Genomic DNA, 144,179 nt, shown 5'->3' on the forward strand with positions numbered 1-144,179 from the left:
AAATCAATCATTTATTTATTTACAAGCTAACTTCCTTTGTAATCAGAAGTACTGATTTTATAGTATAGTATCACTCTGAGTATGATCTGAGTATCATCACTTTTAGTACTGCTGCCTTTTTAATTTGGTAAATATAGCTCTGTCAATTTTATCATTGCATTATAAAGTTCATAGGATCAGGTTAGATATTTTTAAGAGCATATTTTTAATTTATTGTTCTTTTGGAGTAATAATTTTAATACACTCTAATCAGTTATTTTGCATTGTAAAATTCACATTTTCTTAAGGAAATTCTTTGCTTTCACTTGAAATCTCTTTGAAAAGAATACCTTTATCATATTACATTGTAGTACTTTTAATATATGATATACTTAAATAATACTGGGTCTATTATTTGCTTAAAAATCCTCATGTAATAAAGGAAACTAAAATTATAGATAAATAAGATAGGAACTAAAACCAGTAACTTAGAAAAAAAGGATATAATCAATCACTTAATGACCATTACGTAGGGAAATACTATATTTGCTGCAATAAGGGATTTGCCATATATTGTACCACACATTTATAAAATACCTGGTTCTGTTTTCACACACCTGAAATTGTTAATCTTCACAATAATATAGTGATGTAGATATTATTATCTTCCTTTTACAAATAAGGACATAAAACACAGGAATATTATATAACTTGTCCAAGTTCAGTTAGAAGGAAAAAAGAGCTAAGATTCACACTCAAATAGCTTGTATGCTTATCTATATAGCTCTATACTGTCCCTTCGTAAGATGCCTAAGTAGTTTTAATTCTTTATGTGTTTCTATTAATTTTTAAATTATTTCTTGGTAAGTGAAAAATGTGTTCTCAAGCTCATAGTTATATAATTAATTCAGTCACAATTCAACAAGTAAAGTCTATTGATATTTCAGATTCGTGGAAAACTTATGATTTTGGCAAAATATATATTAAACACATACAATTGGAAAGAATTGTTTTTTATATATGTTACTACTTTTTGGGTTTACCTAACATTGCACTATAATTATTAGGGAAACATTTATGTCCCAACTTCATGTAACAAAGTTTATCAAATTAATTACTACCATGTAGCATGTAAAGCACTTGGTCAGTTTAGCTTGAACCTGTGCTGAGTGCAAGTGCTGGCCAGCCCTCTGCTCTCAGTCAGGTGGTGGAATTTCTGTATGACCTTCTCCTAGGCCTTTGGCACTAACTCCAGTTTTTTCTTTTAGTACTCTAATTAAGTCAAGGCTCTGTAGACATATTTTCTATTCCAAGTAAAAAAAAAAGTATAGAAAGGGTTTTCAATTTTATATTCCCCACTCCCCAGCATTATATGATTGAAATTATGTGTTTGCTTTCTAATATGAACCAAGAAAAGGACAAATTTCAGCAGAAAAATGGTGTGGTATATATTCCCGACATTCTTGACCAATAAATAAAAATAAAAACTGAGTAAAAAAAATTACATATCTAACCTTATCCATGACACAGAAGCATGATAAGCCAGAAAAGCATACTGATCACTGTGCACAAGGCTTTCTTTTTGTTTTTCTCTCTCTCTATTTACTTTTTTTCCCTTAACTTCCACTAAAATATTTTTGAAGTGCCATCCTTAAGGAAAGATTTTTGAAAATCATTAATAGCTCAAATGTGGTTAATATGGCATATGTGATCAGAATAAGCAGACATTGGTGAACCTTTAGCTCATGATTAAGAGTTTTTAACTTCTGTCCTTGAGTCTCACAATAGCATCTCATTTCTTTTCATCCTCCTAGATTATGCTCCTTGAGCTCTTTTCTGTAAACACCAATCACTTGAAAATGAATATCCAGAAGATTAGCCATTTCAAGAGTCGTATGTCCTACCGTACTAAAATATGCTAATATAGAAAATTCTAAAGGATGGAGTTTCGTTTTTTTTTAATCTCTGGATTTTTTTTCCATTCACTGCAAATATCACCACTAAATACTGAAGTATTATTGCAGGCATATTTTTTATATATAGCAAACATTAAAATCTGTGATTTAGTTAAATTTTTCTTAGACTCCAAGATTGCCTGTAAAAATTATATAAGACGAACTCACATTCATGACAGATTTATTAAGGACAAGTGATATATTAAAACTTTGGAAGTTATATTTTACATTAAAGGTAAATTAAAACCATAAATTAAATGTGTGCACAGATGAGTCCGGTCTTAGCAAACAGTAATCAGGTTCTGTTTAATTTTCCTGTACTAGATAGATTCATCAAGGCTCACTGAGTCTCTCTAGTAATTTTCCACATCCCCTTATGTCTGACATTTGCTTCATTAGAATCAGGTCTCCTTGCAATCATAAAGCAAAACACATTCTTATATTAAGGAGAAAGGATGGCATTGCCATTACAATATTTTAATCTGGAAAACATATATCTGCTGTTCTCTGTAATGACATATTTGGGAAGTCAAATAGCCTTTAGAGAGAGGTTTACTGTAATAAAGTCCATCTACTCCTTAAATACTTAAATAGGGAATCGAGTTTTGTTTGTAAATGTGTGCTTGTTTTAAAATGCACAGATTTTTTTTTAGCTTTAGCTTATGTTCCATCAGTTTGTTTTGTCAAAACAAGTAATATCTTGAGTACTATCAAGTCAACAGTACATCAAAACAAAAATTTGTGTAAAGTTAAAGGCACAGTACATTAACAAACAAATGATCCTGTTATAAAATTATAAATGTAGTTTGGGATGGGGTGGGCAGGAGGGCAGTTACTCTAAAGTATAGGAACTGACGTCTTGAAAGTATCTCTGAAGAGGGCTGATTACTCCTTTCATCTCTTCTTATGACCTTAAGTTCTTTTAAATAAATCAGTGGAATATCACAGTTGGTAACTTGTGAGTTCTTGAGGCTATACAGGTATTGTCGGGCTACATTACATGTGGTTTCCCTATTAGTTTGTTGGACGGAGTGACCCACTGCCAAGCAGATTCAGTTGTCTCATGGCAACTCCTGAGTACACCCCTTGGGAGTTGTAATTTCCTCTAAATCCTTACTACTGTAAAAGCCTCCATAACCATCTCTAGCAAAGTCTCTGCTGCCGTAGAGTTGCTACCACTGTGGCAAGTGCTCCCACACATAGTTGCTACAGAAGCTGGAATTGCTAGTGCCAGTACTATGTTGATAGTCTCTGGCACCAAATTGTCTACTGAATCTATGACTCCTGGAATGCACACAACTGCTACCCTTGCAGTGGTGTTCATATGCGTATTTCTAACCAAGATGGCAGTACTTGTTTAGTCCCTGCAAGAAGATCCAACAAACCCTTGGTAATATTTATGCTTCTCTTAAGAGAACAAGGTAGCAGTTTTCCTATACATTCTGCAAAGCCAATGTGATGTACGTTTCTTCAATATCATTGGCGAGTCAAAATTGACAAGTTGTTTCATATTTGAAACACCCAATCTTCTTGATGCTATTGATATAGCCACTAGAATTGGACTTTTTCCAGAAAGGAACAGGTGAAGGCCTCTTCTCTGTGTCTATAAGGCTGTTCTTCATGGATACTGGTGTAAGCGTATCCTTTTTTGTATAAAAAAAATCCTCCAGAGAATCTGCACCCTTTTTGGTCTCTGCAAACGCTAAGGGTCAGCGAATCCTTGCCTTTTGAAAGTCAAGCCGAAACTACCATTTGTCTGACTCCTTCTGTGGGATATTCTCAGAATTAGAACCAATCTTCCCACAGCCAGAAAGATATATTCATCAAAGAAATCATGAGCAAGCATCATTATTTCCCTAGGGAAAGTAGCACTAAACATCATGGAATGGTGATCTCCCTTTGATACCATGCTATTTTTTCAAGTATTTTACATATTTGAGCTTCAAACTCCATAGCGAACATACTATCAGCTTTATCCAATACCAAGTATTGTCAGAAGTCTAATCCAATATTTCCTCTTTCCATCATATCTACAAGGCCTCTTAAATGGTACTAACAAGTAGCATCCATGTTCTAAGTCTTAAATCTGCTGACCAATATTGGCACCACCAGAAATAATCCAAAGAAAAACCCTAGATTGGTATGAAAAACCCTAGATATAGCTTTCTCATAGGTCAGTACTGCCAATTCTCTCATTAGTGCTAATACAAAGAAAACTGGATATTTTTTTGCAGCTCCCAAACCTTCTCTTTTCTTTTCTGGTCCTCAAAGTCCCCCCTGGACCATTGGAATATATCAGACTCAAGATGGGCAAGAGAAATACTGCAGTTTCTACAGACCCTGTTTGGGTACAAGCCATCAAATATCTTTTCTCTTTGATAGTAAGAATAGCATCCCTCTGCACTGAAGTCAGGGGAGTATAACAAATAAACTGTTTCTCAGGATGATTTCTCCCCTCTCAACATCACTGAAACTTTCATTATGTTGCGTGTTGCCTCAATTGGAATGTCATATTTCTCAAAGTTAATTCCAGTCTTATCTCCAGAGAATGGTTTCTGTTCCAAGCATTCACTTAATGGGAGGGGTTTTGATCAATCATCTTCATCTGATTTGTCATACCATCAACTGTTTCCACCATATTCAAGTTTGTCAGAGCCACTTCCGTAATCATGGCTGCCAGTGCTATCAGTCTCCTTGACCGTGATCACCAAACCTTCCCCTTTATCCACTTCTACAATTACTGAGAAACTAGACTTTCCTCTTGAGTCACCATGGACCTCAAAACTGTTGTGCACATCCTTTATTCAAATTATGAACTGTCTTTATCATAGACTGTTTTAGTAACTTCTCTATTCCTTAAATGTGGAGGAATATAGTAGCACCCTTGGCTATCATCTGTAACTCCTCTATGCTGAATTATCAGAAAAATTCAGATATGCATTAGCAAGCTGCTGGTTCAGTCTGAGCTCATTTTATACCACCACAGGATCCATATCTGAAGAGTACAGAGAACTCAGAATCTTCTTCCATGGCTCTCTAAAATGTGCAGACTGTTGTTTCAAAAAATGAGGTCTCCAGATATATAACCATGTTTGAGAAAAAGTATTTTTGAGCAAATTATGACTCAAAAAAAGTTTTAAGACATTATTATTCAATAATTATAAAGCATGGCTGAGCAAACTATTTGATACAGGTATGTTTCGACATTTTACACAGTTTCTGAATGAATTTTAAATTATTTAAAAATCATCTCTTCATATTTGTTTAATTGATAAATCTCTAATCATGCTGTCATTTTAGATTAAACATTACTATATACATTTCAGTCAAAAGGACTGTGATTTTGAACTTTTTTACTTGTTTATTCTATTCTGAGTTACAGTGTGATTTATGGTCTATACTTTTCTCTTTAGTAAGGAGTTTACTTAATTAAGTTTTTGACCACTAAACAAAGAATTATGAATTCACTTAATGGTTTGCAAGTAGCACGATGTAATACTACAAAATCAAAGCTATAATTTTAGGAATTGTTTTGAATTCCAATTCTGATCATAAATGGGTTTGTATCAAATATTATGTATAGATAGAATCACTATGACTATATGGATTTGGGAACATATTGTTCAAACAAACATAATAGCTAATATTTCTTGACATATTCAAGGTTAAATGTTGACAGGTGCTGTGCAAACTCTTCACCCTCCTCCTTTTAAATATTACATGTAAAATGCAACATGAGTAAATGCCACAGGTTAATAGATTTCCATAATCCTGTTCTATGTATAGAATTTTTCAGGTCCCAAGATACAATGCAAATAATCCAATTCCCAATACAAAATAAATTATTTTATTAGTGATGTTTTCTGGATTATGCACAGATAAAGTAAATCAATGCTTTTTGTACTTTTTGTTTCTTTGCTATTGATAAGTGATAATGAAATACAAGCCTTCAGAATGACATGATTTTCAAGCTGTAAAAGACCTATGAAAATATATACCTGGCCCATAATTTTATAGATGAAGAAATGGAGGTAAAGACGTTAACAGACTTGCCTATGTCAAGCTTGCTATCTATGACAGATTTGAGAGAATATCAACATACCTGATTCCTAGGTCAACGTATTTTTCTCTACAAGATACAACCTTTCCTTTCAGCTAACACAAATGCATAATAAAGGAATGTTTCACATTGATACTATTATTCCTTGAATTCAGCCTTTCTGTTTCACAATGATTATGTTTTCTGGATTAACTAGGAAAATAACCATCAGATTTCTTCTTTTTGTTCTGAGTACACAGTTGTTCCAAACTCTACCTTATGTGAAATTTTCTACCTCTACAAAAACCCATTGCATATCAGAAAATTAATTTCTTCTCTTTCTCAGATATTCAGAAATGTCCCAGAAATAATTGCAGCAAAAGGCTTAAGGAGAGGGCAAGCCATATGTTTAGAAGTTTGCATTTGATGATAATTTAAGCATTCTTGGTGAAAAATGTTTAAGTATGTGAAAGATGTATGCTTTTTCACCTTATATATGATTTCTGAGGAAAGAAAATAGAGAAGATCAAACGTTAGTTCAGGAAAATCCTTCCTTCCTTTCCTCCCCCTCCCTCCTGATTTGTTTCTCTTCCTTTTCTTTTTTTTCTTGCTTTAAAATATTAATGCAAAGTGAACATGGTGGTACATACTAGAGAATCAATGTTTTCTAATTTTATATATGTTCAGCACAGCATGACTAAAAATAAATAATCAGAATATTTACATACCTTAATTTGTAACTACTAAAATTGGAAGATTAACAAACTATATGTATATAATTTTAGAAGAGAAGTTCAAATGACATAACATTCAATATATACTTTAGCTTAACTTTACATTCTGAACCCTCAGCTCTCAAATTAAATATCAAAACATTTTTCCTTATGGTTATTTAAATGGAGAGCAAACATTCCCAAAACTGTGTAGTGTGGGATTTAATTAGGGGAAATTAGTGGTCGTTTGGTCCCTTGAACTTAGCAGTTTGTTCCCTGAAAGTTAGAAATATGAAAAACTAGGTCCTCAGGCTTTTCTTCCTCAAGTTATAAATAATCCCCAAACAAGCATACTAGCTGTAAAAAAGAAAAAAGGGGGGAAAAACAGAAACAATAAAAGTCTGCATACTCTTCAAATACCTGCATTTCTAATCCAATGAATAATAAGGCAACTAGTCCCCTTATTACTAATGAGCAGGAGGTGGTCAATGAGGAAATCTCTAGAGATCCACGTATTGCCAAACTATTAAGATTATCTCCTTCACAGCCCCAGGACTGAAAGCCATGCCACTAGGTACATATTTTTTAAAATGATGATTTATTAAGCTTTTTACTCATTTCCTCCCACTCAAAAATAAAAGTAAGGAAACTATCTGATTTCCTAAATAATGGCTATTGAGAATCATTTAGATGTTTATTATTAATATACAATGCCGAAGAAAAACTCTGCAACAAAGTAATTCCAGAAAATTTCTTCCCTAGCCATATCCATCAACCAGCTCTATCTCTATCATATTCAGTCAGTTTCATTAAACTTAATTGTGAAAAAAAGATAAAGTAATATAGGGTTTTACCTTTTCTCTTCATTTCCATATACTGTGAAAACAATTCACTGAAGTTTATACAAGTCTACTATCTACTGTTTTAGTCCATTCAGACTGCAATAACAAAATGCCACAGACTGGGCAGTGTATACACACTAGATAATCATTTCTTCCAGTGCTGCTGGAGTTGGAAGTCTGAGATCAGGGCGCCATCATGGTCAAATGAGTGTTCTTGTGTCCTCACATGGCAAAAGGGGCCAGGAATCTCTTTGAAACCTCTTTTATAAGGCATTAAACCCCATTCAGCAGGGTTCCATCTCTATGACTTAAGCATTTCTGAAAGGTCCCACCTACTAATACCATCACCTCCAGAGGTTAGGATTTCAACATTTGAACTTTGGGGGCTAAAAACATTCAGAGCATAGCATCTGCTATGAGATTTGAATTCTCATTTGCCTTATAGGTTGCTTATAAGAAAATTACTTTACTTCTTTGATTTGTTTCATAGTATCTTTAGTATTCTACAATATTTTTTTTCTGGCAATGTTGTTATGAGATCAATTAGATTATATAAATACCAAATTTCAGTGATACTTCGGTATGCATTGATGGCAAAATTAGGTTTTGCCTCGTTTTAATGACTTAAACTTCCTTTTTTAACTCTAAAATTAAAGCAGTTAATATTAAATGTCTTTTCAGTTGTCCATTGGTAAATTCTGTTATAAGACAGAAATTTTGTCTGTCTTATTTGTGTTGACTCCCCTTGTAGTAGATTCCTGGCACTTACTAAAATTTCCATGAACATATAGCAAATAAATAATTCTGGGGTTTCCAGTTCTGCATGTCAGGAGCTTGGAAGGTACCACTCCACCCTAACAACAAGTAAAAAAGCTGAAGAGACTGACAAAATTGTCACTTTTCTAGAATCCCTTAGAAAGGTGAAGACATAAGGCAAACCACTGTCCCTAAGAGAATCTGACCAACAAACAAATACACAGAATAACAAACTTAGCAGAGTACAGACTCCAGCAGAAACTGCTGCAGGAACCAGTGTCAGGGTAAGAGACCTGAGCTGTAATTGCCAAATTGCTGGAGGCTCAGTGTGTGCAACTCAGTTTTAAAAACTCCACAGAGAGGGGTGCCTGGGTGGCTCAGGCTGTTAAGCATCTGACATTGGCTCAGGTCATGGTCTTATGGTTTGTGAGTTTCAGCCCATGTCCTGTGAGCTCCAGCCTCGCTTCACTTTGGGATTCTCTCCCTCTCTCTCTCTCTCTCTCTTTCTCTCTCTTTCTCCCTCTCTCACTCTCTTTGCAACTTGCTCACTTGCAGGCTCCCTCTCTCTCAAGCAAAAACAAAACAAAACAAAACACTCCATGGGGAGCCCAGTCCTCGGGGGACACCCACAATATGAGGTTTACCTCTAGAGGCTCCACCAGGTTCTCACTAATCCCTTGCAGCTTCCGGCAGGGGTAAGGAAAAAGGAGCTATTTTGAAATATACCACACATGGCCTGCCCTTAGGAGAAACTGTTTACCTGATGAGATATTATCAGAACCTAATTTACCTGGGAGAAGGAAAAACCCAACTTCATACTACTTTAGCCCATGTGTCCCATCCAAGGAAGTGGGGGGAGGGTAAGAAAAAAATGAAAACACTTGTGATGTTCACAGTTCTGAGGCATAGGCTCATTAAAAACCTGAGACCTGATCACAGGACTGTGGCATGCTCCCCCACCCCCCACACACCTCACTACCACATTACTAAAGGCCTATTTACAGCAGTTCTCACCAGTCTCTCCTGTCTGACTAAAAATAAAAATTATAAGACATACCCAAAGGCAAAAAAAAAAAAGAAAAAGAAACCAAACAAACCAAAAAACCCACACAATTTGAAGAGACAGAAGCAGACATGACAAGGATGTTGGAATCATCAGAAGGAGAATTTAAAACAATTCTGACTAATATGCTAAGGGATCTCATGGATAAAATAGCAGCATCCAAGAACACACGGGCAAAATAAACAGAGATGGACATCCTAAGAAAGAACCAAAAATTTTTTGTAGATAAAAAAATCACTGTAACAGAAATGAAAACTGACTTTGATAGGTTTATTAGTAGACTGGAAAGAGTTTCTGGTCTTAAAGATATCTCGATAGAAACTTCCCAAACTGTAAAGCAAAGGGAACAAAGACTGAAAAAGAATAAGAGAATATCCAAGTACTGTGGGGTAACAATAGAAGGTATAAATAGGATAATAGAAATACTAGAAGGAGAAGAAAAAAAGAAAGGATCAGAAGAAATATTTAAGACAATAATGACCAAGAATTTCCCCAAATTAATGTCAGACACCAAATCACAGATCTAGGAAGCTATGAAAACATCAAACAAGATAAATGCAACAACAACAAAAACCTACATGTAAAAATACCATTTTCAAAATACATTTATCCAAAAGATGTGAGGTGAGAATTTATATCCACATAAAATAGGGATGTTTTCAGCAGCTTTATTCATAATTGCCAAAACTTAGAACCAATCAAGATGTTCTTCAGTAGGTGAGTGGATAAATAAACTGTGGTACATACAGACAATGGAATTTTATTCTGTCATTCAGTGCTAAAAAGAAATGAGCTATCGAGCCATGAGAAGTCATGGAGGAAACGTAAATGCATAATTACCAAGTGAAAGAAGTTAATCTAAAAGCCTATATACTATATGACATTCTATAAAATCTAAACTATGGAGGCAATAAATAGATCACTGCTTTCGAGGAACTAGGCTTGGGAGTGAGGAGGGATGAATAGAATAAGCACAGAGAAATTTTATGGCACTAAAAATATCCTGTATGATATTATAATGATAGACATATATTTTTATACATTGGTCCAGAACCATACAATGCACATCAAGAACAAGCCCTAATGTAAACTATAGATGAACTTTGTGTGACTACAATGTGTCAACATCAGTTTATCAACTGTAATAAATGTGCCATTCTTGGTGAAGGAAGTTGATAATGGGGGGAAGGCTCTACATGTGTAGGAACAGGAGATTTATGGGAAATCTCTGCATCTTCCTCTCAGTTTTTCTGTGAACTTAAAACTATCTATAAAAGTCCTTTAAGGGAAGCCTGGGTGGCTCAGTCAGTTAAGAATCTGACTCTTGTTTTCAGCCCAGGTCATGATCTCATGGTTCATGAGTTCGAGACTCACATTGGGCTCCATGCTGACAGTGCAGAACCTGCTTGGGATTCTCTCTCTCTACCCCTACCCGAATTGCACATGCATTCTCTCTCTCTCTCTCTCTCTCTCTCAATATAAATAAATTAATTAAAAAATTAAAGCCCTTTAAAATAATAATAATGATATACTGGTTTTATTGTAAATGTTACTACTTATTATCATTTTATATTACAAATATTATTATTATTATGAAGCATATACATTTCTTTCTATATGCTACTGCCAACTAAAATAGGTAATATCATGCTCACAAATTTAAGAATTATATATATATATATATATATATATATATATATATATAATGCTATAAAAGTTAAGAGGATAAATGTAAATTTATTATGCTATCATATTGAAGCAATGGAAAACCAGTTGTAAATAAATTTACTTTGGTAATACTGAGATATTCATTTAAAATTTACTTTTCCAAAATTATAGCTGAGTTAATACATGTATAATTATCTCTATTTAAGAACATCTGGAGAAATTGAAGTGTTCTTATACTGAGGTGAAAAATACATGTAACACGACAGGGCTTAGATTACAGCACTGGCTATGTGTCCGAAATCCTTCTTTCTACTCTCCATATGAAACTCTGTCCCTCCCCACCGTATTTTGCACTGAATCCAGTGAAGTTACTTGAATTCATATGTTCACCCCAAAATCGAACCAGTTTTCTTGGCTTCACCTCCCGGGTAAACAATGACTTCTCTACTGAAGTGGACTTCTTTACCTCTAAGTTTAGATTTTAACTAGATATGATTCTGGAAATTGAGGTATAGGACAACTTTAACCTAGGCATTTTGTTTTTAAAGTGTTTTGGGGCACCTGGGTGGCTCAGTCAGCTAAGTGTCCAACTTTTTTGGTTTCGCCTCAGGTCATGATTTCCCGGCTTTGTGGGTTCCAGCCCCTCATCAGGCTCTGTGTTGACAGCTTAGAGCCTGCTTGTGACCCCCTGTCTCTCTCTATTTCTCTTAAAATAAATAAATAAACTTAAAAAAATTAAAAATAAACAGTGTTTTGCCAAAGATATCATTCCCTGTTGTTCTTATACCTCTGCAGTGTAAATAGTATAACCACTACGTCAATATACCAAAGATCTCCCTAAGGCCTAATTTAATAAAGAATGAGTATTTTTTCATTTCTGATACAAGTATCAAAAAATAATTATGATGAGATGTTGCCTACAAGATGACCTTTAGCATGGATGCTTTGAGAATTTGTTATTGTTTTTTTATAGTGATACTATTATAGTAAAAATAACAAAATGCTAAGTACTAGGAGGAAGAGAAATGGTATGATTTAAATTATAATATTTTTGTGAGACTCTAGATTAATATACTCTGATTACATGTGGCATTTAATTAATTTATTTCATTTATTTCATTTCAATACCTGCATTACAAAAATGTCATTAATATAGCACTTTCATTCAGATCACCAAATATTGAGTGATGTTAGAAATTTGCAATCATGTGCTAAGCAATAGAGATTTTTAAGAGAATGTCATGATCTTTCTCTCTCTCTTTCCTTGTTCCTTTAGTAGAGTGCAATCTATTGGGGAAGACATTATAATGAAATCATCATATATTGCAGTATATAAAATACCTGTACTATATAAATGCAGATTATCAGTGGCAGACAGATACAAAGTGATCAAAGTAGCAGGTATCAGAAAAGAGACATGGACATTACATATCAGTAGAAATAGAATCTAGTCCAGGCTTTTCCATTGCCTTAATGTGAAATCTTGAGCAAACAGTTTCACGTTTGATCAAGTTCCTTTAATCATTAAATTACTGACCAAGAGTTAAAATAGCTGATATTTCTTGGGAAGTTTCACTTTATGTAAAAACCTACTCTGGCTACTCCCATGAATATGATGATCTTATTGAGTGAAAACTGAAGCCTTAGAGGTAGCACATAAAGAGAGCATAGCATCAAGGAATCATATCATGGTGCTCTACCCCCTGCTAGTTAATGCATTCAGCAAGCAAATCACAATACAAATTTCTAAGGTCCCAGAGGGGGAAAAAGTGTAATTGTATGAAATAGGATTAAAAAAATGGAAGACAGCACATGAATTCAGCTACCTACGTGAGGAAGATAACATTTCCTTTTTTTTTTTTTTCATTGCATTTAGACTAGTTTTTGTTAAGGTAGCAACTATTGATAAAAATGAAATATAAAAGACATTTACAGTTATAAATAAATCCTAAGGATGTTAAGCACATCATAGGGAGTAGAGTCAATGATATTGTAATAACTGTGTATGGTGACAGTAACTAGACTTATCACGTGAACATTTTGTAATGTACGCAAATGTCAAATAACTAAGTTGTACACCCGAAACTAATAGAATATTGAGTGTCAGCTAGAATAATAAAAGAAGACATTTTGAAGTGTGATTTCACAATACAAATCAGACCACCCTGGATAATGTCAATGTTTCTTTTTCTGCTTTTGATCTAGATGGGGATGTTATAACACGAGGCAGGGGCTGATAGGAGCAGAGGTGTTAAAAGTATTTCCATTAAAGCAAGTGAAATTGCAGAGTGAAACTTTAAAGCTTTCCTCATGTTAAAGCAATTCCCTTTCATTGGAAGGGTATAGACCTGTTCTACTGGCAGAACTCTTCAGTATCTTAATTGCAAAAATTGCCTCAGATTATAAAATCTATTTCTCCTTAAATGAATATCCCTTCCTTTTAAATTAAATTTTAAAAGTTACTGGCAAACTGATTTTTGCCTTACATTTACCCTCAAGCAAGAAGAAGAGGAAACGGATCGGGTGTTAGATACGTTCATAAAAACATTCAGTTTGTGTGAAAGAAAACTTTTATCTTTCCTGAAGGTATTAATCAAAACCTAGTACCCAAAGTAGCTAAGCTTGTGATAAGATAAATAAATTGTGGAATACACACAGAACCTAAGATGTACCTAATATATAAATGTGATACATTCTACAAACTTCTGCATAAGTATATTCCCCTCCAGAAAGTGTTTCTTTGTGAGTTTTTGCTCTCTTCTGATATTATAGAATTATTAGGACATACAGCTATTAAATAGGAACCTCATGAAGTTAAGACACAGAGTTCAGGAAACACTTTTATAACTTAACAATTGTGAAGATACTTACTGCCTGCTGCTTAAGAAAGTTGATCCTGGGGATATATAAACCATTAGACCTTGAGAAGTATCTAAAGAAATGTACTGTTACCCCTGTAGGTAGCTATATGCTCCATCTGGGTGAACTGAACTGTGCAAATTAGCATGTGATCACAAACCAAGACCAAAATAAATCCAAGTCATGAGGGAAAGAAATCAAACAGGAAGGATGAGAGAAAGTAAAGAAGAACCCCTGTCTCTTTTTCCAATTGTTTTCTTATTAGGTTTTTAAAGGAATTTGTGTTGGATGAGAAAGATTTTTACTCAGATCCACAGATATATTTTCTTATATATTTGGGAAACAGTGAGGGTATAGAAAAATATATGGGCTTAAGATGGGATGAGCAAGTCAATAGTACTGAAAAGATTCAATGAATTGGAAAGAATCATCTATTCTTAAATCATCTATAAGCTTCGCTAAATTAAATGCATCTAAAGAGAAATCACAATTCTTTCTCTTTAGAAAAGTTTAGGACTAGCAAGAATATTTCATTGAATTTTATTTTAGGACAAACTAAATGTTAAATTCCTTACGATAACATTTGTGAGTACCTATTATGAGTACTTATTATATTATATTCTACCTTTAGCTCAAATGTGTGTAAATCACACAAACACACGTATTTAATGGTTTGAGTGTGTAGAATGATGACATCTCATGCGCACCAAGAAGGCATGAAACAGGGCTGACTCCCAAGGAGGTCTGAAAATAACTTGAAAAAGCAGGAAAAGCATATTGACTGGGGTTGCAGTGTGAGATTGTGGTGAAGGTTTCCTATGTGAGGGCTGGGTGTGCTCTGAACTTCCCCTGAGCGCCAAAGGAGGGCGCACTCAGGCTTTCTGATCCGTTTGCCAACTTCTGTTTGATGGCCTGAATGTGGTCTAACTGCAACTGTTTCACGTGTGGGTGAGAAGAATGTGTTTTCTGTTGGGTTTGGACGGAGTGTTCTATAAATGCTAAAATGACCAAGTTAACTGATAGTACTGTTCCGGTCAACTCCACCCTAACTGATTTTTATAACAAAGAAGTTTCAAATTCTCCAACTTTTTAGTTGTAATTTATATTTTTTCTTTGTGTATTATTTATCCTCTTTTAAAACTATTTTAGTGGTTCTTCTAGTATTCACAACATGTATATGTAAGTAATATATATACACAATGAAATTTCACTGTAACGCTTCATGTGTGGTGCAGTTGCTGAATGGATTTCAGCAGAGTTGGGAAAGAGAGACTGAGCTGACTGAAGTCAATTGGCCAATTAAAGGAACAAGCCAAAAAAGTGGAAGAGTTAAGTGTTTAATCATTTGCTGCAATGGGTAATAAGCAAAAGGCTGAAACCAAGGAAGCCCATCCCCCACTCCTAGTCCATTTTCCCCCACAGAACCACTCCTGCTCCATTTGCCCCCACCAATCAAGGGGCAATGCAGATGTGGGGGTTGGCTCACTGTTGGCCCAAAGTCTCTGGCACTTTCATGGACCCTGAAGTCAGGGAGAGCTAGAGGGAAAGGATAGGAGTGGAAAAGTACTAGGAACTGAGGTTGGGGAAAAGTGTCTTCATGGTTTCTACTTCCCCTTCCTCCCACATATGAGACATCAGCCGAGGAGCCTAAAAAAGACCTCTGTCCAAGGCCTCAGATAAAGAGACCTAGAAATGGAGGTGATGGCAGTAGAAATGCACGTGTGTGAAGAGCATGACTGTCCAGGGGGCCTCAGACCTTGACTCAACTTCCTTCAGAGACTGTAGTATACCATGTCTGTGTGGAGAGGGCAGCTTTCCTCTGTAAGATGTGACAAGTAAAGCCTTTGTAATTGCCTGTACTCCGGCCTGAAAAATCACACATAGGTTTTTTGTTTTTGTTTTTTTTGAAGTTTTTAATTTAATTTAATTTAATTTAATTTAATTTAATTTAATTTAATTTAATTTTTCAATATATGAAATTTATTGTCAAATTGGTTTCCATACAACACCCAGTGCTCATCCCAAAAGATGCCCTCTTCAATACCCATCACCCACCCTCCCCTCTCTCCCACCTGCCATCAACCCTCAGTTCTCAGTTTTTAAGAGTCTCTTATGCTTTGGCTGTCTCCCACTCTAACCTCTTTTTTTTTTTTTTCCTTCTCCTCCCCCATGGGTTTCTGTTAAGTTTCTCAGGATCCACATAAGAGTGAAAACATATGGTATCTGTCTTCTCTGTATGGCTTATTTCATTTGTACCCCAATGTTTATAGCAGCACTCTCAACAATAGCCAAATTATGGAAAGAGCCTAAATGTCCATCAACTGATGAATGGATAAAGAAATTGTGGTTTATATACACAATGGAGTACTACCTGGCAATGAGAAAGAATGAAATATGGCCCTTTGTAGCAACGTGGATGGAACTGGAGAGTGTTATGCTAAGTGAAATAAGCCACATATAGGTTTTTAACTAGGAACCAAACTTCGCAGTTACCTTTATGAATTTATCCTCCATTCCTCTCTGGTATGCTTTATGACATTGCTGCCATTTATATCAATTATTCATATGTTGTACACACGCAACACATTGTTGGTACAGTGCTTTGAACAGTGGTTGTCTTTTACATCAACAAAGAATAAAGAACATAAATGATTTTATTTTGTTTTCATTTATGGTTTTTGCAACCCTCTTCTTTAGGTAGTTCTATATTTCTGACCTATATCTTTTTTGTTCCTGCCTGAAGAATTTTTTTTTACATTTCTTTTATAACAAGTCTGCTAAAAAATGATTTCCCTCATTTTTTTTTTCAGTCTTTACTTCTCCTTCACTTTTGAAGGATAATTTCCCTGGATATAGATTGGAATAGATTTCTAGATTTTTTTTCCATCTCTGAACAGTTATTTTAATCCATACTGCTTTTTTGCATGTTTTTTTAATGAGAAGTCTGCTGAAATACTTATCTTTATTTCTCTATATGTAAGAGTTTATTTTTTTTCTTTTTCTTCCTTTAATATTCTCTTCTATTTCCCCCCAGAGTTTAAATATGATATGCCTAGTTTTATTTTTTTGGGGGGGAAGTTTGTCTTTGTTTTTCTAATATTGCTTGTGGTTCTCTGAGATTCTTGAATTTATGGATTAGTACCTATTATTAATTTAGTAATAATTGGCCATATTGCTTTAAATATTTCTTCTGGGGCACCTGGGTGGCTCAGCTGGTTAAACATCCGACTTTGGCTCAGGTCTAGGTCTTGGGGTTTGTGAGTTTGAGCCCATCATTCGAGCCTGCTTCCTGTCCTGTCTTCCCCTCTCTCTGCCCCTTCCCAGTTTGTGCCTAGCCATTCACACCCGCATGCACACTCTCTCTCAAATATGAGTAAACATTGAATAAATGAATAAATAAATATTTCTTCTACCATTTTTTTTTACTACTGGTTTTCCAATTATGTGTAAGTTATTCCTGGTTATTATCATTATTATCGAACAGTTCTTGGATGTTGTGCACTTTTCCTTTTTTTTTTTTTTAATTCATTTTCTCTTTGGGTTTTAGTTTGGGAAGTTTCTATTGACCTATCTTCAAGTTCATTGATTCTTTCCTCAGCTGTGTAGAATCTATTAAGGAACCTGTTCAAGCCATTTTTCAGTTTTGTTCCTGTATCTTTAACTTCTAGAATTTCCTTTAATTCATTCTCAGTATTTTCATGTCTCTGTTAATATATTATCTACATATTCTTTTGCACTGTTTATTTTTTCCTTTTGGTTCCTCACCAAAATAATTATATCTCCTGTCTGATAATTCCAACATGGGTCATATCTCAGTCTGTTTTTTTTTTCTTCAAGTTTTTATTTAAATTCTAATTAGTTAACATATATGGTAAAATTGGTTTCAGGTGTAGAATTCAGTAATTCATGACTTCAGAGTCTCATTCTGATGGTTGCTTTAATTCTTCAGAATTTGTTTTTCTTGCCGTTTAGCATGCCTTTCAATGTGTTTTGGTTTTTTTGTCAAGTGATGCCAACATGCTATATAGAGTGATAAGGACTGAGATAAATTGGCCTTCATTGTGAGGATTTATGTTAATCTGGCTGAGAGTTGGGCTATGTTACTATATATTTTGGATATAGGTACCATAGACATCAAATTCCTTTACTGTCCTTATTTTTGTCTTCTTATGCTTTAAGGTTTCCTTTTGTGCAGATTCTGAGAGAGATTCTGTGTCTGACATTTCTTTTAGCTGTGGTTCATAGCTATTATCCTGGAGGTTCATGGTTTGGTGGTGGGACATGGGGGAGGGAGTATTCTATAATTTCATGATTTTGTCTGTCTTTTCATGGACTACTTTTGGGGGTATGGCTTTCACAAGTGTTTCTGTTCCCCCTCCAATGAAATAGACTTTTGCCCCAAACATCTGTTTCATTTCCTATGAGCAGCATTCACATCTATTTTTTGAAACCTTATATTCTGCTGATTTTTCCCCTTTGATAAAACAAACAAACAAACAAACAAACAAACAAACAAAAACTGTAACTGGGACATAATTCTCTTTTTCCAGTTAAGGTACTGTTTCAGAATATCCCTTTAGGTAATTTTCCCCCCTCAAGATTAGAACTTTTTTAAAAAAAAATTAATGTTTATTTTTTGAGTGAAAGAGAGAGAGTGCAAGTGGGGCAGGGACAGAGAGAGGGCGACAGAGGATCCAAAGCAGGTTCTGCACTGACAGCAGCGAGCCTGGTGTGAGGCTTGAACTGTGAACTAAGATCATGACCTGTGCCAAAGCCAGAGGTTCAACCAACTGAGTCATCCAGGCGCCCCAAAATTAGAACTTTATTTCAAAAATTTTTTAATATTTTAATTTATTTTTGAAGGAGAGAGAGACAGAGTATGAGCAGGGGAGGAGCAGAGAGAGAGGGAGACATAGAATTTGAAGCAGGCTCCAGGCTCTAAGCTGTCAGCACAGAGCTCAATGTGGGGCTCAAACTCACAAACTGTGAGATCATGACCTGAGCCGAAGTCAGACCTTAACCGACTGAGCCACCCAGGTGCCCCCAAAATTAGAACTTTTAAAAGAAGAAGAGTTTCAGCAGTTTTCCAGGTCATTACTGTCCCCTCACTCTGATCATGCCAGGAAAGAATTTTTCTCAGATCCAATCCTTGAGGAACTGCAGGGAATCCTTACATAAAACTCTGCATACCTATGAGGGATGACTTATGACAGTGAGCCCCAGGAGTTTCTCACTCTCACTATATGCTTCACTCAGCTTACAGCAACCTTAGAAAATAGACATTTTAGTGTTCCTACCACCCTATTGATTCTAGCAGCTTCTGCTGCAGGTAATAAAATTTCAGGATTTTTATCTCTTTGGATGTGCTGATTTTTCAAGATCTCAGTGTAGGCATTTGTGCAACTACGTCAATAATCTGATGGGTCTCAGAAAAGCCGCAGGTTTTCAGCTTGTATCACTTTTTCTTGTCATAAAGACAATGATGACTTCCAATATGTTTACATTTCATATCTGATACTGGCAGTCCTAAAGGGCAACTTGTGATTCAGATGTCCAAGCACGTCCAACCAATGGTGACCCAGTAAGAATCAAACATCAAACCCACATGACTCCATACATAGGGAAGTGTGCTTCCAGTGAATTTAATCAGAACTCTTTGAAAATGGTTGACTTTCACACCATTTTGCCCAGGAACAATGTTATTTTAGGGGTTTTTGGTTCTTTTTAACTTAAAATAAAGTCTTTTACCTAATCATAGTAACAGAACATGGAAGGGTGGCTTAGAAAATTAAATGTTTTACAATACTATTGTTCATATGGGGAAAATATGTTTCAGGTTTCTCATAAGTAATGATAAACAAGTTCTTGAAACACAGCCAGGCTATAAATTATAGTCTGCCTTTAGAGAGTAGATATATACAAAACCTGAAGAAAGTGCTAGAGCTTAATCTTAGCATTAAAACATCTAAGAAAAAATTACTTACTTAAAATGTGCATTTATTACTTCAGTACATGGTGATAATTATCTGTATTTTGTCTCTTAATGTCATGTATTCATTATATAATTTATTTACTTTTATACAGATGGAACACAAAGGTACATTGTTTAGGAATAAGTATTGTACTTGGTGAGGCTTCAGTTATTTCAAACAAATCACTAACATTTATTATAGGAAAGGGGACAAAGGAAGGAAACAGAACATGAATCAATTGCACTATACAGATATGAATATCTAAATCTAAGGGGATAAATAAGTACATATTCATATTCAGGAAAATGTAAAATATGTTAGCAATAGGGGCTCCTTTTACTCATAGGTAAAATCTGATTTCCATCTATATTTCACAATAGAACAAATAACTCTCCGTTCAAAATGAATTTTAGAGTTTTACAATCTGCCTTATGTTGAAGAGTATACAGATGAAAATCCTTAAAGCATAAGAAACGCTTTCACCAAAATAGTTTTGGGGAGTTATGTACATAATAGACCAGGGTGAATTTACTGTTTGATTCACATAATCACCACTGTCAAAGTCCGTGGAATAGCATGCATGACAAATTGCAAACATAAACCACCTGATATTTTTTTCCTTTTTGTGTTCTGAGATGGAGCTAGTGTTTGTAATTTATTCCCTATAAATCCTTCTTATGTCCTCTGTCTTCTCCTCACCTTCAATGGCATCCAAGGAACCTAGCTTGCTAAGTTTCAGTAGCCTCTGATTTTGTGGGGATTTTAGCTACCGTAAAAGATTATCATAAAATGGGTTTATTTCTTCCACAATGGCCAAAATTTCTGGAAGTGTATCCCAGTTATGCTTAAGCCATGGGTTTGAAGATTGGGTTCTTGAATGGCGGCTTTGAACACACATTAACAGTGTGATGCCTTGAAAAAGGGAAATAGAGGTATGTCACTGTAACCTCCACAACTGTTTTTTAAATCTTTATTGCTTACAACTTTTAATTTTATTTTTTTACGTTTATTGATATATGACTTACATTTTTTTTTAGTCACACTTCTTAGGTATATGGTTTGGGGAATTTTGGCAAATGTATGCAGTAAGGTAACCAATACCAACACCAGGATATAGAATGTTACCACAAACTCAAAAAAAAAATTGCCTGGAGTCATTTGCAATCAATATCCACTCTCTCCCTCAGATACTGGCACCTACTAACTTGATTTCCATCCTTATTATTTTGCCTTTTCAAGATTTTATATAAATAGAATCAGATAGTATGCCTTTCTCATTTCTCTTTCTTTGATCACACAAAACTTTTGCACTCCATCCATTTTGAAGGGTTTGCATCAATAGCTCATGTTGAATAGTATTTCCTTTTATAGATGTACCACAATATGTTCATCAATATGCCAGTTGATGGACATCGGTGATGTTTCCAGAACTTGGCAATCACGGAAAACGTTATACACATTCATGTACAGATGTCTGTGGGGATATTTTCATTTCTGTTGTATAAATATCTATGCGTAGGATTACAGGGTCACATTAGAAGTATACAAATAATTTTATAAGCAACTGTCAAACTGTTTGGCAAAGTGGCTGTGCCAACTTGAATTCCCATTGGCAATATAAAAGAAATACAATTGTTTTGCATCCTATCAGCCATTGGTATTGTCAGGGTTGTTACTGGTTATCTATCCATCTGTCTACTTGTGTCTATCTATCTGCCTATCTGTCATCTATCTTTCATCTTCATTTTATTTATACTAGAATGTTTCTAGTGAAATCTCACTATGATTTCAATTTGCCTTTCTCCAAAAATGAAGACATTGAGCATATTTTCATGTGCTTATTTATAATCCTTATCTTTCTGTTAGTCACATGTCCACTCAAATCTTTTGCCTAGTTCTTTTTTAATTGAGTTTTTTTGTCTCCTTATTATTCAGTTGTAAGAATTCTTTAACACATGCATGTTTTGCATATGCTTTCTTCCAATCTGTAGCATGTCTTTACATTTTACATTATATTTAAGAATGAAATCCAATACATCATGTTTATAGTTGATGGTATTGTGCCTTTCCCTAACCCAGTATCACAAATATATTCTAAGTTTCTTATAGAAAGTTATGGTTTCGCCCTTGATTTTGGGCCATGGCCCACTTTGAGTTATTTTTTTAATGTTTTTTTTATTATTAATTTTGAGAGAGAGGAAGAGAGAGAGTGTGTGTGTGTGTGTGTGTGTGTGTGAGAGAGAGAGAGAGAGAGAGAGAGAGAGAGAGAGAGAATCCCAAGCAAGCTCTGCGCTGTCAGCATAGAGCTGACATGAGGCTTGATCCCACCAACTGTGACATCATGCCCTGAGCCAAAATCAAGAGTCAGATGCTTACGCAATTGAACCACCCAGGTGCTCTCCACTTTGAGTTATTTTTTAAGTGGATATCTGACTTCTCTAGCACTATTTGCTGAGAAGACTTTTATTGCATTTACTTGGGAATTTATTAAAAATCAATTGACCATACATATTTACCTGGTTTTTTTTCTTAGTCTCTTTATGCTGTTGCATCTATCTATCTATCTATCTATCTATCTATCTATCTATCCATCTATCATCCAATTCTGCACTGCTTTATTTATGGTACATTTATACCATGTCTCAAATTCAGACGAGTTCTCTTTTACTTTTTTCTTTTTAAGCTATTTAACTATTCTAGGTCTTTTGGTTTCTCATGTATACTTTTAGAATCAGATTGACAGTTCTGTAAAAAATACTTCAAGGATATTGATGAAGATTGCATTAGGTCTATAAATCAATTTGAGGAAAATTGCCATTGTCTAATATAAATTCTTCTATTCTTTTTAAATTTTAATTCCAGTAGTTAATATACAGTATTATATTGGTTTCAGGTATACAATATAGTGATTCAAAAGTTCCATCCATCACCTGATGCTCATCATGACAAGTGCTCTACATAATCCCCATCACCTATTTTACCCATCCCCCCCCCCAACCACCCACCTACTTTTCTTCTGGTAACCATCAATTTCTTCTCTATAGTTAAGAATCTGTTTCTTTGTTTGCCTCTTTCTCTCTCTCTTTTTCTCCCCTTGCTTATTTCTTTTGTTTCTTAAACTCTACATGAGTGAAATTATTTGGTATTTGTCTTTCTGTGGCTGATTTATTTCACTTAGCATTATAAGATCCATGCATGTTGTTGAAATGGCAAGATTTCATTCTTTTTTACAGCTGAATATATCACATCTTCTTTCTTCTTGATTCATTCATCAATTCATGGACACTTGGGCTGGTTCCATATCTTGGCTATTGTAAATAATGCTGCTATAAACATAGAGGTATATGTATCTCTTTGAATTAGTGTTTTCATATTCTTTGGGTAAATACCCAGTAGTGCAATTCCTGGATGATAGCGTAGCTCTATTTTTAATTTTTTGAGGAAACTCCATTTTGTTTCCCCCCAAACATATGCACTTGGCTACACCAGTTTGCATCTCCACCAAAGTACAAGAGATTTCCCCTTTTTCCACATCTCACTAACAGCTGTGTTTCTTATGCTGTTGATTTTAGCCATTGTGACAGGTGTGATGTGATAATGCATTGTGGTTTGATTTGCATTTCCCTGATGATAAAGATATTGAGCATCTTTTCATGTATCTATTGGCCATCTGGATGTCTTCTTTGGATAAATGTAAATTCATGTCTTCTGCCCATTTTTTAATTGGATTGTTTGCTTTTTAGGTATTGAGTTATATCAGTTCTTTATATATTTTTGATACTAACCTTTTATCAGATATGTCATTTGCAAGTATCTTCTCCCATTTTGTAGGATGCCTTTTAGAATTGTTAAGTCAATATTAATTATTTTAATCAATATACTTATTACACATCTTCATTTATTTTGTTCTGGTTTGAATATTCTCACAAATGTTTTGTTGCTTTTATCACATAAGTCTTGCATCTTTTATACTAAATATATTAATTTGCTAACTTAAATTTGTCCTAAAAATTAATTTTTATTTGATGCTATATATACATATGTGTGTGTATACATATATATATTTACACACACACACACACACACACACATATATATATATATATATATATATATATATATATATATAAATGGATTTACAAAAATAATGCCCAATGATTATTTTCACTAAATCATTATGTGGAAATGCAATTTATTTTGCACATTGCCTTTATCCTATAATATTACTAAATTAACTTATTAGCTACAGGATATTTTATGTACAATCTTAGGTATTTTTTTTAATTTTAAAATATTTATTTATTCTTGAGAGAAAGAGCAAGAGAGAGACAGCAAGCTGGGGAGAGGCAGAGCGAGAGGAAGACACAGAATCCAAAGCAGGCTCCAGGCTCTGAGCTGTCCGCACAGAGCCCAGTGTGGGACTAGAACTCATGGACTGTGAGATCATGACCTGAGCTGAGGTTGGACACTTAACCAACTGAGCTACAGGCACCCCTGGTATCTTCTACATAGATAATCACATTGTCATTTTGTCTGAAAATAAAGAAAGGTTTTCTTCTTCCTTTTCAGTCTCTATGATGTTATTATATTTTCTTCCTTTACTATATTACTTATGTCCTCCAGTATAATGTCGAATAAGGAGTGAGAGTAGACACGTCTTTGCCTGCTTTCTGATCTTAGGTGAAAAGCTTTGTCAGTTTCTTTTTCTTTTTCTTTCTTTCTATTAGCTATAATGTTAGCCATAGAGTTTTCTTTACATTTCCTTTATTAAGTTAAATTGAGAAGGAAAGCTGGTAAAAACAAGATAAAAAGGACGAGCCAGATGTTGGAGGCTGGATACTCCCCTTGCTTGCTTTTGGCTTCTGTAATCTTGCTTGCCTCTTGCATCTGCCACCTGCTCATGTAGCACAACTGATAAGTGCCCCCTCCCCTTTTTCTTTTTTTTCCTTTCAAGCCCCTGCAATCCCACCCACAAAAAGATGCCAGTGCCAAGCCTCAAGGCTCAGCCTTTGGAGGTGACTCCGCTCTGCCAGCACTGGTGTGAAATAAACTGTCTTTCTTGATTCCCCAAGTGCATATTGCTCCTCTCTTCCTGGGCACCAAGTATTTGCTGTACCAAAATAAGTTCCTTACTTGCCTTAATATGCTAAGAGTTTTTTCATGAGGAGATGCAATATTTTGTCAAATTCTTTTTCTGCATCTATTAGTAAGATTGGACGAATTCCTTTTTTTAGACTGTTGATATGATGAACTATATTGTTTGGTGTTCAAATGTACTACCCTTACATTATTCGAATATAAAAACTGGTCATGAAGGATTTCCTCCTGTTAATTATTGAATGTGATTTGCTAATATTTTAAGGATTTTTTATCCATATTCATAAATAATATTATTCTATAGCTTTTTCTTCTTGCTGTATCTTTGCCTGGGTATGCTGTAAGGTAATTCTGGCCTCAAAAGATGAGCTGTTAAGGCTCTCTCTCTCCCCTTCAACTGTTGGAAGAAACAGTACAGAATAGATTCATTTCTTCTTTCAATATTGGGAGAATTCAACAGTAATTCTGGGCCTAGAGTTTATATGGGAATTATTTTATTGTGAAATCTAATATTTTAATAGATATACAGCTATGAAAACTATTTATTTTTGAGTATTTTAATTTCAGTCTCTCAAAAAATTAATCCATTTCATTTACTTATATTGTCAAATTGGTTGGCATAATATTGTTCATAATATTCCCATTATTTCCATAATATTTTCTTAAAATTACTTTAATGTGTAAAATATATGCATAAATGTCAACTTCATTCTTAATAATTTATGGTTTCTCTCTTGTTTTATTATCAGTTTGGCTATATGAATCTCTAGGAAAATGTTTTTGGTTTTATGGTTTTATCTGATATTTTTATGATTCTAATTTCATTGATTTCTATGTCTATATTTATTATTTTCTTCCATCTGCTTAAATTATTTTGTTCTTATTTTTCTATCTCCCAAGACTTAAGCTTAGATCATTGATTTAAGAGTATTTTTTCTTCTCTCATAATTCTATGAATTTCCATCTAAGAATGACTATAGCTGCATCTCACAAATATTTATGATTTGTTTTTATATTTATTCATTTCAAATCTTTTCTATTTTCTTATTATTTCTTCCTCAATTCATGGGGAATTTAGAAATTTACTGGAGATTTCAAGATATCTTTTGATTGTTGATTTCTAGTTTAAATTTTGTGGTCAGAATATGTTTTTATGTGATAATAATTGTTTTACATGTAGTGAAGTATTTTACATGTGGTCTGTCAGTGTCATACATGCCCATGAGAAGAATTCAAATTCTGCTGGGACCCCTACTGGATGGAGTGCCCAAGTCAGTTGAAGTGTTGTTCAAACCATCTGCATCACATTTATTCTCTCTCGACTTATTATATCACTTATTAGGACAAAACTTGGGAGGATCCAATTATAGTGTGTGTTTGTCCTTTCTGTTCATTCCATTCTATTTATTTTAAGTATCCTGAAGCTCTCTTATTAGGTGCATACACCTTTTAGATCTCACATTGTTTTAGATGGTGACAGAGAAAATGCTTAGATGTTATGGCTCCCTCATACATAATAGAAACAGTAGGTAGAAAGATAAGAAGACTCTATACTTCTTTTTCTATTTTCTTCTCTCACTGTGAGATACCAATATCAGAGGATATATTTTACTATGCACTTTTGCATAAAGATCAATCAAATTTGCAGCATTTTAGAAGAAAATGAAATTTAGAAATCTAATGAGTCTATTGTTATTTCAAGGTAATGCAAATTAAATAATAAGAAATTTTAAAACTTAATGATTTACATGCAAAATAAGTTATACACCAGCTAAGACAATTTAAAGTTAAAAATCAGATTAGCTCTCTTTAAAAAATATATTCAAGACCTCTGACCAGCAAAAACTTTGCATTAACTCATGTTGAACAGTAGTTTGTTCTGCTGAATATATCCATTATAAAAAGATGACAGCAGTTAAACATAAATAAGATATGGTTAATGATGAGAAAAATCAACATCAATAACATATCTATCCTTAGATTCAGACCTACATTTCTTTAGTAAATCACTTTACTGATAGAAAGTATTTAACGTCTGTTAAGTTAATAGGATTTCCATGTCTCATAGTATAAAGGTAAATATAAGTACATAAATAAGTCAACTAACAGTCACTATCACTGTAATATAATTTTACCCTTCAGGTCAGAAATATGGGGTCATAAATAAATTAGATACATAGGTAGACAGACAGATAGACCTACAGAAAAAAATATGTTCTTAATTGACTTTTACATTTTTTTCAATTTTTCACAAAGAGTAGACTAATTTCAATTAATTTACATTGTTTTCATATAATATTAAGTCTTTTTTCTTGAAAACTATTATGTAAAAGCATTTATTTCAAGTTGACAAGAAATAATATTGAGATATATCTTCACGCCTTATCACATGTTTAACTTCATGGAGCTCACTTGGTATTTAGCAGAATAAGAGCAATTTCATGATGTTATAAAATTAAAATAAATAGAATATTAGAAGAAAGGTGTTATCAACGTTCAAAATTTCGACTTTTTAAAATTAAATAAGCCATATTTTAAAATATATTTCCTGACTAAATGGTTTTGAAATACTTACCATAAAGTCACTGCATTAAGTGTGTTATCACAGTGGACCCTTTGGATATTAAGAAAGGAAATAAAATTAAATAACCAATTTTCCTTCAAGTAGCTTCTCAGTCATTCTGAAGAGTCTTGAAATACCTGTGATTACAGCTATTATTTGGGCTATTTGAGTAACACAGGAGAAGATATTCACATTTGTTTTCCTTTTTGCTGTAATAACTTATGGGTCAGCTTATTCTGGGCCGGCATTGTGTGATGCCAGATGCATTCAGTTGGGTGTCTACTGTCAACCATGATTCCTTCCTATTTAGGTTAATGTACCTATTAAAATGATCCACAGATGAAACTTTTGGCCATGAGGCCCTACACATGGGAGTGAAGATCAGCAATGGCACATCAGATTACTGGAAGTAGGAAAGAGGATTTTGAAATGAGGCCTAGGGAAAATTGGTTAACAAATGCAGAGAAATAACTATGCAGCAAAGAAAGCAGTGGCTGCAGTGAAAGACATTAGTTTTTGTTGTTGTTTTTAGTAATAGTGTATATGGTATGTATGTTGGAAAAAGGCATGCTCTGGGCCAAAAGTGTATACTGATCTAAACACAAACTAGAGTGGTACACATAGATTTTGATATCTTATCTACTTAGATTTGAAAGTAAATAAGCTCTAAGCTACACATTACTCTTTGAAAAGTTAAAACTCAGTAAGACAGAGGTTTAAAGTGTCCAAGCTAGTACTTTCAGTGGTTTAATTTAAACATTTCAAATATATGTTAATGTAATTATGATTTCTACATCATAGTAGTATGGATTTTATACCCCAGTGACCTTTCATTTTAGAGAGTGTAGAGAAATAACGGTTTTAAATTGTTGATGATATCAAATGCTACAATTCAGTTTCATCTCATTTGTAAAACTATAAGGTTGAATTACATGCTATTATTATCTCACAATTCATTTCTTTGGCTGCAGTGAAGCAATTATATTATGTCTTCTTGGGGAATGGAAAAGTGTCTCTCTCTGTCTGTAGCACCAGAATAAGCCCTTTTCACAGTCTACTATAGTCTTAGAGACTACATAAGATTTAAGAGGAGGGAGATACACAGATAACCAAATAAAGCTGTAATAAACTAAATAGTCCCATCCTTGCATTCCTATAAAGACAAATAATGCCAGTTAACAGAAAAAAAATTTTTTACAGGCATCCAAACTTTTGGTAAGAGTAATCTTGTTCTTCAATCCATCTCATGGACTTTCTAGGCAACTACATTAACCCAATGAAATTGTCCCTTTGTGAATTCAGCCAAAAGAGGAAAAAGAAAAGTTGAGAAATTGAGAAAAATTAGAATAGAAGGTACTAGAATAGGATCAATGATAACAACACGGACTCTTATTCTTCTTTATGCTATCCTCACGACATAGTTATTTTTAAAAAGATGCTAGTTTTAGATATGAGTTAGAGGCAATAAAGTTAATTTTAGTAAGAGCTATGTAAACAGAAATAGATGTTTGGAAAACACTGGTAGGGAGCTGGTGGTTGAAGATATTAAAATAATAGCATTCATTTTACCATCGTCATAGAAAACTAGGTATTTATTGGTCATTCCTCTTAATCTATGAAGGAGTCTTTTCTATTCAGGGTCTAATAGCAACAAAAGCATAAAGCTTAACAGAAAGGTCAGGGAAAGAGACAAAGAGAACCCTAGAAAAGCCACTGTCATCTTAGAGGAGCTGTGCATTTGAGAAGCAATATTGGAGATTGCACACTATGGAGGTAATAGGAATCATTAAAACAGTTCAACCAAATCAGTAAACAAATAAGCAAACAACAACAAAAAGTCCTAGTGTTCGTGGGTCAGTGTACAGAATTATGCATTATTTAAAATGTCCATTTTCAACAAAAAAAGAAATTCATAGAAACAGAAGAGTGTAATCCATAAAAAGAACAAAAGTATGCAACAAAAATTGTCTTCAAGAGGGGCCACTTGTTGGATTTAGCAGACAGGACGTTCTTTATTTTAAATAAATTCAAAGAACTAAAAAAAACATACTTATACAAATATAGGACAGTATGACAATGTATTATCAAGAAAATAATATTGATGAAAAGACAGAAAATTCAAAAATAAGAAGCAAATGGAAATTCTGAAATTGAAAAGCACAATAGCCACAATGACAAATTCACCAGAAAGAAGAAGCAATCCAGAAATTTGAAGATAGATCAATTAAGATTTTTCAATCTGCATAACAGCGAGCAAAAGAATAAATACAAATGAAAAACGCTTCAGAGAAATATGAGGAAGCCAACTGGGACATCAACATACCCAAATCAGAGCAAAGAGAGTAGAACATACAAAATATTGGAAAAAATGATAACAAAAACTCCCTAAATTATATGAAAAACATTAATCCACACATCAAAGAATCTCTAACTCCAAATAGGATAAATCAAAGAGATTCATATCTGGACTAGTCATACAAAAATGTTGAAAGACAAAATTATTGAAAATAGCGAGAGAAAAATAACTCCTCACTTACAAACAAATGCCAAGTAAAATAACAGCTTACTTCTCATCATAAAAAGAAATGAAGGCCAGAAGGCATTGAGACATGATATTCAAAGTACTGAAAGAAAGGGGGGAGAGGAAGCCTGTCAACCAAGAATTTTATATACAGTAAATCTATGTTTCGATGATAGAGGCAAATAAAGACGTTTACAAATAAACAAAAATTGAGAAAACCCATTGCTAACAAACTTTTACTATGATAAATAATAATAGAAGCTTTTCAGGCTGAAACAAAGAAACACCAGAGAGTAATTAAAATGTATATTAAAAACAGCAACAACAATGAAAAACAGAGTACCATTAAAGGTAATCATGAAGGTAAATATCAAACAATATTATAGCATATTTTTACTACTCTGAATCACAAATAAAACAATAGCATAAAACAACATGTATTGTTGGGAATAAAAGAAGTCCAAGAGAAGTTGGGGGAGTGCATTCTTATTGGAGCAAGAAAATGACACCAGATGATTACTCAAATTCAGAGAAACAAAAGAAGACACACAGAAATGGTAAGGAAATTCTCAAAAGCATATTTTTACTTTCTTTTTTCCTCTCATCTCCTTTAAAACCAATAAAATTATGTAAAGTAATAATATTATTGTTTTTTTCACATATATAGATGTAATATTGTATAAAATAGTAGCATAATAAGGGAGATGAGAGAATAGTGGTATATAAGAGTAAATTTCTGTATCTCACTGAAATTAGATTAGTATAAGTCTAATGGAAATTCTGCAAAGAATGGATTTATCTTATAAATCTCAGAATATTACCACTATGAACATAATTCAAAAAACTATAGTGAAGATGAAATTAAAGGAATTACAAAGGAATTACAGTGTTAAATAAGAAAGTATTTATTTAATGCAAAAAAATGGGGGTGTTTGGAGGGACAAAAAATCATGAGAAATTTAGAAATCAAAATAGTAGATGTGATTGATAATATATCAATAGTTATATTAATTATAAATGGATTAAATCATCCAATGTAAAAGCAGAGTTGTAATATCAACAGTGCATAAAAAGGAGTACAGACCATGACTAACTGGGATTTATTCCAGAATTCTATGTTGTTTCACCATCCAAAAATCAATAATTTAATAAGTAGAAATACATATTTATATTTAACAAAGACCACAGGATCATTTGAACAAAATGCAACAACCTTTCATGATAAAAATAATCATATGCTCATAGATTAGAATACTTAATACTATTAGGAGACAATAATCCATAAGTTCATCTACAAATTCATAACAGCTCAGCTGGCTTTTGCAGCAGACTGCAAATAAATAAGTCCATAAATAAGCCTTCATATTATGGTCAATATTTTACACAAGCCAAGATAATTCAATCCTAAATGAATGGTCCTCTCAACAAACAGTCTGGGGCAACTGATACCCATATGCAAAGAATAAAGTTGGATTCCTTCCTCACCATACACAAAAAAATAAGATAAATCATGAACTTAAATATAAGAGCTAAACATATCAAGCTATTAGATTAAAAAGAAGAATAAATCTAGTTAACTGTATTTTAGGCAAAGAGACTTCTAGATAGGACACAAAAAGCAAAAGATAAAAGTAGATAAATTGGACTTCATGAAAATTTAACAATGTTTTGTTTTAAAAGATAACTTCAAAAAAGTGAAAAGGCAACTCACAGAGTGGAAAAAAAATATTTGCAAATCATATTTAAAGAAGTTGTACCTGGAACATGAAAAGATCAATTATAACTATGATAAAAGGATATCTTATTTTTCAAAAAATGTAAAAAGTATCTGAAGAGAGATTCCCCACGGGAAATATGCAAATTGACAATAAGCGCCTAAAATGATGTGCAACATCGTCAACCATTAGGAAGATGCAGCTCAAAATCACAAAGAGCTACCACTTCAGACAAATTGGATGTAAAATTAAAAAAAAACAATAGGTGGTAATGAGGATTGGTGAAGATGTGCACAAACTGAGACCATTATAGATTGTAGGTGGTAATGTAAATGGTACAGCTGTTTTGAAAAAAAATTTGATAGTCCCTCAAAAAATTCAACATAGAGCTTACCATATGACCCAGAAATTTTACTCCTATGCATATACCCAAGAGAGATAAAAACATATGCCCACACTAAAACTTGTGCAACAGTGTTTAAAAGGAATTACACATAAGAGCCCAAAGCTAGAAACAAAGGTCCATAATCTGGTGAATTAATAAATCCAAAGCAATGTATCCACTTAATAGATTACTATGGCAACAAATATGAATGCATTCCTGATAGATACTAAAACATAAATGAACTTGAAAACACAATGCCAGTCACAAAAGAGCACAAATTGTAAAATTTATAAGGGAGTTTCAAATAGAAAATTAAGAGAGAAAATAGATTACTGATTGCACAGGGCCAGGGGGTAGTTAGAGGAAAATGAGAAGCGATTGCTAATGTGCATGGAGTTTCTTTTGGGCTGATGAGAATGTTCTAAAATGGAGTGTGATAATGTTTGTACAACTCTGTGATTACACTAAAAACCAATAAATTTCATACTCTAAAGAAATTAACTGCATGATATAGGAATTATATCTAAATAAAGCTACTTTAATAAACAAGCAAACAAAATCAACTCAACCTTGGAACCCTTCCATAAGCCTACAAATTCTGCTTATCTTGGCCTTTTTTTTTTTGTTTTTGTTTTTGTTTTTTTTTTTTTAACTTACAAAGACCTAACCTATTGCACAATTTACTTATTTAACTGAAGGCTTTCTCTTCCTTAGCTGTAATATAACCTTTATGTAAACAGGATTTTTTTTAGCTTAATGAAACCCCTTAAAAGCATTAAAGTTGGGGCACCTGGGTGGCTCAGCCAGTTAAACATCCGACTTCAGGCTCAGGTCTTGATCTCATGGTTCCTGGGTTCAAGACAGTGTCAGGCTCTGTGTAGACGCTTGGAGCCTGGAGCCTGTTTCAGATTCTGTTTCAGATCATTCTGGAGAATGATCAGATTCTCCCTCTCTCTCTGATCTTATCCCGCCCACTCTCTGTTTCTGTTAAAAAATTAATAAAACGTTAAAAGAAAGTGGGGTGGGGTCAGACCTAGGCACAAATGACAGATAAAGTTTGGCCTTAAAGCAAAAAAAAAAAAGAAGAAGAAGAAGAAGAAGAAGAAGAAGAAGAAGAAGAAGAAGAAGAAGAAGAAGAAGAAGAAGAAGAAAGAAGCATTAAAGTTGAACAAAAATCAAAATGGCTACACTAATGCTTCAAAGCTCAATTTAAACATATAACCTTTTTCCTGTCTTCCTCAAATCTCCCCTCTTCCCTTCTTAGCCTTTTGTTTCAGGAGCCTGGTACCACCCTAAAGATAGGACAAAGGAGCCTGGAATCAAACACAATTTCTGTTGAAACCAGCTAGATCTTGTACTTCCCTATAAAACCCTCCAGCCCCCTGCTACTGGAGGGCTTGCAGTTTTTGAAGGCAATAGCCTGCTGTAGCTTCCTTTGCCCCACAAAGCAATAAAGCTATTGCTCCTCTGTATCCCGAACTCTGTTTCATGATATATTTTGGACCAGAAGCACAGAGGTCAGTTTTTGACAGCACTCTTCTTTTCTATTGATATTTTTCAAGAGCATAGAAGATGCTTAGCATACAGTAGTAGTACCATCAGAATATCTTCCTCAAAATATATGACACGTAAAGGGAGGGAAGATGACTTTACATGGAGAAGTCTGACAGAAAAACCTAATTAAGGTTAACATCACCAGGGGTGAGGATGGTCTGCACAGTGCACATGTGATATGATGCTGTGAGAAGAGCTAAGAAATCATTTTGCAGTGTTCCTGCCAAAAGCACATTGCCAAAGTCTGGTCGTGAGAAAATACTGGCCAGGAATTCATAGAGGATTTTTCTACAGGGTGGTCAGCCTATGTCTTGTAAGACTGTCAAAGACATACAAGACAGGGAAAGACAAGAGAGAAATAGTCCAGAAATAAGTAGATTTTTGAGATATGGCAACTAAATATAATGTTCCTTCTGAATTGGACCTTAGCACAGAGTTGAAAACAGTCTTTGTTGGGACAGCTGGTGTAATTTAAATGAGATTTGGGATGTTGGCTTCCTGATGGAGAGTTTTGCACCTTAATAAAATTAGACAGTTCCCTGGTTTTTAGAGTATGTGCTGCATTCAGTACACAAGCATAATGAAACATAATTAAAATCTATATTCCACTTGTACAACTCTTTCCATGCCTGTATGGTGAAGGGAAAAAGGAGAAACAGAGAAGAGACAGAGGAAAAGATGGGAAAAAAGAGAGGGAAGACAAGATGCTTACAATGATAGTATCTGGGATAAATGGGTCATGGATGTTCTTTGTATCATTCTTGCAACTGTTCTATACATTTGAAACTATATACAAATGAGAAAAAATAGTAAAAGGCAATAAAATAATTGAAACTGTGAATGAATGAATTATACATGATGAAATGTAGGTATGAAAGTGCAAAAAACAACTGAATGTACGGAATGTCCACGTTTATGAGAAAAGTTGGAAAACAAGAGAAGGAAAATGTAAATGCCACAAATGAGAATATTTACCAAAACAGAAGACTGTAAGAGATTTTTGCAGTACATGAATATAATCAAAATTGCTAAATTCCACTGAGGTTTCAAAGAAAACATTTGCAGGTGATAACTTGATAATGTTCATCTGTATTTCGATTTTATCAGTTGAGCCCTTAATGTGCTTTACATTCAGGGATCCAGGGGAAGAGAAAAATGTAAGGATATTCTCTAACACTTCATCAGAATAAAGATTTATTTGACAAGGGTTCATAAAAACCAGGATGATCATGTGATTATTTTATTCCCAAAAGAATCTGACACGGATATTCAGCAAAATTTGGTTAAGAGAGATGATTTATCTTATTTTACCATATCGTTTATTTAATTAAATAAGGTTTCTAAGATAAAGAATTTAAAGAACTGGAGTTCTCTCACATCTTTCAAAAGCACAGAAGCGGAGATATTATTGTCCTTCTTCCTTTTCTTCCTCTGATGAGTTCTTAGTCACTCTTTAATATGTAACCAGTATTTCTCTTTCTACAGATTGCCTGGTACAGTCTGACTGAGTTCTCCATGCTCTGCTCTGATGTACATCTCTGTCTATGTCTCTAACGTAGCACATACTGCATTTGCTGACAATGTTCCCACAATTTCAGGTTGCAAGCTTCTGAAAGACAGATAACAGAGATAAGCTCAGACATTAGAATACAACCGGTGCATAGCAGATAATTGAAAACTTGAGAGATGAAAGAATGAAGAAAAATGAATAAATCTAGCACAATCCTCCATTCACAGCCTTTAAATCAGTAAAGAATGTTGATGGATAGTAAATTGAAGTATCAGCAGGTGATGCCCCAAAGAGAGAAGGCATTACCAACAAATCCCTACTACTCCCAACAAATAGCTCTTTTTTTGCAGCATACTTGATACTCTGACCTTCTCAGAAAAACACTGCCCTACCATATCTTAGTTTGATTTGTAGTTTTGTCTTTTGCTCTCTGTCGCTCAGAGACTGTCATCTAAAATCTAACACAGAGTAGGGGAAGTAGGGAGTTGTGAAAATTAGGATATTTATGTTTTGGTTGCCAACTAAGGAATGCAGTTTTCTAGAAAGAAATCAAAGAAACATTTAATAAATATGTGTTTGGTTAAAGAGAAAAATGATGTGTTAATAATAAGTTCAACCATTAGGTTTCATAATAAATCATTATTAAATATAACATTGAAGCTTGATTAAAATACAACTGGCAAGTGGTAGTATTTTCATAATATTTTGTATGCATTTAAAGATTACTAGCTATAAGTTTTCCAAGGATGAAAGAATGTATTATTGCTCTGAGTCTTATACTGTTATTTGATAAGGTGGTCTTACTACCCAGACAGAAGTTTTATTTCTATAGTGATGTGTAAATTATTTTATTTATAACTATTTGTATTGCTTATTAAAGAAAGGTCCAGTGTTGACCCAGGAAGAATCCTGAGGATACAAGTGTGGTCTACATTAGTTAGTGGCATAAATGTTAAAGGTCAAATGTTAATACACTTTATTGTTTCTCAAAAGCACTAACATTGAATTAAAAATACCACCATTGTCTTAAACCCCATGGAACTCATCAAAATTCATGACGAATAAATGGTTTTTCAGAGAGAGAGAGAGGAGGTAACTTAGTAAATGACAAAAATGAGACTGACTTTTTAACTTTGTATGATTGGATAATTGTTCCATTTGGGTTTTTTAAATATAAAATTTAGTGTTTATGTGTGTTTTAAGTATTATTTGCGTAAACCAGGACCATCAAGCAAGAAAAAGAAAAGAAGAAAAAAAATCCACTGATCAGATCCACTCAGGATGCTTAATAAGATAGTCATTTGTAAGATAAGCAAAAAATCCATACTATTCTCCAACACCAGCTTGAAAAATAACCTAGGCTATATCACAGAAAATGACTCTGAAATTTGAATGATACATCTACACAAACATTCAATCATATATTCAAAAAAATGTGGGCATCTACCTCCCATTAATCAGAACATAATTAAACTAAAACAAATTTTACAGAGTTGCATTTCAAGGCGTTACATCTTTCCTTAAACCATAGACAATGCATAAAAGAAGAAAAATAATGTTTTACAGAGTTAATGTTATAGGAGTTTGTTATATCTTCCAGCAGCCTTTGTATTTCCACTATATGAAAGTCTAATTAAGGCTATTTTATTATGGTTTATCAGGATTTGGGACAGAATTGGCTCTCTGATGAATATTCTGTATTTTTATAGGGTTGTGGGATATAAGAGTATACACATTTGCCAAAGCTACTAAAATATAATACTTAAAATCTGTGCATTTCACTGCAGGCATTTATGTCATAACTCTTAACAGACAAAAAAAATGACACGGAGGATATGTTGGAAATTTGCTGCTTCTCAGACTTCTCAAGTCAATAGAGCATGCATCAAATTCAGTGATTAGAAAGTCCCAAAAATCTAAATTATGAAGGACGGAGGGATAGATTTCCTATATAGAGTGAATCCCAATTCTCCTACTTTGTACTGGATTTTAAAAATTAAGGCTTTATTTAACAACAAAGTACCTGTCTTGGTTCTGTAACTTTCATCTTCATTCATAAATAGGTAATTAGGTCCCTGATGATGGAAATGCATTTTCTATTAAACCAAACTTCTTTTAATGTAACAGCACAACTCTTTTATTTTGTGCCTTAAAATGCATATACCCTGGGTGTGATATATTAGAAATACATTTAATTAGAGTCTGGATGTGTATGATTTCAATACTCAAAAAGATGAAATTGGTATAATAATGAAAGATAAACCTATTTTAAAATGTTTTCATTTTCAACTCTGTTACATTTAAAGCCACTAGTGGAAACTCCTCTATGCAAAATGAAATATGACAACATGAGATTAAATTAGAATATGGGATACAGAAAAAAATGTTTTCAGTTTTGTAAGATTCTTGCATTAGGTGTCAAAACAATACCAGCAAAAATCTTAAATAATGAACAATGTAGATCAAACATGATAAATTGCCTTCCAAAAGAGAATGCTAAAAGAAATAGAAAATAAATTCCCTCTGAAAATAAAATGCTGCATATTTAATCAGAAAAAACTGTCATCATACTACAACTTTAATGTCATCCTGTAATTTCACATATCATGCTGATAGATGGCATCTGATATTTGACATGGCATGAATTTAAAAGATTCCAATCTAGAAAATAATATTGTAATGAAAACTGAAGCAAACTGCCTTGCTAAGCCAAAACATTTTTTCTAAGAATTAAATTAAACAAAACTATTCTAGAATATATTGTTTTAAATTAAGGAAACCTAAATAAATTAGGATGAAATAAAATTTTGCTAATTTTGTCATATTTGTGTAAAAGTCCATTGAAATTAGTAGGCAATTTAAGTCATAAAAGGTATGACATTTATATAAACTAAAAAAATTTTGTTTTTAACTATGTATCTTTTGTTCACCAAATGGCTAACTGCTTCACTTCTCAGAGAACCTAAATAAGTAGATGTTTTAAATGTGTCTAAAATAGTTGGCAAGGGACAACATGAGGAATTAGTCACATACATGTTTGTATTTTTACTTCTCTATTTCCTTATATCTTTGGGCCACTTGTTACTTATCTCAGGGACTGTGCTTTTGAGTACGTAAAATAGAAATAGCAATCTTTATTTCATATATTTGATCAAAAAATCAGGTGAAAAATATATAAACTTTTAGGCAAGTTCCTGGTTACTAGTAGTAGATAAATAAATGTTAATTTCCTTTACCATTACTATTTTTTTTAGACATGCAGTCCTTGAAATTTTGTTTAATATTGTGAATACACTTAAATAATTTTTCTTTAACATTGTATTTCTATTTAGTTAAGCACAGATTAACACAAAAATATATTATGGGTAATACATATCATAAGTCATGGAAACCCAGTCAGTATAAGAGACAATTATGTGGCACTTGCAATATTGGAATTCTATTTGTTCATTATATTTTATGAGTTAGTTTTTTCTTCAGAAAATGGGATTAAAACATCATAGGATAAAGTTATGACATTTAACATCTATATTTACACTTAAAAAGTGGTACAGTAAAGCCAAAGTGCTTTATTCCATGACAAAATCCCCTGGAATATCTAATATTAAACATTACCAAGTTATATCAAGCTATTGCATTATTATAATTCTGAAGACCCCTGGTAATTTATTTCATAAGTTTTTCATGTTCCCTTAAGATTCGCCTCTGAGTTGTGATTAAAGTAAACTATGCTTACCATCATATTTTTGATATTATGGTATAAAATTATTTAAAACTAATATTTTCCACAGATTCATTTATATAGAGACTTGGTCCAATAAGGTGTATTCGTATAAAATGTGCATTTCCTTCAGTTGATTAAAGAGTTCAATACACATTATATCCTTTCACACCACTTTTATTTTCATTTGTAATTGACATTACCTAAACTAGCAAGGGATCTAATTTAAGTAGAAGAAAAAAACATTCAATAGCAAATTCTCAGATGTGTAAAAATGATAATTTATATTTCCACTGATAGTTCTTGCATCCATATAAATAGTTTCAACTAATCCATTTGTTTTTTTTTTAAGTTTATTTATTTATTTGGGGGGGGGGCGAAGAGAGAGAGAGAGAGAACGTGCAAGGCAGAGAGAGAGGGAGAAAGAGAGAATCCCAAGTAAGCTCCACACTATCAGCACAGAGCCTGATACAGGGCCCAAACCCACAGAACATGAGATCATGACTTGAGCAGAAATCAAGAGTCAGAGGCTTAACTGACTGAGCCACTCAGGCACCATTGTCTTTTTTTAAGTAGCTTCAAAAAAAAAAAAAAAAAAACAAAAACAAAAACAAAAACAAAAAAAAAGCATTTTGTGATACAGGGAAGTTATTTCAAACACAGTTATTATCTCAAATCCTCTAAACTTTAATTCTGTTTACTATTGAAAATGAGAGAAATGAGGTTTTCTTATCTAATTTGTCATTTTCATTTGACTTTTTGAAATAGGCAGATTATGATGGCTTCTTAAAATGTGCTGATGTTTTAATTCTTGGGGTACGTGGGTGTCTCCGACAGTTAAGCCTCTTCTGCTCAAGTCATGATCTCATGGCTGGTTCTGGAGTCTGCTTCAGATTCTGTATCTCCCTTTTCCCTGCCCCCCTCTCTCTCACAAAAATAAATAAACATTAAAAAAAATAAGTTCTAATTCTTATATTTTTTGAGAAAATGAATAAGAATTATTTTTGTCAAAATGTTTTCTTATGAAACACATGCATGCAGGGGAGAAAGAGAGAGAGGCAAACCGTAAAACAGACTCTTCACTAAAGGTTGCTGGAGAGGAAGGAGGTGGGCAGGGGAATGGGCCAAATTGGTGATGGTCACTGCGTGTTACATGTAAGTGATGAATCACTAAATTCTACTCCTGAAACTAGTATTACACTAAGTGTTGACTAACTGGAATTTAAATAAAAATTTGAAATAAAATAAAATATAAAATAAAATGCTTTCTTTAAAATTGCTTTCTGCAAAAAAAAAACCACACAAAAAAATTGCTTTCTGCAGGAAAGGAAGAGTTTTGGAAATATTGCAGGAAATGTCTGACTTCCTTTTTAATGCACATATATAGATAACTTTAAAGGAATCACATATAAAAGTTTTTTTATAAACATTGTCAAGCATTAAAGGATTTGATTCATTAAAAGTAGAATCAATGTGAGAATATGATACATTTAACCTGCTCTGTCTCACATTACATAAGGAAAACTTTTGGTTACACTTATTTTAACAGATTGTGACAAATTTTGCCAGAGTAGTATATGTAAAGACAAAAGAAGCAGGAGTTGGAAGAGGAAGTTTAGGTTTGACTTTCCATTTAGTCTGAGTGTGTTCTTGTAGATTACATTTACTGTATCAGAGGATTTGTTTTCTGCTTCATAAAGGGAGGATTATGCAACCTGTTTCCACTAGTTCATAGGGATACCAAAAAAGGTAAAATAATTAACGCATGCTAAAATGTTTTGCAAGTTGAGAATTAATGGAAACATAAGGTAGTATTGTTTCTAATACACTATATTCATCATCATCATCATCATCATCATCATCATCATCATCCACAAGTAGATTCTAGCTTACACCTAAACATAAAACTTATTTCTCGTGCCTTCATAAGGTAAAGTTTTCTGAATTTATTCCCTTTGATGTTGGAGTACCCTGGTACCAGGAATCCACTAAAAATGGAGAGGTACAGTGATATAAATGTGTTGATCCTTCTCAGTTTTCTACAACGAATGAAAAAGCAGAATTTTATCCTGACTCCCATTATGTTTAAGCTCCTTGGGTTTAATGTTATCATCAGTCTTGTTTGCTTTTACAAACCAGCTGGACACAATGATTAGAATGACTTTTAAACCAGCTCTAGCCTTAAGAAAAATTTTAAACCAGTACTATAGAGCACAATACTAGGTACCAAACAGGACACAACACTATTCCTATGGTGAAGAATTGCAAAGTATATTAAAACACCATAGAAAGATTATAATTTTAAAATATGAATGTGGAAAATTGGGCCTTTTGAATATTATTGTAAATAAACTGCTTAATAGCAATAATCATTTCTGCTAGATGTAAAATAAATGCTAAGGCATATTTCATTACTTCCATTCACTCATTCAAACAAATTTATTGATCACCTACATTAGATTTATGAACTACTAAATCAATTATTCTATACACCTTTCCCTCTTGTTCCCTGAAGGCAATCAGAAGTCATACTAACAATGAGGCAAGGGATCTGATGGAAATATGTTTAATACAATGTAGGAGAAAGAGGAGAAACTTCAACATAAAGGCCCAAAGTCTTAATAAACTAGGAGGTTATTAAGTTTCAGTAAAAAAGCAGTATGACATATATGCAAAAAACAACAGAGCCCCAAAACGTATGAAGCACACATAGATAGAATTGAAGGGAGAACTAGATAGTTCTACAATAATAGTTGGAAAACTCCATACATAATTTTTAGTAATGGCTATAACATTTAGACAGAAGATTGATAAGGAAATTAAGGACTTGGACGATATTAAAGATGAGCAGACCTAACAAACATATATAAAACCCTCCAGCCAACAGTAGCAAAGTACTCATATTTTTCAATATGCAAAATGTTCTCCAGGAGAGACCATGTTAAGCCAAAATACAAATCTGAATAAATTTAAAAATATTTAAATTATACAAAGTGTTTTCAAAGACCATTAAAGAGGAAATCTAGAAATCAATAAACAAATATGTAGAAATTAAACAACATATTATTAAACAATGAATAAGACAAAGAAGAAACGACAAAAGAAGTCAGAAATTAATGAAAATGAAAACACAGCATACCAAAACTTAAGGGATATGGTGAAGACAATATACACTGGGGAATTTAGAGCTGTCAATATCTACATTAAAAAAAGAAAACTATCAAATCAGTAATCTAATTTTATGCTTTGTGGAACTAGAAAACGAAAAACTCGCAAAATCAAAAACCAGATGATAAAAGAGTAATAAAAATTGTAGAGAAATGGAACACGAAATAAAATTGAGAAAATTAATAAAACCAAAAATTGGTTCTTCAAGAAGATCGAAAGAATTGACAAACCTTTAGCTAATCTGACAAAGAAAAAAAAGATGGAAATAACTAAAATCAGAAATAAAAGAAGGGTTATTACTATTAAACCATTACTACTCTTAGTATTAAAAATAAAAAAAATTATAAGAAAATTCTACAGTCATATATTGACAAATAACCTAGATTAATTGGATAAGTGTCTAGAGACACAAACTCAATAATAAATAGAAAATCTCAGCACCTTATAACAAATAATCAAGTTGAATAGGTAACCAAAAGCATCAAATCAAATAAAAGTCCAGGAACAAATGCTACCACAAATTTAAAGATGAATTAACAACATCCTTCTCAAACTCTTCAAAAATGAAAAGGATGGAGCTTTTCCTAACTCATTCTATGAGGTCAACATTATTCTGATATCAAGACATAAAGAAATCACAAGAGGGGCACCTGGGTGGTTCAGCTGGTTGAGTGTCTGACTTCAGCTCAAGTCATGATCTCATAGTTCGTGAGTTTGAGCCCCATGTCAGGCTCTGTACTGACAGCTCAGAGCCTGGAGCCTGGTTCAGATTCTGTGTCTCCATCTGTCTCTGCCCTCCCCTGCTCGTGCTCTTCTCCCTCTCAAAAATAAGTAAACATTAAAAAAGAAAAGAAATGACAAGAAAAGAAAATTATAGACTACTAAACTTTTTGAATATAAGATGAAAAAATTCTCAACAATATATGGCAAAACAAATTCGTTAGCATATTTTAAAAAAATTATACATTATGACAAAGTGCAATTTATTTTAGGAATGCAAGGGTAGTTCAACATTAGAATAAAATCAATATAATCTCTGTTTACAAATGGTAAAATTCCATGCATACAATATCTGAAGATTCCACAAGAAAGATACTCGAGTTAATAAAAAAAGACTAACCCCAGTAGCAAAGTAAGATAAAAATCAATTGTTTGAATGGGACCATAATAACTAAATATGAAAAATATATTAAGTAAACAATTCCATTTACAATTGGACTCAAAGGGACAAAATAACTAGTGTTAAATTTAACAAAGGAGGTATAAGACTGGTATAAGGAAAACTTAATAAAAAAAACACTGTGGAAAGACATTTAAGAATAAGGGAGTGACATAAGCAAGATGACAGCATAAGAGCTTGTAGCTTTCAACCTCACAGAAAAACAATTTTAACAAATATCTCTAGGTGAGAATTCATTTTTAAATAAGTGTAAAAAAAATGTTTATTTATTTCTGAGAGAGTGCAAGCAGGGGAGGGACAGAGAGAGAGAGACAGAATCTGAAGCAGGCTCTGGGCTCTGAGTTGTCAACACAGAGCCTGATGCCGGGCTTGAACTTACCAACGGAGGGATCATGATCTTATCCAAGGTCGGGTGTTTAACCAACTAAGCCACCCAGGCACCCTGAGAATACCTTTCTAAGAGCCATTAAGTCCAGCTGAGAGGTTCCAATGAGGCAAATATGCTAATAGATGTATTGAAAAGGATAAAAAGGACAGTTTTGCTTTACATGGGTCACTGTTCCTCCAAGGTGGTACAGCTCACTGCCAGGAAAGACCTCATAGCCTGCAAGTTCTCAAACAGGATTAAGTGAAAGCAGTGAGATCCCAGCTTCCTCAGCCTATGGGACCTGGCCTAAGAGGTCCATTCCTGTCTCACCCATGCAGAACCCTGAGTAGATTGGCACAGGGGAATAGTCTGGAAACAGATAAGACCAGGGAAAAGGGATGGAACTCAACAATTGGCTACCAATCCTACCAACAGTTCATGGACTCCAAGGGCCCTGACCAAAATTCCAAAGAGCATCTCAACTTCGGAACCACTCAACTAGCTAATGAGCTCTCCCAACACTAGGCAATAGTGAATTTGAGGCCTGGAACAATCCCATTGTTATGGCTTGAATTGTGTCCTTTTCATATACTGAAGTACAAAATGCCAGTACCTCAGGATGTGACCTTATTTGGAAATCAGGTGGTTGCAGATGTAATTAGTTAAGCTCAGATGAGGTTATACTAGAGTAGGGAGAGTTCCTGTTCCAAAATGACTAGTGACCTAATAAAAAGAGATTTTGTCACAGACACACATACAGGGAAAACACCACAGGAAGATGAAGACGAAGATTGGAGAGATGCTTCCATTGAGCCAAGAAATACCAGAGACTGCCAGCACCAGAAGCTGAAGGAGAGGCTCTGAACTGATTCTTCCTCATGGCTCTCAGAAGGATCCAACCCTCCTCATGTCTTGAGCTTTTGAATTCCAACCTCCCAAACTATGAGACAATACATGTTAGTTGGTTAAACCACCTAGTTTGAGGTACTTTGTTACAGAAGCCCTGGCAAGCTAATACAACTGTAAACTAATTAAACTTAATAGACATATATAGTGCACCTCACCCAATTATAACAGAGCACACATTCTTCCCAAGTACCCAGAAACATTCTCCAGGATAGACCATATGTAAGGCACAAAACAATGCTAAATAGATCTTAAAAGCTAGAAGCTAGAAATCCATTAACAGAAGGAAAATTGAAAACTTCGTAAGTATGTGGAAATTAAGAAACAGACTCAATAATATTACTTAAGAGTGCAAAACACACACATACACACACACACACACACCCCAGCTTAGTTTATGCAAAAAAAAAATTGACAAAACCTAACTTACTTTCCTGACCAAAAAAAAAAAAAAAACAGAAACAAAACAAAACAAAAAACAACAAAACAGTTCAGAGAACCAGAAAGAGAAGGGAAATCCTCAACATGATTAAATATGTTTATGTTGATAGTGCTGCTATAAACATGGGGTGATGTTTATGAAAAATCTAACATAACATTGTGAGTTGTGAATTGAATGAAATTGTAAATCTGTAAATTATACTGAATGGTCACTTTAAAAAGGTTGCTTTTATGTTATGTGAATTTCATCTCAGTTTTAGAAAAGAACAGTATAAAAATCAGTATTTTTTGTTTATCCTGAAATTTCTGGAGTTAAGTGTTGCAGAAGTATAATATTAACCAAAACTTTCAAATATAGGATAGATGATTGGTGATGAAATGTACAAGACTTGGGACAAGGCTCGTCTTCATTTGTATCATTACTGAGAATCTACCTGTTTCCTGACAGCTTTTATTTGTTCTCTTCATTTTCATAAATGCACTGAGTACGAGTTCTTTAGAGCACTCATTCCCTTATATCATATATTTTTATTCTCTGGTCTATCATCTATCATTTTGTATATATATGAGAGAAAGGTCACATTTCCTCTATGGCATATATAAATTGCACAATGTTATATCTTTGATAATCAGATACCGAACATATTGAGCAAGAAATCTTGCGTCTTAAAATAGCATATTAAATGCACAGATTTAGGGATTTTCTAGAGGAAACAATTCTTATGAGCAGATAAGTGATGAATGATGAGATGCTCTAGACTTCTGGGAAAAATCTACTCAAATGGTTATTCTACAAGGACAGTCACCTATAGGTGAGTATCCTCCTAACTTTGTTTTCGTTTTTCCTAATGATTCTATTTTATGTGTATATCATGTTGTTGTCTTGATGGCTGATGGAAAATTGGGATGAAAATGGGAAGACATTTTAATGATACAGTTTCAGTGATAGTAAGATTATAAAAGTGTCCTTCCCACACTCAGTATTACAGGAGATATAGATTTCTCCCATCATGATGGTACATAACAAATTATCAGTAGAATTTTCCAAGATGGTGTGATCCAAATTGGTTATTGCTTTCTGTATGTTATCTGGGATGCCACATGGGAGATTAATTACCATAGAAACTTACATTCCACTCTACACTACAATATATATGATATACATACTATACCTATACAGGTAATTTGCATTTTTCTCCTTATATGTCAGAGCATTTAAAGTTTCAGATGATATCTTAGGAATAAATGTTATGAGACATTAAAAAATTATTAAATTAAAATTTTTGTTCCTGCACACTTAAGCTGTTTTGGTAAACAAAAGCAGAATTTCATGAATGGTAACTTATGCAAATAAAGTACAAATGCCTGAAGTAATTGACTGGTTTCATATGAGTAAACATTTCACCCAACTAGTGAGGAGTTTTTTTTATACTATCTGAATTTTGCTTCTGGGGTTCCAAAGACATGCCATTGAACAACCTATATCCCTTCAACCTCAATATCATTAGAATAATGTATTCAAGAGTAATAAATCTCACATAATACCTGAACAAATAATAGGAGTAAGCATACATACATACTCATGCAAACGTACAGCTATCTATGCCTAGTACCATCATGATAGTCACAATGGTATGTTTCCTTTCTGCTACTTAAGATTGACCCATTCACCCCGTCCCAACTTATACTCCTATCTTATAGTTATTATTTTCTGCTTTCAATGTTTAATTGCTCTATCTTTAGTTCTACTCCCCTAAGGATTATAATAGGGTCAAAAACTTTATAAAACTAATGACCTAATGAAACAAACACAAAACAATTTTTGACACTTTACCTCCCTTTAAGGTCCGTAGACACCATCTCTATTTCTTTTCCTCTCATTCAATTCTTGACCTATCAGTATCTAGATATGTATTCTTTTTATATGGAATTGTAATCTCTTATAAAGTTAGAACTGAGATGTGGAATGAACACATACACAAAATGGAAAGTTTCTGTAAGAAATCTATGCTAGCTATGATCCATCTATCTATCCACCTGCATACTTACAGTGACAGAGAGATCTGATCTTTTCCCTAGGTTGACAGGGGTGGTAGAAAGAGAATAGTGTCTTTTCTAAAAATTAAGATAAGGCCCAAAGACAAATTATTGCTGGTGAGAATGCTAATGCTCAATCTTTTCCAAATTATCTATGTAGAAGAAAATATTTTTCAATCTATCACAAACCATTACTTTTTAAAAATATAATAAAAGGCAATATATAAAAATAAAATGAAGTAAAAGTCATATTGAATAAAAATTCATAATATTGTCAACAGAACCAAAATTATCATATTAAATTGTTAGCAAAACATCTAAATTCTTACTCTCATTTTTGGTATTTATGTTACAGTCTATGACCAAACAGTTCTCATATCAGCTTGGGCCCAAGAACCATTGCTGTATAATGGCACTGTCCAGAATTTTTTTTTCTTTCCTCATGTGTGACTATCCATTATAATGAAAGGGGATTAAAAAAAAAAGTAATGAAGAGTTGGAGGCATCAATATCTCACTTTCAGTAACACATATAACAACTAGATAGAAGACTAAAAAGAATTGGGAGGCTTGAACAAAACTATAAGACCTAACAGACTTCTATATAACACTCTACCCTAAAACACGAGAATACACATTCGTGTGTACTGGAGTGCACATGAAATATTCTCCAGGAGAAATCATAATATATATTAAGCCATAAAATAAGTCTCAATAAGGTTAGAAGAAATTGAAAACATACAAAATATATTTATTCACAACTGAATAAAATTTAAAGCAGTAGTTGAAAGATATTCAGGAAATGCACAATATGTGAATTTTAAACATATTTTTAAAGCATCAAAGAGTTACAGAAGAAATATAAAAGGAAATTAGAACATACGTTGAGATGGATGAAAATGAAAACAACATACCAACACGTATGAGAGTCACCTCAAGCATTGTTTAGATGTAATAGCTATACAATCTTGAAAAAGAACAAAGCCGTAGGACTCCTCAATTTCAAAACTCTCTCACTGACATTTATCTCCTATCTTTTGATAACAACCATCTTAACAGACGTGAGGCAATACGCATTGTGATTTTGAATTGCATTTCACTGATGATTAGTGATGTTGAGTATCTTTGTATACACCAGTTGGCCATTTGTATGTTTTCTTTGGAAAATTGTTCATTCCTTTGTCCTTAGTTATTTGAGTTTAATGATATATATATATATATATATATATATATATATATATGTTTAATGATATATATATGATATATATATATGATATATATATTTAAAAATATATAATGATTTATATATTTTCAGTCTTAACCCCTGATTTCAGGTATGTGGTTTGCAAATATTTTCCTTTCCTGTAGGTTGTGTTTTTGTTTTGTTGATTGTTGCCTTTGCTGTACAGAAGATTTTTTTGTTTGGGATAGTTCCTACTTGTTTGTTTTTGCTTTTATTGCCTGTGATTTTGGTTACAGACCTAACAATTTAGGTTTATTCCCAAGAGAACTGAAAGTTTATTGTTACGTGCAAAGTTGAACATGATTATTCATAATAGGCAAAAAGTAGTAATAACCCAAAGTATGTCAATGAATGGATGGATAAAAAAATGTGGATTTTCCATAAAATGAAATATTATTTAGCCATAAAGAAGTAAAGTATTGATACGCAGTACTATTTGGATGATATTCTTAGCATTATTCTATGACACAGAGGGCAGCACAAAAGACCACACATTGAATGATCAAAGCAGAGTAATCAAATACATAGAGAACACATTAGGGGTTGCCAGGCATTGGAAGGAGAGAGAAATTGAAAAGTGACTGACAATGGATATGAGCTTTTTTGAGGGAATGATGAAAATATTCTGGATTTAGAAAATGGTGATGGTTGCACATATTTGTGAATATACTAATAAGCAATGAACTACATTTTCAAAGGGTCATTTTCATGTTCTATGAATTATACTGCAATTTAAGAAATAGGTAAAGAAAATGAAAAAATAAAATAATCATCTAGATTCAATCATATAGATTCTAAAACTAGAACAAAAACAGCAATTTTAACAATAACAATGAAAACAAAGAATATTTATTTGAAACAGAACAAGTAATTCCCATATATAGGCCTTGTTTAGATCACCATCAAAACAAATGAACTACAAAAAAAGCATTTGGGGGGCAATTACAGAAATTTTAACGTAGCTGCTAATTAGTTGATGCAGAACAATTATTGTAAATTTATTTCACTATGATAATGATATTGCAGTTATTCAAGAAAATGTCTTTATTTTTCAGTATTTTATATTGAAATATTTAGAGATGAAATGTCATGATATCTTGGATTTGCTTTAAATACCTCAATGAAAAGAAAAAATAAGAAACAAATGTTCAAAAATATGAGTAATTCTTAAATCTACATGGTATATGTATCATGGTTTATCTTGCCATTATCTCTTCTTTTATGTTTGAAGATATTCATTATAAAGTATCTTTTAAATAACAAACTTTATCAAATTTTAGAAAGTAAAAGAATGCTAAAATCTTGGATTTTATCACATAAAAATTTCCATTATTGACAATATGTTTGCTGTTTTAATTCTCGATATTATGTTTCTATCACATATATGAACAATGATCATTAAAAAAAGTAAAAACAAAGTACAATAAGTAACCTTGATCTTAATCTTGCTCACTAATAAAACACAATATAAACAATGCCCATTGGAAGAGACAAAACATTTTAAACAGAGATCCAGTCTTAGTTCACTGATTTTAAAAGCTTATTCTCCATATCTAGCATTATCATGCTTTGTTTTATAATGGCTTCTATATCAGGCACAAAATCTCAATATTATTTGATTAGAACATCTCTTCTAAATGCCAGCCTATCTTACTTCTCACTTCAATTCTGTGCCTCAGTTTTCATTTATACATTTGTTCCTGACAGAAATATTCTGAAGTTACACGTGTTCTTTAAGGGCCAATGTTATTACTGCCTTATCAATATCATTTCCCACATTTAGCTAGGTCTGAAAGTATGCCAAATTTCTGGGGCTAGCTTTAGAGAAGTTTGTAAAGGCTAAGTTAAACTTTCCTTTCATGTTGGGAAATGCCTTTTATTAAAACACGCTAGTCTTTTTTTTTCTTTTTTAGGTGTTGAAGTTCTGATTGCTTGGAAAATGTCTTTATCATAAAAATAGATGCTCAGATACTAGCATAAAATTGTATGCAAGATATTCTCTTCAGGAATGTCAAGCAATCAAAAGAAATGATTACTTCTCTCAAGTGCTGCAAAGAGCCTGTAACCCCTTTCTTTTTGTACCTTTCACATGAACTACAGTTTATTCTTTTATCTGTTATTAGTTTTTCCTCAAATGACATCAAATAAACGTTTTCCACATCACCATAATACCTCAATTCTTCATTCTTGCAATAGAAATAGAACTGAAGAAAATCTGTAAACTTTGTCTCTAGCTTTTCTGTCAATGTAAAACATTTGCTCCACGGTATTAAAGGTAGTCCCATAAGTCTAAACAGTTTCTGTGCATAAAATCTTGCGACTCTAATATGGCATCAAAAAGAGATGTGAGCATTAACCCACACTAAATATATATATTTAATCACTGAGATTTTTTTAAAGTATGGTTAAAACTCAATATGACAAAGCATCTTGGGCACTAACACATATATTAAATTTTTGTCAAGTTATCTAGTACTTTATTTCAACATATTGTTAATATTGTTCATAACACTGAGAAAATTACCCAATAGTGAGATTTTATCATTATTATTATGAGGAAATTGAAGTAATAGGCTTAGCAATCGCTGTTATATTCAAAGAGAGTAAAATGCCCAACTTGTGAAGAGTAATTTTTAAATTTATATTATTTATTTAATTTTAAGGAAAATGTAGTGATATAATTTTTTGAGAAAAAATGGTGTACAAGATGACTGAGAAAGGTGGTCTAGATTGGAAATAGAAAAGTAAATACAATCAGTTAATCAAGATATTCTAGATGTGAGTTTGATATCTAGTTAGGTCATATTAAGAATAATAACATCAAGGGGCACCTGGGTGTCTCAGTCATTTGAGCATCAGACTTTAGCTCAGGTCATGATCTCACAGTTTGTGGGTTCAAGCTCCACGTTGGGCTCTGTGGTGACAGCTCAGAGCCTGGAGCCTGCTTCAGATTCTTTCTGTCTCTCAAAAATAAACATTAATTTTTAAAAGAATAATAACATCAAAAAGATTCTTCATAACTGGGGTGTCTGGGTGCATCAGTCAGTTAAGTGTTGAACTTCAGCTCAGGTTATGATCTCACGGTCCCTGGGTTTGAGCCTCGTGTCAGGCTGTTTGCTTACAGCTCAGAGCCTGGAGCCTGCTTCGGATTCTGTGTCTCTCTTTCTGTTCCTCCCCCACTTATACTCTGTCTCTCTCTCTCAAAAATAAGTAAACATTAAAATTACTTTTAAAAGATTCTGCATAATGAACCATTCTAAAAAAGATACTCTATTTCACTGTAGCTGCTTAAAGTGTAAAATAATATTTCTAACATAAAATCATATTTATCCAAGTGAGTACGGAATTTTCTCAATGACAGAGACTCTAGCAGATTAAAGATGGAAACATTTGACATTTTTCCCGTCAAGTAATGTGTGTGCTTTCTCCTCCCTTTCAATTTGAATGGGCTCTATAATTGCTTTAACCAATAGACTATGGCAGAATGGACACTGTGCCAGTTTCCTTTCACTGGCCTTAAGAGCTGAGAGGTTTCATTTTATAAATCTTGAAAGATTTATATTTAAATTCCAGGAGCACCTGGAATTTACAGTTCCTGTGTGAGACATTCATTCACCTGGTAGAAAGAACACATGGCAAAATACGGAGACTACAGTGGGAAGGGCGATGGGCCTAGCTTTGCAGGCCTCTCTAACAAGATGCCTATAATGTGAGTAAAGGCATTTGGGGTCCTCCATTCAAGTCAAGCCACCTACAGAATATCACATGCCAAAGTCATTCAAAATCATGTAGAGCAGAAGACTTGGCCAGTGAGCTGTTCATATCACTGACCCACAAAATCATGAGATGTAGTAAGATAGTTGCTGATTTTACCTGATAAGTTTTGGGGTAGTTTGTTATGTAGAAAAAATGAAAATCAGAACAGTGACCGGACTCATTCAACACTACTGAGCATGTACCCTTATCATCTATCTGAAGATACTTATTTATAAACCAAAATGTTAAAGATTCTTCCTAACAATCACCATTCCAAGGGAGTTCTTTCAGAAGGGGAAGTGTAATGGTTGCTCCTTTTCGCAGTACAAATGCACCAAATTCATTTTTACGTGTGTGTTTCTAGCCTAAAATGTAGACTTCCTCTGTATATGAGTGTTTCATTTAGTTCTTATCAGTATGCTTAGGGGTAAGAACTGGGTATTGGCAACCGGAGGGATACTGTTTACTTATAAGTAAATAATAAAAATATCCTGTATTTTACAAACCTTGCATGTGAATTCAGGACATTAATTAATGTGGATATTAAAGACCTAACGTACTTGTTTGCCAGAAATTAGCTACAAGGGCATATCTTGCTTCTAAGATGACTGGGATCTTTATGTTGACTGCCAGAAAAGGCTAAAATATTATTACTATGTAAAAAAGAAAAAAATCATATTGGAGGAAAACTGGCAATCTTGGCCCCAATGTATAGTAGATACATATCACTGTTAAGGACATGTTAACACTATGGCAAAAACAATGTCAAGTCATTAAGATTTATGTTTGCAATTATATATTTACTGTATACCATTGGTTCAAAATATACTTTTTCACATTTTCCTATTTTATATATGTACTTCTTTTTTGTCAGTTCTTCTGATTTCTGTTTCCTTCCAATTTTTGTCATGTCACCACACTGACCCATACTTAATCTTTCATCATTAAGTATGATGTTAACTAAATTTTCTATATTGCCCCTTATTAAGTTAAAGAAATTCCCTTCTATTTCTAACTTGCTGAGCTTTAGTATCATGTCTGGATGTTAAATTTTGCCAAATGCTTTTTCTGATGCTTTCAGATGATTTCTAAAGTCTATGAACATAAGTTAAAATGATTGATTTATATGTGTAACAACAAACTTGTATTTATGAAATATATTGCAATTAGTCAAGATGCCAAGATGTATTTTCTATTTTTTTCCGGGGGGAGAGAGGTATTTTTAATATGACTTGCTAAGGTTTTGTTAAGAATTTTAGCATATATATTTAAAAGGGATATGAGGGGCGCCTGGGTGGCGCAGTCGGTTAAGCGTCCGACTTCAGCCAGGTCACGATCTCGCGGTCCGTGAGTTCGAGCCCCGCGTCGGGCTCTGGGCTGATGGCTTGGAGCCTGGAGCCTGTTTCCGATTCTGTGTCTCCCTCTCTCTCTGCCCCTCCCCCGTTCATGCTCTGTCTCTCTCTGTCCCCAAAATAAATAAAAAACGTTGAAAAAAAATTAAAAAAAAATAAAAGGGATATGAATTTTAGTTTTCTTTTCTTTTCTTTTTTTTTTTTTTTAATATGTTTTGAGAGCGAGCCAGTGGGGAGGGGCAGAAAGAAAGAAGGACAGAGTTTCTGAAGCAGGCTCTGTGCTGACAGCAGCAGTCCGGATGTGGGACTTGAACTCACTAACTGTGAGATCATGACCTGAGCTGAAGTTGGACACTCAACCAACTGAGCCACCCAAGTGCCCCTAGTTTTATCTTCTTATAATGTCTTAATTTAGTTTTGGTATCAGGATAACGTTGACATCATTCAATGAACTGTTAAATATCCCTGTGATGATGAATTTTATGCGTCAATTTGATTGGCTTATAGGATGACCAGATAATCTGGTGAAACATTATTTCTCGCAGTATCTGTAGGAGTTTTCTGGAAAAGATTAGTATTTGATTCAATAGATTGAATAAAGAGGTTCACCCTCACCAACATGGGCAGGCATCATTCAATTCCTTGAGGGTTCAACTGGAGCAAAAAAAAAAAAAAAAAAAAGGAAAAAGAGGGCAAATCATTTCTTTCTTCTGGAGCTGGAACTTTGATCTTGTCCTGCCTTCAGACATTAGAGCTGTTGCTGTCCTGCTTTTGGACTCTGGGAATTAACCATTCGCTCCCCTGGTTCTCAGGCCTTCAGCCTAGCACTGAATTATAACCCTGGTTTTCCTGACTCTCCAGCATGCAGATGGCAGATTGTGGGAGAGTTCTTGGCCTCTATAACTATATGAGACTATTCCTATCATAAATCTCTTGTATCTGTCTATTATTAATATAGAGCCTATTGGTTCTGTTTTTCTGGAGAACCTCTACTAATATATACCCCTTCTGAATTTTCTGGGCATGTTTGAGTAGAGTTAGTATTATTCCTTTTTAAATATTTGGTATATTTTTCTAATGAAGATATCTGAATCTAGAGTTTTCTTTGTGGAGAAGTTTTAATTACAAATTAAATTATTCTTAATAGCTAAACACGTATTCTTGAGATTTCAAATATTTGTTTTTCAAGAAATTTGCTCATATTTCCTAATCTAAATTAATGTTGTGTTTTCAGTGTTGGGGTCTTATTCCAAAATTTGTGCCCTAATTTGTCATATTCCATTGACTGTAATCCAAGTCATTCTCATTTTATTTTACTTTATCTTATTTTATTTTTTTTTAAGGTATCAGACATCCTTACTGCAATTTCAGCTGGGATAATTGGTACAGTTGACACTTATCCACAACTTTTATAACTATTACACACTGTTTAAATGGATGTGCTTATATAGGGATTATAAAAATAATTTAGGGATGATATAGTATTCCTGAAAATTCCTTCACTTAGCTTACATATATGACATATTCCTTTAATTAAGGGAGGACTTATTTTTTGAAGCCAAAAACATGAAGTGTGTTTGATATAGATTGATTAGGGCTTGATTAGTAAATATGAATAATAATTAATTTAGGAGATATAAGAACATCTGGGTAAAATTTGCCAAGTTTTCTTATATAATTTCTTTAATGTTTATCTTTTCTACTTGGAAAGTAAGTAGTTCATTAGTGTTTTGTCCTAAGTGTAAGTTAAATAATTTATATATGCCTTTAGTTAAAGAAGACATTTAATTCAAGTATTATATATGGAGACTGCTCTGTAGAGAATAAATATCAGCTTATTTATAAATGAATTCTAAAAAGTCTTTGATAAAGAAATGTCAAACTGTCATGGAATTTTTTGAAAAATAATTAATTCAATAATTACAAACCAAAATCCATGTACAATGTGCCATGTTTAAAATTCTCAAGTACTTTTAGTGACCAACTTCGGCTCAGGTCATGATTTCACAGCTCATGAGTTTGAGACTCTCGTGGGGCTCCATGCTGACAGCTCGGAGCCTGGAACCCACTTCAGATTCTGTGTCTCCTTCTCTCTGCCCCTCTCCTGCTCACACTCTCTCTCTCTCTCTCTCAAAAATAAAAATGAACACGAAAAAAAAAATAAATTTTCAAGTACTAATATATGTACTATAAAAATAGGCTAAAAAGGGGCACCTGGGTGGCTCAGTTGGTTAAGCTTTTGACTCTTGGTTTCAGTTCAGGTCATGATCACATGGTCCCTGGGATCGAGCCCTGTGTCAGGCTCCACACTAACAGCATGGGGCCTGCTTGGGATTCTCTCTTTCCATGTCTCTCTGCCCCTCCCTGCCCTCTCTCTCAAAATAAATAAATAAACTGAAAAAAAAATACTCTAGGTACACAGGAAGGAAAAACAACATTAGTTTAAAGATATTAGTAAGTGGTTTTATGGATTTATGTTTTGGAAGACTGGGGAAATGATTTCAGGCAATCTAGATTATAATTTCAGCCAAAGATATGTCAACCTTGGTATATATTCATTCCATGTAATAAAAGATTGAATTTCAATGCAAATATTATCAAAAACTGCAATACCAGGACTCACCCATAGGATATGAAGTAAACCTTTATTAGTTTATGAAACAAGTTGCTTTTAGAATACATAATTAGACATAGTCAATAACTGAAAATTTCTACTTCAAAGCTCATATCATTAGTTATCATTTTCTATATTTGCGTTAAACCTATCAGGTGCAGTCATACTTAGGTTGTAATTACTAAAATCTATTATAGCTATGACACTTTGCTCCTTTAGTAATTCTTTCTCATATTCTGCATTAAAAGTAGATGGTCATTATTTAGCCTAAAAAATGTATTATTTCTATACGATATCAAAGAAAAGTAATGAAACATTGAGAATGTATTCATAAACGTCTCTGTTTATTAGAATAATAATACCCTAGAATCTGGTGGATTTTTTCCATTACTAATAGAAGTATTCTCTTCAATTTTCATTATTCATACAAATGGAAAAGAATAAGATTTTTAACATTCTTAAGCCCTATTTACTAAAAATTGTAAAACAGCTAAAAATTTTCAGTGCCCTAATACGTATAGTATGAAACACCACTCTTTCAGGCTCCTTCAATTTTACCATTTGTGTATTTACATATGGGCAAATTAATATCAAAACTAAATCTCATTGTAATGAACTAACACAATTTTGCAATTGTAGGAATAATGAAGTTATTATAGTGTCTTTATCTGAATAATCTTGTTTAATTTTATTCAGGAAAATCTTGAAAATCTGTTTCTAATAATATATTTTTGTTTTGATGTGAATCCCTTCAATTGTGGTCTTGGATGAAAGTGATTTAAGAATGGAAATGGCATTTGCTCGTTCTTACCTATAAGTGATTTGCCTTGGCATCCTGGACCTTTGATTTTGTAGAAAAGATTGGTAATTACAAAAAAAGAGAAAATATTAAAATTATAAACAAGAAAGCAGGGCACATTTGTACAGATTTACATGATGTTCTCTCTTATGTTACATAAACTCCAAATCAATTAATGTCTTGAACAACATACACATACCTCCAGGGGACGTATCAAATACCATGTTTCATTAAAGGTTAAATTAGACTGAAAAGATATCAAAAAAATATAAAATTCACAGTTTTCCATAAAGAATAACGATAAGCACAACAGAATTAGATCTAATTCTTTATTATCCATTTAATGTATTTATTTGTATTCTTTTATCAATAATTTTCTTACATTCAGCTAATAGTACCATCAGCTTTAGTTTTGTGGTATTTTAATATTAGCATTAGCTTTGTTCATATGGTGTTTTATGTCTATGTTAATTATCCAAATACAGAGGAAGTCATTTTAGAATAAAGCAAAGAAAATCAAAGCAAAGCAAACATAAAGCACAAAAATCAAAACAAAAACAACCACATAGTATTTTTGATTTTTTAAATTATTCTTCGGTACTTACCCCATGGGTATGTACATAGCAGGTGTTCAATGTATGATTTGCAAGCAAGTTAGTAAGGGAGAAGCAAATAAAATTATGATTAAGAATATTTTCTTTTTTATTGATTACATTTTGTGTTTCTGTGTGGAGTGTGTGTGTGTGTGTGTGTGTGTGTGTGTGTGTTAGAGATAGAAAGTAAACTCCAGAATTTAAGATTGACTGTGAGTGCCAAAAGTTTTAGTCATGACAAATTTGTAATATCAAAAGATGAATTAAGATACTTGGAAAAATGGTAAAGTTGAAACACCTTCAAATATCAAAATAATATTTCTTATACTTCGTATTGTTTGTCAAAAGTAGAGGGATGATAATATAATATCAGAGAAGGGACTAAGATATGGGAAGAAGATTGAGGAATTTAAGCTTACAAAATCTGTGCAGAAATCTCCCTGGGAAGTGAAGTTTAGAGTTGACAACACCTGATTTCATGGCTTTGAGGAATTCATGTGTAAAGAAAATCCCTCAATTTAGTGGGCTGCTTCCTCATTTATCACTTAGGATACTCAAAAAAGGACATGACCAGAGGAGGAGGAAGCTTGGTATTTTATAAGATGTGTTATAATATTAAATTGGCCATGAGTAGAGACACAAATGTTTTGAGAGTATAATAAAGTGATCGTCTTTGTGTAATGAATGTGGTATTTGTGCTACCATTTATGTAGCCTTTTAAAAGTCTAAGATCAAGAGGAATTCCAAGGATACACAGAGACACTAATGTTCAAGTTAAGATCATTGTGCTTCCAGACTGTGATATAATTGATCATAAAAATTTTGTCAAAATTTATTTAGAATACGATCCTTTAGGGAAAAATAAATACTGGGGAAAAACTGTGATTTTCTAACATACACATGATCAGATCTACATTTTAGGAAAATATACTCTTAAGATGATTATTAGGCTTGTAAGCTCTACTTCTCATTTCAGCCTATGCTATGTATGGTTTCACGGATCATTAGTTGCCTAAAAAACATCCATCTCCTACTCGAAAGAGAGCTCTGATGTTTAGCTAGGAAATGCCTCCTGGAGTAAAGACTGCATTGCCAACCTCCTTTCTGCATGACTATGTGATAAAGTTATAATTTATTAACTTCAAGCAAAACATTTTAAGACATTGAAAGGGCTACTTAGGGGAGCTAACTCAGTCAGAAGGGGTCTCCCCCTTTATCCTTCTCTCTCCCCTTCTTCAGGCATGTAACTCAGATGTGATAGATCGGTACCTACCTAGGTTTGGACCATAAAGTGACTTTGAGGATGGAAACCACTCATCACATATTTCGATTTATTTTTAATATTTTAATTTGATATTAAATAGACTTTGTGGGTATGGGTAGATGCATGTGGGATGTATGCGTGTGTATTTGTATGCATGTTTTTGAAACATATACTGCTTTCTAAATATATATATATATATATATATATATATATATATATATATATAGTATTATATAGTATTATATAGTATTACTTTTCTTACATATAGCCAAAAAATTAAAATAGTAGTGGGTTGAAGAAAATAGAAGTGTCCCTCTCTAATGTAAAATCCCCGAAGTTGTCAAGCCAATATGATGGTTCCATGGTGTCTTTTGCCACCATGGCTTCAGTACTTTGCTCCAGCAGTTTTGTGACTAACTATTGGAATCTAGGCTATAAGGGCTTGGGGAGATAATGGGGGGAAGTGTGAACATTTTGATTTGTTCTAACTGAGAAAATACATTTTATTATTGAATATCAATATAATTACTTTTATCCATAAAGAAGATACTGTAAAGCCTTGGAACAGTGCAAGAAAAATAGTAACATGAAAGAAATTATTTAAATAAAGTTAGAAATTTATTCAAAAAACTGTTTTTTAGTTATCTATAATTGCCACGAATTCAGAGACTATCTTTCATTTAGGCTATCTCAGTGATTTTGGCATGGCTACTTAAATGTATAATAAAGGTCAGACAGACATATAGTCTGTGCAGGCATAATATTAGCAACTAAAATGCAATTCAAGATGAAAAAGTAGGTATACGAAAACAACCTCAAGAAAGGAAAATTGATACTTTTAAATAACCTCTTTATTACAAAATGCTGACAGTTTGACTCACACCAGAAAAGCCTTTTAAGGGAAATGTCTTTTAAGCCATAAACCACAAACCTAAGCCTTACACGGATGTTCACAGCTGCAAGCCTTTTCTAGAATAAAAAATTCTTGTGTGCAATCTTTCATTAACTCTTTTCTGTCACAATTACAAGCATCCAAAAAAGCGATGAGCAATAAAAAACAATGTAAAAACTCTTTGGATTAATTTACTTGGATTTATAATTTCTTTGAAAAAATTAATTTAATTCCCATTAATAAAAATCTTTACATTTTATGGTATTTATAGAGATGTTAATTTTTTTAAACTGAAAAGACTTTCTACATGCTTTCCTGTCAATGTGTTGCCATTTATCATTAGTTTTTGTTTATGGTCTGTTAGTCAGTTTCAGTCCATGTGACAGTACACATATCTAAGCCAATTTCAATTAATTTCTTAGTAAGATTTTTGAAACACAGTGTCAACTGATTTATTAAAACCATTTTTACAACAAATGAATTAACAATAGTCACTAATTATTTCAAATTAGGCAATCTATTTTTTTGACATTACATATTCTCCAAACTTTTTTCCTACACTGAATTTTATTACATAGTACATTTCCAATTCTTTGTTTCCTAAATATGCAGTTGTTGAAAATAACTTTTATTGATCATCAACAAATTTTTGCCTCTCTGCCTTATTAACAAAATCCAAAGATTGTTCAGGTTATCTCAACTTCGTTGGATTCAGGATACGTGTAACACAGTTCTCAACCAAAGGGTGGGACTACAATTTTGTTTCATCCCATTGTGAAGTCCAATTGCATATGGCAGTGAAAAAATTATGTAATGGTATTTGCAACAATTTGGGCAATATAATTAATGAAAATATATTGAGAATAATCTTGAGAGTGGTTTTACTTGTTCATTATGAGATACACTCCTCTTTTGAGTAGATATTTTCAGTTTTACATATGATTCCTAGTATTGCAGTAGTTCCCTTTATAAACCATGAGAAAAGTTATTCTAGAAAAAATATTCTGAGAGGGACAATTTGAAAAAACAGAAAGAACTTGGAACTTGGAAAACAACGTTGAGCCCTGTATATAAATCATAATGGAACTTTCTGGTTTCTATAATTTTGATATTGGTTAAAGTAATTTCATTTAGATTTTTGTTAGTAAGGCTATGCACATTATTACCTATATCACAGTGGAACATAATTTTATTGTAATCATCCTTTGTCCACAAGAACTTTGTTCTATGGCATAAAAATGTCTTGGCTTTCAGAAAAAGACAAAATCCCAAAACTAATGTGATCTACAGTTAATATACAGTATCTGTTAAGTGTTCATAGAATTAAAAAGGGATTCAAAAGGGATTGTTATAAGATCAAATAGAATATTATAAACTAGCTACATAAGAATAGAAATAATTATACTACAGAAAAATAATGTGGGTGTTCATTAATGTTTAATATGCATGTCTAAATGTGTACGGTCCACCAGACAGACACTAGCCCTATGTAATTATTTACATTCATATTTAAAGTAGTTGGTTTAAATTAAAATTAAAAATTTAGTTTCTCAGTAACATTACATCTATTTCAAGTGCTCAGTAGTCAAATGTGGCTAGTGACTCCCACACTGCACAACAGAAACATAAAACATTTCCATCATTGCAGAAAGTTCAATTGGACAGCACTGGTCTAAATCAAGAGTCAGCAAGCTATGATTCACAGACCATCACTTATTTTTGTAAATAAAATTTGCTGAACACAGCTATGCCCATCCATTTATTTATTGTCTGTGGAAGCCTTTATACAACTTGGCAGAATCAAGTACTTGCAGCATAGACCATATGGCCAGCAAAGTCTAAATACTGATAATTGGAATCTTTAAAAAAAAATTGCTGAATTGCTGGGCCATGGTCTAAACAATAGTCTAACTGTTATAAACATATATTGATATAATAGCTACATGTAAATATTTTCTTCAAGGGTGACACAAAATGCTTTTTAAACACTTTTTTTCTTTATTCTTTAAAGTTTATTTATTTATTTTGAAAGAGAAGGAGGAAGCATGCATGAGCAGAGGAGAGGAGAGAGAGAAGGAGAGAGAGAGAATCCCAAGCGGACTCCATACTGTCAGTGCAGACCCTGGTGTGGGAGTTGAACTCATGAACTGTGAGGTCATTACCTGTGCGCATATCAAGAGTCAGACACTTAACTGATTGAGCCACCCAGGCGCTCCTTGTTTATTCTTTAAACAAAACATTTGAAGAACATAATATATATTTTGAATCATAATATATATTTTTATTCCTCAGCCTTCATAATATTCTGCATAAAAATTACACCTTTGTTCATATTCAGACATATAAAAATTAAAAAAGATGAACTTTGATTTAAAAGTAAAAGATACTACCTTAGATTTTGTTTGACTTTGGCATATTTCACAATCACATTTGTCATGTATTTGTAGAGTTTTTATTTCTTCCAGAAGGATTGCCTTTGATCACATGTATAAGAAATCATTTTTCATATTGCCAATCTTTAGCAATAATGCCAGTTTAAAGAGAATCACTTCTTGCACCTGCTAACTGCATATCTGTAGAATGTAAATTGCCTTGGATGTATACTTTTGTCATTGTAAGAAAACCACAAATCTCTTCTGTATTCTGAATAATCAGAAGTGCTGTATAATCAGAAGAGTTGATTACAAGTGAAATTGACTTATACCCACAAATGAAGTATTTTAGGAATTTCTAAAATTATAAGGATTATGGTTTTTTTCCCCAATTTCCTATGATTTAGACATCAAGTTTTGCTTAGAAACTAATTTTAAGGTCTGTTTAGAAGGCAGTATATGCAAAGTGTCACTGGAAAGAGCCAGAATGTTGTAGAAGGTTGGGAAGAATTATCATTTATCATCACTTTAGAAAATACGATGTATTGATTAAGAACTTCAGTGTTTCAGTCAGACTTCCATGTTTTGATTTTCCATTTCCACTTTTCTCACTTGCTAGCTGGGTAAACTAGGGCAATATGTTAGGGTACAAGTTAAGACATGGTAACAAACATACAAAAATTGCGGTGACTTAGCTAAGAGAGATGATTACTTCTAAGTTACATAATATTCTAGAACTGAACAGTCCACATGATGGCACATCTGCCCAGTAATGTGTTTCACAGCACTAAGAATCATTTTGTTCATTTATTCACTTAGATATTGCCCTATTCTTCATGGTCAAAATAAGACCATGATGAAGTCTGCTTTTTCAACCTGCAGAAAGAGTTACGAAGAATAATTGTGAGGGTGAATAATTTCCTTTTGACCAACTTTAGCATATCACTAACAGTTGTATTCCATTGGTTAGAACATAATTAAATGTACATAACTGTCTTCAAAGAAGAATTGGTGTTTTACCTAGCTAGCCAAGTGTCCAGTTTGCGAAAATCGTGTTGGAGAGCCATTGTTCCATATTTCACAATTTTCTTGTCTTTACATTGCATCTATTCATGGATTTGTTCTCAAGCAACAATGTGAGTACATGCAAAACCCTTGGGCAGGCACCTGAATCCTTGATAACTTTTATGTCTATTTCTACTTATGGAATTACTTTCTTCTGTGAACTGCTTTGGTATACTAGAGATTATAAAGAGGAATAAAAATGCTTTATTTATTAAAATTGTGTTTTTCAATTTTGTGATGATGAAAAAATTAATGATCAATAATAAAAATAAAAAACCAACTTAGTGCTTTAGGCTGATCGTCATTTGGATAACTTTATAAGATTTTATTTTAATAGATAGTTTAATTGGTGTTCCAATATACCACTCCAGTGCCTTTTGCTAAATTATTATATTGCAAAGGAATATTTCAAGTAGGTTGAGAGAATCATTAAACTATTAAGTAAACATAAAGTACTATGAGCGTTTTGAAAATTCTGGGCAAGGCAGATGAAAATACATGATTTTCTAATCGAATTTTGATAATAGTTGTAGGTGAGAAAATAACAGGATTTTAATTTATAAGACAAAGGACAAATCACAATAGACTCTAGGATTCTGTTAGTGGAAACTTTATTTAATGTATTCATGGAATTTAAATTTAAGAGTTAAGTTCTTAGCTAAGGAGCTAACCTGCTCACACATCATCAGGTTCTCATCCTGAAGAGCCAAGAAAAACCCTGTTGCTTCTGGCAGAGGGAAGGGAAAAAGTAGCCATTCTGAAATAGCCCAGGCGCGCTCTCCATCACAAAGGTCTAATCAAGCAAAGTAAACACTTAACCTGAAACTTATTCCTGGATAAAATAAAAATACCCTATTCCAGCACACACTAGCCCTCCAGTTTTAACTAAGGTAATGAACAAATGTTGAGAAACATTTGTGAGGAGCCTGGGATATGGGAGAAGACAGATTTAATTGTAAGATTATAGAATATTTTACCTCCCCCCTCAACACTTACTACCACATCAACAGGGCTTCAGTATAACTGGATTATAGCTAAAAGACCTGCAAGACAAGGAGGAAGAGGGGTTATGGATATCCAAAGACAAAAGGGGAAAAAATCAGAACACAAGAGAAGTTTAAACCTCTCACATATACTACTACAAGAAACATTAAACAGCCTAACTCCTAGCCAGATTAAAATAAACATTTACACTAAGGCATCCTCAGTCAAATCCCAGCAAACTCTTCTTTGGACATAGAAAGTTTATATGAATAACCAACATAATATTGAGGAAGGAGAACTAATTTGGGGGAGTGACACTACCGACTTCAAGACTTACTATAAACAACCATAGTCAACACAGTTTAGTATTGGCAAAAGAACTGACAAATAGATCAATAGAACAGAAGAGAGAGTCCAGCAATAGACTCATACTAACTGATCTTTCAAAAAGGTACAAAGGGATCTCAGTAGAAAATGGATATTCTTTTCAGCAAAAGTGCTAAAAAATTTTTAGTTTGTAAGTGTGTAAGCAAGAAATAGATGGATAAATAGATCTAATCAAATGCCTTACAGCTTTCACAAAAAACAACTCAAAATGGATCATTGGATAACAGGACTAATTTTCAAATTTAGTATTATAAAACTTATAAAAAAACATAGGACAGTATCTAGTTATCTAGAGACTGGCAATAAGTTTTTAGATGCAGAACCAATGTCATAATCCATGGTATGAAATATTGATAAGTTGATCTTTTCATTAAAATTAAAAACTGATTTAAACTGATTTAAGACACTGTTTTAAAAAAAGTGAAGACAGGGGTGCCTGGGTGGCTCAGTCGTTTAAGCGTCTGACTTCGGCTCAGGTCACAATCTCATGGTCCGTGAGTTTGAGCCCCGTGTAGGGCTCTGTGCTGACAGCTCAGAGCCTGGAGCCTGTTTCGGATTCTGTGTCTCCCTCTCTCTCTCTGCTCCTCCCCCGTTCATGCTCTGTCTCTCTCTGTCTCAAAAATAAATAAACATTTTAAAAAAAGCAGTTAAAAAAAGTGAAGACAACTAGAAATTTGGGAGAAAATACTTGTAAGCACATATCTGAAAAGTACTTGTAACCAAAATAGTTAAGATCTGTCTTAAAACTCAAAGTAAGAAAAGAAAACAAAATAAGAATAAGGCAAGAGATCTAAACAGATACCTCACCAAAGAAGATATACTGATTTTAAATGTCTATGAAAACATATTCAACATTATTTTTCACCTGTGTAATTAAAAGTACAATTCGATACCACTTTATATCTTTTAGAATGGCTAAAATTAAAAAAAAAAAAAAACAAAACAACTGACTATGCCAAATGCTAACAAGGATGTAGAACAGCAAGACTCTCACTCATTATACATTGAAATGCAAAATTCTACAGCCACTTTGGAAGATACTTCTGCAGTTTGTTACAAAGTTAAACAGTCTTATCATGAAATCCAGCAAAGTTGTCAGTAGGTATTTATGCAATTGTTTTCAAAGCTTATGATCACATAAAAATCTGCAGACAAGTATCTATTGCTGCTTAATTCATAATGACCAAAAGCTAGAAACAACTAAGATAATCCTTTAATCGATGAATGGATAAACAAACTGTAGTATATCCTTACAAAGGAATATCAGCAATAAGAAAAAAAAAAGAGCTCTCAAACCTCAAAAAGATTTGAAAGAAATGTAATCAAATACCACCAACTGAAAGAACAGAGTCTGAAAAATCTACATAGCATATAATTCCAATGATATGACATCCAGAAAAGGGAAAAAAATACAGGTGCACTAACTAGAAATCGCTTGGTGTCAGTGGCTTACAGGAGTAAGGTGATAAATAACTTATTTATCCTTATGGAAACCTTATGTTGGCAAAATTTTTTTTGGTACCCTAATGCTGGATGCATGTCGTTATGCATTTGTAAAAACCCATAGAACATAAAAGCATAAAGAGTGGACCTTAATGTGTGCAGCTAAAAAAAAAATCACTTAGGAGGTGGGAGAACCAAAAAGGAATAAAGATCAGAGAATTCAATTTTATTATAATATATTGAAAAAAATCAGAAGAGGAGCAGGAGATAGGGTGGGGACCAAATTAACTTTGGAAATGAGTAGAATCTGTAAAATTAAAAGCACAAATGGACTGTATTTTAGTTGATAAAATGTTTCCCATGGTGTACAGGTTTACAAAGTAATACTGGTATACACACTGGAATACTGGAACTGAATTTGAAAAAATGGTAGATGGTGGAAGTTAAGTTTCCCACTCTTAGAATGGGAATTTACAGATAAGCCAGAAGAGGAGGCTAGAAAGCTCTATGCGGTAATAGGTTAGAGTTTGAGACATCAGGAAATATTGATGTTTAGCTTAATCTACATATTAACCTATAACATATTGTTATATATAAGAATGCTTACAGATATGTGTTTATGCATGCTTTAGTATACACACGTTTTTCTGTGCCCTGTCTGCTGAAAAACCTAGAAGAAATGATACTCTACGAGCAGCAAGCATTGGTCTCACATCAATATCTTAGCTTCCAATACCTTTCTTCAATGAAAGGAATCAGTCTTCCTTACTGAAATAGCTTATTCTAGTACTAGGATAGGAAATACATGGCAAGCATGGGTCACCCTACAGCGTCAGAAAAAAGAAAGTGTTAAGAAAATAAATACGCACACGCGCGCGCATTGGTGGGGGGGCACATCAGTGAGCACAGGAGTCAGCTGAAACATATCCTCATGGTCAAAACTGAAAGGAACAATTTGAACAAATATCCAGAGAACTATTACCCAAAATACAAATAATAATAATAAAATATGTATATATATATGTGTGTGTGTGTGTGACATGAAAATTATGAAAATCAAATCAAACTCAACAATATGTAAAAAATAGGATATCATTTACCTATTTTACACATATTTTAGCACATGGCAAAATGGAGTTACCCCACATATTCAAGGGTGGTGTAATATTTTTAAATCAGTCAGCATGTTAACATTAATAGACAAAAGCATAAAACCACATGATCATCCCAACACATACAGAAAAAATAATGTGTTTAAGTGGATCCATTCTAAATAAAAACTTCCAGTAAACCTGAAATAGAAACAAATCTTTTAACCCAATAAAGGGCATCCATGAAAAACTGAAAGCTAACACTATATTTAATTGTGAAAGTTTGAATAGTTGAATTGTTTTGAATAAAATAGTTGAATATTTTGAAAGTTGAGTTTTTAGGGGGAACCCTAAAAAAGAACAAGATAAAGGTATCTGACCTCAAAACTTCAGCTCAAATTGTCCTAAAAGTTCAACCTAGCAAAATAATCCAAAAAAAGAAAAAAGAAAAGAAATAAAAACAATGAACATTTAAACGGAAAAAGTAAACTATATTTATTCACAGATTATATGATCATCTAGGTAGAATCCTGATGCAATCTGTAAATCTTACCAGAACTAATAAGTTATATTAGCAAGGTTGTAGAATACATGATCAACATACAAACAGCAATTGTGTTTCTATATACCAGCAGATATGAAAATCAGAAATTAAAAGAAAATCCTATTTATAATACAATTAATTTAGTGAAGTGCTAAGGGATATATATGACAAGAATGCAAAAACCTGTACATTGAAGAAATATAAGACTGATGAGAGAAACTAAATATTAGATTCTGAGAAAAATAGAGACACACCGTGTTCATTGATGGAAAGATTCAGTATTTCTCAGGTAGCAGTTCTCTGTAAACTGATCTGGAGGTCCAACAAAATCCCAAATTCATATGGAAATGCATATGTCTTGGAACAGCCAAGTAAACTTTGAAAAGTGAAAAACAAAGATGAAGGACTAACACTACCTAATTTCAAGACTCTTAAAAGTTAAAGCAACCAAAGCATTTGGTATTGGTATAGTCATAGATGAATGGAACAAAAAAGAGTTCAGAAGTAGATCTATTTGCATATAGACAACTTATTTTTGACAAAAGTTGAAAGACATGTAAATGGAGAAAGAAAAAAAATTTCAACAGTTGTGCTCGATTAGATGAGTATCTGTATATAAAAAACTGAACAGCGACAAGAATCTTACACCAAACAAAATATTAATAATTTGAAATAAATCATAGGTTAAAGTGTAAAGACTTAATCTATAAAATGTTTAGAGGAATACATTAAAAAATGCTGTGTTAGTCAAAGATACCAAATATGTTTCTATGTTTATACAAAATGTTTATGTTTTTGTTTATACAAAAACAGAGAAATTGATAAATTGGACTTCATCAAAATTAAAAATAGTTTCTGTTTGAAAGACAATTTTAAGAGAATGAAGAGATCAGCCTTAAACTGGGAAGAAACACTTGAAAGTCATTTATTCAATAAACAACATAAAATGCAATTACATGTGTTGTCGTCAAATTCAGTAATAACTCAATAGAAAGTGGCCAAAAGATTAGAACAGGACTTGACCAGAGAAGATACTTGGATGGCAATTAAACACTTATAAAGATGCTTTCCATCATTGTTCATTAAGGAAATGAAAATTACAGACAAAATGAAATGGTACTGCATAATTATTAGAATAGTTATAATTTCAAAAGACTGACTATATTAAAAGAGTGAGAATATGAAAAAACCGAAACTGTCATAAATTGCTAGGAGGAATGAAAAATGAAAGAACGCTATTGGAAGTCAGTTAGGTAGTCAAAAAAATTAAACCCACATTTACCATATTATCTAATCAGTCATTTATAGGCATTTTTGCAAGAGAAATGAAAGCATAGACCCACACAAAGACTTTTTAGAGATAATGCTTATAGCCGTATTAATTGCGATAGGCAAAACTGAAAACAGCCCAATAACTATTAACAGGTGAATGAATAACAAATTATTGTATATACCTATGGTAGAATACTATTTAGCCATAAAAGGAGTGAACTAGTAACATACGCTACAACACAGGTGAATCACAAAATAACTAGCTGAGTAAAAATAAAGAAAGAATACATACTGCATGATTCATTAATATAAAACTCTAGAAAATGCAAATTAGTCTATAATGAGAAAGCATATTAGTAGTTGCCTGGGCACAGGGTAAGGAGGAAGAAAAGTACAATAGGACATGGGGAAACATTTGAAGGGTCTAGATATGATCATCATCTTGCTTGTAGTGTTGATGGTTTCATGGGTGTAAATATTGATGTAACAATATTGGAAATGTTTGTTAAATTGTACTTTATTCACAAATCATTGTATGTCAATTGTTACTCAATAATAAAATCAACCCAGGAAAAAAAATGATATGTACATTAAAGAAATTTCCTTAGAAATAGAAAAGTAACCAGGTTAATAAACTCATATATTTATCACCAAATTTTATCATTATTATTGCATGAAACTGGAAATATTTTTGGCAAAACTGTAATTTCTGTTACATATGCTAAAATGTATAAAATCAATAATTTACAATAACTTCAAAATAATGCCACACTGAAATAAAAATAAGTTTTTAATTTAAAATTTATGTAATAGAATTACTCATGATCATTAAAATATGTTCACCAGGAAAGAAACTATCTAATTATGATTTTGTAACAAAAAAATGTAACAGATAAATTGTACATTTGGATCTCTCATTGCATCTGGGGTAAACTAGCTGAACAAATAAAACTACTTGGAAAAGTTAATGTGTTAGTGAAATTGCAGATGGGCTTTTTACCGCTTAACATTATGCCATTCATGCCATTTTGATACATTATAAGAAATAAGAGCAAAAATAGTAAGTCTATATGAAACAAAACATTTTTGTCCTCTCTTTGTACAAATATATCTGAGACAGTAATAAATAGAAAAAATAATAAATAGAATAATCAATCACATAAATATTTTCACTAAAATGCTACTGGACACCAGGATACTATGAAGAAAGCAAAATAATGTAAATATGTTTAACAAAAATCCAATCCCACTACCAGACATTTTGCTTGTGGCGAGGATCTCATTTTCTAGAATTTCTCTGAAAATTATCTATCATGTTCATTTTTAAAATAGAGTGTATTATTCTAAGCAAAATAAGTCAGTCAGAGAAAGACAAATACCATATGATTTCACTCATACGTGGATTTTAAGAAATAGATGAATATAGGGGGAAAAAAGAGAGGGAGGCAATTCATAAAAGAGACTCTTTTTTAAAAAAAATAAAGTTTATATACTTATTTTGAGAGAGGGAGAGAGAGACAGAGAGAGAGAGTGTGTGTGCACACATATGCTTGAGCAGGAAAGGGAGAGAGAGAGAGGGAAAGAGAGAATTCCAAGCTGGCTCTGTGCTGTCAGCAAAGGAGCCTGACACGGGGCTTGATCTCACCAACTGTGAGCCACCCAGGCATATCAACAGACTCTTAACTGTAGAGAAAAAGCAGTGTTGCTGGAGGGGAGGTGTGTGGAGGGATGGACCAAATGGGTGATGGATATTAAAGAGGATTGAGCACTAGGTGTTATATGTAAGTGATGAATCACTAAATTTTACTCCTGAAACTAATATTACACTATATGTTAACTAACTAGAAGTTAAATAAAAATTTGAAACATTAAAAATAAATAAATAAAATAAAATTAAAATAAAATAAAATAAAATAAAATAAAATAAAATAAAATAAAATAAGAAGAATACACAAAATTTGGAATGTAGGAAATTGTAAGCAATCTCAAGAAAATTTCCAGGTTTTCAGACCTTACTTATTTAGAGATACAAAGAAAGTGTACTTTATTCCAACAGGTTCCTCAATAAAATGCCCTGGAACAAATATCCAAGGAAGAGACTTAATCATGTTAACTGTAATGCTTTTTTTCTTTTTTTTTTTCTAACTTTTGCACTAACAGAAGTCACTTGATATTTATTCAGAAAGATAAATTATAGACACTGTTTTACATTCAGATCAAATAAGTGATTTGGGGGCACAAGAGAGGGCAAAATTAATTAGACTGAGAAATAAAATTCTTGATATTAGCACTTTGCTTTTTTACAGTTCTAATGTGTAGTTTTTTGACTTTTTTTATTTTTGAAACTGACAAATTTCAAAAGGACTGAAAAAACTGTACTTCTGAAAATGCATATTTCTTGTTTAAGTCTTCTCAAAGTATGAACTATACACAATAAATGGTTTGGATAAGGCTGAAGTCATTTTGGAATTGTTGCTATTCCTATTTTTAATGCAGTTTAATTAATTATATTTGAACTGCATGTCTTTCATACCTTTTTAAAATCTACAAAAGGAAATGAGTAAAAAGTTGCCTTCCATTAGTGTCCCACAGCTACTCATTACCCAAAGCAACCTGGTATAATTTTCTTCTAAATTATTCCAAGAATATTTTGTTCATTTACATGCAAATTATGATATTTTAGATATATACTTTTTGTTATTTTTAATTAATAGGCTTTATGTTTTTAGAAGAGTTCTAGATTTAGGGAAAATTGAGCAGGAAGTAAAGAGTCTCCATAGACCATACACCCACCCTTCAGCACAACTGCCCCATTATTAACATTTTACATTAATATGGTATCTTCGTTACAAAAAATATATGTATTTATACATTGCTATTAATTAAATTCCATAGCTTACATCTGGTTTAATTCTTTGTGTTTTGCTTTCTATGAGTTTTGAAAAATATATGTCATGGATCTGCCATTACAGTATTATACAGAATAGTTTCACTGTTCTAAAAATCATGTGTTTCACATATTCAATTCTCCCCCTTAATACTCCAGCAACCACAGGTATTTTCACTCTCTGCAGTCTTTCTTTTTGCAGAATGCTATATAGTAGAATCATACAGCTTGTAGCCTTTTCAGACTGGCTTCTTTCACTAGCACTATGTAATTAAAATTGTTTTGTGCCTCATCTTTTCATGCCTTGATAAATCCATTTCTTTTTTGACGTTGAAAAATATTTCACTGAATGAATTAAACACAGTTTTTCCATTCACCTCTGGAGGAGATTTTGGTTGCTTCCAATGATGGGCAATTACAAATAAAGCTGGAATAAACATCAGTGTGCAGGTTTTTGTGTGGACGTAAGTTTTCAACTCAATTGGATAAATACCTATGAGCGCTGTTGCTGGATCATATGGTAAGACTATGTTTAGCTTTCTAAAAAAATCCTGCCAGCTGTCGTCTAAAATGGTTATACAATTTTGAATTGCAACCAGATATGAATGAGAATTTATTTTGCTCTGCATACTTACTAGCATTTGGTATTTTCAGATTTACAGATTTTAGCCGTTCTGATAGATGTGAAGTGGTGTCTCATTGTTTCATTGTACAATGTCTTACCATTCGATGTTGACCATCTTCTCATGGGCTTATTTGTCATCTGCATGTTTATCTTGGTGATATATCTGTTCAGATGCTTTGCCCTTTCTCTAACTGGATTATCTGTTTTGTTATTGTTGAGTTTTAAGACCTCTTTATAAATTTTGGGTACAATTTCTTTATCAGGTATGTGCTTTACAAGTATTTCAAATCAGTTTTTGGCTTAGCTTTTCATTCCCTTCACAGTGCCTTTCACAGAAGAGAAGGTTTTAATTTTAATAAAGACCAACCTCAATTTTTTAACAAATCATGCTTTGGTGGATTGTATTAAAAACTGATCCTTAAACCCAAGTTCATTTATTTTCCCCTCTGTTACTTTCAAGAATGTTCATAGTTTTGTATTTTCATTCAGGTATGTGATCCATTTTGAATTAATGTTTGTGAGAGGTTTACGGTCTGTGTTTAGGTTAATTTCTCTGTATATGGAGATCCAATTGTTCTAGTATCACTTGTTGAAAGGGCTATTGCTCCATTGAACACCCTCTGCTCTTTTATTACTGAGCTTTCTAGTCTGTTCCATTGATATATTTGTCTATTGTTTTACTTATACCAAACTGTCGTGATTATAGTAGCATTATAATCAAGTCATGTCAGTCCCCCAGTTTTGTTCTTTGTCATTGTTTTGCCTATTCTAGATCTTTTACTCTTCAGTAAAAACTTTAGATACAATTTGTCAATACCCGCAAAACAATTTTTTCTGAATGCTGCTTAGGAATGTGTTAAATCAGTAGGTCTATTTGAAACAACTGACATCATAACAAATCAAGTCTTCCCATTCATGAACACAACATTTATCTCCATTTATTTACATCTATGTTCTTTCATCAGAGTTTCATTACTTTTCAAAAATAATTAATGGGGGTGCCTGATGGCTCAGTCAGTAAAGTATGTGACTCTCTTGATCTCAGAGTTGTAAATTCAAACCCCATGGTGGACATAGAATTACTTAAAAAATATCTTAAAGAAAATAATTTGTGTACATATTTTGTTAGATTTACATCTAAGCATTTCTTTTTTTCTTTATTTTCTTTCTTTGGTGCTAAAGTAAGTGATTTTGTGTTTTTAATTTCAAATTCCAATTGTTCATTGCTAATATATAGGAAAGAAATGACTTTTATTCTAACCTTACTTTAATAATTTATTCATTCCAGGAATTTTTTTATATGAGATTTTCTACATAGATAATCGTATTATTTGTTAATAATGGCAGTTTATTTTTGGCTTTTCCAAACTATAGAACTCTCTTTTTTTCATCCTATATTAGCTTCCATTAGCTGGATTTCTCACACTGTTGAATAGGAGTAATGAAAAGAATAATCCTTGCCTTGTTCCTAATCTTAAGACGGAAACATTTAGGTTTTCACCATTGAACATGTTAGTAATAGGGTTGCGTGGGTGACTCATTTGGTTAAGTTTTCAACTCTTGGTTTGGCTCAGGTCATGATCACAGTTTGTTAGATCTCACGCTGACAGCGCTGAACTTGCCCAGGATTCTCTCTATTCCTCTCTCTCTCTCTCTCTCAAAATAAATAAATAAACTTTAAAAAATATGTTAGCTGTAGAGCTGTTGTAGATGTTTTATAGCAATTTGAAAAATTTACCTCTCTTCTTAGTTTTTTGAGAATTTTTGTCATGAATGGGTATTAGATTTGTCAAATGTTTTCTCTATCAGTTGTTATATCATTTGATTTTCTTCTTTAGCCTGTTAATGTAATGGAATACACCAATCGGTTTTTAAATGTTGACAAGCTTTTGCATAGGAATAAATCCCAAATGGCCATGATGCAAAATAATGCTTTTTATGTAATGATGGGTTTTATTTGCTAAAATATTCTTAATACATTTTGAATCTGCATCCATTAGTTTTGGTTTGTAGTTTTTCTCTCTGTAATGGCTTTATCTGTTTTTTTGTATTGGAGTTATGCTACCCTGATAGAATGTATTAAGGGTAGCAATTTTCTGGAAATTTCTGGATTCAGTTTTCTGGAACAGATTGGAGAGAATTGATATTTCTTGTTTAAAGCTTTGATAGAAGCCACTAGTGAAACCATCTAAGACTGGTGTTTTATTTTTCCAAATTTAATTGTTGATTCATTTTCTTACTGGATAAAGGTATGTTCAGAAAACCTACTTCTTTTGTGAGTTTTGCTATTTTGGTCTTTTAGGATTTGGTTAAATTCATCTACTTTGTTAAATTTGTGGTCATATTTGTAATTTGTAAATATTATCTATTTATTATCCTTTAAATGTCTACAGAGTCAGTAGTGACAACCTCTCTTTTATTTTGGGGTTAGTAATATGTGTCTTTTCCCTTTTTTTCTTGATTAGCCTGTCTAGATATTTATCATGTTATTAATATTTTTAAAGAACAAGCTTTTCATGCAATTTTAGCTATTGGCTTCCTATTTTTAATTGCACTTTTAACTTTTAATTATTGTTTTCTTATGCTTGTTTTATGCTTATAGTACTGTTCTTTCTCTAGTTTCCTAATGTAAAAACCTTGATTGATGATTTTACATCTTTTTTTTCTAACATGTGGATTCAATGCTATAAATTTCCCACTAAGCATACTTTCACTACCTCCCACAAATTTTGATAACTTGTATTTTTATTTTCATTGAGTTTAAAATACATTTTCACCCCTCTTGAGACTTCCACTTTGACCCATGTGTACTTAGATGTGTAGTGTTTAATTTCAAAATATTTTCAAAATTTTTCAGCTCATTCTGTTATTGGTATCTAGTTAATTCCACTGTGGTTTAAGAGCATGATATGTATGATTTCTATTCTTTTAAATTTGTTAAGCCTGTGTTTTTGGACAAGAATGTGGTCTATCTTGGCACATGTTCCATTGTACCTGAGAGGAATTTGTATTCTGCTATTGATTGATGAAATATTCTAGAAATGTTAATTAGGTGCAGTTCATAGATGGTTCCATTCAGTTCCACTATATCCTTACTGACATTCTGCCAATTGAATCTGCCGATTACTGACATAGGGCTGTTGAAATATCCAACTATGATAGTGGCTTGGCAGATTTCTCCTTGTACTTTTATCAGTTTTATTCTCTCATATTTTGATGTTCTACTGTTAGTTGCACATATATTGAGGATTGTTATGTCTTCTTGGAGAATAGACTCCTTTAACTTTAAGTAATGTTCTTCTTTGTCATGATAATGTTATTGTAGTTCCAAAGACTGGTTTTTCAAAAATAAATATGGCTACTCCAGTTTTCTTTGAGCTGTGTTAGCATCGTATATATCTTTCTCCACCTCTTTAATTTTAAACGATGTATTTATAATTAAAGTGGGTTTCTTATAGGCAACATAGTTGTGTCTCTGTTTTGTTTGATGTTTTAAAATCCATGCAGTTAAACTCTGTCCATTAATTGGTATATTTAGACCTTTTAGATTTACAGTAGCTATTGATACAGTTGAATTAGTATCTAGTATATTTATAGCTGTTTATCTTCTTTACATTTGTTGTTTCATTTTTACTTTCCTTTTTTTCTTACTAATCCAGTTTAAATTAATAAACCACTTAAACCATTTTGTAAGATGTTATGAACTTTTATACCTTAGTATATCAGTTGTACTACTTATTTTAATTTTCTATATTTCCCTATACATTTATAAATAATATAACTCTACTTTCATTTTTTTAATGTTTATTTATTTTTGAGAGAGAGAGAGAGAGTGTGCACATGAGCAGGGGAGAGACAGTGAGAGAGAGGGAGACACAGAATCCGAAGCAGGCTCTGGGATCTGAGCTTTCAGCACAGAGCTGGATGCGGGGCTTGAACTCACAAATCGTGAAATCCTGTCCTGGGCCAAAGTCGGGTGCTTAACCCACTGAGCCACCCAGGCACCCCAATATAACTCTACTTGCAAATAACACTATATCTCTTCAGTTACTGCAGATAGACTTAATAGATTAGGCCAATTCTCTCAATCATTGCTATCATTTATTTCATTTATGAATATTCTATGACCACCCTATACATTGTGGTTCTTATTAATTTAAGGTTATATATTTGATTAATTAAAAGTACGGAAAATAAAGATTTTATTTTACTTTAATTAATTCCTTCTCTGATTTCTTCCTTTCTTTATGTAATCTGCATTTGTGATCTATTTTATTTCCCTTCCCTCTGAAATACTTAACATCTCTTACATCTATTTGCTATAGATGCTCTCAGTTTTTGTTTATCTGAGAAAGTGTTTATCTCCCTTCATTTTATTGAAGGCTAACTTTGCTGGATACAGATTTCTATGTTTCTGGGGTTGTTTTCTTTAACAATTTATGTATTTTATTCTACTTTGTCCTTGTTTATATTGTTTCTGATGAGGAGTCCAGTGTAATTTTTATCCTTCATCAGTAGGAAAGATGGTTTTCTCTTTCTGGCTGTTTGCAAGATTATCCCTTTGTCTTTGGCTGCCTGCAGTCTCTTAAGATGAACCTGGATGTAGGGTATTTATCCTGCTTTGCATTCTCTGAGCTTTGAGTTCTGTGGTTTGATGTGTCATTAATTTTTGAAAATTTCCTGCTGTTATTAATTAAATACTTCTTTTCCTCCTTTCCTTCTTTTCCTTCTGATCTTTCTAGCAAAGTATGCTATGCCTTTTGTAATTACCCCACAGTTCATGATGATCTGTTAGTTGTTTTCATCCATTCATTTTGTTTTGTTTTGCATTTCAGTTTGAGAAGTTTTTATTGACATTATCTTCAGTCCCACAGATTCTTTTCTCAGCCTGGTCCTAACTGTCTGATGAGACCATTAAGGCATTCTTTATTTCTGTTACAGTTTAATTTTTTTCTTGCATTCCCTTTTACTTCTTTCTATTAATGTGGTGGAAAGGGATTGACAGTAGAATGTATTTGTTAATTGTATGATTAAATTTAAGTTATTGGTGAGTCTGACTTCCTAAGCTCTGACTTTTGAGTGTCTTTCTTAGCCTTTTCCTCTCTACTTCAGAGGGGCAGGTTAAAGGGGGCTGGGATTGGATACGTGCTCTTTCTCTATAGCAGATAAGTATCTGGTAAATTTCCTTTCAAGGGGAGATCTTTGTAATGGAGAATATTCTGGGCATATTTCAAGATTTTTTCCCTGCTGCTGCATGAAACATAAAAGGATATTTTTCAGATCTTCATCATGAAAATCTGGTATGGTTCATAGAGACAAAATCTTATAAAGTTCAAAAGACTTCAAAAACTAGGGCCTAGCAGATTTTAACTCACAAGAGAGTCTATATTCAGTCTCCATCAATTTGCCAAATTACCGGTTAATGTTCTTACCAGTTACTAGCTCCTGTGGTTTATTTCAGGTAAGTTAATCTCAGCTTTGATTCTCTGTACTTGTCTGTCTCTCAAATTTCCATTGGATGTGATTTCAAATCTCTAATGGATCTAAGAAAAGTTCCTGAATTTCAATTTGTTAAATGTTTTTTCCTTTTTTTAGGATAGGAGTGACAATGTCCAAAACAGTTATATATTGTAGCTAAAGCTGGAAGTTCTTTTTTTTTTAAAACAAATTATATGCATGCTATATACCCTGTACATTGCTTTTTGTTAATTAGTATATCTTAAGGGTTTTTTTCTCATTTTGCAGTTGCTTAGTGGTTAATGTTTAAATGTTCATCTATTTATTTTAGAAATATTTATTATCAGGTGCCTGGGTGGCTTAGTTAAGTGTCTGACTTTGGCTCAGGTCATGATCCCATGGTTTGTGCATTCAAACCCCACTTCGGGCTCTGTGCTGACAGCTTGGAGTCTGGAGCCTACTTCAGATTCTGTGTCTTCCTCTCTCTTGGCCCCTCCCCAACTCATGCTCTGTCTCTCTTTCTCTCTCAAAAATAAATAAACATAAAAACATTTTTAAAAAATGGTTTGGTGTGTTAAAGCAACTTGTGTAAATCATCTTGGTAGTTATTCAATATATTCTAGAAGAAGGGTACCTGGGTGGCTCAGTTGGTTAAGCATCTGACTTTTGATCTTGTCTTAGGTCATGATCTCCCAGTTCATGAGATCAGGCTCCACACTGGGCTCGGTGCTGACGGTGCAGAGCCGCTTGGGATTCTCTCTCCCTCCCACTCTGCCCCTCTCCTGCTCATGTGTGCACACAGTTGTGTGCACACACATTCTCTCTAAAAATAAATAAGTAAAATTTAAATATGTGCATGTATTTATATATATTCTAGAGGACATACGTTTCATAGATACATAACTATTTTAGATTCAAAAATGTATTTCAATATGTTAATTCATTTATGAAACACTCAGCAATGTATTCACAAAAATCCTGAAACTGTCAATTTGTTGGTAAATAGGTAAAATATGTTGTAGATACACTAAATAGTTACATCATTATCAGGAGGAAAAGAGATTATGGGAGTTAGTGCTTTTACTTCCATTTTAGAACTGCTTTACACTTTTAGTAAATTGTATTATTGAATAAAAATAAATGAACATTAATTAAATTATAGTAACACCTTGGTTTGTCAGCATAATTTATTCCAGAAACATACTTGTAATCCAAAGCACTTGTATATCAAAGCGAGTTTCAAGAGCCATTGGTTCAGTTGTGATCATGTGATATTCGGCATCACATATTACTCGTATTGCAAAACATCGCTAGTTTATCAAGTTGAAATTTATTAGAAATATTTGCTCACTTGAGGAACACTCACAGAACAAGTTACTCACAATCCAAGGTATTACTGTCTATTAAATCAACGATGGCAACATTTTATTAATATAGACACACTTGTACATTATTGTTTGGAATGTGACTTCTAAATAAGCTTTATGAGAAGTTTTGCAATGTGTATCAGTACTCTTATCGGTATTCATGTATTGATAAGCAATATTTCCACATTTGTTAATCTTTAGAGAGAAAAAAGCAGCAATGCAAATAACATTTAAATAGAAGAGCCATTGCCTTTGTTTTAATTTAACAAGAAAACATAGGAGCAATTTATAGGTAACAGAATGTTGAACTCAAATATATTATTGCATATTTACAGATTAACATTATTTTTGAAACACATTCAGTTGTACGTAAAATGATTAGTATTTAATATTAAAATTTAAAAAGCAGTATACAAAATAATAAAACACATGTTGCCTATTTTTAATACCTTAAAACCTAAGAACACAAATGTGAAAAGATAGAAGATTTGGAAAAGTATATCAAAAAATTTTTTCTAATTTTTGGCTCTTACAAATAACACTGTTATGAATATATTTACATACATCTCTTGGTGCACGTATGTGTGAATTTCTTTTGGCTATACGTTTAGTAGTAGGATGCCAGTGTCACATCTCATGTCTATACTCAACTTCACTACCTACACCCAAACAGTTTTCCAATGTGGTTCTACCAATATATTTTCCTACCAGTAGAGTGTGAAAGTTCCCATTGCTTTCCAACCTTGTCAATATTTGATATTGTCAGTAATATTAATTTTACAGTTGTAAGTTTTTGGTATTCTTTTCCTGTTCATCTTTTATGTCCTTACATTCTAAAATGAATAAAAATAAACATTATAAAAATGAGATAATAATATACTAAATGTTATGTTTCTATAGCTCTTCTACTTAAGTTTTATATTTCCTAGGTTACTTATGTAGAATTCATTGCATAAACCGTTTAAGTAACAGGATTAATATTCACGCCAAATATATTGTGGAGATAAAATGTTCTATAGATTTTAAATGACATGGGATAAACTGCACCATTTTGTAAAAGGGACATCCAGATGTGGCAGAGGGATAGATTAGGAGGCCTTTTTGTATCCTTAATGTGCCTGCATCTGTGATGATAACAGTCCTTTATTAATAAGAGGGTTCTTCTCCTTAATTGGAAATTTCTTGGCCTGCTGTTCAGCGTTTGTTAGGAGAGTTGGCAAAAGGAAACATAGTATTACTTCTGTTTATTTCATAAGTACCCTTGTAAATAATTGTGTAAAATCCTGTTATTCACAATTCTTAAATAACGAATAGAGATTATTACTCCTTGTGAACAGAGCTCATTATCTTTAAACTCTACTAGAAAATATCATAGAGGATTTATTTGCTATTCTCTGAAAGAAACCTATCATAGTATGTGTACATATGGTCATAATCTCCTGTCTTTCAGGTTCCCCCCCCATAAGAATTGTCTGCACAATTAATATGTATAGGAACATTACATATATAGAATATGTCTTTCACCTTTTCAGTTTGTTCTCTGGGATTTGCATGTCCTTACTTAACATGTTCCTTGTTTCTGTTATTATGCAAGAAATCATGCCTGATTAAGTTCAGACAGTTTGCAAGGCAGGGGGTTTGTGTAATTGCGATCATGCTCTGCAGGTTTTTACTTAATTGTCATCTCTTCTGAAACTAGATTAAAGGATTTTTTTAGAGTGTGCTGCTCACCTGTTTGTTCATTACATTAATTTAAGTTGTCTTCCCTGCTATTTGTTAAAAACCTACCACCAGGAGAATTCAGTGAGGTCATTTTTTTCCCCATCCTATCTGCCTAAAGGCATTATATCACTTTGTCATACAGTATCATGTATCCAGTAAACTCCGACTTTTCTCAGATGTCTAGGATGATGAAAGTACCAGAATAGGTCCATTTGTCCCTTGGGTTAATTGTGTCTACCATTCCAATCCATGAGGATGAGCTTTAAAGCATTTAAAGTATAAATATCCATGAAAGATATTCTAATATAAAATGGTATATTCCTTTTAACTCAGGGTGCTGCAAATCCAAGGAACATCAATTGTGCCACTTTTTTTTCTTTCTAAAACAGGCAATAATAGGGAATTCATTTTCTGACTTAGGGTCTAATTCTTCACTTTCTATAGACATGGCAATAAACACCATATTTATTTACCTGTATTGTCAATTAACCTTTACATCTTTAATTTCTGTACTTGGAAATTTGAGAATATACATGTGACATAGTAACTGAGCATAAAATATTATGTAATATCATTTATTACAGTATTTTGCTGTATAATAAATCATTTATAGTTCCTCAAAAAGAGATAACCAAAGGAAAAAAGTAGTTAACTTGCACGTTAACACCCAGATTACTGGTAAATGTACAGTTTGTATTGAAAACCGATTCTGTCTGATCAAACTGATTCTGTCAAATCATAGGCTTTTTAATTTTTGGCACATTTTTTTCTGTGATAACATGGTACTTCAGCTGCTTTTTGAGCTATTACTTGAACTGTGATTGTGAATTAAAGCTCTATTGTAAAAACCTACTGTGCAGCAGACCATGAAAACAGTTTGGGATATAGGAAATATATCAGCATAACACGAACAAAACAACACAAAGAGAAATCTAAATCAAGCATCCACGCAATATAAAATTATTTTAATAAGAATTTCTACATTTTCATAGTGAGCAGCACTTGGAAATTTAAAGAGTAATACTATCACCTACCTGTCATTTATGAATTGCTACATATAATTAAGATGAAGCCTTCTGTGCTAAACCACATGCAATAATTTAAATCCATAGTATATTTGCAATTATTATCAATTCTTTTCAATACCCTCTGAGAGTTTTTCCTATTGAAGCCCTACTACATATTAAGAGAAATTCATGTTGTAAACGCTGTTTGCACAATACATCTAAAAATTATTCCCAAAATGATTTAAGTGACTGCATTATGTTCAGAGGGATAAAATTAGTCCAGAAATTATTTGAGTGACAGTATTATAGTCAGAGGATGTTTATTTGTGAACTATATAAATGACCGAAATAAAATGGTGGCCCCAAACAAGAGACTGTTTACAACTTAGTTTTTATAAGCGAATACTATATTAAAAATGTGTCATATGAGTTTTAAAATGGTTGCAAATGTTCAGGTATTGTGCTTGCTAAAAAGCAAGAGGCATGCCACTTCCATTATATTATGATTCCCTTTTAACATATGATTGTATATATTTGAGACTAATTAGTCTTAGAATATATGATAGTGGATGATTTATTCTTTTTAATTTTTTTTAAATTTTCACTTTTTGAGAGAGAGAGAGCAAACAGGTGCAGGCTCATGCCTGGCACAGGCAGAGGGCAAACAGGTGCAGGCACAAGGAGGGCACAGGCAGAGGGAGAGAAAGAATCCCGAGCAGGCTCCACACTCAGAGGGGAGCTGGACACAGGGCTTGATCTCATTACTGTGAGATCATGACCTGAGCCTAAATCAAGAGTTGACCACTTAACCAACTGAGCCACCCAGGCATCTCAGTAGTGGGCACTTTATTCATAACATGAGAAGAATATGTTTATATCTCCCCTAAAGTGGAAAACCATAAACACTAGTGTACTTAAAATCTTCATAATAATTTTAAATGTAAAAAACTAATGGGAGTCCAAATCAGGTAGTGCAATAAAACATTAATTCAGAAAATCAGGTTTAAAAATGGAATAAGTACCAATTCAAATAAGAACTTTTGAGGAATTCCAAAGTTAGAAAGAGCTGGAACCTACTACATACCCTAAAAACTGAAGGAACTGAGGGAGGGGATTTTGTACCAGGACCCAGCACTGGGGTAGGTCAATGGAGCTGAGTCAAGTGAAGAGGCAGCCATCCTTAAGAGAACCTGCTAGCTGCAGAAACAGGAAAAGAAATAGCCTAGGCTTCTCCTCTCTCCTATTCTCCAATCTCCTGGCAATACTTTTTATTGGCTAAACTCATAGGAAAAGAGTTGGCAGGGGATCCCACAAAATGTGGTTGGTAAATCTGTGGTATGGGGAAGCTACATAAGAACAGAAAGGCAAATGTCTTCACTTCAGGTTCCACCCATTTTGTTAATCAGTAAATGTTTTAACCTTTCTTCCAATGTGTCACAAAGCAAAAGTTTGCACTTTCACCTAACATGAAGTAATTATCTTTTACACAAAATGATATCATCCCACCTTATCTCCTATTGGGAAAATATAATTAAAAACAAAATCTCTGAACCCAGAAAACCTCCCGACAAAGGTAGAAGAAAAACAAAGTTTTATTATACATTTAATATGCATTGAACCAGATGATGATGCACATCATAGGCAATCCACGAAGCGATTGCAAAGGCAGGAAGAACTCTTATCATTGTATATAGCCAAACATTTACAACATGTTACTTGCATGTTCTCAGGATAAACACTTGAGAATTGGTCTTCAAATAAAAGGACTCAACAGCATCATTCGTCACGTAGTTAATCCAAAATCACTTGAAAATTGGGGTGGACATCTGTGTTAGCTAATTGATTTTATCTAAAGGAAAGTAAACTTCTCATATCTTTATGACAGAACGTAATTATGCAATCTGGAAATTTGCAATTTGCAATTTGGTCCACCAATGTTAGACTCCTACTCCCCCAGAGAAACTGGAGATACGGATATTATCTTCTCTGATGTTTATATTTCAAGGAGATGGTTCTCAATTCCTTGAGGAAGAAATCCTTAGGTCTGAAAGCTGGCAAGAGCCTTACTAAAATGTTAACAAGATTTATATTCATTTCAAAGAAACAAGAGAATGAATTTACAATTATAAGTTTTCTAAGGTAAATGTTCTAAAAACATCATTTTCAACAATGAGAATTAAGCCTTTTATTTGTAGTTTATATTTGCCCTTACAGTCCCAAAGTAAGGAGAGACACATTGTCCCATCAATCACTGTAGTCTTCTCAAAGCTCGGGATGTTCATCCCTCTCCCCAGGTCTAAAGGCAGCCACTCAAGGTGCGATTAACCATGAACTAAAAATCAGAACGTTAAGCCCCACCAACACTCTTTACCCAAAATACTAGAGGAAAAAAAAACCAAGAAAAGAATTTCATAGTCTGCATACCTATGCATAATAAAATATTTGCTGCTGTCACTGTCCTCATTTTGACAGTCGCTCAAGAATGTACAGCTTTTATTTAGCAATATCACTATTCAGTTTGTTGTTGTATATTACCCTAGTGCTGTTTGAATCTTGGAAATTTCTTTTCTTTAATTTAATTTATTTATTTTGAGAGAGAGAGAGAGAGAGAGAGAGAGAGAGAGAGAGAGACTTAGCATACATGTGAGCAGGAGAGAGGCAGAGAGAGGAAGAGAGAGAATCCTGAGCAGGATCCAGGCTCAGCAGGAAGCCCAACATGGGTCCATTCCACAACTGTGAGATCATGATCTCAGTCAAAATCAAGAGTCAGATGGCTGGGGTGCCTGGGTGGCTCAACTGGTTAAGCATCTGACTCTTGATTTCAGCTCAGGTCAGGATTTCATGGTTTGTGAGTTTGAGCCCCACTCTGGGTTCTGTGCTGGCAGTGCAGAGCCTGCTTGGGATTGTCTCTCTCTCCCTCTCTCTCTGACCTTCCCCTGTTCACACTCTATCTCTCCCTCAAAATAAATAAATAAACTTAAAAAAAAAAGAGCCAGACACTTAACCGACTCTTAAGCCCCCCAGACACTCAAAGAAATTTCATTTTAATTCATAATCTTCATTCAACAAAACAAGTAGGGCCATTCAGGCCTCATTCAAAATAACCAAATTATTTACATACATTTACGTTGTATGGTACAATTGATGAAATTATGAAGTGGGGCTCATGAGCAAACAGCAAAGAAAGAATTCTTGAGACATTTTTGGTGCAAAGAGGTGATTTTGTTATAGCACGGGGGACAGGACTCGTGGGCAGAAAGAGCTGCATTGGGGTTGTGGAGGAGTGACTGATCATATATTTTTAAGTTAGTGAGGTTTAGGGATAGTACAGGTCTGTAAGGAATTTGGAAGCAAGGCTTTCAGAATCCTGAGGGGCTAGCTACTGTTAAGATAAGGTTACTTTTAGTCTTTAATAAAACAAAAACATTTAGGCACTAAGGCAGCCTTGAGTTCCTTGGGGAAGATCACGCTCTGCGTGTTCCAAGTGTCTATCAGTGAGCTGCAAGCTGTACAGAGATTTAATTTAAGCTACATTTCTCTTGTCTTTGTTTCCCTCATCACAATGGACCAATTTTTAATAATATGTGCTATTTTAATAGTAATAATAACAGTGATAACAATATATTTGTTTGATGTCTATAACACCAAGTATTTGAGAATGACAATACCATACAAAGGGTCTCTGATGATTCCACAAGAGTCCAAGCTTTCAAAGTGATAGATACTTTGATTAGGCATCCATATGAATAAGAAAGCATTTATTTATACTAGGATTATAATTTTTCAACCCCTATTTAAGATCTATAAACACCATGCAGTATCCTTACTTCATTCTGAGATCATCAAGTTACCCAATGCTTCATTATGAAACTCTTCCTGTGTCCTTTTCAAACTTAAAAAGCGAGCCTAAGTTCTCATTGCCATGACTCACTTTCTGCTCCAGCTGCTATTCAGACTGTCCCCGTTTTCATCCAAACCTCCCTAAATAGTCTGAATTCCATATTTTCTCTTTCTCGCCATCTCATTTACCCATCACTGACAGAGATCTGATTTCTGCCACTTCTGCTAAGATCCCCCAAACTTACTTTTTGCTAAATCCTTTTCCCATTATCTGGGTGTAATGGTTCTTCTGGTCACTCTCCTCCTCTGGTATCTTAACCTTTGACTTTTCTACAAGTTACCTTCAACCAATTAAGAATGAAGAAGGAAGAACACCAACATCCAACATGTCCTTTATTTGAGGAGGAAGCAAAAGCTTTAACTCTGCTGTCCACCCATCCTTCTCTGCTCCAAATGGTTAATTGTCCTTTATGAATGCCTGGATGAACATGCATATTAACTGACACGTACATTTTAGAGTCAGGAAGCCTGGCTTAAATACTGGCTCTCCCACTTACTAGTGTGTATTTAAGAAAATATCTGTGTTTCCATTTTTTTCATGTGTAATATGGGTATAGATATGGGGATAAAATAAAGATAATTTATCTCATTTTAGCAGATTTTCTAGCACAGAATTATTTCTGATTCATCAGGTTAGTGGGGAATTCAGATATAATAAATCAAAGAAAACTGAAACAGTGCTAGGCATACAGGAAGCAGAGTTGCTAAATGCCATGCTGGCATGGCTTTAAAAAATCGAAACGTTTGGAAAGGAAACATGTTGTACCCTGTGGTAAATGGCTACAGTGAATGAGTAGTTTGCTTTCAATCCCAGAAGTCTATGGTGTAAATTACAACCATGACAATTAAAATGCTTGGGAAAAACATCTGATATTTGGAAACTGAGTAACAAGACAAAAAGGAAACCAAGCTGGTATCTGAATAAACATAACCAAAGAGGTTAGTCTAAAATTAACTACCATATATGCTATTTTGCTTTTTTTTTCCATGTAAGAAGCTAATCCTCAGACACTTCTCCTAGGTCATCAATGCCCCATGACTTCATGATTCTCACCTACACCACTACTGCATTTTCACAGTTTAGTGTACATGGGGCATCACTAAGCTCTCCAACTCCAACTTCAATGAAGATGTTAAAATAATGATATAACACCATACAATTAAAACACAGTGAAAGATGACATAATAAGACTACATTGATATGTTCCCAGGAGATAGAGGAGACCAACATTCCTCTATGAAAAATCACACACACACACACACACACACACACACACACACACACACACAGAGTCACTATAATTCTAAGGGCTTGATTCTGTATCTCTCATCTGTGAAAGACAGGATAAATCTCTCCTGCATCTTACCTATACAATCTCTTTTTACAAACCTTGGTAAACCATCAGGACTTCATTCTGAGAAATACTGCTCCAGGGTACATTGACTACAGTGTAGCTATTAGCACTTGATTATAGGTTTTAGGGATTGTATTTAGAGGCTTCAATATAATATTGATCACACTGCTTTATTTGTCCATGTGTTGAAATATGAATTTGCCTGGGATTCTAGACAGGGGCTTTTTAAATGCTCACATCTTTGGCACTCCATTGCCGTTTTCATATAGATTTTCTGTTTGGCAATTTTATGAGAATTGACTTACTACACAATTAGTGAAGCCAGTCCCTTTGCTCGAAGGGAATATGGGTTTATAAGAATCTTTTATTGTGTAATTCAAATACCCAACACTTTATATACTTACCATTTGCCTTATTTCAGTTCTGTGAACTATGTTCTCCATGAAAATAATTCTTGATTTCTATCCACTGATATAAAAAAGATCTAGTTTGCTGATAATAAAAATTAATGCCTTTAACATTCATAATACTAAGTCCATTTTTAGCATTTCTTAATTATACTAATGATGATGTGATATAAAGGATTAGAGATCCATACCCTGATGGCATGGATGTAATTGAGAACAGATTAACTTTATTAACTGTTGGGTAGGTTTATACACCTTGGTTATCTTTAAATGACATTTTGGTGGTGTGATGTTTTTTTAAACATCCAATTTTCCATATATTGGTTTGTTTTAATACTAACATTATTTGCAAATATGTGTCCACAGATATCTTCTTACTTGTAATTGTATATTTCCTTCTGACTGCCGAGAGTATATCTGCTGAAAATGAAATTACACGTGAGTGATTTTCTTCACATTGGTTTAGAGAGGCAATTCTTCTGTCAATTTTCACAGGAATACTTGGGGAGTATGCTAGATAATACCTTTCTTTATTTTGAGTTTAAATATTCTTTTTTTACTATAACCCAGCCCAGTGACTGCAATAGAATATCCTTCTGCAGAATGTTCACTGTCTCCCAACAAATCTCTTATTTGAAAAATAATTCCAGAGATTTTATTTACATTAATCTTGGTAAAGATGACTATAAATATGGTTCAGTGCAAAGTCACTAAATAGAATACTGCTGTTTCCTTTTTTGCCTTATGTTCAGGTTTTGGAAAATAGTTCTACAATTAAATAAGTACAAATCCTCTATTTGTCATCACTTGGCACATTTTTCCCTTTCTGGATTATTTGTTTTTTTTTTTTTTAATCTAGAACAAAAATATTTCATAATATACTCCTTAAAAGGGGGATATATTTTACCATAGATAAACAGTGACTGAAATACAGCTTTCAAAATCCAAAGTAATTGAAAGGTGATACTTAATCATATACCTACTTCCCTTATTTCATATTTTATTCTGTTTCCTTGTGTGCTTTGCCATTTCTTCAAAAACCTGAAACGGAAAGTGAAAAAAACTTATTTTAAAAGTATATTCTTTTGGGCACCTGGGTAGTTGAGTCAGTTAAACGTCTAACTTTTGACTTTGGCTCAGGTCATGATCTCACACTTCATGGGTGCAAGCCCCACATTGGGTTCTGCACTGACAGTGTGAAGCCGACTTGGGATTCTGTCTCCCTCTCTCTCTGCCCCTCCCTCACTTATTCTCTATCTCTTTCTGAAAATAAATTAAAATAAACTTTAAAAAGTATATTATTTAAATAAACTATGGAGAAAAGACCAGATCATTTCATCCTTTCATTATTCATTGCACTATTCATTTTTAAAGTGGCTATGAAGAGCCTACTTAGTCCAGGGCACTGGTTTAATATGTATAAAAACATAAAATCAAGTATAATAGTACCATTGTTTCTAAGGAGGGGCCAGTTTTGAAAAATCTAAAATATAACATTTATTATAGTTGTTTATAGTGAACAATAAAGTGGGAAGTAGAAAGAAATGAACTTAACCTTCTTTCTACATAATAAAATTAAAGAATGCTTTTGCTATCCATTGATATCCTTATACCAACCACCCTATCCCAGGATGACCAGCCACTACTGAGTCCTTAGAATAGTCTAAATTAAGTAGTGTTACTTGACATTCAATTTTTTAACATCAAAATTATTTTGGGGCTATTTTAACTGATTTTCTATTTCTTCTCTTTGCATAAAGGATGTTTAGTAAACATGTCTGACTTGTGAATGATGTCTGGTAAAATCAAATTTAAGAGTAAACTTAATTAGATCCACAGATGGTGAAACATAATTGATGATAATATGTCAATATAAACTTGAAATAACTGTTTCTAAAACTGTGTCAACACTAGGAACAAAATAACAGAATTATCAAGCACTGTACTTAAGTGGTTTGAAGAGTAATGCAGTAATTTCTAATTTCAGTTCAGATGTCCTAGACACGAGAAACTCTTTGGTGTATGTGAACAGTTTTTCTTCAATAGGATAGGATCTGCTGCAGTAATGAAAGAAAAAAGATAATTTTTCATGTTGATAATATATAAGCTATTCTTCGTATGAAAACTATATGGGGCACTACCACCTGAGCAAGGGAGAAGAAAGAGTACATAACCTTTCCTTTGGATGATTTAGTATCTGCTGTAATGAAATAACTTTGATACTGTGATTCTGTGTGCCAGTGGTCACCCCTCATTTGTATATGACAAGATGTGTGTAAGTATTGGAAAAGTACTATTGGATGAAAAATGACCAGGCAAAATTTTTAAGGAAAGAAATATCAAGACCATTTTTAAAGTTTTATGTGCAGTGGACTTCGACATCTACTATGAATGAGGACATGGAACTTGGAAATACAATTAATCAGATTAGGAAAACCACAGCAAGCCACTAAATTACAGAAAAACTACAACAACAGTCCTTTCCAAGAAAAACAGACAATATTTTGCAGTAAAATAAGTTACTCATTTATATTCACATTTAATTTTAATTATATCAAAGTCAGTTTTGATTATTAAGAGTAATCCTAAATAATCCTTCTAATATAAAATAATTTATAATTTACTTCTCAAGTATTGTTTTTTAGTGTGAATTTCAATTAAAAATAATGATAACATTAACAACAATAAAAATAATGGCTATCATTTTGGGCTGTCTTATATATACACACTCCGTAACTTTACATATGCTTATTGGTTAAGGATATTAAAATATGAAATCTAGTTTACTAATTCCTGCACTACAGGTTCCTAAGTTGAAACTCTGGGATAAATATGTAACTCTTTCAAGGAAACACACAGAAAAAGAGACTATGATTCAAATTCAAATCTGCTTGATGAAAGCCAATGTTTTTGAAGCATCACATTCCTAGTAATTTAGTAGAAAATCCATGTGTTGCCTGAGTTTGGCACACAATTGTCTAAAAACTGTGGCTATTCATTTAAGTTCATTTTTTTCAAATGTGCTCTTTCCTTGCTATGTAGCATCATGTACACAATGCATAATTGTATCCCTTCATGTAGATGAGACAGAAACAAAAATTTCATCTTTGTGTAGTTTATATACTAATACACACACACACACACACACACACACACACACACACCATACATAGAAATGGTAATATATAAAGACTCAAATTTAGCATCAACTTCCTCACATATTCTTTAAATCACCATGAAAAACCAAAATTAAGTTGGCTGTTGGACTGTTGAGAAGGAAAAAATTGCTATGGTATATAATTCTATCCTTGTCTTCCTAGAAATTATGTTGCACAGGTTACGGATGCTCTGAGAGATTTTTTTTTTAAATAAAATGTCACTTTTCTTTCTTTCAAGGTACAATGTACCAAATTTGAGGCATAAAGATGTTGAAGATCTATGCCTAATTATCGTTGTTCCTAATTATCATTTCAAAAGGTAGCTAATGATCCATATGAACAGCAGGAAACCTATGGCTAACCCTGTTACTCAAAGTTTTGATCCTTCCTCTGTGTTCCGTTTTCCAAACTTCTAGTGCTGTATTTTTCTTATATTCAGTAGCTCTTCCTCCCGCTTCCTCTCTGTTTTCTCCATGTGAAACTTCAAAATGTGCAACTATTTCATTCATCCACTTTTACCTATTTCCATGGCCTACCATTAGCCTCCTAGGTAACTACAATGTTGGCAAAAAATATCGATAATTTATTGTCCCACATCAATCTATGTGCATAAGCCTATAAAGAATAAATCAAACCAAACTATATAAATTTTACATTTTTGCTGAAATTACTTCATTTTGCATTATCCTTTGGTTACTGGGTTCATATATACATGTTTATGCATATGAAATTCACAAATTCTTGTATTTTAACTATCTCTATGGATTGACTCTATAGAGAGTTTGTGAAGTCAAGTTGGATTTTTTTCAAAAACTAAATTGGTTGGTTTATTTATATTGGCATCAGCTTTTTATTAATAGACTTCACAAACTGGCTCATAACAATTTAATGCATTTGAATAATAGAGTTAAATGTTTCCGAAAGATATAAAAAAGTCTGAATTATTGGAGCTGAGAATGTTTGAAGGTTCTATAGACATTTGTATCAGGCTCATGTAGAGCAATGGCATGTAGGAGTAGAAACTATGAAAAATATCTACAATTTGTTCTAAATTAAGAGGCATTATGAGATTAAAGATTATTGACGAGCCCTTAATAAATGGGAGGCTGGGGAAAATGTAAGATAAAGTTAAATATTAAGACATTTAAAAAACTAAATTAGGAGTGACATCAGCAAGTTGACCAAATAAGATTTCCTTTGCACATAACCCCTTATTAACAACAATAATATGCCATCCATCCATGGAGAAAAGTGTCTTTGTGGGAGCTTTGGGATCAAAACAGAAGGTTATGAAACCCCTGTACACCCCAAGACCCTGGAAAGCCATTTTGAGAGGACAGGTTCTCACCCAGACAACTAGCTCACTGATCATGATCCTGGTTACAAACCCAGACACAGCTCTGCACTCCTGGGAACAGTTATACCCCTGTTTGGCTTTGTGTTTATCACCAGCACCATATATCAAAAGACCTGGAGTAGTCGTGGCCCCATGCATATCTGGTACTAGGCATACAGATATTGGTCTTGGCTGTGGACCCTGAATTGGCCCATGAACTGCCTCTAGTTCCTCTCAGCCATGGTTGAGGGCCCCTGGAGGTGAGTCTGCTAACCTCAGTCAGACTGCAGATTCTGAAAGGGTCCTGACCTTCTCAGATGCAGTCCATGAACAGTCCTGCTAGTATAGGAACCAGGCAGCAGACACCCCCATCTGTGTTGCCAGAGATCCTGAAGGGACTCTGCACTGGGCGTAGGCTCCCTCTCAGACAAGGTCTTCAAGGGAGCCTGCTGGCATAGGGACTAGGAAGGAGAAACCTCTGTCTATACCATTGGAAATTCTGAAAAAGCCCTATCCATAGCTTCAGCTTCCTGACAGCCATACTTTGCCACTGTACCAGCGATCCTGAGGGTCCAGATTCCCAGTGGGAGAAACTAGTCTGCACCCCTAGCAATCCTGAAAGAGACCTATACTAAGCACCAGCCTCCTCTCAGGCTTGCTGGCATAGAGACCAGGCAGAAGACACTCCTGTCTGTGTCTCAGTGACAGCTACAGAACTGGCTCCAACATTGCACAACTGTGTTTCTGGAGATCATCCCATCAGTGCAGGGAACAGACAGAGAAAGAGGACTTTATCTGCAGAAAACAGTCTTTGGAGACTGGAAGAGGTGTTTGTTCTTTTCAATGCACAGGCACCAATAGAAGTCTACCCACACCTTGAAGAATCAGGCAAATATGATAACACCAAAGGGAACTAATACTTGGCAACTGATCTCAAAGAAACAAGATCTACAATTTGATTGACGAAGATTTGAATGTGTTCGTTCAACTAATATTTTTGGAGAACCCACTATGTGCAGGTAAGGTTTACAGACTATATTCAAAGAATAACAATGCCTGGTTTTCCCTGCTACCAAGGGCTGGGATGGGCACAGAAAACAATAAAACACAGTGTGAGGAGTAATATATGATTGATCACAGGAAATCACCTAGCCCAGTCTTGGATGGATTGTGGTAAACTGACATAAAGAACATGATTTCTAAGTTGAGAGCTGAAGAGAAAGTAGGCAAGAGTCTGAATAAGGAAATACTGGCATTATTTATATAGCAAGGAGGAGAGACAGAAGAAGATTAGAAGTATAGCTGCCTATATGTGCAGACGTAAATTCTTATTCATTCCTTCATTTATTCATTCACTCATTAGAATATTGTTGGAAGCTAACAACTTACTATATTCTTAGGGATAGACATTTGACAATTAAGCATGAATATTCTCTCTGGGAGCATGTTAAGTGAATTAGATATTTTGATATAAAACGCTTTAAGAAGTATCTATCCAATTCTAAGTTATTTCTAATTTTTACACCACACTTCAGCTTGACATTTTGGAAACATTTTGTTATATAATCCTTTCTCAGAGATCTCATAACTTTGTGCCTTCAACATTGATATATTGGAAACTATTGTACTTATTTCTTATAATCTCTGCTTGTTTGAGATGCTTCTTTCCCTTGTACTTTTTGCATTCTTTCTTGTCCATCATTTGTTTTCTGCCCCCATAGTTCTACACACCTTCAATGCTGCTGACAATGAGCTTCTTCCTTCTAATGGTAAAAAAATCAAACAACACACACACACACACACACCCCCCACATAAACAAACAAACAAACAAACAAACAAAAAACACATACAAAGTGTAAGTGAACCTGTTGGAGAAGGGTAAGAACATAGTTTATGCTCACAAATTGCTTAGAAGTTTTTTTTTTCTTTTCCCCAGAAGACAATTTTATTTGGACCTTATCATGCCCTTTCCCCTGGTTCTTTTTTTTTTTTTTTAATTTTTTTTAACGTTTATTTATTTTTGAGACAGAGAGAGACAGAGCATGACCGGGGGAGGGTCAGAGAGAGAGGGAGACACAGAATCTGAAACAGGCTCCAGGCTCCGCGCGGTCAGCACAGAGCCCGATGCGGGGCTCCAACTCAGGGACTGTGAGATCATGACCTGAGCTGAAGTCGGACGCTTAACCGACTGAGCCACCCAGATGCCCTCCCCTGTATTTCTTGATAGAATATAAGCTGTTTGGGGTCTTACCACATTCTCCTTAATTTAAACTTTCCCTCTTGCCCACAAATATTCAATAAAATTTTCCAACACATTTGACATTTTAACAGTACCTAATAGTTTTGTCATAAACCCTTCATTTTAGGAAAAAAGTATCTCCATTTATTTTTTAACTTTAACTCTGAAAATTAATTAAATTAATTTACTTGAAAATAAATTGAAAACAAAAACAAATCTTCAATTACTATTCTTCCATAGAAACAGAAATTGTGTACCAAGAGTATCAGCATACATTTTCCGTCTCCGAATAGACAAAAAATGTTCTATTATTGTTGTTACTAATGTTCACTTCTGCACATTTTCTCATATGAAATATGACATATTGAATACTGAGAGCTTTGGTATAAGTGATTCCTTGAAAATCTCATGTATTTCTGTAGGTCTTCATAACATTTTAATAGCATTCTATTATCTTCCAAATAAAAAAAATTCATGTGTGTGTAAAACATTTTTCTTGACACTTTAAAGTGAAATGATTTTCTTTACAATTTGAAAGAAAAATGCATATTTAAACAGAAACGGATACAGTGAAGGGAGGAGTTTTTGAAGTTCAGATAATTTCCTTCAAAAGAATATAGTACTCTCAAAAAAGATTCTTTAATGTTTAAAAAGAACAAGGATATTTATGAGGGTTTTTAGTTTAAAAACTAAATGTTATGACTAAATATCAGAGGGCTAGTAAAACTACTTTCAAAAATCAGAAGACTACCTCAATTGTTAAAAAATAAACATTAAGTATTCTTCATTTATATATAAAAATAAAGAATATATTAATCTTGCATATTCTTTAAGAATTATTACTTAAGAATAAAAATATATAATAGAAAAACTTTGCTATACAAGTACATAAAACCTACATGAATAGGAAAGTAATTTATAATAAGTAGAATCTAATGAAACCCTAGACTATTAATTAGACATTGTCTATAATGTGATAATAACTTGCTTTGTAATTTCAAAAAATACCATAAATTTCCAAAATATGTTTAAAATCTGTTTAAATTTGAACATATTTTTGTTGTAAATTTTATATATTTTTACATTACTAAAGAGATCATGTCTTATTCTCATATATAACAAGGTTTAGGCATGCTTTCACATTAATAATCTACAGTATTATATGCAATCATATACATATGTTGTTTTTTTCCTCATTTATCTTGTGAAGACAATTTTCCTAGAAACCTCTGACTGTCATTTCTAGAACAAACCAATTGATTTCTAAGCTTACTGAAAGACTGCCATAATGAAATTTTATTCTATCTCACTCCTGATTTATTTTGAAAATTTGAAAAGATCAGTTCATTGAAATACAAATCACCTACAATAAAATGCACATATTATCAATGTACAGATTGATGAATTTTGACAAAGCTGTGTAATACCTACCACAATTAATACATTGAAAACTCCCATCCACCCTAAAATCTACCTGGAGCCAACTCCCCATTCTTATCCCAGAAAATCACTGATTTGACTATCACAATGGTCACAACACACAGTGTTGCCTATCCTAAAAAGTGATATGAATTGAATCACATAGTTACTTATAATTGTATAATACTTTAGAGATTATATTGATGTGATATCTATAGTTTTAAAAAATTTAATTCACGTATAGTATTCCATTTTATGTTTATGTCTACATATGTTTATTCTGGTTTTGAACATTTGAATTATTTTTAATTTGGTGCTGTTAACAGTAAAGCTACAATGAACAATCTTATACATTTTTGTTGACATATATTTTCATTTCTTTTAGGTCAATATCTAGGTGTGCAATTGCTGTGGCATATGGTAAGTGTAGATTTACATTTATAAGAAATTGTCAAATGGCTTTCCAAATTGGTTGGACAATTTTAAATTTCCACCAATAATATATTAGCACTCTGGTTTCTGCACATCCTCACATCCTCTCCAAAACTTAGCGTTGTCCATCTTTTTAAATTTTGGCTTCTAGTGAGTGTGTAGCAGCATCTTATTGTGATTTTAATATGTATTTGCATTATTCTGATAACTAAAAACCTGAACAATTTTTCTGGGGATATTAGTTATATGCATGTTTATGTGTGTACATTCATATGTGTTGTGTCTTTAACTTTCTAAATACTTTTGTTGTGTTTTTCTTCTTATTTATTGACTTATACTTTTTTTTTTTTTAGATGTTCCAGATACAAATTCTTGGTCATATATATTTACTGTGAACACTGTATTCCAGTGTGGCTTTACTTTCCATTTTTTAAAATGGAAGTTTTTGAAAAACAATAGTTTTAACTTTAATGAAGTCCATTTATCAATTTTTTCTGCTTTAATTAGTGAATTTTATTGTTTATATATATATGTATATGCATATATATATGTGCATATGTGCATATGTATTTACGTGCATGCATACGTTCTTATTTGTGTTGACCTATACACTTTAAAACAACATAAGAATCTACCTCAATTTATGAGTCTATAGAATAAGAAAATTATAGCATTCATTTTTTAAGATTTTTGGCATTACTGAGAAAATTTGTGTAAAATACTTTGTAAGTGATCCAGTGCATAATAAGCACTAAATAAATATTAGTTATTATTATTGTTAAACCAGTCAAAAATTCTGAGATTAATTCAATTAAATTTCTGAGCACAAGAGTTTATAATTAATACTTTATATATTTGTGACAATAACTTGAGTCAATCAACAGATTAATTTCACAACCCAGCCTTATATCAGTTCTTATAATAAATCCAACAAGGCGTGTGTAATATATATATTCTGAAAGCTAAAGGAGATTGATAAGGAAATGAAAGATGTAAATAAACTAAGAGATAAACCATCTTCATGAACAGAAGACTCAATGTATTTAATACTCAATATTTTGAAGATGTTAATTTTTTCAAATTGATGTATAGCTTAAATGCTATCACAGTCAAATTAATTTTGTGAAAAGAAAAACAAAGTTGGAAAAGTTAACACAATAAAAATATTTTTAATGTTTATATATTTTTGAGAGAGACAGAGACAGAATGCGAGTGGGTTAGGGGCAGAGAGAGAAGGAGACACAGAATCCAAAGCAGGCTTCAGGCTCTGAGCTGTCAGCACGGAGCCCAATGTGGGGCTTGAACTCACAAGCTATGAGATTATGATCTGAGCCGAAGTCTGATACTCAACTGAGTGAGCCACCCAGGCGCCCTGAAAACTTCACATTATGATTTAATATATACAAATTAAGACAGTGATTAAGGAAGTTTAATATTAGCATAAAGACAGACATATGGAAAATGGAACAAAAGAAATAGTTCAGAAATACTTTCACACATATAGAATCAATTGATTTTTTTGAATAAGGTATTAAGGAAAAACAACTGGGAAAAAGTCTAGTGTTTTCAACAGATGTTACACGAACAACTGAACATCTCACAAGAAAAAATAATTGAAATATATTTCATCTTTTACACCACATTATAGTTTAAAAAATAAGATGAAATAAGTTACATACTTAAATATTATTATCTTTTTAATTCTAAAGTAAAAATAAGAGAAAAATCTTTGTGACACTGGGTTATCCAAAGATTTTTTTTTAGAATAAAACATAGTACAGTAAGTACAAGACTGGGGCACCTGGGTGGCTCAATTGGTTAAGCATCCTACTTCAGCTCAGGTCATGATCTCGTGGTTCGTGAGTTCAAGCCCTGTGTTAGGTTCTGTGCTGACAGCTGGAGCCTGGACCCTGCTTGGGAGTCTGTGGCTCCCTCCTACTCTCTGCCTGTCCCCTGCTCATGTTCTGTTTCTCTCTCTCTCTCAAATATAAAAAATAAATAAAAAATAAATCAATAAAATAAAAGTTTAAAAAATTAATATCCTGAGCCAAAATTTAAAACTTCTGCTCTTTAAAACCACTGTTGAGAAAATTAAAAGATAAATCACTGACAAGATGAACATTTTTCCGAAACATACATCTGATAAAAATCGATAAGCAGAATTTAAAAAGCTCTTACAATTAAATAAGAAAAAAAAAACAGTTGATTAAAATTGGGCAATATTGGGCAAAAACAGACAATTCACCAAAAAGGAAAAATAGATATCAAATAAACACATGCAAAGATGGTCAAAATTCTTAGCTATTAGGTACATAAAACTTTAAACTATAATGAAACATGACTTCATATTTTCTAGAATGCCTAAAATTTATAAACCCAAAGACAAAAGCAACAAGCAATATCTGACATATATGTGTTAATAAAAAAAACAGAATCAGTAAAAATTTCACATATTGCTGGTAAAGGATGAAAATGTCACATTTGGGTAAAGTAACATTTATAGAGACAAAATCATATCCAGGACTGCCATGGGTTGTGGGTGGGGAGAAGAGATTCACTACAAAGGCACCTGAGTGAGAGAATTTTGTGGAGTGATAAAAATGTTCCAAATCCCAATTCTGGTGGTGGTTACATAACTGTCAAGATTTGCCAAAACTCATTGAATTTTTACCTTTTAAAGAATGAAACTTACTGCGTGTAAATTACACGCTAGTAAACCTGACTTAAAAAAATGAAAGAAAAGTAAAAATTTTTTTGACAAACAAAAGTTAAGTTTTGTTTGGCTACAGCAGAGTTGATTTCAGCAGACATGATTGCAAATGTATTTCCAACAGAAGGAAACCAATCCCAGCAAGAAGCCATACTTCCATGCGAAATGAAATGAAGACCATGATAAAGGTAAATACATTGATATATATAAATAAATACTGATTATTTAAGGCAAAAAACTAATTAAAATTTCTTAAGGAAATATTTTAAGGAATTGCTTTAAAAATGTATATGCATAAATAAAATTTATGAAAATGGTTACACAAAAAATTTAAAGATCTTAACTTTTAGGATATTTAGAAACAAAATATTAAGCATAATTATGTCAGAAATTACCATCATCTTACATTGATAGTAGAATAATGAAATGAATTAGCCAAATATTTCATATGGGTAATATTATTATGTGCCCAAATCTATAAAATGTTGGCATATATTATGGAATTAGCATGAGAATATTTTCATACACTAACATATATGAAAATAAATATATACAGTTATATTTAAAACAAAATATTTAACATCTGTAAGTATTTAATTAAGTAATACCTGTAAATTAAAAGTTGGATGTATTCATTAATTAGGGTACATCCATGTAATATGTTGGCATGGCCCTTAGAAAACATTCCTTTGTCTACTTAGAATTCACCTTCTTTTGCGGAATTGTCTTAATATATAAAAGACCCAAAAATGCCTGAAATGTGAAGGGAAACATGGGTATTAATGATGCTATTATAAGGTACATAATGTATAATAATGTATTATACAGCATGTAATGATACTATTATAAGGTACACTATAAGAATCACTGAAATTTTCCATTGATAGGTGAATTTTCTAATTGAACCCGAGGCAATATTTTCTTGTAAGTGTTTCAGATAAAGTGATTTAGGATTTAATGAGAATTAGTATTCTCATGTGCCCCTACAACCTATGCTTTTTCCACAAAACAGAAATTTCATGTTTTAATGCAAGGTTCTCTATTATCAAGAGTAATCAAGAACATGAAAAACAAGTACTCTGAGATCAAACTAGTTAAAGCCAGTATATTCTAGATAAAGATCTAGAAAAATGAATCTGAGAGAAAATAGAGTTCAAGGTAATTTTTTATGTATGCTTATATATTATTCTCTTGGTAAAAGAAAAGGATGTTTGAAATATGGGACCAGACTCACATTGATTCTTTCATTGCTTCTGGTCTTATTCCAGTAACACAGTAATGTGCATATCAATATCCCTGCTGGGAAGCAGCATCATTAATTTTCTATTTTCTCATATCCTAGCTTTGCCTATTCCACATTATTTTCAGAAACATTATTTTTTATCATCTTCTATAGTTTTTAAATATTCTCAGGGAAATGTTTTAAAAATTTAAAACAATCTATAGGTTTCAGTACCATTAAAATAAAAATGCTGTTTTAAATGTATTAATAGATATTATTTGGGGTTGTATATATTATCATCTCTGAAACTTCAAGGTAGCCTTAAGTGATATTGAATTGCCTATAAAACATGTTAAAACTTCTCTCTTCTGGAAGTCCAAGACATAGCCTTTGAATTGTGACGTTAAGAAAGAGTTGAACTGATACTGGATAAAGTGAGCTTTTCTCCCTACTCAACCTCTCTACTCCCATTATGGAACCAAATAAAGAATATATGGCACTGAACTTGGTTAAATTGAATGGAACTTCTTGATTAGTATGGCCTTAGGCATCAATTTCAGAGGAATAATTCAAATTGTTAACAATAAGAAGAGTTAATTGACTATGATGTTAGGTAGCAAGATCACAAGCTAGATTCGTGGAGTCAGGTAACAATGTGGTGCATAGTGTAATTAGAACTTAAGAGCATTTCAGTTTTAAGTTAGCACGAGTTCAGTAATAATTGAAGGCCCAATTTTACAGGGTTAGTGATATGGTTCATTTTAGCCTTCATGACTTAAATGACAGATGCTTGTACCTGTACAAAATATTCAAATAATTTCCAGGGATTGGTAATACAGCATACACTTTTAAATTACTATCATGAACAAATAGTCTGTCTCATAGTCTTCCCCTCACTCACCTGAACCTTGTAAGGTCAACAAACACAGTCTGCATAAGAGCCTTATGTTAAACAACAATATGAACTAGGTTCCATGGCTCATCTAAATTATACTCTTATCTATATTTCTAGTAAACGCTCATTCCAGCTTCTGGTCTATAGGGCACATCACTTATTTTTTTAAAGCTTATTAGTCACTCTCCTTACGAAACACTAAAAATAGCTGATTCTTCCTTGTTATTTTGCTTAATGGAACAAATAATGTTAAAGCAGCAATTGATTCATAGCTACACTTCCTCAAGCAAATCTCAGTCAGGGCAAGAAACTGACAAATACGGGGAGAGAGGGATTGTAGCTAGTTGCTAACATAGAGGTTCTCAAATAGGCTTATGGAGACTATAGTGTGGGACCCTTTAAATCTTCCTGAGATGAGTGATAAGGCAGGGTGAGAAATTTACAGAGAAAGAAAGATTAATTCATGTTAAAATTCCATCGTAAGAAGTGATTTCTTAGTTAGACATAGAACAGCAAAAAGCATATTCAAAGAAAAGAAGAATAGCAAAGCATAGTATACCCTGGAAGCTATCTGCATATCAGTGAATTACTGATAATATATTATTAATATTTGTTTTAGAAATCTGTGAGAATGAAAATGAGATGTCAAGAAAGAGACAGTAAAGATAATTTATTCACAATCCACTTGGAAAATTATGTCATGTCTGTATCATGCACTGGGCTTGGTATTAGAGATTATGTGAACAAATAAGATAGACATATCCCTGTCTTCACAGACCTTACAATCAAAGGGGCAAGGACTGGGAATGGAGGTACAGAAAAGGTATTAAGAAAATAATCATAAAAACATGGTGTGAGGACATACAGCCCTGATAAAGAAATGTAAGGTAGGATTTTGCAGCAACTCAAAGGCCAGAAACATTTATCTGTTGAAATGAGGTCTCTTCTGAATTCTGTATCATAGGGTTGAGATTCTATTGTGTATTTATTGTGCATGCAGAATTATTTACAGATTATGTTATACACATGAGAGATGGAGAACTAAATTAGAATTTTAGAAAATCATTTTTTAAAATGTTGACAAAAGAATGGAGGAAGATTAGAACCAATGCTGAAATACCATTTAAGAGGCAAATGCCACACAACAAACAAATTATACGAGCCAAATCCAAGGCAGTTGCAGTAATAACAAAGAGGAGTGTATTGATTTAAGAAACTGTTAAGAAGTAGAAGTAATGTAACATATATATCAAGCATAAATTTTATTTTTGATGTCTTTTACTCCCTTTAAAATGAAAATAGTCAATACTATCCAGGGTAAAAGGAAATGGCCACTCCTGAAGATTGTATACATTGTTATATCTCTTTTGGGAAATATGTTGGTAATATGTGTGAAGAGTCTTCAAATTACTCATGATCATTGACAGTTATTTTTACTTCTAGGAATCAATTATATGGAAATAACTGTAAATAAAAGTGTCTTACACAAGGAGTTCAATAAAGCATTATTTATAATAGTAAAATAAATGGAAATTGCCTAAATCTTCAATTCAGTAATTATTTTTTAGTGTACAGTTTTTAAAAAGTAGGTGTTGAATAGTATAAAGCAAAAACAAGATTACATGGCCTATAATATCGAACCTACTGAAAAATGTGCATAAGGTAGAAGAGATTGATTAAAGTTGTAAATTTTAACAGTAGGTCATAAGATCATTTCGTATTTTTTCTTTTAAATTTATTTTTAAAATATTTTAATAGAGACTTCTATTATACTTACAGTCAAAGAAAAGTTAAACTTACTTCACTATTCTTAAGATGTGGTAACCCACTGCATGTAGTGGTAAGAAATAAAATTAATAATGCAAATTTAAAAGATTTCTAGCTTTCTGGCTTGACATGGATACTATATTTTGAAAGAAAAAATGTGTGTAAATTTGAACTTGTTGAATCAAGCAGATTTAGAAAATTTCAAGGGAGACCAATAAACACTAAAATGTGGCTAGCTAAGTACATATTTGAGGAACATGGACTAATGTATACATATTAGTCAGGGCCATGCCCTAAGATAATAAGCTAATACCATTAAAATAGTATGTGCAAAGTAAGAATGCCAGAGATGGACTTACGGATGATACACACATCAACATGCAACTAAAAAAAAGAAAAAAAAAAGATTCGATCATAGATATAAGAAGACAATTAATGTACTTATTTATTCCGATAACAAACAACCCATCGGTTTTCAATTTAACATATGTTTTAATCTAATTGTAAGTCAAGGACTAGTCTACACCCAATACTACAAGAATTCAGCTTCAAGGAGACAACTGAGGAGTTCTGCAATTAGGTAATAGGTGAAGGCTGTTCAAAATCACCAAAGGACAAGTTGGCAGCATAGTTAGGGAACCCTGTGCTAGTCTCATCTTTCCAACACAGCTAGATCAACATCAAACCATTTGAACACGTAGGAAATCAATCTGAGAATTATGAGAACAATCTGCATAATTTGAGGGAGAGAATGCAGCAGGTACATGGTGTAGAGAGGCAAACTGGGGAAGACAATAGCCACAGTACCACAGAGGGCAGGCAGCCATTTTCATGTAGAAGAGAAGACAGAAGGAGGGGTAGAGCAGTGCATCAGGTTTGCACAAGAAAGCACTCTCCTAGAAGGCAGCTAGAATGAAAGAAAACATGCACAGAGTACTGTACCAAAAAAACAAAAAACAAAAAACAAAAAAAACTGTTCCCCAAAACCATGGATGGGGGAAAAAGTAGAGGATTGCAATACCGCCAGTTGTTTTTTTTTTTTTTTTTTTTTTTTTATTAACAGAGGAACACAGAGTCTGAAGTCAGAGGTCAGCACCTGGAAGTGCTCCAGGGAGGAAGCGGGGCAGAGCCTGGGAGTGGGCAGCATGGTCTAAAGATCCCTTGGGTGGCACGGGGAGTAGCAGTTTCCCTGCTTGGAGTGTATTTGGTGGAGGTGGTACTACCTCTCCATGGACAAAAGACACAATGGGAGCCATCAAGTCACCACGTTCACCCATATAGGAACAAAGTCACCAGCTGAGGGCAGCAAATCCTGGTGCCAGCTTTATGTTGTGATTTATCACAAACTCTGAAGCCTCTGTGTGGTCATGTGACCATTTCCTGGGACAAGTCAGTTCCAGGCAAAGTGTGGGGAAATATTCCCTAAGAGGATCAGTGTGGGTCTGAGCCCTAAGGGTCTCTGAAGTGTGGTTCTGAAACACAGCCACACGTGAGATAAAACTCTGGAGGGAGGCACCACCGGGTAGGTAGATAGCTTGGACACAGACATGGGGAAGGCAGGGAACTGACAGAAGTAGGGGACATGGAAGGGGTGACTGATCACTTGTCTCTGAGGGCATGAACTCTTGCTCTGGAGACTAGAGATTGGGGTGAAACCATTTTCACCATTAGCCCACCAACACTTTTCAACTCCAATGAGCTAAACAGCACCACCAACTGGAGAACAGAGCAGTTACATCAAGCCCATCAATGTGCCCTCAGACCCATCCCCAGTAGGGCAAGTAGGCCTGATAATCAGAGCAGCAGCAGGCCCCTCACCCAGAAGACCAGCAAAAATCTCTTCCATGAGCTTAGTCTACTGACCTTAGAATGCTGCAAAGTTTCAGCTCTAAGGGAAACTGGATCTAGCTTCTTTTGGGTTTTTTTAGTTTGTTTGTTTATTTGTTCATTATTTGTTGCTGCTGTGGCTTCTGTTTTGTTTTTGTTGTTTTTCTTTTCTTTTGTTTCTTGGATAGAGAAAGAAAAAAAATATTTTTTATTTTATTTTATTATTTTTTTCTCTCTTCTTTTCTCTTTTCTCTTTTTTCTATCAAGTTTCTCTTAACAAGCAGACCAAAACACACCTAGGATCTACTTCCTTTATTTGATTTTTTTTTAATTTTCAAATTTTTATTTCATTCTGTTATTATTATTGGTTTTCTTCCTCTAAAATACAAGATGGAAGAATTCACCTCAAAAGAAAGAATAGGAAGAAATGAGAGCGAGGGATTTAATCAATGTAGATATATGTAAGATGTCTGAACTAGAATTTAAACAGCCATTATAACGATAACTAGTTGGGCTTGAAAAAAAACATAGAAGACACCAGAGAATCCCTTTCTGTAAAAATAAAAGACTAAGATCAAGTCAGGTGGAAATTAAACATGCTGTAACTCAGATGCAAACCCAAATGGAGGCCATAAAAAGGAAGGTAGATGAGGCAGAGGATCAAATTAGTGATATAGAAGATAAAACTATGCAAAATACTGAAGCTAAAAAGAAGAGGGAAACAAAGGTCAGGGATCACCACGGCAGACTTAGGGAACTCACCAATTTATTAAAATGTAAACATTCGTAACATAGGAGTAACAGAAGATGAAAAGAGGAAAAAAGGGGGCAGAAGTATTATGTGAGCAAATTATAACTGAAAACTTCCCGAATCTGGGAAAGGACAAAGACATCAAATCTAAGAAGCACAGGGAACTCCCATTGCATTCAACAAAAAATGACCATCACCAAGGTATCAGAGTCAAATTCACAAAATGCAGACAAGGAAATAATCCTGAAAGCATCAAGGGAAAAGCAGTCCTTAACCTACAAGAGAAGACAGATCAGGTTCACAATAGATACCTGGCCTCCAGAAAGGAGTGGTCTATTCAACATGCTGAATGTGAAAAATACACAGCCAAGAATACTCTATACAACATGACTGTCGTTCACAATAGAAGAGATAAAAAGTGCTCCAGACAAACAGAAACTAATAGAGAATATGACCACTAAACCAGCCCTACAAAAAGTTTTAAGGAAAGACTCTTTGAGAGAAAAACAAAAACAAAAATAGAAAGGACCAGAGAGCAGAGAACATCATCAGAAACTCCAATTCTACAGGTAACACAATGGCACTAAATTCATATCTTTCAATAATCACTCTGAATGTAAATGGACTAAATGCCCCAATCAAAGGACATATAAAAATAGATTAAAAAACAAGACCTCCTCCTTTGTTGATCTCAGTGCTGGTTACAATGGTCCATTGATTTTGGGAAAATCTGTTTACGATTTATGCACATTTATGTATAATGTAACATCATGAACTTCAGTAAAACACTTACCTAAAATTATTTTTAAACACATAGATTAATCCTCTCAGCAATTTGTGATGAATACATTTTTAAAGCTCTAGAAATTTTTCATGGAAAACTTGAAAAAATATGTAATTTAAACAACACTAAAATATTCAGCAACAATTGCTGAAAAGCAAACAGGTATTTATAAAACATGTATATAGAAGAATCCATAGTGATCACATTACTGTGTACCTTCAAAATATTGTGGCTTTTGAAAAAGTTTTACTTTGAAATGTACTCTGATTTCTGTTAAGCATGAAATTCTTGCACAGTTCAGCAATTTATAATCTTTGGTTGAAGTTGATGCAAACTCTTTACCTATTATCTCGTAATTGCAAATGTAATCCCATTTCACCCTATGCTGTATTCAGTCTATCAACTCAAAGTTCTATCAGGGAAATTACAATAAGTACATGCATTCACAGTTTTTAACAAAAACAAATTATATCCTTTAAACAAATTCATGACATACATTTATAAAACACACACACACACACACACACACACACACACACACACACACATACACCAAGTTCCACAAAATGGGAGATATCCATTGACACATTTATCTATCATATAAGCATAAATGTTAGTTTGGTAATTTTATTCTGGTTTCTACACAAATGCATTGGTGTCACATAAACACCCTACATAAACATTTTAGCATTTTAATCTAAATTTCTCCTGCTTTACTATCCACTAATAAAATCAAATTAGAGAAACAAGATCTTTAATATTTTTCAAACATATATTCTGAAGTAAAAAAGCAACTTTTGAAGACACAGACCTTATAGTTGGCTCAAGGAGAGAATAAAATGTATTTTGATACTGGTCTATCTTTTCATAAGGTTTCTTTAAAATCTCAAGGGTGAAGAGACAAAATTTATTTTTCATTTTTAAATAATTTTATATCTGAACCGAATTCTAGTATATCCAAGATGCCTACCAAACAGTTTTAAATCAACAGAAGTGAGTATGTTAAGATCATAACTGTTTTTCTTTTTTGTGTTTGTTACAAAGTGTTTTTATCATAGGAAAATTCCCTGTTTTCAGCTAAGGATTGTTTTCAAGGAGAATGAGTTTTTCTCAGTTTATTTCTACCCTAGAGAAGTTCCCTATGCATATGTATAGAAAATAATTGAGAATTCTTGCTGTTTCTTCCCAGGGATTCTTTTAAGTAAACTTCTAATATCCCATAAAGGAAAGAAGTAGAAAAGGTACAATTTATCTTTTGTGTTGCTTAGGAATCAGATTGGTTTCTACTTAACAGGGAGAAATGAAGGCAACATATTAACCCATTGAATGATTTAAGTTTTTCTTGCAGATATGACCTTGTTGATATCATTTTCATCTTTGGATCATCTATATAGTTGTCATTTGATTCCATGACTCCTTTTTAATAGCAAAGCTATGTGGTTTATAGTAATTCATTAAAAAAAAAAGATGTTTCTAGAAAACATATTGCCACTTTATGAATTAGATAGCAACAGAAAAGACACACAAATAAAATATGTAAAACTTTACCTTTAATCTTTTACTATGGTACAATAAAAATCATAAGCATGTGAAATGCATCCAGTTTTTGAGTTAAGCATACAGATGTTTAATTCTATCACTTACACTCCAATGAAAAAAATACTATCATGAGTTTGTGTTGAGTACATTTAGGCATATTTCATGACATTAATCTCCCACACAAACTATATCTCTCATTTAAAATTTCTGTGCCATAAATTACATTCTTTCACATCTCTCCAGAATTTAAAAATCTATTAGTCGTTCATGGTCAACATCCACAAACATTCTTCTATTAACCATAACTGAAAGAAGTATCTCTCTCCCCTCAGATACCATAATATTTTATCAGTGTTTCTACCAGATTATTTAATATATAATCATTTCTTGAAATAACATTTTAAAGCACACTTACTCTTATTTTTATAAGGTAATATCTAAAGACTAGAAATCTGAATCTACAACTAAGTATATGATTCTTAAAATATTTTCACATTTGTATTAGGTATTTATTGTTTCTGTTAATTTTTTGAATTCAACACAGAATATTTTTTCGTCAGTAACTAATACACACTATACTCTGGAGAAATCACCTACTTGTTTCCACAGAATAATTGGATTAAAAATGATAACTGTATGTTATTAAAATCATGTGTTTTGTATTTTAAAGATTAGATTTCATATTTGATTTTAGCTCACCGCCTCATCCCACACAAGATGGAGTTAAATCTTCAGTGATTTGGAATTCAAGTGGGACAGGCTCTTTATCACTCCCTATGCCTTTTTTTCTCTCATACCTTCCTCCTGTTGCCTCCAACTTGACTCCAGTGAGGAGGACACAATACCCTTGGCCAGCAGACAGGGTAGCAGCTATTTGTGATCTGGCAGTGAGATTTGGTGATGCTGTTAAAGGCACAATCACGTGCTTTCAGTGGCAAAAGAAGAACCCCCAAGTCCCCTTGGTTAGAGTGGTATTAATATCCTTGGCTAATTTGGCAAGCTTGTCATCAGTGATGTTTTCTTATAGTCATATTTGTCAAAACCAACCCAACTCTTCCTTGAGACGCAATCATGTGGACTTTCTTGCCTCTACCAGCAATTTAAAATACCCAAAACTTCTCAGGTTTCAGGATCTCATAGATGTATTGAGCATGATTCAGTTTTTTGTTTTGTTTCTGTTTTGTTTGTTTGTTTGTTTGTTTTTTAATACAGCTGTTGCAGACTGATGGGAATTTTATAACAAGAGTCAGGATGCAAGTCTCTTTGATGTGGGCTTTTGACAATTGAGTCACTTTGGACTCATCTGTGGGCTCTATAATATCCTATTGCTTACAGATGCAGGGAAAATGCCCTATCATTACTTTATAAATACATGTTACACATTGATGTCAAATGTTTTGATACATATTATATGTTTATGTCACATACCTTGATACATGTTACATGAATGAATAAAAGGTGATAATCTATTAAATATTTATCACCACCCTGGGTCATATCCCAATTTTGTGGGACTAAAAAATTATATATAATAGTCTACAAAATTATGAATGTCACATATGAAAGTGAATATTTGAAATGATAAATTACAATGAACTATAAATTATAAAACTATTATGTATACCACAGACATTTAATCTAGAAGAAAACAAAGGATATTGATTAACTTTCCAAAATAACTACATTTTATTTACATTTTGGTTACCTATTTTTTAAAAATTTTCTCTTCAGATGACAATAAACTTTTAAAATAATATTCTAAAGAGAGAACAGAAAGAAAATTCAACCTTTTCTTTAGCATGGTTGGCTAATTTTGCTCATCAGCATTGATGGCTTAAAGAAATATACCTCCACTTTGCAACTTTGTTTTTAAATTTTCTTAATGTTTATTTTTGAGAGAGAGAGAGAGAGAGAGAGAGAGAGAGAGAGAGAGAGAGAGAGAGATTGAGAGCAGGGGAGGGGCAGAGAGAGATTGACAAAGAATCTGAAGCAGGCTCCAGTCTCTGAGCTGTCAGCACAGAGCCTGATGCAGGGCTCAAACTCACAGACTTTGAGATCATGACCTGAGCTGAAGTCTGATGCTCAACTGACTGAGCCACCCAGGCACTCCTACACTGCAACTTTTTATTGGTAATGTGGTGTACATTTTCAGACTTGTCAAGAAGGAAAACTTTAAGTGCTTGTATTATATGGGCTGTAAGTGTTCAAGGTATTTTAACTATTCTTGTGTAGTAACAACTCTGAAATAATTTTTAATTCCTGACGCTCACTATTTTGCTGTCAGCATCTACTTCAAATTGGTTTATTATGAATTTTACATCATGACAACATAAACTGTATTTCAATAAAAATTGTACAAGTTCATTTTATCTACCAAAGTTAATTCCTCAAAACGAAGCTATTATTGGCACACTTTTATGTGTTTTTCGGACCCTATAAACTGTGTATTTCTTTACCATTACTTGCATATTCCTTCTGCTTTTTCATTTTTAGTTTGGCAATGTTATGATTCTCACAGTGTTCTTTATCTTTTGTTGTAATTTTCATTATCTCTAGTCTAGTGACTATCATGACTCTATTCCCTGTCTTTATAAAATGACCATAAAATTTTTAGTTTCTATTTCATGTATAAAAGTTTCGACATTACAAAATTTATGAAATCTTCTTTCTCTCAGTTTATGCCTTGAGTCTCAACTGCAATAGTTTCTTCAATTATGTTTTAATTTTATAGGATCATTATTTCTAAAAAACAAATAAACTTAATAAGGTAATAAGACATATGAAACAGTAATTCAAATTCCTTTAGAATTTGACATGATAGTGTATAAATCTAAATAATTAGGCATTACATTGCTTGTATATTATATATGTGTGTGTATATATATTTATTTATTTACTGAAATAGTATGTAATTTATATACTCACAGGCTATATATAATTATAGTACATACTATATAGTATATTATATATTATATAGGGTAAATATTGAAGGGATCTTTACAAGCAATGGGCCCTAAGGCTTGAGCTTCTTTACATTCAAGGTAGCTCTGTCTAAAATAACATTTTTTATTTCCTAAATGATGACACTACATTAGTATTTTACCACATTAATCAAAATGAGTGAAAATATATTTTTAAAAATTTGTCATAGAGTATACATCTAAATTTATACTCTAATTTATACTCTAAATTTATACTGTAATTCAGATAGGTTGGAGAAAATGTATTCCCTTATTCATTCATTCATTTGGTTAAAAACTTTAAAAAAATTAAAATCGTAAATTCTTACATATTGTGTGCTCTGAAAAAGCAGTAAATAAATGAACATGGTCCTTGTGGGAGACAGAAGATATACAGTAAGATGGTTTATATTAATGTAAGTTATATTAAGTTATAATTACTATGTAAATAAAAACAGCTGATATGAAAGAAAACTGATATATAACTAGGGAAGAGGATTAGGCAAATTTACATTGCACGTGTGAGACTAGCTCCCAAGGTAACATGATATTTAAGCTCATCAAATAAATAGTAGGAAGTAAGAGGCATGTATTATATAATATTTATTTCTCCATATTGTGATGACTAAAATAATACATTTTGGTGTAGAACTTCTGTAAAGGCACAAGAAAAAAAAATGTCAACAGAACTGCTCCTCATCAAAACAATAGTTTCACTCATGAAAATTATAAAATAAAATCACTTAAGAACTCTGGAAAATGTTCTAAAAGAACACAGTCACTGGAGAATCTTTCATTTAATCTACAAAATCCCAGTGACAACAGTAAGAGCATCTGTGGCATGTGGGACGGGGCCTACTCCCTTACTCCCACTCTAGCTCTGTGGTGTGGAAGCTTTACACAGGGTGCTCTATCTTGGTTAGGCATGGCCACGAAGATGGGGTTTGTCTCACCTCCCACCTTCTGGTGAGATACTGCAATTTCAACCTGAAAAGGACAGGTTTCTGACATCCTCATCATCCCCGCACTCCCTGACGCACGTAGCAGCAGCTGTACTTCCAGTAGGTACAGCTGTGAAAATGAAGTCTCTGATGTCCCATCCTGCCCTCACTTGTCAGGCAGAAGCTCTACCCAGCCATAGCAGACTGAGACTTAGGGTACAAATATTTCATACCAGCATTAAGAGACTCTCAACTGGAGAGAACAAACTGAAGGTTGCTGGAGGGGAGGTGGGTTGGGGGATGAGTTAAATGGGTGATGGGCATGGAGGACAGCACTTGTTGGGATGAGCACTGGGTGTTATATGTAAGTGATGACTCACTAGGTTCTACTCCTGAAACTAATACTACACTATATGTTAGCTAATTTGAATTTAAATAAATTAAACAAAACACACAACTATTTTAAATATATTCAAAGAACCAAAGGAAACATTTAAAATATAAAGGAATATATGAAATAATGTCACATCCAGGAGAAAATATCATTAAAGATATTGCTGTAAAAGAAAGGAGCCATATGGAAATTCTGTAGATAAAAAGTTGAATAAGTGAAATGAAAAATTGACCAAAATGTCTTCAACAGTGGATTTTGGCTGGCAGAAGAAAGAATTAATGAACTTGAACATAGATCAACAGAGACTATGCAATCTGGAAAAAAACAAAAAAAGGCAAAGGAACAGATTCTCTTAGAAATGTGGAACGCCATTATTCAACCAAAGTTGAGGAATGGGGATATTATGGAGGAAATATGAGAGGGACACTAATGGAAATTATATGCAAGGAAATAATGTCAATGGCTGAGAGCATTCCATAATTTGAAGAAAAACATTAATCTATACACCCAGAAACTCAGCAAATTTCAAGAAGGGTAAAATGAAAGAGATTCAGCCCAGTCATATAATAGTCAAAATATTGAAAGTCAAAGTTAAAGAGAAATTCTCAAAAGCAGTGAAAGAAAAAACAATGCATCATTTATTAGAGAAGCTTAGTATACTAATTATTACCCAGATGTTAATAGAAAAATGGGCCAAAATGTTAGGCCTCATTGCCCACGATATTCTTTAGTAAGTAGGTAGGTGAGTATATGTCTACAACATTGGTGGTGTTGAATCAATTATAGTGATTGTAAGAAAGAGTAGAATCCCACAAACACATAAAGAAAATGTATGCTCCCAGTTCTGCAAATAAATGCCAAAGAATAAAAGGGATGCCTTTAGAACCATTTGAACTGAATGATTATTTCATTCATATTCTATTTTATATGCTAATAAAGCATTATTATTTGTGTTAATTTAGGTAAAATTGATAAAATAGCTGATGATATCTATTAGCATGGTAGTCATTTGAAAATTTTGCTAAAAATGGACAAAATTAACCACTATGCAGTTTTCACTTAATAAGATGAATTTAATATAAAACATGTATTTTTTCTGTAACAAAAAAAATTAAGATGGATGAAATCTCTTTATTGTGGTTTAAATTTTTGCTTGTCATCCACCTACTAGAGGACTTCAAACTTTCCTTGAAGGAAAAGTCACATGATAATTGACAAGTAAAAGGTCTTTAGAAAAAGTAAACAGAATAATTACCATATGTAAATAATTATCATATGTAAATAATTATCATATGTATGTAAACAGACCATTAAATATAGAATTTATTAAGTGGCAGTAGCTTTGGGAAATTATATAGGTAAAACATTCCAAGAGAAAGCAGTATGTATTTGAGATTTAATGAATGTAATTTCAAACCTAACAATGATAAAATGACCTGTTTATATACTTACATGAAATGTATGGTTCTCACTTGAACTCCATTTAAGTGTAATAATCTGACTAAAACCCTACCTTGCGAAATATTAACATTTCCTCTTTAATTATAGCACACAAGATATTAGATCCAAAAGAAAATCTCATGGTATTGAATGAGAATTTTGCATTATCTCTCCTATGTAGTTTTCATACATGAAAATTGTCAGTTATCATCAGCTATTATAGGCAAAAAACACAAAATACAATGAATAATATAACTAACCACTATGCAGTGACAAACCAGTTGTCTTACCATTTTTTGTTTCACTTTTATAATTATTTTTAAATAAACTAGGAATTAGGCGTTCCAAATTAAGTCATTGTGTCCCCTCCTTAATCTCTATCCTCTTTCTATCCTCAGATAAGAATGATATTGTTGTTGATATTTTCCCTATTATCCCTATGTAACTTCTCCATATATAAATATATTCACTAATATAGTAGAGCACTTTTGCATATTTAAAATTTTTATATAAACATTGGATTTATTATTCCACAACTTAAAAACTATATATCCATGTTGTTATATGCAACTCTAGTTTAATCATTTTAACCAATGGATAATGATTCAGTCTATGATTATACCAGATTTTTTGTTGTATTCAATATTTGGATATTTAAATTGCATATAATGGGAGGGGAGAGTAACATTAATCTAACAAAAAGTAGCTTACTTTTTCCAAATAATGTTTATCCACAGGAAGTTAGTTTGTTCCTAAGTATTGAATTCACAGTTCATGGATATGAGTACTGAAGGCTATGTGATCCTCTTGGTCTTCCCCTCTTAATTGAATTATGAAGACCACACTATAGACATTATGGTCATTTTGAAATGAGGAGGATAAAGGAAGAAAAGTGCGTACAGGTATGTGCCAACTGGTCTCCCTCTTACAGAGTTTTCCTGAAAATTCCACGTGAAGTCTTCCATATGCGTATGATTAACCAATGCCGTGTCATACAGATGTTCCTAAAAGCAATTGAGGTTTGGTAATTTATTTTCTTTTCTGACTGGGCACAATAACACTCAAGTAAAATCAAGTTTACATTTTTAAGAGAAAGAGAATAAATTATATTTGTAATTTTTCTGTAATAAATAATACCATAATAACATTCTTATGAATTTATTTTACACATATGTATATGTACTTCTTTAGGATGTATATAGTTGTCTAAATATAAGGTCATAAATGGAATAACTAAATAATTTATTGCCCAAACTGGGGTCGTTTCTGGAACAAAAAGGGGAGATATTCATTATTATGCCAGAAAACAGGTGAATAGTTGGACTATCCCATACAAAACTAATGTTTAGAATCATCTCAGTCATATAGCATATGCCTCTTCAAATTAACCAGATATTGCTACATTGTAAATTAGTTCCAAGCTAAGATAAAACCAATAGTATTTGAGAATTTCCTTTGATCTCCATTCTAGCCAAAATTTTCCTACATCATATTTTCTAGTCTGATGTAGGAAAATTATATACTTCTAGTTTTCATTAGCATATCCAGGGTCACCTGGTTATGTTTACGATCTCTTCCTAAAATTTCTGAACAGATCTATTATCCAATTATCTTTTTAATTTTTTGTCTTTGCAACTGATTTTTAGTAAATATTTATATACCCTGTGTTTTATGATCATCTTACAAGGGTGTTAGTTTTCAGTGTGAGGACTAATGATGTACACACACACCAAGAGGGTGTGAAAGTTGGTTACATAATAAATATGCAGTGAGCAGGTCCATTTTCCAAAGCTGGTCAGAAATTGGTTTCAGAGTGGGCAAAGAAGACTGACTTGTGTTTTTTAGGATGAAGCCTTGCTGAGTGTTCCCACATATGGTTTAAACTTTAAATTCTTGCCAGCACAAGAGAAGGGAGCACCCAAATTTTCTTACTAGTTTTCCCAGATGTGAGATAAAATGACAGGAGGAAGAGTGAGGTGAGAATTAAAAAAAAGCTCTCAGCAGCCAAAGATCAAAAAAATGGCCAGACTCTTTATTACGCTTAACCTCTAATGTTTGATTGATAAATGAAATGGGTCATGTTTCATTTCACTGTATTTTAACTTACTTAAGCAAGCCATTATTGCATTATAATGCCTGCAGACTGAGACTGGTAAGGGAGGTGAAAATCACGGTGAAAGCTTATTTAGGAGTTCAATATCACACAGCATGCCTGGGTGGTTCAGTTGGTTAAGCATCTGACTTTGACTCAGGTCATGATCTCACGGTTTGTGAGTTCAAGCCCCATGTCGGGCTCTGTGCTGACAGCAAAATGCCTGGAGCCTGCTTCAGATTCTGTGTCTCTCTTTCTGTCCCTCCTTTGCTCACATTCTGTTCTCTCAAAAATTAACAATTAAAAAATTAAAAAAAAAAGAGTTCAACATCGTGCATTCTGTGAAGTAAAATCAGAACCTGGGTCATTCATTACCAGTGATGTCTAGACTGTATGAAGGGAATAAATAGTGTTTTGGTTAGACCTCATGTCATTGTTTTAGTGTATGTAGGGACAAGCATAACTTTGATTTGTATTTTGGATAAATACAAGGCAAGACAAGGCTTCTCCCTTAAATAAAGAATCATTGTTGCTGCCATTGGCCAGCAGGTGACCCCCCAAAATTCTGTTAACGTGCATTTATTGCTTATTTCTGGCCAGGGCATCCCTTGCCAGATGCTTACTTGATGTTTGGCTCATTATGCTAACATTACATTATGTTTGGCTCAGGTGCTATTCTTTATTAGGTATGTTCTCTTTAAGGGATGAAAAGGCAGCAACTCCCCATAGAGCTTTTTGATATTTAATAACAGTGATACCATCTATAAAATTTGTGAACTCCTTTGATATTCACTTAGTTGGATCCGAATGTCTCCCTAGGTAACCAAGTGTCTTAGTCCATTAAGGTTGCTATAACAAAATACCACAGACTAGGTAGCTTTTAAACAGAAATTTATTTTCCACAGTTCTGAAGGCTAGAGGTCCAAGATCAGGGTGCCAGCTTGATCAGGTTCTAGTGGAGCCCCTTTCTGATTATAGACTGTAGATCTTTAGATGTGTCTTTACATGGTAGAAGGTATTTGGGAGCTTTATAAGGTCTCTTTTATAATGGTACTGATCTCATTCATGAAGATTCCACCCTCATGACTTATACATCTCCCAAAGATCCTGCATGCTAATACCATCATATTGGGCATTAGGATTTCAACTAAATGAAATTTGGGCGTCACACTCAGATTATAGCACCAAGAGTCTAGGAGAAGACTGAAATCTTCCAGAACTGGGATTGCAAAAGACAGAAGGCTGGGAGTCCATCCTTCCTGCATACTGGATATGCCAGAGGGCTCACATTTGGCTCTATGCTCTAGCAGACAGGCTTTGGTGCCCATTCCTAACGAGTAGGGTGCTGCTTCTGTCTCAAAGTACAATAAGCAGCTAGGTACAGAGGATGGGGGGCATGGGTCCTATCAGAGACTTTGTTTCCAGAATAGCTCACTATAAGGCCAGCAATCGTGGCTTTCATTAACATAAAATGGGCCTGAGGAGGGCAACTTCTTCTATGAGAATAAACAGACAACTTATGGACATCATAGGTGGTCCTGAGACTCAGCAGGCCAAAGCCTCTAAAGAAAATGTTTCTTCTCTTCTTTGGCATTAATAGAAGCACCTGTTTTACTGCAATTTGGACAGATTTTAGGGCTTTTTTTTTGCTGGAGGGAGCCCTATACAAACTGTGGGGATTTTCAAGTAACAACAAATGAGCTTCAGTAAAACTTATTGGTGAAGGGTGTGTTGCTTCTAGAACTCAAAGACAACTAAAAGATGCTGAGCTAGTAGTAACATTGTGGATGCTGAGAGGGTGAGTAATCATTACTTGACAATGTCAGGGATGGAGTGGCCCTGGTTTTTCCAACTAACGTTTGGGATTTTAACTGAGAAAGGGGAACCTTGTACTATGTGTAGGGTAATGGTCCACCCCCCTTCCAGTAAGCTCCTTTGTGAGTATTTGTATGCTCTCAAGTAGTGTTCAAATGATTCTCTCCAGAGGAAGGTATCATCAGAATGATATCTCCTAGAGGAAATAGGATGGGGTTAAGATCTTGTCTGTAAGTGTTTTGTGTAAGGCCACTGAGGTACCCCACAAGGATCTGGGCAAAGATATATTATGTCACTTTAGAGTAAAGGCAAATTGCAACTATATCATTTACTTATTTCTGATGCTGTAACAAATTAATTCTTAATTCCGTCTGTAATTTTAATTTAGCCTAGCCATGCCATCTAGCAACATATTGATAGATTCTGAGTATTAGTGCATGTATACTCTAGTATTTAATAACCCTGTTTTCCAAAACCTTACAAACTTGCATTTTACTTCTTCCATTTGTTTATGAGTATCTTGCTTCTGTTTCACTTATAAACTGGTCAAAAGTTGGTCTATTCTGTTAGTGTTGTTAAAGATGTTGTTTTTGTATACTGTCCCTTGATTTATTTGATATGTGTGCTAACTCAGAGTATGTTGGGTTGTTTTCCTCCTTTTGTGTTTTATAATTTTGGATAGTGAACTCATCGTTTTGGACCACACTCTGAGGGAAAAAAAAATGTTTCCTGACATCCCTCTGAGATGATAGTTCTTGCCCCACCCCCACTGTGCTAACAAATTCTTCCCATCTTCCTTATTGTCTCTCTGTGTTAATTATTTTATTATCCTAGTCAGTTTCTTGCTGAGTATAAAGCCTTTCATGGATGCTAAATAGAGATATTTATCTCAATTCAACCTCTTACTTCTCATGTTCAAAATCTCAATTTCTATCCCTAGTGAGACATCAAAACTTAATCTTCTTGGTTCCATAAGTATCAATCTACATTATGAAATATTCAGGATAGTGTTCTTTTTTTTTCCACTTGATTTTAACTCCTGGAAATTTCCCTTAGTTTCTTTGAAAATTATCTACTCATTTCTGAAGTGTTTCTAAATGTTTGTAGTTAAGAGAGTTTTCAGATTATCTAATCTCTCATATAGTGTTTTCGTATACTTTATTACTTTTTTATATTTAAAGAGTCTTCTAGAGAAAAGAGCATTATTACTAATAGTTGACAGTGAGACAGTGATTTATCAATTTACTATATATACATTACATACTTTATTGCACTTTACATACTTGACTTTAATACTCACTGCTCTGTAAAATATGTATTATTACCATAGGTTTTTCAGATAAGAAACCTGTAGCTTATTGACATTAATTGGAAATTCTAATTTAGGTTGGCCTGATTCCATCCATTCAATCATTCATGCATGCACTCATCCATTTATTTAACAATATGTGCACAGTCTAGTGGGAGAGATGGATATAAAACAAAAGTAATTGAAACATAATTATCTAATTGTAGTTGTAATGATAACTATGAAAACAGATTGTAGTTTGCAATGAGAGCTTATGGCCACATGTCATCAAGGGAGACTTCCCCAAGGAAGTGATCTTAAACACTGACAAAAAATTTGTATCAGTATAGACTATGTTAAGGTTGTATGTATGTGCATGGTGTATGAGTGTGTGTGTGTGTGTGTGTGTGTGTGTGTGTGTGTGCGTGTATTTGAGAGAGAATGTGTGGGGAATGAGAAAGAAACAGAGTGATGGGTGAGGAAAATATAAGGGTGTTGATTTTGACATTTGCAAAGGCATTTTTAAACTCTAACATGAAAAGCTATGGGTCCACTCAGAAAACCACAGAAGGATAACAGGAGTATGTTATATGGAAATTAAAAATCCAGGCTGGGGCCAAAGCATGTTGGACCTCTTAGGTCACTTTAAAAGCATTAAAAAGGTATTGAATGTTTTTATTGTAGTGAAAGTACAGAGAAGGATGATATGCTTTAAATTTTTGTTGTCCAAGCTAATCCAGAACTTTCAGTTTTAATAATCACTTGAGATAAGCATTATTAAGTATTATGGCCTTCAAAACTTGGGAGTTGTAATTCCATGCATCCTTAAGAATTACGTGCATATACTAGATAAGTAAGGCAAATGTGGGAAAGACATTAAAACTTAAATAAGTTAATATTTTCAAATGAAATGGTATAGAAATAATGAGTATAAAAATTAATGGAGAAACTGTGACGAATTATATTGAGAGTTCAGGTAACATAGGAGAAAACCAGTTTAAATGTCAATTGAGAACTAGTTAGGTAGTTTCTTCTTTTTCATCATTACAGGGAGTGCTTCAATAAACATTCTCATATCAGTCTACATGTACACATGTGTGAGAGTTTCTCTAGGGTAGACACTTAGAAATGAAATTTAAAGGTCATAAAGTACATGCATTTTGACTTTCTGGTATAATTAAATTCTATACAAAATAACTTAACCGATATATGCTCCAGTCATCAAGAGCTCATTTTCAGAACTTTAAGAACATGGTCTTTACCAGTCAGTGAAGAAATATTAAAGGAGTTACAGTCATGTAGCCACAATGAGAGCAAAACAGACACATGCCAATCCCCTAAACTGGTAATGCAAAGTCAAGGCTGGTATGATATTTCTACTCTCTTATTTTTCTTTTACATGATCCAAGAACTTGGCAAAAAGTAGTAGCTATTTACAGAAGTGGAGAGAGAAATGGAATTTGTGTAAATGGAAATAAAGCTCCCAAGGTATACCCCCACATCTTCCCAATGAAATTTTTAGACTTGGAGTAGCCCAAGCTACAAGAAAAGACATATTTTAGATATTCCAAGTTTTATGAACAGTCACTTTTATGACACTTAGTATATGCACAAAACCTTATGATGCGCATGCTATTATTCTTCTAATTTTACGACCAGAAAACAAGCATACATTTGTTATGAATTTTCTCAATGTCACAGAGTTTTTGAGCATTGACACTGGGATTTGAGCACATGCAAAGTGTCTGTAGAATCCATGGTCCAAAATCACTATGTGTTGATACCTTTTAGGACTAATGACTTATTAATTACCAAGGTGAAACTGTTTTTGTGACTGGGTATGACCAGATAACTTAATATTCTCTAAGAGCTCTAAAAATAGTTCAGGTTTCACCTAGGAACAAAAGAAGAATGAGTGTAAAGATTTATAGGTCTTAAGAGTGGAAGATATTTGCTTTATGATAACACCCCATTTAGTTTCTGCACTTTCAATATAATAAATATTTCCTTCTAATCAGATTTGGGGTAGGCAGGATGCCCCTGGCCCGAGAATTAGCATAAAGCTCCGTGAACCAAAGTGTTTCCTGCTGGAAGTGAGGCCAGTCTGGAAAGGCTATAGACATGCTGGAAGGTACTGAGGCTGAGATGGTAGCTATATGATTAGGAAAAGGGCAGCTTTGGCTTTATTAAAGAAGCTATTTCAATTAGATGTCTGCAGGAAGATATCTCTGAGGAAATTATGAAGGAGCATCCTGGGAAAATCAATTAGAGCTTTCCTTAAACCCTTAACTACCAATGACAGATAAAGACAATATTAGTCAAGCAGATTATTTCCTGACCTATATCACTCTTCTCTCTTATAGCTGGATCCCTACGGGAACTAGAGGTAGTCCAATGGGGGATAAGTGGGGGAATAACGAAAAGAGGGAAATAAAACAAATCAAGCATGACCTATTCCTTCACTGAAAGTTTTGTAGCTTGAAGCACTGCCAAGGGAGAGAGTAAATTTTTTTACATGAAGTTTGAGATCTTAATCATTAGAATGAAGTAGAAATTTTATCCAAATTGTAGGGACTAGTATGTTATCTAAGGGTAAATAAAAGTTATGGGAACTATCAGAACTTTCATTTAAGGAACTTGAAAAACCAGACTCATAAAATGGTTTTGAATGGCTATTGGAAAAAAAAAAAAAGTAATGCTTTTTATTTGCATCCTATAGAGCTGCACTCCCTCTCTCTTTTTTCAAATTTTTTTTTAATGTTTACTTATTATGGAGCGAGACACAGAGCATGAGTGACAGAGGGGCAGAGAGAGAGGGAGACTCAGAATCTGAAGCAGGATCCAGGTCCTGAGCTGTCAGCACAGAGCCCGATGCAGGGCTCGAACTCACAAATTGTAAGATCATGACCTGAGCCAAAGTTGACACTTATCTGACTAAGCCATCCAGGTGCCCCAGAGCTGCACTCTTTCATTAAATAGCTATATATAGAAAGATACAGAGATACAGATACAGATGATAGATAAATAGGCAATTTTATTTTCTGGAAACAAAAGATGAAACAATTAAAAAAAATTTTTTTTAATGTTTATTTATTTTTGAAAGAGAGAAACAGAGTGTGAGCAGGGGCGGGGGAGGGACAGAGAGAGAGGGAAACAGAGAACCTAAAGTGGGCTCCAGGCTCCACACTGTCAGCACAGAGCCTGACACAGGGCTCGAACTTGTGAGCTGTGAGATCATGACCTGAACTGAAATCTGAAGTCTGATCCAACAAGGTGCCCCTAAAACAATTTTTTAAATGGATTAACTTAATTGAAAAAAATATCAGCTGAAAATCGTCATGAATTAGACCTTGAATTAAAACTCAGTTAATTTCCATAGAAATCAGAGAGAGTAAAGACAAGTTCCTAATCTCAATGTAGTAAAAAGGATACATATCATAAAATAGGGCAAAAACTCTAATTCCAGATATTTAAAAAAAATAAATCTTAACATTAAAGGCAAATATTCTGTAAGAAAAAAATAATAACCAAAATTACAAAATTGCAAAATGTCAAAAAACAAATACAGTGAAATACTCATGGGTCAGTATATAAGTTAAGGCCATGCTTTGATGAATTACTTCTCAAAGTAATGCTATATAAAATAAAGTGAAATACCAGTTTGTAAAAGAGTAACAAAATGAAGACTATAATAAAATAATAAAAGTAATAAAGATGAAATTAGAAATTAATAAAATATAAAGTATAAGATTAGATGTTTTTTAACATTTCGTGAGAAATATAAATGAAACGAAATGGATCTACTTAATAAAGAAACTAGATCTACTTATGGCAATATGTATGATTTTTAATATATGTAATTCTTAAAAAATTCTCAATATGATTTATAAAAACACAAACTTCAAGATTTTTTTTTACTTCTGGGAAAAGGAGTAAGATATAAGATACATTTATAATATTTTGGGTTTTTGAATTAAGAAGGCAAAATTTCGACATCAGTTTCACTTGAGTAGTGTTGTTAACGTATGTTGGTTACATTATTTAATGTGATTTATATATTACTTAATAACAATACATGTTTCCTCATTAAAATGTGAAACAATGAAATCAAAGGAAACTAAATAAATTAAATGAATTTATATCTGCCATTGAAAAGAAAGTTGATAAGTTACAGTCACTGCATGAATAAACACTACACACACACAAACACGTGTCTGCTAAAATTGCTAAAGCCAAGGGAAAAACACAGACACTTACATAAGAAAAGCCTACCAAATTTTAAGAAGATTACCAGCTGATAGTATTTAACTTTCTCTAGGGCAGGGCATCAGGGAATTAGGAAAGCTTCTAATACCACAATATTCTCCATTATAACCTCCCTAAAGAATAGAGAAAGCACAAAAAAGAACTATACAATTCTTATGTATGAATGTTAATTAAAAAATGGTGAATATTAAAATTACCTGGACAATGGAATAAAGCAATGAAATAAATGTTCTGGTGTGGATATGAAAGATCTGCAAGTTACTCATGATACACATATTTATGAATGTTTATATACGTATATTAGCACACAATAATTTTTCTTGATATATGCAAGGAAGACTAGGAAGAAAATGGAACTTTCATTGTAAACTCCAGTGTACCATTTTTGTTTTGTTCATGTGGCTTTTTTCTCGGTTAACACATTATTAGCCAACTTTTAAAAGCTAAAGTATTTCAAATTACCAAAGAAATGCCATGAATTACTAGGATGAAAGTGACAAGGAAACAGGCTGAATCAATCAAGAGAGGACTCTAAGTATATATCTTTCTCAGGGTAATATAAGTGGAGTTAAATTCAAAAAGACTCTTTTGAGCATATTTAATTGGTTAAATTTGGGTGTAGTATCAACAAATGAACACACCTGGATTATTTTTTCTTGATTCTGTTCTAAGAAAATCTATGAACAATCATCTGCACCATCTGCTGTCGACCATCTGTTGAGGGAAAGGAGTGGACACACTGGTGTTATATTTGTTTAACAAAACAGTATTTTAAAAATACTACAGAGCTAGCAAACACATGGAGGAAAGAAAGTTTAGAGAAATGCTACCTTTGGCAAAAAGAAAAGAGAATAACTAATCAGAATAATCTGCAAAGCTATCTGTGACCTAACTTTTCAAAAAATAATTGACAGGTAAAAAAATTGAGTCAATTTATCAATGGAAGATTTTCAGAAAGTTTTATTTTTCAAATAACTGGTACATTTAAAAGATAGCTATAATGCAACTGTATTTATCTAAAAAATACTACTAAAAGTAGTATTTTAGGAAATTAACTTTTATCAACTAAATCATAAAATTTTAAATTATATCAATTCATTTTACTTTCTTTTCAAAATAGATTCATATGCTTTGTTTTAACTAAGAGGAAAAAATATATGAAAGAATGGATAATGATGGAGAATTTTACCAGCTGTTTCCACTGACTGAAGAAAAAAGTAAATTTAACCAATGCCTTATCTACAAATGAGAATGTTCCAACAATATACTATTTTAGTACTTCAAAACATACAAAAAAATTGTCCTCTAATAAGTGAGAGACTTAAAAAGGCTTTACTTTTTAAGAGAAAGTGATATTTATAATTTGATTATCTATTGAAAATACATAATAATTTTCTATATTGTTGGTTTCCTAAATTTTAGGAAAAATTTCAGACAACTTCAGATGATTTACATTACATTACAGAATTTGATAATACACAAGGACCATGAGGAGAAAATGAAATTTTTCTTTTAAAAGGATAAAAGGATGACAGTATATTATTTCTTAAAACATTTATATATCCTTCTTTAAACCATATACTTCTTAAAAGAAGTAATTTTTTTTTCAAAAAGAAAGATAATTGGAGAGCAACAGTCTTCAAATTTTTAGTTTTAAAAACAGACAACTCATTTAAATAGTATCTTCAGTAGAACTCTGGTATATATAATTTTATAAAACTTGAGTCAGCCTGGCCTCTCATTTGACTAGAGAGAGTCTCTAAGGACATCACTTCAAAACTAGTATGATTAATAAATTGGGCAGATCAGGTAACTGAAATTTGCTGTTTAACTTTAAAGTCTACTTATTATTTTTACAATTTATTTTTTCTTATCCCCATCACTTTCCCAGCCACAGAAATATGATTTCTAATCCAAACACTCCAGTACAACTCTTCTGAATAGTGTCATGGATGACCACCTAGTGGCCATTTCTTGGGCATTCTTCACTTCTCTTTTTATTTGTCATGTTTATGATATCCGAAAGTGTTTTTTATGTAAGAATTTTAAAACTTTTCTTCCTGTTTCCTTTTCACTCTAAGGTCATGATTTATCCCTCCCTTTGTGTTAGCTTTAATCTTTATGGTTGGGTCTACTTTCTTTTTTCACATCTGATAACAACCTAAATTCACAGGAACCCATCCTTAACCCCTTTCCCTCTTAACTCTACGAACTCAGGGTATATTTTCAACCCTATTTATGTCTGTTTATAACCATCTTTATTCTGATGACTATATAATTCTGCAGTCTATGAGAGGTCTCAACATAAATATATCATGGCAACTCTAATTCAACTGAATAAATTCAACTGAATTTATTATACACTCCTGAAAATTTGTTCTCTTACACATTTCGTTTCACTTCAATAAAAAGCTACATTTTCCATTTGCATAAGTGTTTTCTCATTAACCTATGCATTTGTTTGTGTGCTTCCCTTTATCAGTGTTTTTGTTGTTTTTTTAAATAAAAATATAATTAAAAAAATTAAAAATTATAAGTAGGGGCACCTGGGTGACTCAGTCGGTTGAGCCCCTGACTTCAGCTCAGGTGATGATCTCATAGCTCTTGAGTTTGAGACCCATGTCAAGCCCTGTGCCGACAGCTCAGAGCCTGGGGCCTGCTTTGGATTCTGTGTCTCCCTCTCTTTATGACCCTCCCCTGCTTGTGCTCTGTCTCTGTCTCTCAAAAATAAATAAGCATTAAAAAATGTTTTTAATGTAAGTAAAACTCTCATGATCCTAGACTTGATTAGGAAATATCAGAATGAATTTATGATATATTTTAATAAGAATAACTATTTACTCTTTATTGAAAAGGCATAGTAATCCTGTAGCCATGATAATCCCTAGTGTCTTAATTATGGTGCCCCAAACCATTTTCTATTAAAAGAAGTCAGGAGTCCTAATAGAAATGGCAGATAACTACACCAAGACAGAACATTTAGAAGATGAATCTGGAATATGATCATACAGTAAGGTAAAAACATCATAAAAAAAAGAAAGAAAGAAAAGAAAACTACTGCAATTATATCTAAAGGAAGCAAGAAATTCTAAGAGACTCACATAGGTAAAAAAATGAGATTCTTTTCAATAACAATAGCAACTGCAATGTATTGAACCATAATACATTAATTATGTTTGCAATGATTCAAAAACAAACAAAATAAAGCCTCTTTAGGCACTTTTAGGCAATGCTAGTGATGTTACCAGATACTTTGAATACAGATAAATAATGATTGTGGTGGTGGAGATTCAGACATTTATCTTCCTTCATTGTAAGAAACTTACTTCAAGGTCAAACAAGAGTTAATAAAGATTTTCTCCCTATAGAAATAGTCTAGCTAACAAGTGAAAGGGGATTTTCACTTTACAATCCCTAATGAAACAATTGTCCATGCAATGATGAATAGTGACTACCTATGAGGTAGGAGGGAAGGAAGGCTTAGGACACAAGTTGAGCAAAGTAAAGCCATTTTGTTTTTAGGCTGACCCTTAACCTAAAAGTTAGCAGGTCATACAAAGAGTCACAAGATGTGACTCATGATAAACTACAAGACCACACTCCCTCCAATAGTAAAAGCCATTCAGGCTGGACATTCTTAAAATTGCTCCTTGTGGGTACTTACACAACCCTGAGACACTGGAAAATATAACCACCCAATGTGAATGATAAACCCAAAGTTAAAGAGTAAGCCCCTCCATATAAGGTTACATAATTAAAAAAAACACAAAACAAAAACTTAGATTAGGGCATCTGGGTGGCTCAGTCATTAAGCCTCCATCTCTTGATTTCAGCTCAGGTCAAGATATCATGAGTTTGTGAGACTGAGCCCCATGTCAGGCTCTGTGCTGGCAGCAGGAAGCCTGCTTGGGATTCTATCTCTCCCTCTCTCTCTCCCCTCCCTTGCTTGCATTCACATGTGAGTATGTTTATTTATTGTGGGGAAATAGGTTCTATTTACATAAATGGGTTAGAAAAAAACTTAGGGTGGAAAGCCACCACCACAGGGCAAAACATTTGAGGATAGCTGGTGATATATTATAATAGGATCACTAATAACTTGTTATATCACTTGCCAGAAATTACTTTTCATCTGACGCCAATATACTATTGTGCTTTGATCACAAACTCCACTTGTCCCCCAGACCTTACTTCTTACACATACAAGTTAATGATTACTTTCTGATTATTTTCTCCACGTTCATTTGTGTGAGATCTTGTTTTCTTCACGTTCACCATGTGGGTAGTATCTTGTGAGCTCAATAAATATGGAGCTAAAACTGCTGTTTGGGGCTCCTGTCTCCTCCTGGACATTAGCCTCTCTCATATTCAATTCTGTGTCTGTGCTCTTGCTGGACAAGAAAGAACTCCAGACTCATAGTCTGTGACAATTTATCTCAAAAAAAAAAAAAAAAATGAATAAACATAAAAAAAAAAAAAAAAAAAAAAAAACTTCTAAAATCCTCCCTTAGAGGCAAAGTGTGGTCCTGTTCCTTACCTGGGAGGAGAGACAGCTACTTTGTGAAGTAGCTCCTTTCTTACTTCTATACTTAATAAATCGCTGTCCCTTTTTCTAAATGGCTTACCCTTGAATTCTTTGTCATACAAAGCCAAGAATCCTCTTGGCAAGGGGCCCTGAGGACCTCCCTCTCTGGGTCTTGGCCTGTCCAGTATCAATTATGTCACATAAACAGAGAAAATTCAACATTGTCTTCTTAAGTGCATAAATAAATCATATCGGAATCTGATAAAGTCTCAAGATCTAATTGCCAGGAAATCTAAAGCAAAAGGCCAGAGAAACATTTTAAATAAAACCATGAGCCTGCAAAATCCAGAAAGTGAGAATGGCATAACTATATTATTTTACAGATAAATTGCAAAGAGAAAAAGTAGAGGGAAAGGAAATGGCTATTAATAAGAGACTTCAGATACGAAAAAAATGAAAATATATACTTTGTAACTTTCTTAAATCCATCAAATAAACTGTAAAAACAGAGACAATGAAAGAGATTTGAATACTTACTAGATCTTTCATGACAGTAAAGAATTATTTATTTACATATGATAAAGATATTTTGATACCATAATATAATACATATATTTTAAACATAATGAAGTATTTCTATTGATTACGTATTAATATGTGTGAGATTTATTTAAAATAATCTAGGAGAGGTAAGTGAATGAGAGTTTAAATTAAACAACACTGTCCATGGTTTGACTATTGAAGCTGGGGAATAAAAACATACACGTTCATTAGATCACTATTCATGGGGTTTTCTTGAATTTTTCACAAACGTTTAAAGTACTATTCTAGGGGCGCCTGGGTGGCGCAGTCGGTTAAGCGTCCAACTTCAACCAGGTCACGATCTCGCGGTCCGTGAGTTCGAGCCCCGCGTCAGGCTCTGGGCTGATGGCTCAGAGCCTGGAGCCTGTTTCCGATTCTGTGTCTCCCTCTCTCTCTGCCCCTCCCCCGTTCATGCTCTGTCTCTCTCTGTCCCAAAAATAAATAAACGTTGAAAAAAAAATTAAAAAAAAAAGTACTATTCTATACAAAGAGACTAGAAACATTTAGAGGTATAGAAAAAATACTTTAAACATTTTATATATGTTCAGATAGATTTGAGAGGATATTATACCCCAAAAAACAGTAACAGTATAATAAAAAAGAAAAATCAGAAAATGAAGCAGTTTCTGATAACTTTTTTTTTTCAAAACATGATTTTGAAATTAAAAATAAAAGGGGTTGCCTGAGTGACTCAGTCAGTTAAGTGTCTGACTTCAGCTCAGGTCATGAACTCATGGTTCATGATTTCGAGCCCTGCATTGGGCTCTGTGCTGACAGCTCAGAGCCTGGAGCTTGCTTCAGATGCTGTGTCTCCCTCTCTCTCTATCCCTCCCCGACTCTCACTCTGTCTCTCTCTCTCTCTCTCTCTGTCTCTCAAAAATAAGTAAATATTAAAATAAATCAATACATAAGAGGAAAGAAAAAAATAAAAATAAAAGAAAAAAAAACCCATCTTGTTTTGACTGGGCAATTTAAAGTACAGCCCAAACAATAAAACTTGTTATTCATAAGGTAAATTGAGGAAACTGTGCAAATGTAGAAAAACTTTAAAATGCATTGAATATATTATGTAAAAAAGTAAAAATAAAAACAAGTCCAAGAGATTCATCATTCATGCTATCAGAATTCTAAAACAATAATTAAATGCAGGGGATACAAGGAGGGGTGGATTATCAAAGAATCAAAACAAGAAATTTTCCAGAGTTGATGTTTCCCATTTTTTATGTCCCATTTTTATGTGGCTCTACCTCTAAATGAAAAATGTCTATCTGCACATGAATGAACCATTGTCACCTGAACCCCAATAAAACCTAAAATGGAGTTGTATTCATGCAAAAACATATTAACAAATCTTACATCAAGTCCACTGTTTGTGAGTATGAGTTCCAGTCATTTCAAATATGATTCAAAATTTTCTAAGCTCTGTACCCTTGGAAAAATAATTTTATACCTCTGAGTCTCAGATGTAAATAAAGAATATTTACAGAACCTTTCTCATAGAGTTCCTGTAAATTTTAAATGTAAGAATTCATGTTGGGGGGGCTGGGTGGCCCAGTCGGTTGAGCATCCAACTTTGGCTCAGGTCATGATCTCACGGTTCTTGAGTTTGAGCCCCGCATCAGACTCTGTGCTGACAGCCTGGAGCCTGGAGCCTGCTTCGAATTCTGTGTGTCCCTCTCTCTCTGTCCCTCTCCCACTCTCTCTCTGTCTCTTTCTCTTTTAAAAATAAATAAATATTAAAAAAATTTAAATGTAAGAATGCATGTAAAATCAATAGCACAGATTCTAGCACATATAAAGAGAATACTATAGTTATTGTTCTGTTGCAGTAATATTATTATTAATATTAACATCATCATTATCATTTTTACAGTTCTTTGCTGATTTCAGGTCTTTCTATCATCCATCTGGTAACCAAGATTTAAAAATTAAGGTTTCTTGAACTTCTTCGTTTAACAAAATGTTCCCATTCCGTAATTACCAAGCCCATTTTATTTGTTTGTTTCCATGGCTACATTCACAGTCTTATCCAGTGCTCTTCCCATAATTTTTTATAAATTATTGCCATTTTAAACTGATACCATTGACTCCAGTCTTGAGGATTTTATATGTTCATGGGTTTCCCAGTAATTTCTACCTCAACATTAGTGTTTACTGGATTCCTCTACATGTGAAAATCTAACCAATATTACAGTCAATGCAGTTAGTAAAAATTGGTATGAACATTTACACCATCTTATATTTGTACTGTTACTCTTTCTCCTTAGAATACTAACTTTGATTTTTCTTTCGTCATTCCTTTTCACTTCTTTTCATCTTATTAACTTCAAGGAATGCTTCAGTCACCTTCTCTGTCAAGTCTTTTAAAAGACATCATCTAACTTTCCTAAACTGCATTAATGCTTCTCTCTAATCCAATAGCATTTACAATTCCATCTTATTATAATTACTATATCATGACTGCCTGTGTACTTACCTGAGTCTTAAATATCTCAGAAACACATCAGCTCATATAATATGCTGCATGAAGTAGAAACCTAGTAGATATTTGTTAAACTTAATTTGTTAAAATTACTAAGAATTATTACAGTAAACATTAAATGCAAGGAACACTTTTATGAAAGGCAAAACTGGGTTAAATATAAAACTTATGGCAGAAAAGAACACTAAAAACACGTTGGAATCCAAGGAGATAAAGTGGGGAAGTGATAAACAAATCCAGAGTGGCAAGAAGGAAAGAATTAAACAGAATGAAAATATCAAACAAAGAAAATATTAACTAAAATATGTAATGAGGAAAAAGGAAATTATGTTTCCTCCACATGACAAGTGTGACAGATTTTTTATTTCTACAGATTTCTCCTATTGATACTCCAAGGATGATCCTGTTTGGGGTTATTATAAACCTGGAAATAGGAATTCCTGCCAGGTAATGTACCAACAGTGAGGTAAAACCACAGAACATTTTACTTTTTGTTTTCCCATAGTTATATAGGCTCAGACTGTGAATTTTATGCAAAATTATAAAATGTTAGTGAGTTTATGAATTATGGAAGAGGTTTCACTGTATATGCCAACCATTATAGTCTATTGAATTTCATTAAACATAAAAGTAAGTTCCTACAAATGCACTTAAATGTGTACTGAAAAATAAGTCAAAATGACCTGAAAAAAAAACAGGTTAAATTATTAAAGAGAAAATATATTTAGTTGAAAGCATTCTCTTCTCATAAGATTGGGCATTCTAACTAATTTCAACAGACAATTTTATTCCCTAGAAGATTTATGAACAGTAACTTCATTGAATTTGGAGGTGATACTAAATTGGAAGATGGCATAAATAGTACTGATAGGAAAATACTATATAAAACAATCAATTATATAGATATCTACAGCTTCCAGGACCACGGTTCTTAGACATAAAATATGCAGGTGTACCGGAAGGTGGTGTGCTCAATTCTTTGAAACTTGAGCATCCCATTTCTTTAGCTAAGCTTTGGATCTTGTAGAGCAAATTAATACTTAAGAGGGATATGGCACGACATTGGGGATTTTGAGGTGTTTTACAGTATACCTCATTGCACAGAAATTTTCTTAACTTTGACAGATGACCGAGCATCAGTCTGGCCAGTTCTGTGACTTTTAGAGGTAGACGGAAAGTGTTCTAGCAGCTTTTGAGTGCTTGACCCTGCCCACCAATTTTGTGGCTTTGGCTTCTGAGATTCCCATTAGCAATGGATCTATTAAGCCTTTCAGATTTCTTTTTGGTGGCAGACACCCCCCTGATTTTCAGTAGTGTAACCTGTGACTACTTGGATTTTGATTTTGATGGTCTAAATACTCTGAACTTTTTGTCTTAATTTATTTCCCAAAATCTCCCAGTGGTTTATGCTATGGACTGCCCTGAAGGCATTGTGAGCTCCCTAACAGCTGCCAACATTGCAGACTCCCAATATAACTACCCTAGAAACTTTCCAACTTTCTGGAGACTTTAGTAAACTCCAGAAACTTTGTAGGACCTAGAACTTTTCTGGGAACACACGCGTGCGCACACACACACACACACACACACACATGCACACATGTGCACGCAATTTTTAAAAATAAAGTTTGAATTGGAGAATTGCATGCAAGGGAGCAGAGCTCAAATCCGAGAATGACTTACCCATAACCCTCGGTAATGACCACAGAAAAAGTAACAAAGGATTCAGCAGGTTCCTCACCTGTGCATCTCATTGTCTCATAGGACATTAGCAGTCAGCTTTGGATCTTATCACCAAAAACTGTGAAAAATGATTAAAGAAACAATTTAGGAGATACAAACAACTTCAACACTTCATGAAGCAGGGAAAATTCTTTCAGAGAACTCAAGTGCTGTTTGTTTGAAAACTGACTCCTTCACACAGAGGACAAGGAGATACCCAAGAAAGAGGCAGGGAACTGCAGTTTGGTAGGTGGCAGGTTTAACAAGCAAGGTAACGTACATATGAGGTTTGTACTGAGCAGACACAAGATGAGTACATGTCTGTACCTCCTTTCCAGAATCTTAAAAGTTATATAGAAGACTTAACTGGGTCTAGTCACGTATTCAGTCCAGACGGTCTCAACATCCTTCTATCTCAAGTCTATGTACTTGAAATAGTTCCTAGTGTGGGAAAGGTGGGTGGAACACACATTCCAAAGACGGGAGAGACGGTCCATTTGCATGGGTCTAACTCTTAGATTCAAGCACCAGTCAGAGCCTCTTGACAACCTCTTACAACAAGAGTGGAAAGCAGAAAGCTTTTTTTAAAAAATGTTTATTTATTTTTGAGAGAGACAGAGAGAGAGCCAAAGTGGGAGAGGGGCAGAGAGAGGGCGAATGAGAATCTCTCAGTGTGGAGCCCAACGAAGGGCTGGATCTCATGAACTGTGAGGTCATGACCTGAGCCAAAACCAAGAGTCAAACACTTAACAGACTGACCCACCCAGGTGCCCCGCAGAAAGCTTTTTTAGAATGAAGAATAAAGAACAAGGAGGAGATAAATAGGAAATATCTAATTGGCTCGGGCCACATAGTCAACTTATTTGGAGTGAGAAAGTCCAGAGTTGGCTTGGCGATCAGGGATTGGCTGGCTGGGTGGATATATGACATTGCTGGTCAGGCAGAATATCTAGAGGGACACAAAAATTATCTAAGTTTCAGTTTGCTGGCATGACATCCAAGAAAGGAACAGCTCCATCTTGGGCCTAAAAATTAATTGCAACACTTGTAAGTACTCTTTTTCTCCTACCTCTCAAAATCCTGACGTATTTCACCCTTGAGCACATACCCTTCCATTGACAACCAATTCCAGTTCACCTTCAGTTAAAGTTTTAATGATTTCAATACAATTGCATGCCAAGTGCAATCAGTAGTCTACCAGCATTAGTGGTGATAATTCTCATTGCCAGCTGCCCAGTGGGTGAACCAGTTTTCATTTAAGAGTCTGCATCATCAGATTAATCCTGGTGAAAATGTCAGGTTGTGTCCTCTGGAAAGCAGAGGTTGAAATTCTAAAATTTGCATGCAGGAATTTCACTGACAATCGCTTAACAAAGGAGGATTGGGCAGAGGGAGAATCTGAATTGCAGTGCAGTTGCCAGAGACCTCACTTTCTCATCCCACAAGGAGCTCTGGAGCTGTAATGGCTTCTCGCAATTTTTCCATATCAAGTGAAGGATGTGGGCCTCTGTGGTCCTGCATCCATTTGATGTAATTTTCCCAAATGAGGGACATACTTATAAAATGGACAGGTTTTTGTTGTTGGTGTTGCTGTTACTGTTGCTGTTGTTGAGGACAATTCCTAGAGAGAGACTCATCCATGAACTACTGGAAACCAACACTGCTAGCAGCTGCAAGAATTCATTCCTCATTCCTGAAAGCATCTACTGTATCATCTACCCTGTGCTGGCCAATGCAGCTTGATCTCATGGAAGTTTCTAAAATTCACAGCAATGAATTTTATAAATATTTATCTGAGGAGCAAAAGGGAAAATAATTAATTCATACAGCTCTCATCCCCACATTTTAAGGATAGGGCTACGTGCATTCATTCCTGCAAATTATAAGTTGGTCATTCACAGTGCTCTTCAGTTTCCCTTAGGCATAATATTTTTAAAGTAAGCCCATGTGAAAGGTTTGTGGTGCTATAAAGTAATATTTTATGATACAGACAAAAGGTGAGGCACTGTAAAATTGAACAGACGTAAATCTTTGAAAAAACCTATGCAGAATTGATCACTGCAGCAGTAGTTGGGGTAAGTTGTAGGGCTGAGAGCATTAAAGGTTGCCTAAAAGTTTTATCTGATTCAAGACTTAAATGAAAGGATCGACTAATAGATTATTCCATTTGATCAATACAATTTGCTGACAATATCAGTAATGGTATGTTCATGAGGATTTTGTTAATGATGTCAGTAGTGTAAAAAAATGACACCACCCTTGAAGGCAACCAGACTACAAAGCAGATATCAATGATCTTAATCTCCTGTCACTTACACCTTTGTGTCGTATTGTCTCTCACACTGAGTAAGGCTGATATGTATAACCTATAAGAATTGTGGAAAAGTACTGTGTGATTTCCAAGACGAAATCATAAAAAGAATTTCACCTTGGATCATTTACTTTAGGAGAAGCCAGCTATTAAAGAAAGACAACACTTAAGCAACAATATGACATCCACAGGGCATGGAAAGGCCTCCTGCCAACAGACATTTGACTATGCCAATTTGGAAGTGTATTCTCTTCCTTAGTCAAGTCTTCAGATAACTTCAGTCACCCTTATTAGAGACAGTGAGCCACAACCACTTAGTTAGGCTGCTCCAAAATTCTAGAACCACAGAAACTGTGTGAGGTAATAAATCTTAAATTGTTGTTTTAAGTCATCAGATTCTTGGAGTATCCAAGAATCTAGTATCCAAACTAGCACAACCATTAAATTACTAATATCCTATCTTTTTTTCACATTGCACAAATATGTATCATATGCATAATGGCAGAACCTGGCAGGTTCAGGCTTCCAACTCCTAGACTACCTAATTCACTTGGGATACTTTCAGGCACAGAAATGGTGTCCTGACTTTTCTAATTTACCTAGAGTTTGAACACTAAATGGGACAAAGCTTAAACCCTGGACTGACTTATTCTGACATTCCTGACAAACTCTGTCGAGAGTATGGGGCATGGGCACTCAAAGAGGGGGGGGAATACCGTAAATGATTGAGTTCTACCCCATTACAACCCACCTCTAAGTTCCAAGAAAAAGCACCTATTCTAGCTGCCAGGAGGAGTTCTTTTTGTTCACCGAGACAAAGTCTACATCAAATCCATATTTTTCAAGTACAAATGAGTTCTAGGAAAAGTGGAAGAATAATCAATAGAAGATATAACTATTCATATCTTTCCCTACTGTGATGAGGTCTGCATCTGAAAGTGCTAATTATTTAAGGAAAGGACTTCTTTCTAAGGGATCATTGAGCCATAGCCATCAACCACAATCATTGGAAACACTTTGGAATATACTTATGGCTTAGAGAGGCTCCATTGCAACAAGGGCATGTTAGTGCCACCTTGTGAGGAGTCCAGGAAATGCAATGAAAATAGAGGTACAGCACCAGAATTACCTGGTAGGAACAACAAAAAAGTACCACGTGTGTCATTCAATAGAGACGTCCCAGAATGCAAACTGCAAAAGACAGCAATCTACCTGTTTACTTTATAAATCTCTCTTAAAGGCTTAAATCAGCACCTGACGTACACCAGATGTTCAATAAATATTTTTACTAAAGAGAGGAATTAATGAATGATTTTTTCTTCAATGTTTAAGGCACAAAGTTATGAGACCTACAAAGTTATGAGACCTTACATAATAAAATGTTTCTAAAAAGTCAAGCTTAAGTGTGGTGTAAAAATTAGAAATAGCTTAGTATTGGACTAGGGAGGCAGTCACATAATAAAAGTGGGTTTCAAGAGGATCTTTACAGATACCGGAAACATCTGATACAGTGATTTTCAGTCAGCTGAGGAAGAGTAGGATTACAAAGTCAGAGAAGAGAAAAGCTTGTATTAACTACCATGTAGGCTTTCTGACACAGGTGAAATAGTTTCAGGGACAAAATTTACCCCTACTTCTATAGATGATGTGATGCTCGTCTAACACCCTGAGGATTGGAGGTCCAAATAAAATTGTCTTCTGGGGGAAAAAAAAAGTCTAAGGAATTTATGAGCATAAACTATGTTCTAACCCTTTTCCAGTGGGTTCACTTAGATTTTATATATATATATATATATATATATATATATATATATATATACATACATATATATGTATATATATATAATATAAAATATATATTATATATATAATATATATAATATATATATATATTTTGTACAGTGAGAAGTTAGAAGCTCATTGTAAACAGCACTGAATGTGTCTAGAACTATACTTCAAAGTTTCAAAAGCTCGGGTGTGCAAATTAGATGCTATAACTATTATACCAATTTTGCAGAATACAAAGATAAGGGAACAATGACTTTTCTCAAAGTCATAAAATTATAAGAAAGATAGGATGTAAAATTCAAATCTTATTATTACAATATGCATTCTCTCTAACCTCAATTTTGGCATCATGTAAGTATAACAGAACTTGGTAAAATTGTGTTGGGTTTGAATGACTAACTTTGGCTTCAGAATTTATTGCACCCGAATGATATTTTACCTGTAATATAACAAAGGCTTTTATCGAGCAACAGCTCAGAAGTTTTTACTGGCTGACAGTTATGTCTAGGTATTCTTGTTATTGAAAATATGAAGGTAATTAAGAAAAAAAGTGCTTTTTCTGAGATTCTTATAATCTAAAAACACCATAAACAGGTAAATGAATAAGTTCATATATACATATATTAGTGCTGTGATAAAGTATACTCGGGGAACAGTGGCAGCATGGCAAAGGTACCAGATCCACCTGGTTGTTTAAGCAAAGCTTCTACTGGGAGAGCACATCAACATGAGATTGAGAAGTTAAGATGATAAAAAGCTAAGAAGAATTATACAGTGAATGATGGTAACTTAAATACAGAGTACAAACAGCTTGATGTTATGATAGAATGAAATTCAAGGAAGAGAATGTCAGGAAATGACTGAATAAATATAGTCATGCAGGCCCTTGAAAGCATAATAAGTTCTTAATACGCAATTTAATTTTTCCCCAGGTGATGGGTAGAAAATGAACGAGTATTGAAAGCCTTCCAAAGCACTGTCTACTATTTCTAATTATAAAACCTTCCCAAAAATGATGGCTGAGGCATCTAGAATGCTTCTGCTCTGCATGTACAGAAGCACTGGATAGAAAAGCCACTGTTCTAAGGGACCAGTGAAGAGGAATGGATGGCTTCTCACTGCCTACTCCAGTAGGATCACAAAGTGGGCATTCCTTGGGTTCTCACCAAACAAGAAATCTGCTGGTACCTTTGATCTTGGACTTTCTAGCCTCCAGGACTGTGAGAAATAAATTTCTGTTTGTAAGTTTCCCTGTTTATGCTATTATGTTATAGCAGCTGTTAAAAAGAAACAACAAGCCCCAAATGGAATAATTTCGCATGCTTAGCAAAAATTACTTAATACCTAAATTACCATTTCAGCCTCTCTTGGAAGTGGCATTTTGAACCAGTCTGGAATTTTCTCATCAGCGCTTGTGAGGTAACCTGCTTGGTTAAGACCTCCTTGTCCCTAAGAGAAGGTCAACCTGCTCGAAATAACCCATTCTTTTAATTCCCTTGTCCCTCTCTCATTCTGCCTATAAAACCTCCCATTTTATACAACTCCTGGAACTAGTTTCTATTTTGCAGACGGGACGCCGCCCAATTCATTAATCTTTGAATAAAGTCTATCATCAGATCCTCAAATTTATTCAACCCCACTGCCTTAGGCCAACTGACTAAGACAGCAATTGGCACTGATAACAGTTTGGCGCTGCTGTAACAACTACCAAAAATTGTGGAAGCTGCTTTGGAATTGGGTAATAACAGAGTCCAGAAGAGTTTGGAGTTCGCATGCTTTAAGCCTACATTGCTGCAAAGGGCCTTTAAAGGTGATTCTGGTGAGAGCTCGGAAAGAAAAAAGGAGAGACAGTTGTAGAGAAAGCCTCAATCTTTTTAGAAAACAAAACAAAACAAAACAAAACAAAACAAAACAAAACAAAACAAAACAAAACAAAACAAAACAACGAAGTAACCATGAACGGATTGCTGACAGACCTGCAGAAGACCTGGGAGGTACCTAGAGAAGCAGGCTGTACACTTGCTGTGGGCTCCAGATTGGCGCGGCAGGTGGCGCCCTAGGGCGGCTGCGGCGCAAAGCAGCGCGCAGGCTCAGGAGAGCCCCTGAGGCCTGTGTTCTCCCAGGCGATGCCAGCTGGAGCCAGTGAGTGAGGAAATCGGATATTCAGCTGAATAGATGATCTAAGCACGCTATTAAAGGTATGGCTTGACTCCTCCTGACTGCTTAATAGTTAAATGATACAAGAGAGGAACGACTTAGATATGGAGTTGTTAAGCAAAAAGGAAGCAAAAGTTAGAGATTTGGAAAATTCTCAGCCGGATCATATTGCGAAAAAAGAGGTGTGGCCCAGTGGCTCTTTGATACGGAAGTTAGTATGGGTGTGAGCCCTGGACTTAATCACCGCAGGAAGTTAACTGCCAGTTTTCACTAAGCAGGAAGCAGATGGGAGGAAATGAAGGCTGTGGGATTTCTTGGATTTTATTGGAAGGGACCATAACTATATGGCTGCAAATGCTATACTTTAAGACAAGGAAAGAGTGGCTCTGGAGGCGATTCAGTGATCATCAGGTCTGGACCTTCAGTTTCAAATGGGTACACCACTGCCTTGCTTTCACCTGCTCAGACAGTCACCAACTAAAGACACAGGGGCAGGACTACCCAAAGTCATGAGAGTACCCAAAAGTGTCAGTGCAGAACTTCCTCATTATGGAGCCGAAGAGGATTGGTCTCAATCCCTAAATTCTAATGTGGATTTCCCTGATAGGTTTTGGACTTGCTTGGGAGGTCCTGTACTCCTTCCTTCTTTGCTATTTCTTCCTTTTGGAATAGGTGTGGCTTTGTATGCTTGCTTAGCCTGTCATTTTGCTTTGGAAGCACATCTCCTATTTCGTTTCACAGCTTCATAGCTGGAGAGCAATCTTCCTCGGGATAAATCTTACTTTTAGTCCTCTGGTATTGCATTTGTAAGATGTGGTAAAAGTCCCACTTTTTAAAAAATGTTTTTTGATGTTTATTTATTTTTGAGAGACAGAGAGGGAGAGAGAGACAGAGAGTGAGCAGGGGAAGGGGCACAGAGAGGGAGACATAGAAATAAAGCAGGTTCCAGACTCTGAGCTGTTAGTACAAAGCCCGACTTGGGGCTCAAACTCACAAACTGTGAGATATGACCTGAGCAGAAGTCGGATTCTCAACCGACTGAGCCACCCAGGCGTCCCAAAGTCCCACTTTTAATATGATATTAGTGAAGGGAAAAATAATTAATGTATTATTATTTATTTTATTTTTTTTAATTTAAAGTTTATTTATTGAGAGAGACAGAGACAGAGAGAGAGAGAGGGATGGGCAGAGAGAGAGAAGAGAGTGAATGCAAAGCAGGCTCGAGCTGTCAGTGCAGACCCCAATGTGGGGCTTGATCTCACAAACCATGAGATCATGACCTGAGCCAAAACTGAGAGTCAGATGCATAAACGACTGAGCTACCCAGGCACCCCTAATGTAATATCTTTTAAAAAATTGGTGAGTGGGTAGTTAGGAAAAGAAGATATCACTAGGTTAAATATTACCATGATTCATGAAGAACATGTCAAGAAAAGAAAAAGGACATTGCCTTTTTGTGACAAGGTCAATAGATTGAAGAACAAGGAACAATTAGAGAAAAAAACTGTTTTTTTGGCTAGAGAAAATAGTTTTCTCATGATTAATAAATCAATATGAACCTGGAGGAAACTCCCCAGTTGTATGCCATTTGATCTGTTCTTTGTTTCTAGTTTCCAGTTCAATAGGTTTATCAATAAGTTAAATTAAATATACTTGTGACTTTTGCTAGATATATAGATTTGAGAAGGATAGCTGTGTTCAGTGGATTACAAAATAAAAAGAGGTTATCAAACAGAACTGCCTGAAAACCATAAAATAGATTTTAAAAGAAATATATGCAGGAGCGCCTAGGTGGCTCAGTCAGTTAAGCATCTGACTTTGGCTCAGATCATGATCTAGTGGGCCGGGGGTTCAAGACCCCATTGGGCTCTATGCTGACAGCTCAGAGCCTGGAGCCTGCTTCAGATTCTGTCTCCCTCTCTCTCTGCCCCTTCCCCACTTGTGCTCTGTCTCTCTCTCTCTGTGTCAAAAATAAACAAAGATTAAAACGTCGAAAAAAATTTAAAGAATAAAAGAAATATATGCAAAAATTATCTTGAAGAAAAAAATCAATCATAGAAGAATAAGATCTTCCATTTAAGTAAAGACACTCATTACTTTAGATTCTGGGATACACTGTTTTAAAGGGAATGACAACAAATATTTAAAAGAAGAAAACCATTTTGTATTTTAATACATTTGAGAAATCCTGGGATACACAAAATTAGAGAAGTTTACTTATTAAATAAAGTCTTAGACTTTGCTGTGCTAATATGAATTTTGAAAGTCTATATGGGAATAATTTAGTAAAATTTCAAATTCATTTGAAGTGTGAAATCTCCCTTTTTCAACAAAGTTTCTCTTGTATTCAGTATTCCTTAGAACAAAGTTTAAACATTTCTAGAGGAGGGGCACCTGGGTGGCTCAGGTTAGGTGTCTGACTTGGGCTCAGGTCATGATATTATGGTTTGTGAATTCAAGCCCCGCGTAGGGCTCTGTGCTGACAGCCTGGAGCCTGCTTCAGATTCTGTGTCTCCCTCTCTCTCTGCTCCTCCCCCACTCATGCCCTGTCTCTCTTTGTCTCTCAAAAATAAGCATTAAAAAAAAAAAAAATTTCTAGAGGAGCAGAAAGTAATAGAAATTTATAGTCTAAGAGATCCTACTAGGGGTAAGTGTATACAAATTAACTAAATCAGAGTGAGTTTCTTACTAATGTTTCTACTAATGTATAAATAATCATTACAATAAGGTAGAGACTATTCTCTTTCTTCAGGGATTTACATTCTTGTAGGTGAATAAAGATATTAAATGATCTTGATAATTTTGGATTATGGTAAATACTTTTAATGAAATACTTGGAATAAAATAGTACAAAATAACCAGATTATTGTTTTAGGGAGTACAGTTTGGTTAAGTATCCTCGAAAAGACACAATTTGAGATAAGTAAAAAACTACTTAATGCATTACTTGATGGATATGTGTAGAATAAAAAAAATAGGCTTAGTAAGGAAGTAAGAATGTAGGTCACTCAAAAATTCCCATGGCCACACCATTATTTTTGTCTCAGTGAGGAAGGAGAGAATGGAGAAACTATTTTATAGACGTGGTTTATTTTAGACAATCATTTGAATACAAAATTTTTTTAAAAGTTTCATTTTCAACTCCTGTCCAATGTCTTAATACTTAATGGAGATTAATCTTGTAATTTTACATTGTAAAAATGTCTTTTCTATTTTTCAAATTTATTTATGACTTTTCACACCGCTTATGTTTTAGCAGGATTTTTTTTTCAGTTTAACTGGAAATTGGTAGAAGCTGAACTACCAAGTGCTAAGGAAACACTACTTAAACTAGCAGTCTCTTTTACTGTTTGATTAATATTACACATTAATCATAATAATTTAACAACCAAGACTCTTACAGAATCTAGCATAGTTGTTATACATTCTAGGGAGCCACATTGGGAACATAAGGACTAGTTCTAATGGTCTTATCATGATACATTTGTGTGTAAGAGAATAACAGCTTCTTCTAAAACACTGTTGGAAATAGAAGGAACAATTTCCTACAGCTTCTCATTGTCATATAAGCTCATTGAATTAAGGCATGATTTCTTCAACTGCATGCATATAGCAGTATCTATGAAATATTTAATCAGTGTGGTTTTATGGATTCAAATTTTTCAAACAGAAAAACTCATTTGTAATGCCAAAAATATTAACATTTGGATATTAACAAATACTCAAAACCGTCACAGAGTGAAAGAACACAATCCCCAGAGGCAAAATAAATTAACTCCTTTAAAAGGTTATTTTATTAAAAAATAAAATTATTCTCTGTGAACAGGTCTCGGTTTCTAATATCATTCTTCAATAAAAGGAACAAGTGTTCCTTGGAGAAGTACATGATCATAGGTCTGGAGTAGAATAGGTACAAGAGGAGTCTGAAAAGAATCCTGGAAAGATTCTGAAAAGAATCTGAAAAGCATCTGGAAAGAAAAGAAGTGCTAAAATAAACACTAAACTAAAGCCTCAGTGATGGGGGATATGTCAGAGGGAAGCAGGAACCAACAAAGTATTCACAAAGCTGGGTTATTTTGAGAAAATAAATGAAGAGGTACTGAATTATAATCTAACATATAAAATAATATCCATGAGACCATATTGATATAAATAAATGATTGAATAAATAATGAGGAAGAAGAGACAAATCTTTGCACAGGAAGTCCAAATAACTTATGTAGCTAAACCATCCTGTACATGGAGCATAACTACCACTCTTATGTGTGGTTTGGACATAGTGTCTTCTTTGTAAGCAATACAACATAGAAAGGGGGGAAATGTTTCCAGTGGGGATATCTGATACATGTGATAACTCATATTGATTGTATGTATACTTGATATGATATGATGTGATGAAAATGGTATTTTATCTCTGTGGTCTTCCTTCCAAAAATCTATACCTCAGGCTAATTATGAGGATAAAAAAAATCCCAATTTATGGACATTCCTTGGAATACTGACCAATACCCCTCACCACTGTCAAGATCATCAATTCAGTGTCAGTCTGAGAAACTGTTATGGCCAAAAGAAGCCTATGGAGACATGCCATCTAATTGTAATGTGGTATCCCTGAGGGGATTCTGAAACAGAAAAAGTATATTACATAAAGATTAAGGAAATCTGAGTGAAGTATGGACTTGAGTCAATAATAATGTGTCAGTTGAGTTCATTTATTGTGATAAAGATACCAAATCAATGCAATATGTTTCTAATAGGGGAAAGAGGAGGTGCAGTACATGGAAAATCTCTGTACTATCTTCATAACTTTTCCCTAAGTATAACCATTCCAAAATTTTATTAAATTATTTAAAATAACTTAATCTGCTTTCAGGAAAGTAGCAATTAAAAATATATTTATATGATACATAACAAAAAAATTGTGAGCATTTTATCTTCAAAAGAAAGCTGCTTTTTAAAAGGGTAAAGCAAATTAGAATTTCAGAGGAAATCATTTTTTTAAATGCTAAAGTCAAGAATGTTTAGAGTTTTAAACTCAAAGAAGCAGATTTTCTCATTACGAATTCAATGCCTTCAAAAAGATTAAGCACAAAATTACAAGATGTTAAAAACTTGTAAATAGTTTTGGAAAACTTAGCCATAAAATGTATTCATTGCTTAGGGAGAAAGACAAAATTATTGGATAATTTGTCATAAGACAACAAAATGATAGTTTTTATTTATTTTATCTTTAATCTTTCAAAATTGGTGAGATAATATTGGTAAGAACAAGTTGTGTTAAACTATTTAAAATTTGATAGTTTACTTGGAATTCTTTAAAAAAAATTTTTTTAACATTTATTCACTTTTGAGAGACAGAGAAAGACAGAGCGTGACTGGGGAAGGGGCAGAGAGAGAGAGAGAGAGAGAGACGCAGAATCCGAAGCAGGCTTCAGGCTCTGAGCTGTCAGCACAGAGCCCGATATGGGCCTGAACCCATGAACCATGAGATCAGGACCTGAGTGGAAGTTGGGTGCTTAACTGACTGAGCCAACCAGGTGCCCCTACTTGAAATTCTAATCACCACTGAATTCATATCTTTCTTCATTCTCTAAATTCCTTGGAACTAAGTCTGAATTCTGGACTTCGTATGGTATAGGTGCTAAGGGAGAGGAAAGGAAAAAAAAAAGAAAAAAGAAAAGAAATTTAAAAACTGGGGCTGTAATTCCAAAGAATGAATTTGTAATGCTCATAATAGAATGAGCATTCTGGAAACCTCAATGCCAAGGTACAACCATAACATGGGGAAACAGGATGGATAATACATAGTGTGATGAGTCTTAAAAAAATTAAATTTGGGGCGCCTGGGTGGCTTAGTCAGTTAATTACCCAACTCGATTTCGGCTCAGGTCCTGATCTCATGGTCATGAGATTGAACCCTTTGTCTCT

At 33.5% G+C, this 144,179-nt stretch overlaps 1 pseudogene; it reads right to left on the bottom strand.

Moving 5' to 3' along the window:
- Positions 1–2,948: 2,948 nt before the first annotated feature.
- Positions 2,949–111,468, bottom strand: LOC106985942 (ATP-dependent RNA helicase DDX3X-like; annotated as a pseudogene).
- Positions 111,469–144,179: the final 32,711 nt, after the last annotated feature.

The sequence above is a fragment of the Acinonyx jubatus genome, chromosome A1 (assembly GCF_027475565.1).
Source record: "Acinonyx jubatus isolate Ajub_Pintada_27869175 chromosome A1, VMU_Ajub_asm_v1.0, whole genome shotgun sequence".
Taxonomy (NCBI): domain Eukaryota; kingdom Metazoa; phylum Chordata; class Mammalia; order Carnivora; family Felidae; genus Acinonyx; species Acinonyx jubatus.